The sequence below is a fragment of the Nymphalis io genome, chromosome 7 (genome assembly GCF_905147045.1).
Source record: "Nymphalis io chromosome 7, ilAglIoxx1.1, whole genome shotgun sequence".
NCBI classification, from domain to species: domain Eukaryota; kingdom Metazoa; phylum Arthropoda; class Insecta; order Lepidoptera; family Nymphalidae; genus Nymphalis; species Nymphalis io.
Window position 1 is genome coordinate 14,416,263 of NC_065894.1, and position 141,132 is coordinate 14,557,394.

The 141,132-nt window shown below is 40.3% G+C and overlaps 13 protein-coding genes and 1 long non-coding RNA gene across 30 annotated transcripts in view; 11 read left to right on the forward strand and 3 right to left on the reverse strand.

Moving 5' to 3' along the window:
• The window catches only part of LOC126769792 (uncharacterized), a 1,099-nt gene extending 51 nt beyond the window's left edge, over window positions 1-1,048 (forward strand). The window contains exon 2 of the mRNA XM_050488704.1: window positions 644-1,048. Within this exon, the coding sequence (XP_050344661.1) occupies window positions 644-1,048 (405 nt within the window). The remainder of the gene's footprint in view (window positions 1-643) is intronic.
• Window positions 1,049-9,072: 8,024 nt separating this feature from the next.
• LOC126769566 (uncharacterized) lies at window positions 9,073-10,951 on the forward strand. The gene is made up of 2 exons (XR_007669389.1): window positions 9,073-9,181; window positions 10,424-10,951. It is a non-coding gene; the product is annotated as an uncharacterized LOC126769566 (long non-coding RNA).
• A 3,594-nt stretch (window positions 10,952-14,545) lies between these two features.
• On the forward strand, window positions 14,546-17,496 carry LOC126769793 (cuticle protein 16.5-like). The gene is made up of 2 exons (XM_050488705.1): window positions 14,546-14,581; window positions 16,678-17,496. Exons 1-2 carry the CDS (start codon window positions 14,546-14,548, stop codon window positions 17,494-17,496), a joined length of 855 nt encoding a protein of 284 aa, XP_050344662.1.
• Window positions 17,497-21,117: 3,621 nt separating this feature from the next.
• LOC126769539 (keratin-associated protein 6-2-like) lies at window positions 21,118-21,995 on the forward strand. Its single transcript, XM_050488400.1, has 2 exons — window positions 21,118-21,129; window positions 21,474-21,995. The coding sequence occupies exons 1-2, from the start codon at window positions 21,118-21,120 to the stop codon at window positions 21,993-21,995; spliced, it is 534 nt and encodes a 177-aa protein (XP_050344357.1).
• A 3,825-nt stretch (window positions 21,996-25,820) lies between these two features.
• On the forward strand, window positions 25,821-26,548 carry LOC126769794 (cuticle protein 38-like). Its single transcript, XM_050488706.1, has 2 exons — window positions 25,821-25,832; window positions 25,955-26,548. Exons 1-2 carry the CDS (start codon window positions 25,821-25,823, stop codon window positions 26,546-26,548), a joined length of 606 nt encoding a protein of 201 aa, XP_050344663.1.
• A 3,849-nt stretch (window positions 26,549-30,397) lies between these two features.
• LOC126769796 (uncharacterized) lies at window positions 30,398-44,494 on the forward strand. Its single transcript, XM_050488707.1, has 7 exons — window positions 30,398-30,409; window positions 30,800-30,905; window positions 30,966-31,505; window positions 35,010-35,038; window positions 35,391-35,568; window positions 35,782-35,972; window positions 43,835-44,494. The coding sequence occupies exons 1-7, from the start codon at window positions 30,398-30,400 to the stop codon at window positions 44,492-44,494; spliced, it is 1,716 nt and encodes a 571-aa protein (XP_050344664.1).
• A 2,130-nt stretch (window positions 44,495-46,624) lies between these two features.
• On the forward strand, window positions 46,625-47,365 carry LOC126769536 (keratin-associated protein 6-2-like). Its single transcript, XM_050488396.1, has 2 exons — window positions 46,625-46,652; window positions 46,818-47,365. The coding sequence occupies exons 1-2, from the start codon at window positions 46,641-46,643 to the stop codon at window positions 47,328-47,330; spliced, it is 525 nt and encodes a 174-aa protein (XP_050344353.1). The 5' UTR covers window positions 46,625-46,640; the 3' UTR covers window positions 47,331-47,365.
• Window positions 47,366-64,526: 17,161 nt separating this feature from the next.
• On the forward strand, window positions 64,527-68,487 carry LOC126769459 (DNA repair protein XRCC1). The gene is made up of 11 exons (XM_050488270.1): window positions 64,527-64,751; window positions 65,030-65,140; window positions 65,414-65,500; window positions 65,631-65,795; window positions 65,878-66,013; window positions 66,152-66,601; window positions 66,674-66,827; window positions 66,913-67,115; window positions 67,229-67,500; window positions 67,578-67,694; window positions 67,761-68,487. The coding sequence occupies exons 1-11, from the start codon at window positions 64,701-64,703 to the stop codon at window positions 68,010-68,012; spliced, it is 1,998 nt and encodes a 665-aa protein (XP_050344227.1). The 5' UTR covers window positions 64,527-64,700; the 3' UTR covers window positions 68,013-68,487.
• LOC126769506 (eukaryotic translation initiation factor 3 subunit F) lies at window positions 68,481-71,650 on the reverse strand. The gene is made up of 6 exons (XM_050488364.1): window positions 71,498-71,650; window positions 71,082-71,228; window positions 69,595-69,818; window positions 69,386-69,511; window positions 69,085-69,237; window positions 68,481-68,621 (listed from the first exon to the last, which is right to left on the reverse strand). Exons 1-6 carry the CDS (start codon window positions 71,604-71,606, stop codon window positions 68,547-68,549), a joined length of 834 nt encoding a protein of 277 aa, XP_050344321.1. The 5' UTR covers window positions 71,607-71,650; the 3' UTR covers window positions 68,481-68,546.
• Window positions 71,651-73,756: 2,106 nt separating this feature from the next.
• On the reverse strand, window positions 73,757-74,788 carry LOC126769556 (bolA-like protein 3). The gene is made up of 3 exons (XM_050488427.1): window positions 74,584-74,788; window positions 74,083-74,232; window positions 73,757-73,931 (listed from the first exon to the last, which is right to left on the reverse strand). The coding sequence occupies exons 1-3, from the start codon at window positions 74,629-74,631 to the stop codon at window positions 73,794-73,796; spliced, it is 336 nt and encodes a 111-aa protein (XP_050344384.1). The 5' UTR covers window positions 74,632-74,788; the 3' UTR covers window positions 73,757-73,793.
• Window positions 74,789-75,270: 482 nt separating this feature from the next.
• LOC126769449 (ribosome biogenesis protein BOP1 homolog) lies at window positions 75,271-80,754 on the forward strand. The gene is made up of 16 exons (XM_050488258.1): window positions 75,271-75,449; window positions 75,556-75,672; window positions 76,839-76,916; window positions 77,014-77,380; window positions 77,621-77,783; window positions 77,864-78,005; window positions 78,272-78,454; window positions 78,595-78,741; window positions 78,804-78,971; window positions 79,077-79,251; window positions 79,362-79,580; window positions 79,646-79,749; window positions 79,823-79,996; window positions 80,062-80,207; window positions 80,291-80,440; window positions 80,557-80,754. The coding sequence occupies exons 1-16, from the start codon at window positions 75,375-75,377 to the stop codon at window positions 80,708-80,710; spliced, it is 2,562 nt and encodes an 853-aa protein (XP_050344215.1). The 5' UTR covers window positions 75,271-75,374; the 3' UTR covers window positions 80,711-80,754.
• Window positions 80,755-81,669: 915 nt separating this feature from the next.
• LOC126769446 (SLIT-ROBO Rho GTPase-activating protein 1-like) lies at window positions 81,670-102,293 on the forward strand. 4 transcript variants are annotated; one of them, XM_050488249.1, is made up of 13 exons: window positions 81,670-82,231; window positions 95,424-95,607; window positions 95,699-95,877; window positions 95,951-96,147; window positions 96,228-96,356; window positions 96,618-97,148; window positions 97,236-97,464; window positions 97,538-98,215; window positions 98,308-98,383; window positions 98,611-98,641; window positions 101,178-101,224; window positions 101,322-101,444; window positions 101,519-102,293. In XM_050488249.1, exons 1-13 carry the CDS (start codon window positions 82,108-82,110, stop codon window positions 101,817-101,819), a joined length of 2,829 nt encoding a protein of 942 aa, XP_050344206.1. In that variant the 5' UTR covers window positions 81,670-82,107; the 3' UTR covers window positions 101,820-102,293. The 4 variants fall into 4 exon arrangements, with proteins under 4 accessions (XP_050344206.1, XP_050344207.1, XP_050344210.1 ...); XM_050488250.1 differs by having other exon boundaries at window positions 101,181-101,224; XM_050488252.1 differs by lacking the exon at window positions 81,670-82,231 and adding an exon at window positions 92,225-92,358.
• Window positions 102,294-105,423: 3,130 nt separating this feature from the next.
• On the reverse strand, window positions 105,424-115,412 carry LOC126769462 (protein charlatan). 11 transcript variants are annotated; one of them, XM_050488278.1, is made up of 7 exons: window positions 115,159-115,412; window positions 108,428-108,912; window positions 107,600-107,890; window positions 107,062-107,427; window positions 106,380-106,928; window positions 105,979-106,220; window positions 105,424-105,901 (listed from the first exon to the last, which is right to left on the reverse strand). In XM_050488278.1, the coding sequence occupies exons 3-7, from the start codon at window positions 107,864-107,866 to the stop codon at window positions 105,472-105,474; spliced, it is 1,854 nt and encodes a 617-aa protein (XP_050344235.1). In that variant the 5' UTR covers window positions 107,867-107,890; window positions 108,428-108,912; window positions 115,159-115,412; the 3' UTR covers window positions 105,424-105,471. The 11 variants fall into 11 exon arrangements, with proteins under 11 accessions (XP_050344235.1, XP_050344241.1, XP_050344240.1 ...); XM_050488284.1 differs by having other exon boundaries at window positions 115,233-115,406; XM_050488283.1 differs by having other exon boundaries at window positions 108,689-108,912; window positions 115,159-115,406.
• Window positions 115,413-115,552: 140 nt separating this feature from the next.
• Window positions 115,553-120,765, forward strand: LOC126769515 (regulator of G-protein signaling 17). Of its 4 annotated transcripts, XM_050488375.1 has the most exons (8): window positions 115,553-115,705; window positions 116,785-117,018; window positions 117,607-117,695; window positions 118,651-118,764; window positions 118,904-118,965; window positions 119,076-119,242; window positions 120,153-120,391; window positions 120,475-120,765. In XM_050488375.1, exons 3-7 carry the CDS (start codon window positions 117,607-117,609, stop codon window positions 120,369-120,371), a joined length of 651 nt encoding a protein of 216 aa, XP_050344332.1. In that variant the 5' UTR covers window positions 115,553-115,705; window positions 116,785-117,018; the 3' UTR covers window positions 120,372-120,391; window positions 120,475-120,765. The 4 variants fall into 4 exon arrangements, with proteins under 4 accessions (XP_050344332.1, XP_050344329.1, XP_050344331.1 ...); XM_050488372.1 differs by having other exon boundaries at window positions 120,153-120,765; XM_050488373.1 differs by lacking the exon at window positions 115,553-115,705 and adding an exon at window positions 115,724-116,062 and having other exon boundaries at window positions 120,153-120,765.
• The last annotated feature ends 20,367 nt before the right edge of the window (window positions 120,766-141,132 follow it).

Here is a 141,132-nt window from a genome sequence, read left to right on the forward strand (position 1 = left end):
TAATGTATTTTTTTTTTGTTTACATAACTTTTTTATCTTTTATGGTACAGAAAAATAAGTGTAGTGTATAATAATTATATACAATTATAATGCAAGCCATTGTAGTTTTAAGAATAATAACAATAATTTTAAATAGATTTCCTTCCTTCTAGAGCACAAAATATTATTTTCAATTAAATGATATGTTCTACAGATTATCCTCGCTGTTGCGGCTGCGGTGAGCAGTGGACCGGTAACGCGTGAGAAGCGCAGCTACGGCCACCAATACTCACCGGTGGTGCATACCGCTTTGGAGTCCAAGACCCAGCACTCAGCCTCGTATCAGTCTAACACACTGCAGTCTACCTCCCTGCAGTCCAGATCCGTACAGCCTACTTACCAAGTGACCTACCAGCCCACTGCTGCTGTCGCACAGCCTACATACAATGTCCGCCCTGCCGTAAGTAAAAATTTACAGTATGACTACAATAAAGTTTTAAAGTTCTATATAATTCGTCTAATTATTTTAATTATTCTTTACAAAAAAGGATTTATATATTAAGTTACTTATTAATAACATTCTTAATGTGTTCAATACAAAAGACATCAACGCATTTAATTATTTCTAACGAAAATTACATTAAAATGTTGCAATTATTTTCAGTACTCCTATACACCACAAGTCGAGACCTACAACGTGCAGACACCAGTCACGTACACTTACCCCGTCAGACAACAAGCTGTATACAGAGCTCCGGTCCAGACATACACGCCTGTGCAAAGCTACGCACCGGCTCAGATTTACGAACAGGCTCAGACCTACGCACCAGCTCAGACCTACGCACCAGCTCAGACCTACACACCATCTCAGTCTTACTCATCAGCTCAGACTTACACGCCCATCCAAGCTTACGCACCAGCACAGACCTACACACCAATCCAAACTTACCAAACTTACACACCAGTCCAAACCATCCAGAGTGCGCCAGTCCAGACCTACAACACGGCGCCAGTAACTTGGCAATCGAAGAACGTCGGCAACAACTACAATGCTGACCCGTGGTGCTAAACATCTTTGTTCTGTAATATTTTTTATCAATCCCACCAATTGATTGCATGAAACCTCACATGAGTAACTAATAATATTTAAAAATGGAAGTACAAGATATCAAATAATCTCATGAAGCTTTAAATTTACAAACTTTAGTACAAAAATAAAGAGGTATTCATTAATAAAAGTATATTTATTTAAAACCTTTAGTTCGTTTTTGTGTTCTGTCGTTAGGAGTTGTTTTGAATTTGAGAAATAAAATGATAACACGTTTGCATGAACGGCTCTACGTGATAATCGATATGTAACAACCGGCAGCCGAGCGTTCGTCCGCGGTCCGCGCTTTGATGTGGATTGCCTTCAGTAAACGGCGTTTGTGCGACTAATAATAAGTCGTTTAAAATTACTGCCTAAATTAATTTTATGATGTTCATCGGTCTATATTCGGATATTAAGTCAAGGCTGATTCCGTACGTATCACGGAACAAAAATATCGTTTAATTTTATTTTTATAATCATTTTACGCAAACAAAATCTATGCTTCAAATTTTGTAATTTGGAAGAGCAGAGACAAAAGCCTCAGACAGGCTGACACAACACACAGATCTGTTTTATAATAGTATTTATTTAGTATTATAATGATTTTAATTATTTCAAATTTTTCAAATGTCATTACATATTTACATACATATTTATATTGGCAGGCCGGTTGGTAGATATTTGCCTTCACGCTGAAGGCTGTGGGTTCGATTCCCACCCAGTACAGATATTTTTGTCTGTTTGCATAAACATGTTTGTTTGTCCTGAATCTGTGTGTCTATATAAGCATTTATTTACAAAAGAAAAGTAATATATGTAGTATATCAGTTGTCTTATTTCTACTATAGAAGAGCTCTGCTTAGTTTGAGATCAGACGGCCGTATGTGAATAATGTCCCATAATAATAATGATATTATTATTATTATTATTATTATTATTATTATTATTATTATTATTATTATTATTATTATTATTATTATTATTATTATTATTATTATTATTATTATTATATTATTTCCCACTACATTTGTCGAGTGAAACACTTAAAACTTATGTTTAAATGACATCATTAATATAAACATGTCATACAACTCTACTCTCAATATACAAAGATGGTTTAGTATTAATTAATTTTCATACAGTTTCTCGACAGTTCTTGATAGAATTTATATTCCGAAGTATTAGTAACTTTGGTTTATCGTGTAAAATAACAATTTAAAAGTACTTTGAATAGCCTATCTGTTTGAATAAAGTATATTTTTATTAGTGATTTTTAAATCTAATAACGAAGAGAATAATACAAATATGCTGTATAATTTTTCTACATAATTATACATATCATATCCGCTCTTTTTTATATTTTTATTTACGAACTAATAAATATGTTTTATGCATAATACATATTTATGTGCTTATTATTTTAGTTTTGAATGAATTATGAATATATATTACATTATCATATTATAGTAATTAAATTAAATTCAAAATGAACTGAATATTTTAAATTGGTCGTCAACAAGGTTGTTGTCTCAACGACCGTTAATTATTATTAAAGAACACCAATACTCGGTGTATCAAACAATTTTGTTTATATCGAGTTTCAAGTTCCTCTTTTAATTTAGACCGGAAATAAGTCATTCGACTATTTACTTTTATTTTTAATGAATAGGTAGGTAGATAAACATATGGGACACCTGATTGGAAGTGGTCACTAAGGCCCATAAACATTGGCATTGTAAGAAATGTTAATCATCGCTTACATCGCCAATGCGCAACCAACCTTGGGAACTAAGATGTTATGTCCCTTGTGTCTGTAATTTTACTGGCTCAGTCACCTTTCAAACCGTAACACAACAATACCAAATACTGCTGTTTTGCGGTAGAATATCTGATGAGTGGGTGATACCTACCCAGACGATCTTGCGCAAAGCCCTAATACTAGTTAATAATATTTACCTAGAACGTCGTACATTTATAAGTTAATTGGCTTCTAATTATATTCTCCCACGGATTAAATAATTACAGTTTGTTCTAAGCTAAGATTAAATAAAAATACAGCTATGTTTGAACAATAAAATCAAAGTCGAAAATAAATTTGTACAAAATAGAAGTTGAGGTGAACAGGATAATAATTGCGGCCACACCGTTACTTTGTGTGACGGATCAAAGCTTTTTTATTCGAATTGTTAAATAAATAGTCATAAGAACACAAAAGTTATATGAGTCGTAAGTCGTAAGTAAGGTCGTAGAAGATATTATTATTTAAGTTATATTTTATTTCTTCTTTTAATTATTGTAACTTGAAAAGCGTATTTTACTTTAACATTACGTTTGTGCCAGTTACTGAATTCTGATATATCACACAAATGCCATTTTTATTCTACTTGCTTATCCCAACAAGCTATAATGCCCGGTTTACATTATTCCAGTCCAGCGATCTAGTCCAGTACTGGATTGCTTAATGGATCTAAACCGGGCATAAAGTTATTAATATGATACACGGCAGTTTACAGATCGTTGTGAAACAAGAACCTCGCAGATGACACAATCTATTTTTTGACAGCCACAAGTACGTACCACGTGGTGTTTCTTGTGAGATTACTTTTCCAATAATAATAATTTATATATTACACACTCCGTTTCGTCAACTCAATATATCAAATTTTGTTACAATATAGGTAGGCGGCCGGTAGATGAGGTGATAATAAGTGGTTGCCATCGCCCATTGACGCCATAAGAAAACGCCATAAGAAATATTAACCATTATTTTCATGACCAATGCGCCACCAATCTTGGGAACTAAGATGTTATGATCGTAGTGCCTTTAGTTACACTAGCTAACTCTTCCTCTTCCAACCGCAACACAATGATACTACGTATTGCGATTTGGAGGTAGAATATATGCTGAATGAATGGTACCCGTCCTAAATACACCGAGTAAAAAAATTAAACAAAATTATACAAAATATCTTTAAATATAACTAGTGACTGATAGGCCAATTTATATACGAGAATAATAGCCGAGCTCATATAATTTATAATATAACATTAATTTCTTCTTTGAGGCAACAGAAAGGTCCATTCGGTTGGTATTCATTGATTTATAAGCTATGTTATATATTTATATTTTTTACTTAAGAGTTGTCGTCGTATACATCGGTACCTTGGGAAACTGCTGCAGTATCGGTGAATCTGTATTCACTGCTCACATATTCAGCATAACGTTCGAGCTCGAACGCCAGGAGGGATGACGTCTTCTTCCTCATAACGCCTTACTTTTATAATATATAAGCGTATTTTTTGCTTAATATAGCGTTTCACCTACAACCTCCTTATTATACACATTAATTTATCTCATGCTTACAGCAAGAGATGTATGGTCATTACATAAAGCTCCTTTTTGTTATCGTTAAAAAATATATCTATTTGAAGTCCGCAATGCGCGGGTAAGGTCTTCATTAGAATATAGTCAAAAATTTTAAAGAATATATTGAAAATTTTATGGATTTAGAGAATATTACAAAACAGCTAAGTGCTTGGAATATTAATAGTCAATCCGACACGCCCGGTGATCGCTGCATCGATATTATATTATTTTATGAAGGCCATCGTAAACTCGTCAACAAACATTCATATTATTTTATTTAATATAAACTGGTAACGCGGAAGATTTTTATTTATAAAAGAAATATAAAATTAATAAGCATAAATGTGCGTTTGAATTGAAATCAAATTACTTCTACGCGTTTGTTGTGACATAGCAAACAATATGTCGCGGAGAGCAAATGACAATATCTCTAGGTTTTGAAACAACTGACTTCGGAGTAAGCACGTCGATGCATAAAAAAGTAATAAAGGCCTATAAAAGGTTTCACAATACGGCATTCACATTGTACTAAAACCCGTGAACACACATTCGTAACATTTGTAATAATTTGACGTCACACTAATTGTTCAGAATATTTGAAGAGCTGAATTAGGGCTGTAGATGGTAACGGTATAAAATTTTACCTTTTTCAAAACTAAACAACCAAAAACTTATTTAAAAGAATTTCTAAAACAATATCTGCTTAACCTCAAAACTAAATGAAAAAGATTAACCCGGTATTTCTATCTGTGGTATATTAAAAAATATGAAATAATAATATACTCAGTTATTCATAAAACACACAGCGCTACTTCGCCAGCTAATATAATCGTGGTAACAATTTTTCAATTATCCCAAAATAGGCTTGTATTCTTTAAATAATAATTACTACATGTATAAAAATCTTATTATCTTAATCTTATCAAACAATGCTGGAAGCTTAAGTCTTACGTGTCAGGTCACGCATTTGGTACACATGATACACTACCGGCATGCGAATTATATCAAACAAATAACGAGTGTGGTCGCTGCATATTATCTTAATAACTGTTTTGACATTTGCAGATTTTATAACAGGAGATTCAAATTATAATAAATGGTTTTTAAAAGAGGTTAAAATAAAAAAAACCGCGGTCAAACCCGCGCTATAAACTCAAATGGAGCACATGCAAGCTCTTCCGAATATGTACTTAGTGTGTATATATTACGATATATCAATGTACATACACACAAAACTAAAGACACAGTACATTATTATTTGTTTAAGTGGCTCTGAGACGAGTTTTCTTTATGTAATCTTTATATTTGTTTATCGAATAATTCTTTTACATTTTATATTCATCACTAAAATCTTTAAATTCATTGAGTGGTAATAAACAAAATAACTGCGGCTAAAAAGCATCGAATTCTTCGCCCCAGGAAAGGCGTATGCATGCTCTATGCTTCTCGTATTTATACTTTATTAGTTACTGTTTCAATCACAATATCATTCAAAAATCAAAATACTTTATTCAACATTGAAGCATTACACTTGCTTATTGATAGTCTAACTAGAAACTACCATCGATTCGGAAAAGAAACAACCAGCCCTGAGAAGAACCGGTGAAAGAAACTCGGCAAATATTACACTAAAAATTCTCAATATATTGTAATGCGGCTTAAAGTATTTTGAATTTACAAGTATATTTTGTACGCCAATATTAGCAGAACAGACTGTAGCTATTATTTTTACATCAACTTGTAATCACCAAGCGAATAAATTATATTCATTCATTGATTGATTGATTGCTGGCGTTGTTTAAATAATGTTATAAAAATAAAGGAGATTTGTATACAAGACGATCATCAAGACCATTAATACAATAACACATGTCACGACCATAATTTAAAAAAAAATTACAAAATAATGTCTTGCATAATTCAGATAGAAAATGTTACGGAAACAAAAACACATTCTGGATAAGGTTTTCTGTAACTCGAACCACTTCGGTATTAACTCTCGGTTTCAATGTTTACATTTTAGTCAAAGAGTTCAATTTATCGTCGTCATACTGATTGTCCTGGCGCTCTTTAGACAAATAAGCAAACGTTTATTATTTCACAAACAGTATAAGATATTATCGGTAATTTAATGCAAATATTTTAATGATCGTATCGAGTTTTAATCATAATATACATATATTACAAGTAAATCAAATCTTCCGCCGCAATTTAATGTAATAATGTAATTTATTTCAAGACGCTTTAACATATTGTAGACAATTAGTTGTAATTGCATACACTGTAACCTGATTAATGTCGCGAGCGCGACTCGGGGGCTTTGTGTCGATCAATCAATTAGAGCTGGTGATTAAAATAATATTATACTATTATTTTAATTGTCGCCTTCAACAAGCCATTAAAAAAAACGTAGCTTATTACTGTTTATCAGAGGTTTAATGTATAAATAAATAAAAGAGAAATTAAGACTCCTGAGCAAATTAAAATATTTATAAAAGTTAAAAAGGAAAATATTTAAATATGGTATTAAAATTTTTGATGCCAGTAACCTTGATGATTTATCTATACAAATAATAAAATTGTAACATGTCTGTATATTAAAGATATTGGAAAAAAAATAAGTCTTTATTAAAGCAATAGAAGTCAGCAAGCATTAAAACAACAGTTTTTAGAATTTTTGTTTGTCTGTTTGTATGTTTGTACTAGCATCACGCAGAAACTACTGCGTGTAATTAAATGCGGTTTTCACCGATGTATAAAACAGTTTTAACTTAAAATATAGGCTACATTTTACCGCAGGTAAATATCTTATTTCGATTGTTTCTAACTTTATAATACCCGAAGCTCACTTAAAAAAAATTAGAAATCCCTACGAAAATTGGAATTCATTATTTGGTGAGAACTGCGAAAACTTATAATGCCTAAAATAATGTATTGAATGTCTGTAGTAGTCATTTTTACTTAGAAAAAAGTCCGCGAGGCTATACAACTAACTATTATAGTTAAGTCACAATAACTGTTTTTTTGTTCAAATAAGTCAATAAAAGCACGGATATAATCGAAAGATGATGACATTCATGTCATGAAATTAAATAAAGGTTAATTATTCTCTTTAAATTATTCGAATCGGACCTTTCGTTTAGAATTTAGAACTGGTATAATAACGCAAAAATTAAGAAAAATGCCGCGGTGTGAGTGCATGTGTGATAACGGGAGCGAACAGTACTAAGCTTAGACTATTATTTACTCACGCCTTTTATTATTTGTAAACTACAAATAGTTGAATAGTAGGTTTTTAACTTTAATACTTTTTTATTATTAAAACTATAACAGTATATAAAAGTTGATCGGACGCGATGTCCTATCGAACTTTGAAAATTAAACTATACGCTTAGCTTAAATTAATAACTTAGGATTTACGGCAACAATAAAATTCACGCGCAACATCAAACATGATGATGGTGGCCAACGGTGCGGCGGCGAAGTAGCCGGCGCAAAGATTTCGTCTGATCCATTTGTATGTACCGCGTTCATCACATATTCAACCGCCAAAAAGCAATATTTAGCATTGTTGTGTTCCAGTTTAAAGGGCGAATGAGAAAGTATAACTACAGGCACAAGGGACGTAACAATTTATTTACCAAGGTTGGTGGCGCATTGGCGATGGAAGGGATGGTTAATGTTTTTTAGTGCCAATGTCTATGAGTGGTAAGTGAACTATTTTAATAAAAAATTAAATAACGGGCCACACACACAGTCTCTTAGTACTTTATTGTATGGGCGAATAGATCGATTGGCGAATGCTTATACCTTACCTTAGGCTTAAAATCTTTTCATTAAAAACTGTAATACATAAAAATATTAAACTCAATTGACATAACCGCTCAGAAATACTTTTTAGCACGAAAAACCGTACCTACCCATTGATATGAGTCGGTCTCTGATAGACAGGAAAGCAATACAGACGCATGAAAGCCCCCCCCCCCCTTTCATGTGTCAATGGTGGAGTAACGGAAGTGTAATATAAATTGAAACAATTGCTCGGTTGCCTGAAATTATATTTATAGTTTGCAATATATGCTACTACTACTACTACTACTAATATACACCTATTACACATCAAGAGTAAACGGTTCTACTCAAAGTTAGAATGAGTGATATGCATTTAAACCCCGGAGTGCAACTAATATTATATTATATCCCATAGTGAAAATCCAGCTTTATTCCTTAGCATTCATCAAAGAATTTTTGATTTGAGTAATTCGATAACCCAACCCATGTGACTCTTCGTTTATGAAGGAACAGCGTAGTATTTTGACCTTATGAAGATTCAGCCGATACGACTGCATTCCGCAAACCCACGCCATCGCTTTGATTCGAAGCGCTTGCTCCTTTTCGGAAACGCATTTAGAGTGTCTCGTTTCGTTGTGTGTGTAGTGATTGAGTTGTATTGTTAACATCATTTTATAAATTACTGTCGGCTCAATATTTATAAGAATAATTTATGTCAATGGTGAATTTGGTTGCTAATTATACGTTAAAATTCGTAGGAGAAGCCGTCCTCGACGTCGCACGTAAAGTCCAAATGGAATCATGAATTTTTATGCAATTAACTTGCGCTTAGCCGTGTGCAGGTCGTTACTGGGTGCGGATCTCGGGCCGTATATAAGGATGAAGATGCACTTCAATCGCATATTAAGTCGTCTCTACTGGAACCGACCACTCGAACAACAATGAAACTCCTTGTAAGTTTCTTTGACAGTTTTATTTCGTTTAAAAATTATTATTTATCATTATATCTCTGTAACACCTACAGCTCAAATATTGTAAGAGACGACAGAAATTGTGGTGGAATTTGAAAAAAAAAACATTTTCTATTTAACATTCGCTAAGCGAGATTCTAGAACGACCCTCGTCAGTCATCAGTCATTTGACAGTGAAATAGTACTTGAAAAGAGTGATATCCGGAAGATTAACTGAAATCGATTCTCATTCAATGACCTGATATCAATTACTACATATCTCCGGCTCACTTCTGGTATATACGCTATTTTAACGTGGTAAATATTTTAAAGATAAACCCGTACTATTGCCTTCACTAGTAACAGAAAGACTGATTACTTTAATACCGTCCATTTTTAAAAATGATATATATTTTCTTATTTAAATAATTACAAATGGTTTTGTGTTAGATATTATAAAAAAATAATTAAAAAATAATTTAATTTGACATTTGTTATTTCTGTCAAAGGCAAATTAAAGTGTTCGTTTTGGAAGCGCCGAATCTGAACGTTCGACCAACCGCATACAAGTGACGATTAAACAATAAACCAAGATGGTATGATCAAAACAACAACTATCCACGCGACCTTTAAGTTGAGAAATAACAATATGCAATGAGAAGCACGTATAATCTAAGTGTAAAACAAAATTAATCATTAATTTGGGGGACTGTTTAGTGTGTTTTGAAATACTACAAGAAAGAAAAAAACAGATTATTACAGCCGCCCGAGTGCAAGTTGACCATACGCAGTTGACTTTTGTTGATAGTTTGATTTACCACCAAACGAAAGGCTGAAACTGATCATTGTATTCAAAGTCAGATTTTATGTGTGGATCAGATCAGGCGGGCGTCTCCCGAGCGTTAAGATAGAGCGGCTATATTGTAGGCTACACAAAAATAATTTTGTTATCATATCTATAATAACAAGCGTTAGTGCACACTGCTAGTTGCAATAAATTGTTTGGCTCGGAGTATAAATCAAAATCATCGGAGTATATGTATTTATCTGATCATTCTAATCACGATATGTTTTATAACAAGTATCAATTAAAGTAAAACAAATGCATTACATAAAATCAATATAAAAGTACGTTTAATGTGAAAAATACAATATCTGTTTATTATCATTATTCCTTGATAAAAATTATGTTATCCTAGAAATACTGATGAACTGTATTGTATGTATTATCTGTGACGCAATTAGACGTGCCTGATGCTGGTGGCTGTGGCGCTGGGCGCGGCATCTGCGGGTTACATCCGCAGTGGTTGGTACCCCAGCTACAGCTCGCCTCTCGTGTACTCCCGGTCCTACGCCTACCCGTCTTACTACAGCGGTTGGTCAGGCAACAACGGCTGGAACAACGGCGGATGGAACCGTGGTGGGTGGAAGAGCGGTTGGAACAGTGGCTGGTGGTAAATACTACGGATCCGTGACCAACATTTACCTTTTTTTTTAATTGCAAGAAAGTACGGTCAATAAAGTTTCTTGAAAATTAGTTGCTTAACAAAAAGTCACCTACTTGTACCTTGTTCTCTCAAATTGTTGTAAGTTTCTCTCAAATTATGATTCTTTATTGTATTATTGTATGTAATATTGTTCGAAATTCTAAATATAATATTTCAAGTAACAGGAACGTGTATCTGCGATAATGTGATCGCCGCTTCAAAACAAGTTGTGATGTAACACGTACCTGTATATTGTAATGAATATAATTATTATTTTATGACCGAATATACCTTTTTATTTGTCAACAAGTCATTTTATTACATTTCATAAAATCGTTATAGTTATCATACATACATCTATAAATAATCATATTTTTGTTTATTTTGTTATTGTTTATTATTGTATTTTTTTTTTTAAATCCGGTGACATTGTAAAGGTCCGTCTCGGTGTACACCACCCACTTATCAATTTTTGTGTTGCTATAATTCAATTTGAAGAATGAATGAGCTTGTATAATTACAGGCACGAGAGGCATAAAACGTATTTAACAGTTAACAGGGTATTGACGGTAAAATAAAGTTCTTCTTCTTCGTCGTGACACTCTTGTCAGAGCGGTCGTGATCGCCATGAAGTTTTATGAATTATTCGGCGTAGATGTTATTCGCCTCACGAAAATAAAGTAAGAGCCTGTAAAAATCCCACAGCTGGGGTAAGACCTCCTCTCCTATCAAGAAGAACGTTTGAAGCCTATTCCGCCAAGCTGCTTTAACGCTGGTTGGTCGATACATAATATGTAGCAGATTCAAATCCGATACATGCAAATTTTCTCACCATAGTTGCCTTCACTGCTGATAACGAGAATTAATTTGAACTATATACATAAATTAAGCACGTGAAAAGTAGGGCCCGATTTAAAACTGTTATGTTCCAGTTTGGGAGTAAATCTTTGGAATTACAGGCGTAGACAAGGGACAAATATCTTAGGTGATACGGCCGGCAGTGTAAATAAGAAATAGTTTATATCTCTCATAGTTCTAATCACTTTGCGCGGAGACCACTTACCGCAAGGCGATACAAGTGACTCTCTGCTATCCTTCTTTATAAATAATTTTATCATACATATTTTAAATCTAATTAAAAAAAATGCACCTAACTGAAATTGTTATTCGTTTTCCACAAAACGTTTTAAAATGACAGACAAAGAAAGCGAAATGTATTAAGATGATAGAGATTGCTTACTTCCAAACATACAGCCTTGATAAATCTCGCCCGGTTTTGGTTATACCCGCTCAAACCGAGCTATCATTTACACAACGTTAAATATCAGCAGAAGGTTCGTTGCAAAACGCTATTTAGCTCAATGAGCGCTCCACCTGGCTGTGACTCAGGCGTCATGTTGAGCGCCTCGCCTTAAAGTCACCTGAGACAGTTAATAAATAATAGTTTTGGGGCAGTTCAAACGGTAAACAAGTAGTAGTGTCCATCGAGGTTAATAGCCTTTTAAATATATAATGGAATTTAGATATTTCTTATAAATAGTCATAATATGCTTTGATAAGTAAAAGACAATTAATGCAAAAATGAATGACAATTAATGTCATGCATTTGCAAAGTGTAATGAATGCATCAAAAATAGGTTATAATTTTATTGCACGTTACTAGTTGTTGCATTAATAAAGATTCATAGATAATTGAACACATTTATGTAAATCATCTGGTGTTATTCAAGATTCGCCAGTGTAGACTTAGTTTGTATGCAAATTTTAAGTTTTTAAAAACAACTGGTCAAAATCAAGATGAAAATCAAATAACGAACAAAAAAGTAAAGACCTTTCGATTTTCTATTGTTTTTTAAATTAAAACAACGAATACTGTTGAACATTGATAAGTTTAAGAAATAAGATCCTCTTAATTAGTTGTTGCTCTCTCTGAACATGAATAAGTGACATCAATAGCAATGCACTGCAATTATATCAGAGCCGCAAGGCGCGCAGGTCGTGCATCCCAACGACAGTACCTTCAGTTCAGACTACCAGCGTTATTTGTACACAAAGTCAGCAAGAAAGATTATTATTTTACTTATTAGTGGAATCAACATCGAGCAATGCAAACTCACAATCAAAATAAACAATTAATAAGAGAAAAGATGACTCATATATCAAGACGTACAGTATCAATAGAAAGCGTAATACGCTCCTGCTTTATGTTAATTTCAGATTACTAAAACCAAATTAAATAAAACATTCAGAGCGAAACGAAATCCTTCTCCAAGGTCCTGTAAGTGAGCAATTACATTTAACAAATATAACAATAGTTTTTTTAATATGATTCATATGAAATATTACAAATACAAATTTAATTTAATAAAAGCACTCAACTCGTTAGGGTAGTAGTGATAGTGACAGCGAGTACCCTACTGCTTGGCCTCCTCCCCCTTTAAGGAGCATTGGAGCGTTACCATCACACAGCTATACAGATAACTTCTCTAGTGTGTCAGTATTTATTGCGGTATACTTGAAACTAACTGACAACTGTTGATTCGAATCGTATTACAAATAGAGAAACCACATTGACACTTGTCTGTATTAATTTATAGCTTGTTGCAAAAATTAAATTTATTGATTTTTTGAATTTATGAAACTAAAACAGCCTTCTGATTTTAAATATATACTGAGTCACGACCACAGAACAAAGATGAAACTAAAAGAGTCGCGTCACGCGTATAGGAGGAGTCCGCTGCCACTTTTTATTTATTTATTGAAAAGTACACCAACGACCAATTCATAATAATAATTGTTTTTTTTAAATGTATAGGCCAGCCATTGACTGATATAACACCTGATTGAAAGTGAATATACAGTCTAAGGTGGAGCGCGCTTGCCTAGAAGATGCCTATTCACTCTTGACTTGAAGGTATATTGTATATTGTAGGTGGTGGGAAAAACGGAGGTCAGGAGGGTATTCCAGACCTTAGCGGTGCGTATCAGAAACGAGGAAGCAAATCATTTCGTACGTGTCTTAAATACGTAGATTGTATAAACCATATTTTCATTCAATAATAGATTGTACAAAGTAACTACTTCACGATACTAATTTTAGACTTAGGTAAAAATATATTTTATTTTCATAACTGATTGAAGGTACTTAAAGTTACGCATCGTCGAGGCACATAAATGTAATAATATAAATACTATAATGATAATCTAAAATAATATATTAGTTAATAATACACGTAACGATTATCTGAACTATAAGCACCAAGTGCTTACCAAGTAAGTGTACTATTGGATCAATAGTGGGCGTCACTACTTACACGAATGCCTTTCACTCACTTCGTCGAAAAAGTAAAAGTGGGAAGATGTTCGGTGCCATTTCTTCGCTTCTTCCTCTCACTCTAAAGACGCGACGTTGACAGACCACTGCGCGTCGCGGCGTTCACAGTGTTGACCCACAAATTAATGCTCGCCTCAAACCAGTTTTGTACGAGTTATAACGAACTTTGAATATGCCTCATATTACAAAAGACACACTTAACAGGTCGCGTTTTATGTAATTACTCATTTAAAATGAATCAAATAAAATGAGTTATTTTATTTCAATAAACTGCTATTTTATTGTATGAATTAAAATATTTTGAAACTCACTTATATAGAGAGACAGAGAATAAACTACAACTGATTCGAGAAATACAAAACCCAAACCTGAAGAGTACGAAGGAAAGGAACTTAGTAGGTTTTTTTTGTCCAATTTTATAAATTTGTAGAATTTTCAATATTAGAGGAGCAGAAGGATGCGATGCGTGGGGGCCCCAGAGACATTCCCTTGCAGCGATAGTTGGCAAGAACTGCTAGATGGAGATGGTCTTATTCTGCGAGTATCATGTCGCAGAAGGAGGCCGCGGAGCGGGAGCGTGGAGTACCTTCGCTGACCCGCACCGCCGAAGAAAACCAGGGAAGTAGGAGCCGATGCTATGCGCAACTTCTCCCCCGCCTTAAGCGTCACTGGTGCAAGGAGGGTAAACGGGAACAGGCCCGCTAAGGTGGGCTAACCGTCGAGGCGTAATGGTAGGATGCGCAAGCGATCTTGTGACGCCCCCACAAAGATGGAATGGGTACTGCTGGTTTTTAGTGAGTATTCCGACGCTTTTAGCGCAGGCGAGTCCCACATATATGAGGGAAACGCTAGAATGCGTTATTCCAGCGATATTTTAAAAAAACGCTCAGGTAGCGATCGCTTCGTACCCCAGGTAAGCTCATACCATTAACACAAAATAATATAATTTGAAATATTTAAAAGAATATTTCTACATAAGAATTAAATAAAATCATTTAACATAAAAGCAAAAACGTAACGCTGGGGACAATTTCAAAATACCCAAGAATGACGTCAAAAAGTTTTTTCGCTTTTTTGCAATATTAATGAGAAGTTTTTTCATACATTATTACACAATTCCTATGTACATCGAAAGTCGCGATTCGGATTATCGAAAGTTTGTTGAGCATGTTGAGGTAAACCACTTAAATTCAGAGCAAAAATTATATTTTAAGCAGTTACTCAATTGTGACATAAATATTTATCAATTTATTTATTCTTTATCTACTAAAAATGAAAATTTAAAATACATGATATTTATTTACTTAACACTTAATTTTAAGTTGTGTTAATTAAATAATTGTTGTAATAGTTAACGTGCTATTCTATTTGACAAATGTTTTAGAGGACTCTTTGAAATAAGCGGACGGAAGACTTAATGAATACATATATTTTAAAACTTTTTTTTTCTCATTTCAAAATTTCATTACGTTTATAAGTTATTTATTTAACCAAATAAACGTCATCTCGCCGGGAAAAATATATTTGTAAGACTGAGACCTGCAACGATTCAAGCGTCTCCTTCAGTCATAAGGCCGAGACTGCTCCAACACAATAAGGGATCATAACACCAAAAGAACAAATATATCGTGGTTTCCAAGAAGTTGACTAGAACCGAGGATTCCGTTACTTAATTTAATGATACTACGCGGTATAGTTGTCAATGCAAATGCGCCAAAAATATATAATAGTTGTAATTTTTACTACTTAAAATAATAATATTATACGTAATAGTTTTTCTGCAACCTAATTACAATAATACTTCAATTTCGAATTATTCAAGTTTAAAGTTCACACGCCTTTGTGCACAATTCAGCAAACTTATATTCAGCTACAACAGTGCAGCTTTGTTGTTGTTGTGCATTTATTTATAAAATAATAATAAATTTAATTATAAGTTTTGAATAATTTAAACACTTTGGTATAAACACTCGATGTAATTTTCAGTTTAAAGGTGTTAATGAATAATTTTAAATGATATGAATTAAAAAAAAATCTTTTCTTTCTAAATTCATCAATGTTTTCCGAATTCTTAAGACTATAATTTTTGAATTCAATAGAATAATTTAAATCATTTCAAAATCAGACAAAGTATAATTCATTCTCTCATACTTTATATCATAATCACACACTCACATTTAAAATGCTAATTTAAATTCGATTTTGAGGTCTCGTATAAGAAAATTATGAAAAATCATAAATTAATGAACACAAGTAGAGGAAGGTTGATGAGACGAGGACAGACTTGCGACATTGTTAACTATGAATAGATATATATATGGCTGTCAGGGTTCTATGGGACATCACTAACTAGCGAGCTGTCAATAAGTTATTATAGAAAATCACCATGAAGACATTTGTAAGTAAAAGCTTACTTAGCTAAATATACTTAAACAATTAGTACAAAGTGTATAATGGAACAATGTGTGAAACACGGTCGTTCTGTCATCGAGACGCACGGTCATAAATGCCTTACAATTTCATCCGTGTGCTTAACGAGAAAAGTAACATCGTTAAGGTTCTTGCTTATCATAGAAATATGAGCAGCCAATACATTATTTTTTGTTATTAATTCGAATAGTTTTTCATAAATATAAACACTTATATGCCGAGTTTAAATTCCTGGTATTTTATTTCAGATAGTGGTTTGTGTATTTGTGGCATGCGCTGCGGCTGACAACGTTCGCCAGAAGCGCGGTTACCTTAGCGGCCTTCACTCCTCTAACGGATTATCTAATGGTGGTTCAAATGGGTACAGCTACTCTGCACCCGCATCGAGCTACTCCGCACCCGCTGACAGCTACTCTGTACCTGCAATTAGTTACTCCGCGCCTGCAATAAGTTACTCCGCACCTTCTGTCAGTTACTCCGTCCCCGCAGCAAGTCACTCCGCACCTGCAATTAGTTATTCCGCACCCGCAGTCAGCTACTCAGCCCCTGCTGTGAGCTACTCTGCACCCACTACCTCCTACGCGCCCTCAGCGTCAATTGGATACTCAGCACACGCCCCGTCTATTAGTTACTCAGCACCAGCATCTGCTATAAGTTATTCAGCACCCGCAGTCCGCTACGCTGCCTCCGCACCCGCCCTCGGCTATTCGTCAGCCCCGGCATTAAGTTACTCGGCTCCTAGTATTGGCTACTCCGCACCAGCGGCTGGCCTCAGCTATTCAGCTAACCCCGCATCAAGCTACTCCGCTCCAGCCATCAGATATGCAGCCCCTGCTGTATCATACTCGGCACCAGCAGACCGTGTCGTTACTGTTAAAAAAATTGTAAACGTTAAGAAAGTCATCAACGTTCCCCGAATTATAAATGTACAGAAAGTGGTCACCGTTCCCCAAGTGATCACGGTAAAGAAATTAGTACCAGCTGGTGGCTACTCCTCCGGCGTCTCCAACGGGCTTGGCGCTCGCTACGCCAGTGGGTATGGCTCGGGCCACGGCAGCGGCTGGTAAACTATATTTTTGAAATCTAGTCAAATGTTACTTTACGTAGGTTGATATTATTTTAATTAAATAACATTTTATAAAATTGTATGCGTATAATTTAATTCCGAATTCCCAAATGGCTAACTAATCCATTGGTTTGATGTTTTACCAAAGTGATACCCTAGAATTTCCAACTTGCCATGAGCCTTATGTGCACGATGCGCCAATTTTGTGTGTCAGACGGTAATGATTCTGTTGAAATGGAAGAAACGATTAAAAAATAGGAATATTAAGCTTAATTTATTAATAAGATAATTATGACTTAAATATAGTTATAATAATAATAACAATAATAATGTCTGAGAATTTTTCTGACAGAAAAACCCAATAACTTTTTATTGGCCTAACCTGGGAATTGAACCCAGGACCTACAGGTCTGCGGCCTTATATCAAGCCACTAGACCAACGAGGCAGTCAAAATATGGTTATACTTTGCAGTGGACAAAAATATTTATAAATATTCTACAGAAACATCGCCAATTTGTAAGATGGTTGTTTACCCAAAATTGTACTCTATATTTTTGCTTTCCGAGGCACGGGAGTGTACACACTTCCAACTTCCAGACTCCGGGCTGCTACTGAGAATTTTTCTGACAGAAAAACCCAATAACTTTTTATTGGCCCAACCTGGGAATTGAACCCAGGACCTACAGGTCTGCGGCCTTATATCAAGCCACTAGACCAACGAGGCAGTCAAAATATGCTTATACTTTGCAGTGGACAAAAATATTTATAAATATTCTACAGAAACATCGCCAATTTGTAAGATGGTTGTTTACCCAAAATTGTACTCAATATTTTTGTTCGAGATTCGGATGAAACACTGAACGCCATAGATGTAATGATAAAAATACTTATAATATTACTCAATAAGAAAAGAGGATTACTAAGTAGTTAAAAATAAAATGTATGTATTTTACGTAATATTATAAAATTTATCACTCAAATATCGCTTCATTTCAAATTGAAAGATCTCAATATTGGCAGTGAGCACATGATGTTTACGTATTTAATGTTGACCATTCGTCACGGCGGCCTTGAACCGTAATTAGTTTTTAGTTCTTGTAAGACTACTTTAATTCTCACAATGTGTGAATAATTGCTATGTTACGAATAGACATTTTTTGTGGTTATTACTTTATTATAATAAAATATATTATTAATTAATAAATGCGGAAGCGGGATTCTTGGTTTATTCTTCTTTTGCTAGTTTTAACGTAGAAATAGCTTAAGAATTAAAACAATAGTAACTACGAACTAATTTTCAAAAAATTGGCGTCATCGGTATTGGAGATTAGAGATAAAATGATATCTTTGTTGTTATGAATATAAAATTGCCCGGTCTATTTATCCGGTATCGACAACCGGCAACAACGTCACAACCTACATCGAAACGCAGGTGAATAAATTAGTACGACCAAGACGGACAAAGGCTAGACGACTGTGTATACTAAAAAGATCGCAAGGCTGAAGCTAGCTTTTAACAAATAAATAAATCATCATATTTTTTCGTATAGATAAGTTTACCGAAACATTTTAATTATACTCCTTATAATATGCGCCATCATCGGATCATTTGCTCATTTAGGGAAAGAGATAAAGGAAAATGATTGATTAATAAAGTCTTCTGCTTCTTCCATCATTCAATTAAAGTTATTATGTAATCACTTCAATTTTTGTTTTATTTGATTTTTAATTGGCTTTTGATTTTGATTATCTGTACTATCAATAAATTATATTAATATAATATCTTATACTATTTAATATCAAAAAATGGTAGCGTAATGGTCAAACGTTAAGTCCTGAAATTGCTCTATGCTAAGCAGTTCTTAAAATAGTATGTTCCGAAAACCCTAATCAAACAAAAGGGATGTATGTATAATGTAAAATAAAACTATATTATAAATTAAGGTCCACGTTTCTCTATATTTATAATCGACTAAGTTATCATTTTTGATGAGTATCATTTTATGATATTTATTTATTTATTTCAATAATATGTGTATAAATAATGTAAAAAAATCTTTATAAATAGGGGCCACTGCATCAACTTTACTCTACATAGTAAGATGCAACCTTCGCGGCGTTAACTTCATTTATTAATGTCAATATTAATAATGAAGGAGGCTGGATAAAGGTTAATGTACAGTTAAAGGGCAGTCGAGTAAGTTCCATTTGAACTCGGAGCCATCACTAGTATTTTAATAAATATACCGGACTGATTTCAAGTAACTTTTACTTCTTCATTTCCAAACGTCAACCAGAGATGTCAGCCATCGTTACACCCACAATATAATTTATATAATGACTGGTTACTTACCAACGTACGATGGAAACAAGTTCTGCTTTGCTCATAGCAGATATCGTCTAATATTATGCCGCCTTACAAAATTATATAGGAAAACCATTTTAAACATTACTTAATAAACCGATCGATTACATTTTGAAACATATTATAAATTAAGGAAATTTTCAACAATCTATAAGAATAAATCCAATCAAGTTTGTTTGGTGTAGAATATTTTGCTGCTTATTTATAATTAATCTTGATGAATGTTCGTTTTTTATTGTTTAAGGAAAGTAGACTGGTCAATGGGCCAGCAAATTTAATACTTATTGTATAAACACTTAGTATATAGAAAATTTAACTGACACAAACACAAATCAGTAGTGATCAGAAGTATCAAAAATACTTCACCAAATGCCAATCCGCACTAAGTCTGGAGAGTTTATATAAATTAAATGATAACAATAAGACATTTCAATAAATCAAAAACGCACTTTTTTCAAATACGCTTACAAGCACTTCACGTCATTTTAAAAGAAAAAAATACGGGCGGTTAGGAATTTGGATTTAAATAAGAAAGGCGACGAAACTCAGAAGTCATTTTTTTTATAAATTCAAATAATCATATATAATTACAGGCACAAGAGACATAACATCTTAGTTCCCAAGGTTGGTGGCGTATTGGTGAAGTAAGCGATGGTTAACATTTCTTACAAAGCCTTTATCTATGAGCGTTGGTGACCATTAGATGGCCTATATGTTCGTTCTCCTACCTATAATATAAAAATAATAAAAAATAAGCTTATCGAAGCTGAAGAATGTTCAGTAAACTGAAATAAAATATTCGTGATGTAAATCCAATTTAATTTAACTTTACGATATAAATCGTAATATTTGAAGACTTTTTGGTCGTTTTAATAACAGACATTCATTAAAATTTACAGAATCTTAGAAGTATAAATATAAAACAATGTAATATACTTCGTCATTGTTTTCATTTCTAGTACTAATACTGATACTAATTACTGCTCTTAATATTTACGTACATATACTATATTACCTAAAAGCTAAGTTAAGACCATATTATGACGAAAATTTTATCCACAATCGTACCAAATACCCAAAATAAAATAAACAAAAATGGCAATGAATTAGCAAGGATTATAATTTATGATAGGGGCGCGGAAGAACCGAGGACGAGTTGCGTCATGACGGCGCTGCCAAAATCCGCAACACTATATATGCAGCCGGCGCAGCGTCCACGGCACAGAACACTCGAGTCTCCGATCTTACTTACCAATATGAAAGCCTTCGTAAGTACTGTAGCAATTATTACAACATAATATCTATATTATTCGTAATTTGTATTTACTCTATTACATCAAATACTAAAAACTCGAAAATTCTTGAGTCACGTGTATTTCTTAAAAACCTTTGTGCTTTACTTTATGTGTATAAATATTAATACATCGATTTAACAAACACTGCATTACTATTGATTATTTAAATCCACGAATTATAACAATACTTTCTAACAATGCCGCAACTACTAAAAGTATGATGTTAATTGGCTTACAATTAATTCGTAATGACTTACAAACAGTTGATTCCACTGGTTGCGTGGTTTAAAATATTGTTTATTATTATGTTTCGATAGATCGTTGTATGCGCTCTCGTGGCCTGCGTCGCCGCCGGCAGTGAGAAGCGTGAGAAGCGTGGCTTCCTCAGCGGCGTCCACTCGTACAGCGGTGGCATCAGCGGGGGTTATCTCGGAGGATACAGCAGTGGCTACAGTGGTGGCCACGGAGGCTATGGTGGATACAGCGGCTACTCGGGCTACTCTGCACCCGCTATCAGCTACGCCGCACCCGCTGCCAAGGTCGTGACCGTCAACAAAGTAGTCAACACTCAACGCGTCATCGACGTCCCGCAAGTCGTGAACGTGCGCAAAGTGGTGTCTGTGCCTCAAGTAGTATCCGTGAACAAGGTGGTGGCCGCTCCCAGCTACAGCGGTTACAGCAGCGGTCTGTACGGTAACAGCTACGGATCCGGTTACAGTTCGGGATACGGCTATGGCTCCGGCTATAGCTCCGGTTACGGCTCCGGCTCCGGCTATGGCTCCGGCTACGGCTCCGGTTACGGCTCCGGCTACGGCTTGGGCTACTCAAGCGGTTGGTGATGAACAACTAAAAGAATACTAGTCCAATTACTGTGATCTTATGTATAATCATATTTTCTATAATTCTTTAATATTATTTAAAAGGTTTATATGTATATGTATGAATTATATTGCAATAAATTTATATTCTATTTAATTATTTCTTTTATTTTTTGTGCACTTGATTTAATGAAATCGAATCTAAATAGTTTTATTGAAATAGACTTTCCTCGTGATATTTTCCTTCAGCACAGATCAAATTATGAATTATTATAAGTGTCGATTGTCCGGGATTGAATCCACAATCGGTTGTAAGGACTTCCGTGTTTTAACCACTGTGCCATCGTGACTCGGATCGTTAAAATGGTAATATTGTTGAAATAAGCAAGTGTGCGTAGATTTGAATTATAGTAATTATTATTTAGCTGTACATATTTTATGAAGCCTCTTCGCTTACAACCCCATGAATACACTCAGTTCATCTCATTTACCTATTATGAAAAAAACATAGTCAAGATCCCGATATTATATACATAATAATAATAATGTCCTCTAGACTGATTTCGGCCACGGCGGCCAATGTCAAGAGAGATTAGCCAACTGCGCAGGAGATATTATAGTGCACAAGTGTGTGCGCTAACACAGGTGCACTCTCTCTTCCCTCACTCTTGAAATCCGATGGGACGGCAATCCGACACGACCGGAGAGTCCAGGTGCAGGACCAACGGCTTTACGTGCTTTCCGAGACACAGGAGTGTACACACTTCCAACTTCCAGACTCCGCTACTGAGAATTTTCTGACAGTAAAACCCAATAACTTATTATTTGCCCGACCTGGGATTTGAACCCAGGATCTCCGGGTCTGCGGCCTTACATCAAACCACTAGACCAACGAGGCAGTCATATACATTTATGCTGTATGTACATATATCGGAACAAACATGTCACGTTTTGTCTGATAATAAATAAAGTTTTTTATGAATATGTCAATATGCCGACCGAACTGTAGAGCTTTTAACGCTATAACCAAAAGGCTATTTGGTGACTAACTACAGCATTACTATAGACACCATTATGGCAGTACTTCACTTGGCGTAGTGTTCGCTTATTTGCACAGTGTGTACAGAATTTTTTGATTATAAAACAAAATAGAAATATGCTTTACTGCACACCAAAAATTATGTATAAATGTGGTCTAATCGCTAAGAAAGCGACTTCTCTCAAACAAATCATTCTATTGATTAAATGACTTCTTATAATCGCAGCAGTAGTACAAGCAGCTCTCAGTTTCATAATATTTAAATATACATAGTGTTAATGTTTGCCCTATTTCACCAAAAATGCGTGTGTGTTTTATTTATTTATAAAATGTGGGCTAATGTGCCACCAGCAACCTCAGGAACTAAGATGTTATGTCTTGCGTCATGTGCCCGTAGTATCACTAGTATCTTAGCGTGATATGCTTTTCACATTACAGGTTATCATAATATATAAAAAATCTATAAAAGCGTTGAAACAGGCTGTTAGTTTATTTAATATTTATTAATATTTGAATTCAGGTATTATGATCAGCGTAATACTTCCGTCTCACACGTTGAGTACGTACTACTCTACGTCTCTCAATACAATTTTCACAATAATATAAATATTATTTTGATAAATATAGCGACAATCATTATATAAACATGAGGAGCAAAGGTGCTTGCCTAAGGCAAGGTATTCGTTGATATAATAAGATTCCGCAGATATTTTTAAATCGGTCTATTAATATGTTTTAATTTGTCTTAAATAAAACATTAATATATCACTTAATAAACAGTACAAGGATAACTAGAAATAAACGTAGGAAGTCGTATTCATTATTTACCATTGTCTATAAATTTGATTATTTTCAGTTGACTAAAAAAATGCTGGTCTGATAGTAGCATTATATTATATACTGGTATTCAGATAAACACATTTTTATTTTTAAAATTTATATATAAAAACATATGACTAAATATTTACATTATATATGAGTCATACTCAGTGCAGTGTTGTATTAAATTTAGGAACCGATGTATCGTAAGTCCTCAACGATGTGTGCTTTACAAATATTTAATTAACAGGCACCATTAATTTTTATGTACCCACCGATGATAATCATGTTTTTCTTGTAATAATGCTTTAATGTATAAAAATGAATGTTTGATGTTTGTCCTTCAATAAACGTTCTCTGTATACCCTCATCTACCCGCGTGCAGCTGATATGGGTAGCTAGTACACTAATATGATTTTTTATTTTTAAACATAATTATGATTGACTTGAACCAGGTCTAGCGACGTGACGTGACTGTCTGCGCGAGGAACGGTACGCGCACAAAATCGTCGTCGGAGTAATCCTGCCGGCCTTCGAAGCCTGGACGAAAGCGATGATTCATTGTATTCACGACTCATACCTGTAATGACCTGTCATGGTTGTTTTGGAAAATACCTGTGTACGATCGGAAGCAACGACGATGATCCACCACTGTAACTCCGACCGGGACGCCGCTCAGCATACGTTGGAGGCGAAAGGTTGATCCTGGTCTGCGGGACCTCTCCCTGGCGTGGATAACCTTTGCCTCCTCCTGTGATATCATCACGGTCTAGAAGGAGATGGCGAAGCAGGAACGGGCAAGATCTGACCCCGCTCGACGAAGACGACCTCTATGTTTTCTCGGGAGAGAAGTGTGGCACACAAAAAGAGCTCCGCCTCGCAGATATGTTATATAAACAGTACCCATCAGCCTGTCTGATCCGTGGAAAGGATGGCCACCAGCGTAGTTTAAGAGCTTAAGAATCAATGTTAAAGTTTCTCTCTAAAGAAAACTACTAAGTTATGTTAAGGTCAAAACCACAGAGTTGGCCATGAACGACCAAAAACGTAGTTATATGTAGATCAGATCGCGTTAGAAATGAAAGTTTTGATGACGTCACAACTAGTTCGGATTTAGCGCAAGTGTTCGCGACATCCGGCGTTTTCGAGTGTCTACTAACGTTAGGAACCTTTAAGTGTTTAAATATCTTAATGCATAAAATTAATAAGCAAAAAGGCTTGCAGTACTAGCCTAATGTCTATCTGACTTTAGAGAAAAAGGTTTCACTCGGAGCTTATAAGCTCTATTAAGAGTAAAATTATATTTATATAATTTTCCCGATAACCATAGATTCTATTTATCCGACATATACTCGTAACATGATTGGCTAAATATTTTCGATTAATATATATTTATGCGTTGTATGTTTAGTGACATATAACTCGTTATTGACTCATAACGGTAATGTAATGTATACTATACGGATGATGTATACAAAAAAGTGTTAGTAAAACATAATATATTATGAAATAATAATTTATATTAAAAAAACCCTATTTATCAAAACCACAAAACTTAAAATTGTGATCGTAACGGCTGTTATTAGGCATCGAAAAAGGACACTTAAAGAGATTTTAATAGAAAAATTCAAACCGGCTAAATCTGTAAAAAGTATTGACAGTATTTTACAGGAATATCCAAGTATTTATATAAGCACATTTAATTTCTTTATGATATCGTTTTTTTCTCTGAATGTTTAGATCAAGTCGTTATATTTCATAAAACTATTGCCACAGTTCGTTGTTATGTAACTACATAGCATAGCACTAAGGAATATTTTTGAAATCCAATTTACACAAATAATTCGCGAAAGATATCATTAAGAAAAAAAAACTGCGAGGACCAAATTTCGACATTGCACTAGTGTAGCGCGACTATGAGTATAAAGCTTGTGGGGTGCGAACAAGTGTATCATTCACAGCGACACACTCACACAGAAAACTTCAACATGAAAGCTTTCGTGAGTATCAAACTGTTATTAAAATAACTATCTATTGAACGATCGCAAATTATATTTCCTATGTAACAACTTATCATTACTGAATCACCAAAGTATACTTAAATTGAACGTTTTTTTTACAGATCGTTGTCTGCGCTATTGTGGCCTGCGCTTCAGCCGGTAATGAGAAGCGGGAGAAACGAGGTTTCCTCGGCGGTCTTCACTCTATTGACAGTCTTTCCTACGGAGGCTCGTACGGTGGTATTTATGGCAATGACTATGGTTATGGTGGCTACTCGGGTTACTCTGCACCCGCTATAAGCTACGCTGCACCCGCCATCAACTACGCACCTGCGACCAGTTACGCTGCACCTGTGATCAGTCACGCAGCACCTGCAATCGGTTACGCTGCACCTGCGATCAGCTACGCTGCTCCTGCAATTAATTACGCAGCACCTGCAATCAGCTACGCCGCACCTGCTGCCAAAGTTGTGACAGTCAACAAAGTGGTCAACTCGCAGCGTGTCGTTGACGTCCCACAAGTGGTGAAGGTGCGCAAAGTGGTGTCCGAGCCTCAAATAGTGTCCGTCAACAAGGTAGTAGCCGCTCCCTCCCCCCTCAGCTACAACGCCTATAACAGCGGACTCCTTGGATTCGGATACGGATCTAATGACATCGCAGGTTACAGTTACGGTTCCGATTATGGATACGACTCCGGTTTCTCTAGCGGTTGGTGAGCAAAAACAATCCTATTCTTCTAGTCAACATCTCCTGTATAAGTCTTTTTGTTATTTTTATTTAATGATGAAATACAATAATATTTTTACAAGTTCTTGTATCATTTATTACACTTCATACATATTATATATCTTTGAATGTTATACCTAATATTATCAATTTATAAAATAATGTAGAGATTATAATCTCAGATATTATAAAACAGGAAGCTAATGATAAAGTACACTAAGTGAACTAAAATAAACAACAACAACAAAAATAAAAAATAAATCTAAATCCATATTAAAATTAAAGCCTCAGCAAAAGAATAGGTTTTAGCGAGGCTTATTTTTTATATATAATAGACGAATTTAAAATTGTCTTTAAATAACAACAGCTTTTTTTATTGTCATCCGAATAAAATGAAACAAAACCAAAGTTTCAGTATTTTCAGAAATTAAGGTGTACATACATATACATATATTTTGCTTTGTATGTATGTTTATACATACAAAGCAAAAATAAAAATATTTGCAATTTGTGTTCTGTTACTCATCTGCATTTACAGACACATGGTTCCTACTGCTTTACTACATGTGTTTTGGGTGTTTTTTTTTAACATAAGACATAAATTGGCAAAGATAAATATGCTGCGATATTTATTACACACTTAGCTATAAGCAACACAATTGATTGTTTTCATTTCTAAAGATTTTTTTTAATTAACAATTATATGCTTTGATTGTACACATATATCGGAACTGCCTCGTTGGTCAAGTCCATCCCATCGTACTATGAGAGTGAGGGAATAAATAGTGCAACTGTGTTTATGTACACACTTTATAATCCCAATCAGAAATACTCATTCTTTTTGAATAAAAAAATCAAGAAAACTAAAATTTGGTAGAACGCGGTGGTCTTAATCTGTATTATGAATGTAAATATCTGGCGTTCAAGTAAAAAAAAATGTCTGGAAACAATTAGGTATGCCTAACTATCAACTTCCATTTTAACCTCCTAAATGACTGTATGAATATGAATGATACACTTACACACTTTTTATCAATTGAAATACTTTATTTTATGTAAGAAAGCGGCAAACGGGCTGAAGGCTCGCCTGATGGAAGTGACTACCACCATGAACCCATGGATTCCTGCAACACCGTAAAGCTTGCAGGTGCGACGCCGACCCTTAAACTTTTGAATTAATGTCAATAAGGAATGTAATCAAGTCTTCTTTTGTGTGTGTGTTACTCGCTCGATTACAATTTTTGATGTGACACTTAAACGTAAGACTTGACTCGTATACCAATATTAAGATCCTTGTGTAGCAGCCATTCATTCTAGAGAACAACTGAAGAGCTTAGAATTAGCCTCTCCCACTAGCGTAAAAAAAATAATGAATCCATTCTATAACAAATAACACAAATTAAATATATGTGTCATAAGTTTCTTCAAGTCTAATCCAATGCCCGTGTTGCATTTGCAAAGCGTAAGAAACGTGTTATAGGCGTGTTATATTATTATATTCACTTGGTGATAGGGCTTTTGGTAAGCCGTAGGCGCTATCATTGTTCTAACCACAAAGAGCTACAATTTATATAAGATATTGCACAGCTTCAAGCATAAAGTTTAAATTACGCAAATTCTTCTATCCGTGTTTTTAAAATAATCAGTGAATTTATATAAAAATATTTGCAAATAAATACTAATTTTTATGGAAGTCAGTTAAAAATAAACACATATTGAAGTAAAAACTTAATATTGCACACTACTACACACACTATTTTGAAAATATTCGAGCTTAGAAAGAGAGGTGATAAGAATATGATAAAAAATTGTAATTTAAAAGATTATTTTCGGTATTAATCATCTCAGATAGAAATTAAAATTTGAAAATAAATAAATAAAAAAACAAATAAAAAAATACAATAAAACACAAATTTTTGACCGTGACGTCCCAACGGTAGGCGCGCCTCTGCAACCCTCCAAATCCTAGGGGGTTCTCGGGGTACAGAGACCTCCTAGCCCTTTCGATACTTATGGCGGGAGGAGAAGGTATGCATAGCGCCAACGTCTTCTCCCTGTTCTTTTTCGGCGAAGCAAGTCAACGGAAGTATTGTTCTCACGCTCCTTCTCCCGGCCTCCTTCTGCGACATGACGTTTTCGCAGAAAGAGACTATCTCCTTCCAGCACCTCTCGCTACCGACCATGGCGCTTATTACGCTCAGCAGTGTCCAACAACAATGGCCGCCAGGGAATGGCGCTGAGACCCCATTCAGCACACTCAATCAGGGTGTGATGCGCCGTGTCCGAAGGCTCGCTGCACTCATGGCAGGAGGGTGCGACTTCCAACCCCCCTATCCGGTAAATTTTTTTTTTTATTTGCCGGGTAGGCAAATTACTCTACTCCACCTGATGGTAAGTGGTAGTAGAGTCAAAACGTGACGACGGCCAGTACGGACAGGAAGAATGTTCTGCACTAGCCGCCCCCGCCTTGTGGCCCGCAAGATACCTCGTTTGAAAGAAGCCGGATTGTAAGAGGGGTTGACACCCACCCGCATAGGCGTCACGGTAGCATGCGAAAGCGATCCCGTGGCGCTCCTCATTAAGACGGAAAGGGTACCGCTGGTTTTTTAGTGGGTATTCCGATGTTTGGGGCGCTTTTTTTTATAGAACCGGAAGGCGGACGAGCATATGGACCACCTGATGGTAAGTGGTCACCAACGCCCTTAGACATTGGCATTGTAAGAAATGTCAACCATCGCTTACATATCCAATGCGCCACCAACCTTGGGAACTAAGATTTAATGTCCCTTGTGCCTGTAGTTACACTGGCTCACTCACCCTTCAAACCGGAACACAACAATACCAAGTGGGTAGTGCTGTTTTGCGGTAGAATAACTGATAAGTGGGTGGCACGTGACTTACACAATGCCCTACCACTTATATGTAGCGCATATTATACATATGATGTTCTCTTGACCAATTTCGGCCACGGCGGCCAATCTCAAGAGAGATTAGTCAACTGCGCAAGAAATAGTGCACAAGTTTGTGCGCACAGTTGCACTCCCTATCACTCTCATAATCTTATAGGATAGCAAACCGACAAGACTGGAGAGAGTTCGGCGCAGGACCAATGGATTTACGTACTTTCTGAGGCACGGGGGTATACACACTTCTAACTTCCAGACTTTGAGCTGCTACTGAGAATCTTCGACAGAAAAACTCACTAACTTTTCATCGGCCTGACTTCGAGATCAGCGGCCTTATATCCAGCCATCAGACCAACGAGGCAGTTAATTTTTGCCATTATACATGTACGCATCTAATCAATCTAATATGAAATACATTAGGCCGTGTCTTTAATTTTCAATGACAATTAATTCCAATCTGTTCAATACCATAGCAGTGGTTAAGACTTTGAACATTTAATTAAATACACACAATAAATGCTTCAATTTTATAAAATTAGTTTCATTTAAACAACAACATGGCCCACTCATGCTTTACAATGGTGGAGCTATCTATCTCACTCATAATTCAAAAATCTATAACGACACTCAATTACGTGAATCTGTAACCCAAAACCTGTTTGGAACAAACAATAACAATTTAAAAAATATATAGTGATGAAATAATTATGTTTAGTTCTTAAACAGAAAATGCTATTTATATTTTTGCATTTATTTTTAATAACATATATATATATATATACTGATACCGTTTTAATATTCACAAAATATTGGCGAGGACAGACTTGCGCCACCGCACGACCTTAGTACACCTATATAATGCATGGCGTACTGGCTTCGACATCACTCTTCTAGCAAACTTTGTCATCTTACAAGTCCCCTAAACGCGACAGTATGAAAGCTTTTGTAAGTAAATGCAGAAATTTTAAAACAATACTAGTACTTTGAAAACAATCACTACGTCGTGGTGGGAAGGAAAGTGTACCAAGTATTGTAGTAAAATAGCGACACAAGTGCAAAATAAAGTGGAGATTATTGTTTGATTTATTTATATTTTAAGGAAAAGAAAAAAACGATTTTTCTTAGTTGTAAATCTAATAAAAAGTCAATTAAGTTCACGATTTATATTAAAACCAACATATGTAGCTCAATGACATCGGGCGCCCGAGCCGCCGAGCAATGGGATAGTCGCAGTTTCTGTACTATTTATTATTGTGTAACTATTGGTAGCACGCCATATATTAGTAATTATTTTTTATGCTTTTTATAACAATGTTGTTTCTTTTACAATTTCAGATTGTTATCTGCGCTATTATAGCCAGCACTTCAGCCGGTAATGAAAAGCGTGAGAAGCGAAGCTTTCTCGGCGGTCTTCACTCTATTGATAGTCTTTCCTACGGAGGCTCATACGGTGGTATTTATGGCAGCGACTACGGCTATGATGGCTACTCGAGTTACGCAGCACCGGCGATCAGTTACACTGCACCTGTCGTCAGTCATGTAGCACCTGCGATCAGTTACACTGCACCTGTGGTCAGTCATGTAGCACCTGCGATCAGTTATGCTGCACCTGTGGTCAGTCATGTAGCACCTGCGATCAGTTATGCTGCACCTGTGGTCAGTCACGCAGCACCTGCGATAAGTTACACTGCCCCTGTGATCAATCGCGCAGCATCGGCGATCAGTTACGCTGCACCTGCAATCAGCTACGCAGCACCTATAATCAGTTACCCTGGACCTGCAATCAGCTACGCCGCACCTGCTGCCAAAGTTGTATCTGTCAAAACAGTAGTCAAGTCACAGCGAGAGGTCGACGTCAACAAGACAAGTTCGAAGCAAGAGGTGAAGGTGCGCAAAGTGGTGTCCGAGCCTCAAGTAGTGTCCGTCAACAAGGTAGTAGCCGCTCCCTCCCCCCTCAACTTCGACGCCTACAGCAGCGGACTCTCCGGATACGGTTCGGGTTACGAATACGGTTCTGTTTACGGTTCTGATTACTCTAGCGGTTTGTGGTGAACGAAGACAAACCTGTTCTTCTAGTCAATGTGCTATGTATAAGTTTTTATATTTGAGTTTTATTAAATGAATGATGAAATAAATAGTATATATATTTTCATAATCGTTGTTGTCATTTATCAAATTTATACATACATATCATGTACAATTACTTACAACGACAAAATATCCCTCATAACTTATAAGTACTTAAGACTTACTTTTGACCAAAATGATAGCAAAATATTCTTAAGAGGTTCTTATAAAATTAATTTTGCTCAAAAAAAAAAAAACAAAACAAAATTTAAAAAAGCTAAAGTAGTCATAAACATAATATGATATATTAAAACTGAGCCGAGATGGCCTAGTGGTTAGAACGCGTAAATCTTAACCGATGATTGTGGGTTCGAACCCGGGCAAGCACCACTGAATTTTCATGTGCTTAATTTGTGATTATAATTTATCTCGTGCTTGAAGTTCAGTAGTAGTTGGTAAAGGAAAACCTCGTGAAGAAACGTGCATGTGTCTAATTTCATTGAAATTATGTCACTTGTGTATTCTACCAACACGCATTGGAGCAGCGTGGTGGAATAAACTCTAAACCTTCTCCTCAAAAAGGGAGAGGAGGCCTTAGCCCAGCAATGGGACATTTACAGGCTGTCACTCTATATTAAAACTAAACACAGAAATAGCCTACGACTACTTTGCAGATTCAAGTGGGTCCCAGTGGGGATGCCTTTCTATTCTTTGTAAATAACATTTGTCATACAAAACTAACGATACAGGCTTTATGCTGACGATTCCGTAAAATTCAAAACATTCATACGTGGTTTAACTTTAAATATGGATGACATTAAATACAAAAAATTATTATATAATATATACAACAAAACAAACGTCGACAACCTCTTCATACAAGCTGGATGTCTATACACTTCACCAAGTCCTATGCGTGTTATTAGATAGTAAATGAAAGTTCAAAGCACATACTGAAGTCGCTGTTAAAAAAGCTCCCCAGATGTTAGGGTTCCTAAAAATAAATAGTAATGAATTTTATTTTACTTCAAGAACACGTCTGTGAATTTTGTTTTATGAGTGCCGTACGTGACTATTATGAGTTGACAGACGAATGTCATTAACCAATATTATTTACTTAAAAAATGTGTTATATTAGATCCTTAGGACATATGAAATTGGCGTTTTATATGGGAGGAATATAAAGTCAATGTTTATTTAATCGAAGTATGCACCGTTGTTATCTATGCACTTTTGCCATCTCATAGGTAGTTCATTGATCCCTTTACTAAAAAAACCATGGGGGCGAGAATCAATAAACTCTTTGAAGGCGTAACTTAGTGGTTGTTTATTGTGCATTTTGTGTCTTACGTTGTCGTGAAGCAGCAGTGACCTAGAGCGATTGACCAATCTCGGTTATTTAGCAGCTTGTTCTTCATTCATGGTTTGCGGTTGCTGACAACTGATATCTGCCATAATCGTTTGGCCAGATTTTTGAAAACTGTAGTGAACAACACCGGCGCTAGTCCATCAAACTCTCACAAGTAACTTTTTCTGACTCAATTTTCGTTTAGGGCAGGATTTGCTGGGTCTCCAGGGTTCAGCCATTGCGATGAGCTTCCGATTATTGTACAGTATCCACTTTTCATCACAAGTAATGATTCGATTTAAAATCCCTTCATTATTGTATTGGTTGAGCAAAGTAACACAGCAGTCGACGCGTGTTTGCAAGATCGATTCACTCAATTCATGAAGTACCCATCGTTCAAGTTGTTTTACTTTCCCGATTTGCTTCAAGTGGATTAATACAGTTTTATTACTTACCCCGAAGACTGCAGCTATCTCTGAAGTGCTTTGTGATGGATCCGCTTCCACAATATATTTAATTTATTATGCCTTTAATTCTTCATTTCTCACTTTGGTCTCCGGCCGTCCACGGGGTTGGTTATGAAGGTCGAAATTTCCAGAACGAAAATGTTGAAACCAAAAACGTACCATGCTTTCTTTTGCGATACCAGCGCCGTACACATCATTATTCCTTCGAGCTGTTTCTGCAGCACTGGTGCCACAGTAGAACTCGTACTCGTAAATATACGATATTTCATATTTTCCATTGTGCAGTAATAAGCGACACCAAAGAAATAAAATAAATAAAAAAGTATGAGGAAAATACAAATAAATGACTGTTTTCAAAACTCAAATGTACCAGCTATATGAATTTATTGATTTGAATTTGGAATTCTTAACCAAAGAGGAGATATTTCAGATCAAAGTGGTCAGTACGACAAAACACTAATTTCATATGTAATGACCTAATATGTATTGCCGGGTGTGTCTAAATACAAAAAAAATCACTAAATATAACTTGCATAACACATTTAATGGAAATCATCTATCGCTTTACACTATTTTTAGGGTTATTATTTAGTTGTTCACAAATCACCTCGACGCGAATCTATCACAAGGTCAAAGCGATGTCCCATCCTTCATTCATGTTTATTTAAACAGCGCTATGCTAATGCGATATTAGTATTACGATTACGATATCATTTGATTTCAATTCGTTAATATTTATGACTATATCCAAGAATAAGCCAATGATATTGCAATTAAATAAATTTAATAAAATCTAATATTAAGAAAATTTTGAATACTAAAGCATGTATTTACGAAATCTTCTTATCAAAGCAGATACTAGTTATTAAAGGTAAACAATAATTAACAGCGACCAATGAATAACGCGACATACTTTATGAGACTTCATATATTTTTATAGGCAGGCGGGCGAGCAAACGGACACCTGATGGTAAGTGGTCACCAACACCCATTGATATTGGCGATGTAAGAAATAATGCACCAACCTTGGGAACTGAGATGTTGTGTCCCTTGTGCCAGTAGTTATACTGGCTTACTCACCCTTCAAACCGGAACACTAAAATATCTGATGTGTGGGTGGTACCCACCTAGACGAGCCTGCATAAAGCCTTACCACCAGGCAAAAGGGTTAAACAAATGTTACAATTTCGAGTCAAAGTGGTCTTTCGAGCATCTTCTTTGTTATAAAGAAGTAAACTTACTAAGTAAGATCATAAAGCTGAGTACGTAGCAGGTAATCTTCGAACCAACTCATGTGATTTCAAAAATGTTTAACGTATTATACTACATAAGTATAAACCTTCAGAATGAACGCAGGCTGTACATTATTCCAGACAGGCTATACATTTGTAACTTACAAACGCAGCATTAACTGCAAGAGCTAAATGAACGTTTTATACAGAAGAGTTGATAAATGATTGCGTTATTTTATATGTCTTTTATGACAGAAAATTAAATAAATGTAAATAATATTTTCCATTTGAAATGTCTCTGATACAGTTTTAATAATCGCATAATATAGACGAGGACAAACTTGCGCCACCGCACGAGCGTAGTACAACTATATAACGCCCATCACACTGGCTTCGACATCACTCATCCCACTATCTTGTCATCTAACAAGTCTCGAAACACGACAATATGAAAGCCTTCGTAAGTAAACTCAGCTTAAAATTATACTATTTTGTAATCAATTACTACAAAGATAATTTACCAAGTATTGTATTAATAAGGTACAAGTGTAACATTTAGAAGTGAATATTGGTGTTTGTTTTATTTTTATTTTAAGAAAAACATATATTTAACAATAAATATATAGTAAAGATTAAATTAATTCCTCGTTACTTATCAAAGCCTACAAAGCTCAACGCTATGCGAGAATCGGGTGGGAGTTACTGTCATGCCCTTCGTGCTATAGTTGTATATTATTGCATATTATATGTAATTCTGTTTTTCATAAATATTTATAAATATATATTACTAAATTATTTTTTTTCAATTACAGATCGTCGCCTGCGCTATTGTGGCCTGCGCTTCAGCCGGTAATGAGAAGCGGGAGAAGCGAGGCTTTCTCGGCGGTCTTCACTCTATTGACAGTCTTTCCCACGGAGGCTCGTACGGTGGTATTTATGGCAGTGGCTATGGTTATGGTGGCTACTCGGGTTTCTCTGCACCCGCTATAAGCTATGCTGCACCCGCCATCAATTACGCAGCACCTGCGGTCAGTTACGCTGCACCTGTGATCAGTCACGCAGCGCCTGCGATCAGTTACGCTGCACCTGTGATCAGTCACGCAGCACCTGCGATCGGCTATGCTGCACCTGCAATCAGCTATGCTGCACCTGCGATTAACTACGCGGCACCTGCAATCAGCTACGCCGCACCTGCTGCCAAAGTTGTGACAGTCAACAAAGTGGTCAACTCGCAGCGTGTCGTCGACGTTCCACAAGTGGTGAAGGTGCGCAAAGTGGTGTCCGAACCTCAAATAGTGTCCGTCAACAAGGTAGTAGCCGCTCCCTCCCCCCTCAGCTACAACGCCTACAACAACGGACTCTCTGGATTCGGGTCCGGTTACGGATACGGTTCGGTTTACGGCGCTGGCTACTCTAACGGTTGGTGGTGAACGAACGAAAACCTGTCCTTCTAGTCAATGTCTTCTGTATAAGTTTTTTTTGTTTGTACTTTTTTATTTAATCATGAAATACAATCATGCATATTTTCATAAGTTTTGTATTATTTATTGAACTTTATACACCTTATAACATAATTAGTTAAAAGTTCCTTCATTACCGATAATAAGGTACTTTTACATAAAGCAACAGTAACACCAATTGGAATTAACTCGTAATGAATTAATTATTATTACTCGTTTAAAACCAAAAGAGGAAATTTTGTTGTAAATATTATGAAATAATCACGAATATACGATACAATATAAAGGTTAAAATACACTTATATTGTATACACTCTGGTGCTCCACTCTTGTCGTTATAATTTTAAATAATAAAATATAAATAGAGACGAGAATACAATAACCCTCACGTAGTAATGGTAGTCGCCTCGCAAATCGGTGATCGCGAAATCAGCAGTAATATAAAAAAATATGGAGATTATATAAATTTAGAATGTACCGAAATATGACACTATGGCATGTGATCATGAATCGTGTCTGTCTGTATCCCTGAGGAAGTTAACAAATATTTTTATATTAATTTTATATATGAAATATGAACGTGGACGGGCCATCCGATGGTAAATAGTCACCATCGCCCAAGGACATTTACATCGCTTTAAGAAAAATAAGCCATTCCTGCTATCGCCAATGCGCCACATATTTGCTCGACCACTTACCTATTCCATAAAAAAAATGCTGCTTTGTGGCAGAATATATGCTGAGTGAGTGGTACTTACCCAGACGGACTTGTACAAAACCCTACCAAGGTTGGCAAATGTTTACATATCATATTTTAACAAAGCACGAGGATAAATAGATCATTTATCCTTTTTATCCTCGTATGAAGTTAGGATATTTAGCTAATTACTAACAGCTATAAAAAAGACATCACACCCTGGTTATGGCCTCCAGTGGTGACAAGAGGACCAGTTCTTTTTCGCTCACAGATTCTAAATTGCAATTAAACAAAGATATAGTGCAAGTATTCGATCATTTCACGCGGACACGCAGATGAGTAGATATTTACAAAAGAGAGCTGTCCGGTCGATTTAAAATCTTGGAGCTCGAGATTCAGGATATTTTTTTAAATGGTAGGAATATTTACAGTTTTGATACAATCTTGATAAAATCAGTCGAGATCACTGTATAAACACGAGAAGTAAGGATAAACTTATAACGCCAATTTTTCGACTCCACGTAGTTAATAAATCCTTCTCGGGGCAAGGTATTTGCGTCTTTAATTAATTTCCGCAAGTAAATTACCTGTAATAATTAATAAATTAAAATCGTTTTTCAAATATACATTATTATTAATAGGGTATATGGCTCAACACGAGATAATATAGATGACAAAAAAGCGTGGAGTTAGGTTAGGTTACTTGTTGACTTTCAGGCGTCATATAAATTTCATTATTTTTTCCGTGCAGTGACGGAGAAAGAATACATTTCACTGCCCCTCTCTTTCCCATGGGTGTCGTAAGAGGCGACTAAGGGATATCTGAGCGACCATCTGCTCATCTGGTGGTAGGATGCTAACATCCGCCTGGCTTGTTACCACCGTACGCATGGTGAAAAACTCGTGAAGTGGCTTGCAGCCGCGTTTCGAGGTCAGCCAGCGTACAGCCAGAGCCCGAGCGAGTATTGCCGCGATGGGTGTTGGTCCAATTGGAGACGGCTGTTGAACCAATGCCGGGGGAAACTGTATTGACCTGCCGGTCAGGGAGACCCGAAGAAACGGCTGTTCCGCTGGCCGCCCGTGGCATAGTACAGGGGCCCGAGCGTGCCTAACCAGCTCGTGAGGCTGCCCCACCAGGCCACGCATAATCTCGGGGTGGACCGTCGTGCCGGTTGGTGACCGGTAGGTGGGGTCCCGGCGGCCACTTCCGGGGGGGTTCGGGGGCCCTTCCGTCCGGCGGGTCAGTGTATTTTTCCTTTTGGCAACCACTTGGGGAAACACGCCTCCACACTTTGCCCATCCCTATCGTGGCAATACATCGCTCGCTTCACGTCTCTTTTCCACTTCATTTTTCCCAAATGGCGCAACAAAAAAGAAATAACGGTCGTACAGCGGTGCACACCCCCACCATACCCTCGCTGTTTGAGGTCGAGTTCTCTAACATCCGAGGACTCCACACTAACCTCAACGCTGTCCACCACCATCTCGAGACAGCACGGCCAGCAATGTTGTTTCTCACGGAGACACAAATACTCCGTCCTGCCGATACCAGCTACCTTAATTATCCCGGCTACACGCTTGAAGAATCCTTCAAAGCGAAAGCCGGAGTATGCTTGTTCGTCAGGACGGATGTTTGCTGTCACCGACTGCGCTGCTTGGAGGACCCCTCCTTCTCCATGTTGGTGGTACGTGTGGACCTGGTTCGTCAGAGCCGAGTCTACGTGTGCCTCTACAGATCCCACAATGGTGACTTGGAGACAAGCCGATTATTTGACCATCTTAGTCGGGTGGCAGATGCTGCGCAAGAGCAATTTCCTAACGCGGAATTGGTGTTTTTGGGGGATTTTAATGCTCACCACGAATCCTGGTTGAAATCCCTCAAAACTGACCATGCTGGAAGGACTGCTCATGCTTTTGCTCTCACACATGACTTGACCCAACTGGTTGATCAGCCCACCAGGATTCCAGACATTGATGGGCAAGCACCTTCTCTACTGGACCTTCTGCTGACTTCTCACCCGGTGGAATATCAGGTTGTGGTTCAGGCTCCTCTTGGCTCTTCGGATCACAGCCTTATTTCTACCAGAGTGCCACAGGCCAAGCTGCCGCCACTAGCGGTATGCAAACGTCGCGTTTGGCACTATAAGTCGGCGGATTGGGACGGTATGCGCGATTACTATGCGTCGGTCCCTTGGAAGGAACGTTGCTTCTGTGGGAATGACCCGACAGCTAGTGCCGCTGCTGTTGCTGGCGAGATCATGTTGGGAATGGAATACTACATTCCTAGCTCAGATCTCGTCAGTAGGAGTACGCGTAACCGTTGGTTCACTCGTGAATGTGCCGATGCTGTATCATCTAAGCAGGCGGCATATCGCAAGTGGATCAACGGCTGTATTAGCGGGGCATCTAACATTGACTCACTGAAAGCAAACTATAATAAAAATTCCAAGTCCTGTAGAAAGGCATACACGAGAGCGGATGCAGAGCGCATTGTACAGATTGGTCATGACCTTGTTTCGCATCCTAGGGGCTCCCGTAGCTTCTGGCGTCTGACCAAGTCTGTGCAAAACAATTTCTGCCAACCTTCGCTGCCACCGCTCAGAAATCCGGACGGATCGCTAGCTCACAGTCCGCAAGAGCAAGCTGATCTCCTGGCTAAACTCTTTGCCGACAATTCCGTCATCGATGATTGTAGTGCACTGCCACCTACAATACCTGCATGTGGCCATACGATGCCTGACATTAAAATCAGGCAACGTGATGTGCGTGCGGAGCTGCAATCACTTGATGTACGAAAAGCTAGCGGTCCCGATGGAATACCAGCCATAGTGCTGAAGAAGTGCGCAGCGGAGCTGTCTCCTGTGTTAACGCGCCTGTTCCAACTTTCTCTCTCTTCGGGAAGTGTGCCGGAGGCTTGGAGAAGAGCTAATGTGCAAGCGGTTCCCAAAAAAGGGGATCGGTCTGACCCGGCAAATTATCGGCCAATAGCTATCACCTCAGTACTTTGTAAGGTGATGGAACGGATTTTAAACAACCAACTGATCCATTACCTAGAAGATCACTGCCTAATTAATGATCGTCAGTACGGGTTTCGACCAAAACGGTCCACAGGTGATCTTCTAGCGTACGTAACACACCTCTGGGGTGAAGCTATCGACAAGCATGGAGCATCGTTGGCTGTCAGCCTCGATATCTCCAAGGCTTTCGACAGGGTCTGGCACAGAAGTCTTCTCTCCAAGCTACCGGCATATGGTCTGCCTGCTCAGCTATGCACCTGGATTGCCAGCTTCCTACACAAGCGTAGCCTTCGTGTTTTAGTAGATGGTTGCGCTTCACAATTCTATGTAGTGAATGCTGGGGTCCCCCAGGGATCTGTGCTATCTCCCACACTCTTTCTTTTGCATATCAATGATATGCTCTCCCTTGGGAACATACATTGCTATGCAGATGATACAGTACAGTACAGTGCATGGTGGATACCACGGACGCGCAGTGGCTGGGCGGGCGGAAACTGAGGAGAGGCGGGAGAATCTTGTCATTGAACTCGATAGGACGTTAGAGCTCATCGCCAAATGGGGCTCTGATAATCTTGTTGAGTTTAATGCCAAGAAAACACAGGTATGCGCTCTCACGGCGAAAAAGTCAACATTTTCTCCTCTTCCCTCCCTCCGTGGTACTCCGCTGGTGATGCAAAGCAAAATCGCCATGCTGGGGATTGACGTTCGCTGCGACCTTAGTCCAAGGGATTACATCGAGGCTGTTATAAAAACAGCTTCACGGAAACTCGGAGTTCTGAACAAGGTGCGGCGCTTTTTCACGCCTCAACAACTGTGCCTGCTGTACAAAACACAGGTACGGTCTTGCGTGGAATATTGCTCGCACCTTAGGGATGGCTCCGCTAAGTACCTACTTGAGGCCTTGGACCGGTTGCAGCGACGTGCCGTACGCATTATTGGCGACGTAAAGGTCACAAACACCCTTGAACCTTTACAATTGCGTCGTGAGATAGCAGCACTGAGCGCTTTCTATCGACTGTATCACGGCGAGTGCTCTGAGGAATTATTCTCTCTAATCCCTGCTTCCCCCTTCCTTCTTAAGTCCACGCGAGCTGGTTCTCGATGTCACCGCCTAACTGTGACATCAATTCCATCGCGTACAAAGAAATTTGGCAACTCCTTTCTTTGTCGCACTTCCAAAAAATGGAATTCCTTACCAGCTCACGTGTTCCCCTCCTCTTACAACCCGGGTTCCTTCAAACGAGGCGTGAAGAGGCATCTTGCGGGCCGGCAAGGCGAAGGCGGCTAGTGCAGAACGTTTTTCCCGTCTGTACTGGCCGTCGTCGCGTTTGGACTCTACTACCACTTACCATCAGGTGGAGTAGAGTCATTTGCCCTCCCGGCGAATATAAAAAAAAAAAAAAAAAATTTCTTAAATTACATAAATTACATTGTATTTGAAATGTTGGAAAAGAGTAACTACTGAGTTTCTTGCCGGTTCTTCTCGGTAGAATCTACACTCCGAACCGGCGGCAACATTTAATATGGGTGGTAATTTAACACTGGTGGTAGGGCTTTGTGCAAGCTCGTCTGGGTAGTTACCACCCACTCATCAGATATTCTACCGCAAAACAGCAATACTTGATATTGTTGTGTTCCGGTTTGAAGGGTGAGTGAGCCAGTGTAATTACAGGCACAAGGGACATAAAATCTTAGTTCCCAAGGTTGGTGGCGCATTGGATATGTAAGCGATGGTTGACATTTCTTACAATGCCAATGTCTAAGAGCGTTGGTGACCACTTACCATCAGGTGGCCCATATGCTCGTCCGCCTTCCTATTCTATAAAAAAAAAAAAAAAAATATAAATCTCTAACATGACATAACAATCAAAAGTGCTTGTAAAAGTCAACTTAAATAGTCAGTTTTGATTTTTAATTCTAATTTTTTTTATTTACATTAACTTTAAAAAAATGTAAATAATTTTAATACACTATCTTTTTTTAAATATTGTATTTATTTGTATCTATTTTAGGCTTTAATGTTTCAATTAATTTTTAAAAAAGACATGATCACATTGGAAGGATTAATATAGAAAATAGAATTTAAATACATTTATCATGATATAAAACTAGTATAAGCTGCATTCAATAAAATATACGTACTGTATTACAAAGTCAAAATTGTACTTTTTAATAATATTAAAAAAACGACAAAATTTAACATTTTTAATAAATAATTTGCAAATTAAAAAAAAGAGGGGTGATTATTGATTTGCAAATCACCTCGACGCGAAACTATCACAAGGTCAAAGCGACGTCCCATCCTTCATTCATGTTTACTTAAACAGCGTTATGTTAATGCGATATTAGTATTACGATTACGGTATCATTTGATTTCAATTCGTTAATATTTATGACTATATCCAAGAATAAGCTAAATTTATTGCACAACTGAAGACATATTCAGTAAAATCTTTATATATTTTTTAATATTTAAAGCAGATACCGGAAATTAGCAACATTCAATAAATAACAAAATTTACAAAAATAAATTTTCTATTTAATGATTAAATGAATATGCTCCGCATCCGCAACATACTCTTTGTTACCTTAACGCGAATGAGGAGAATTCATCAACTTGCAGTCATCATTTGTCCTGTATGACAAATTAGTTGGGATTTAAAAATAGTATTCAGACGTTTTATCTACGGAATAAATACTTTTGGTCATCAACCTTCAATCAAACAACCTTCACCAACGAGCATAAAAACACAATTGCTAACACAAATTAAGAACATGACAAGACAGAGACACTTGAAAGACAGTAAGAGACACAAAGATTTTGAACACTCTATCATCAAACTCAATCCATGTTTTCTAACGGGCTATTTCCGTCCTTTTATGTCATTACATGTAACAACGGAAATAGCCAAGTATGTTTTCATTACATCATTTCATTTGATTTACGTTTATAATATGTTCTGAATAGTCTGTATATACGTTGTAATATCTTAAATATAACTTTATTTTCTGTTGACCCTCATCACATCCAAATAGATAAATAGATTTAAATAGGTTGAACTAAGGTTTTTAGCATAGATCTCTTGTAAAAGATAGTAAAGTAAAGTAACAGCCTGTTAATGTCCCACTGGGCTAAGGCCTCCTCTCCCTTTTTATGGAGAAGGTTTGAAGCTTATTCCTTTTTCCTATTATTATTTGTAAAAGATAAGTCTGTTATTCTGAGAACACTTTTGTCTCATTGTAAGTTGTGTAATGTCCCCCTAATTAATTTTAAAAACGGCCACCTTACTCAACGGAGGCTCCGTTAACCGCGCTCTTCTTCTAAACTGTGTACGCAAACAGAGATATTTCCTCTCTTTTAAAATTCGATGATTTAGATTCGATAAGTTAGAAGTTGTATGTATTTTATGGTATGTGTATGAATGTAAATATACAATTACAATACTGTAAATTATTAAGGGGAAATGTGTGTGTATAGTGTATGAAAAGACCTCGCTTATCGTCAGAAAAAGCATTGACCTTGTTAAAAATCACTTGTATTTGCAAAAATTGATACAATTCTAATATTCGCATGATATCGGCGAGGACAAACTTGCGCCACCGCGCGAGCGTAGTACAACTATATAACGCGCATCATACCGGCTTCGACGTCACTCATCTCACAAACTTTATCTTAAAAGTTAACCAAACGCAACAATATGAAAGCTTTTGTAAGTTAATGTAGTCATTATAATCAATAAGTAATTATAATATTACTACTATCATAATAACAAGGTTTAGAACTGCGGCCTTTTGTTAGTTTTATTTCTATTTCTGGAGAAAAGATACAATATAAATGTAATGTCCCCCTGATAAAGTATTCAGTGCAGGTCATGTGCTAAACTCTTAACAGCTCACCGGTACACGGACCGCAAGTGATTGGGAAGTTTACAGATTCAATCGACACCTTTTTGTTATCCAATCCTAACACGAGATTTTAATAATTGGATGGTTAATATGCATCGCAGTAACTTTCTAAAAAAAGGTTTTTCTACATTCTTAAATGCATATAAATAAATTAATGATATTTTTATAAATTTCAGATCGTTATTTGCGCTATTGTGGCCTGCGCTTCAGCCGGTAATGAGAAGCGGGAGAAGCGAGGCTTTCTCGGCGGTCTTCACTCTATTGACAGTCTTTCCCACGGAGGCTCGTACGGTGGTATTTATGGCAGTGGCTATGGTTATGGTGGCTACTCGGGTTACTCTGCACCCGCTATAAGCTACGCTGCACCCGCCATCAATTACGCAGCACCTGCGATCAGTTACGCTGCACCTGTGATCAGTCACGCAGCGCCTGCGATCAGTTACGCTGCACCTGTGATCAGTCACGCAGCACCTGCGATCAGCTACGCTGCTCCTGTGATCAGTCACGCAGCACCTGCAATCGGCTACGCTGCACCTACGATCAGCTACACTGCACCTGCAATTAATTATGCAGCACCTGCAATCAGCTACGCCGCACCTGCTGCCAAAGTTGTGACAGTCAACAAAGTGGTCAACTCGCAGCGTATCGTCGACGTCCCACAAGTGGTGAAGGTGCGCAAAGTGGTGTCCGAGCCTCAAGTAGTGTCCGTCAACAAGGTAGTAGCCGCTCCCTCCCCCCTCAACTTCGACGCCTACAGCAGCGGACTCTCCGGATACGGTTCCGGTTACGGATACGGATCTGTTTACGGTTCTGGTTTTACTAACGGCTTGTGGTGAACACAACCGTTTGAGATATTTGAGATTAATTTTATTTATTTTTAAATAAATTTTTATTTTTCATAAGTTTCATATTTTATTCATATCCATCACAAATAAGTATGTACAATACAAAAAATACTATATATTCACTGTACGTATTTTATTTTGCGTCTAAGTGAAAAAGTAATATAAAATACAGTTTAACAAATATAACATAATTATAGAGTATAGCTTTATCCTTTTCTCGTCATTACCTAACCTGCTCGTAACTACGAGTACGATCAATCAACACAATTTCGACGGCGAACTGGGAAGTAATACAATATATCGATGACTAATATTCGATCAATAATTCAATTTATCAATCAATGTTTTGAAGAAAATTGGTATGGGAGCGATTACATTAAATATAATATGATGTGAATTCTGAATTTCAGTCTTCTACAAATAATTATATTGTTATTTCTATAATATATTTAAATAATTTAATAAATACTAACATTACAGATAATTGTATAATATAAATATATAATGAATACTTTTTTAAAGGTATTCGAGATCTAAGTAGTAACAGGTACATCCACAATAATATTTTATTTATAACAAAAATTTTTATGAATTTTATAAAATTAATTTATGTAATAAAAATCACATGTCAAATTTCTTACATTGCCAATGTTTGTTAGTGACCACTTAACATCAGATGACTCATTTGCTCATCCGCCTACTTATACTATTAAATAATGAAGCAGTGTCATTGTTGATTATATCATTCAATAGCTTAACTGTCAAAAGATTCCATTATAACTTTTAATACCTTTTGTAATCGCTGGCTGATAATTCCTCGAGTTTTAAAATTGTTTTAATTAATACTTTCTTGTTGATATAATCCACGTCCCACAGCCATCGACCGAAGAGCTGAATTGAATTGCTTTAATAAAATTGCATTGTGTTTTTTTATATCTTTTTTTATTTATATAATTACGTCACTGCGGAAAAAGTAACTAAAATAAAGAACGGCTAACATTTGAAACTAGTTCAGATTCTAATAGGTTATATTTTCCTCAAGAGCTTTATCGATTCCGAATCGATTTTGATAATTATTTTGTTCAATCCGATATATCTCCAAAGTACGTATTTCAATTAGAAAAAAAACCTGCACACTAAGAGTGAAATAAGGGTAGAAATTTGCTGGATATGTAAATGATTCTGTATATATTATTAATTATGTTGCCTGCTGTTAACCGATTGTAATGATTTTTAGTTTCCGATTTTACGTCGCGCGTTGTCCTAAATAAAATCAAAGAAAAAACTCACTTAAATTGCTAAGTATAAATTGCTATATACTTAATATTAAATAATGTAAAAAATATATATTTCGTTTTTTTATTCGGTGTCAGGCACAGCAAGGCAAATCTAATTAGATATGATCACTGACAACAGTGCTGGCTTCTGTTTGAGTATTTTTCATTAAAATTACTTTTTTTATTTTACATATCTCCATTATATAAATGGATGAGCACATTTTATTACTAAGTGTCATTTATCGTCTATTGTTGCGAGGAACTGAACCAGTTGAATCACTCAAAAATGAATACATTATATTCACGGCAACTTTCAATATTTTGTAATGATAACGAAGTCTGTCCTCATTAGTAAATACATTGTATTATCTATCTCCGTCTAAAAATGAGATAAGATGAGTACATGATTAATATTTACAAAAAAATTATATATTCATAAATAGTATACGTTTGTTTGTTAATTGTTTCGATTGAATAACTTAACATAATATATATAAGCCAAAAGTATTTAATAAAATATGTATCGATAAGATGTGATTTCAAAAAAGAATAAAGTTTTTGCATAATTTAAAACTGTGTAACAAATAAAGACATAGAAGATCTGTCATTTATGAACAAACTATATTATTGATTAAAAGCTCGCAGCCTTAACGCAATAATAAAAATAAAACGTTACATCTAAATAAACAAACATTAGTGGCAATGAACGAAGCAAGGATAGTAACTAATGCTAGGAGCGCGGAAGACCAGCGAGGACGAGCTTGCGCCATCGCATCTGGGGCTTGTATATAATGCGCGGGGTGCAGGCGACCACATCACTCATCTCAGAGCACACCATCTACCGACACACAAACTGCAATATGAAGGCTTTTGTGAGTATCTGTCTGTATAAACAGACTTCATTTTCATATATTTTAAAATTGTAATTGTTGTTTTTTATTCTGTTTTTTAAATACTTTATCATTAAATATTTAGCACTGGATAATTCCTATTTCAAAGTCTATTTATTATATTTAATTAAACTTTTTCCATTACAGATTGTTGTATGCGCCCTTGTGGCCTGCGTCGCCGCCGGCAGTGAGAAGCGCGAGAAGCGTGGCTTCCTCAGCGGCCTCCACTCGTACAACGGCGGCATCAACGGGGGTTACCTCGGAGGCTACAGCAGTGGCTACAGTGGTGGCCACGGAGGCTATGGTGGATACAGCGGCTACTCGGGCTACTCTGCGCCCGCTATCAGCTACGCCGCGCCCGCAACCAAGGTCGTGACCGTCAACAAAGTAGTCAACACTCAACGCGTCATCGACGTCCCGCAAATCGTGAACGTGCGCAAAGTGGTGTCCGTGCCTCAAGTAGTGTCCGTGAACAAGGTGGTGGCCGCTCCCAGCTACAGCGGTTACAGCAGCGGTCTGTCCGGTTACGGATCCGGCTACAGTTCCGGATACGGCTATGGCTCCGGTTACGGCTCCGGCTACAGCTCCGGCTACGGCTCCGGCTACAGTTCCGGACATGGCTCTGGCTTAGGCTCCGGCTACTCAAAAGGATGGTGGTGAATTTTATGATTAATTTAATTCAAAGCGCATTGTGATTTTTTCCTCTCGTAGCTATTTTCTTTTTTCGTCTGTCCTACTCTAAGATTAATTTTGTTTTATATAAATAAAGATTAATGCACTTTATTTTTTAAAAACTATTTTTATTCTTAATCCTCAATCAATTAGCACATTATACACATGTTATTCGTATTTGTTTAATTTATTCACAAGTTATACAAAATGTTAACAGACATACATCAATATAAGGTAAATAAGGTCCTCCAGACCGATTTCGGTAAATGTATGCGCAAACTCAGGTGCACTCTCTATTCTCTAGCTCTCATAATCCGATAGGACGGCAATCCGATACGACCGGAAAGAGTTCAGGTGCAAGACCAACGGCTTTACGTGCTTTCCAAGGCACGGGAGTGTACACAGTTCCAACTTCCAGACCCCGGGCCGGACCGAGAATTTTCAGACAGAAAAACCCTTTTTATTGGCCCGACCTCGGAATTGAACCCAGAACCTCCGGGACAGCGGCTTTATATCTAGCCACTGGACCAATGAGGCATCAATATGATCTGATACGTAAATTACAATTTTATTGTACTGTGACAAACAGAAACGTTTAAGACAAGTAAACAAAACGTTTTTGTTAGAAGGCTCTCACGAGCCTTTTCGCATCAAGTGACGTTAGGTACAAGATTCAATTGTATGAAAAATTATCGTTAGATTCGAGTTTAATTATTGGTAAAGCTAAAATTATTACATTTAAATTTGGATAGTTTTATTAAATAATCGAACACCTTACCTGAAATTGTAAAAAGCTCTAAAAGCTCAGTTTCGTTGAATGAAAACTGTGTCATGATCTACAGCGATACCCCAAAGTATTATTCCATAAGACAACATTTGAAACTTTCTTCCACATTTTCATAGGCTTAATGTGTTTATAACTCATCTCGTGCTCGACAGAGAAGGAAACCTGCATGAGTAAATTAAACTATGCATTAACCCGCATTAAAAGAGAATGCAAAAATAAGCTCCAAGCCTTAGCCCAGCGGTGAGATATTAACAGGCTGTTACTTTACTCTGTACAAAGCTATACTGCGACGACGAACCTTTACATACACCTTTACATATACGTATTGCCTTTATTGATTTTTGAATTAATATGAAAACAGAAACGTGTCTTTACTTTGCACTACGTGCCAACGAACCTTCTTTTCCTTTTGATTTGCATACTGATGATCAGATCGCGTTGATGTCTTTTATAGGACAAGACTACAGCCTAAGATATTTACGTCATAACTTATTTAATACGAGTACCAGTATTGCTTTACTATAAGCATTTTATAACTTCTAACAATATGACGACTCTTAAATTAATATCTATTTGGACCAGATGAATATTAATTAGGTATTATCTATTGATGGCAGTTTTATATGCTGGTATTATAGTTTAAAAAAAATACTTTACCAAAATTTCAAAGTGTAACCTTAAAATCATCGGAATCTATTAAAAGCTGAGTGCTTGGAATTTTTATATTTACAATTTTAAAAATAATCAAAACAATTTCCACAATTATATGTATGTAAGTTTAATTTTAAAAATATATTCTTGCTTTTATTTATTCTATAAAAACACAACTGTAAACAAACATTTGATTTGATATATTTCTATAATATTCAAAAAATACAATATACGACTTTACTGAACAAGGGATTATCTAAATAAATAAATATCTGTATGCCAGACATCAGCATTCAGTATTAATATCAAACCTCTTTGGATTAATTAATTACAATGTCGTCATCAAAGTATACATTATTCTAGTAAGGTCACTTAAATCATCATTTTACACGATTAACTAACGAAATCTAAGCTCCCTGAGAAGGACCGTCCAGAAACTAAATAATTACTAGACCTCATCTCATCATCAGGTGCGTGTAGTTTCTTTGTTATTGTCAAATATATAAACAAAAAAGTAATTGCATATCGTGATTTAATTAAATAGGGACTTTATTATTACTATTTCACATGTTCTCACCCTTCTCCACGTGTTTATAATATGTACTACCCTATTTCTAATAAAAAAATTAACTATTTCATATTCCATTAACTATAAAAACTTATATATATATAATTTCTAATCAATTTAGTTTATTGAAGTTTTAGCTTACAATTAAAACTATGTCATCTTAGTACATCCCGAAATAGTTTTCGCATTTGTCATAGAGCACAATAAACTCTTAACATGAGAGTAGCTACGTCACGGCCCAACTCGTGATTCATGTACCACTACCAGTACCTTAGGATTCAAAGGTGGTAGGGCTTTGTGTAAGCTCGTCTGGGTGGATCCACCCACTCATCGGATATTCTACCGCAAACCAGCAGTACTTGGTATTGTTGTGTTCCGGTTTGTTTGATAAAAAACAAACCGGAACACAAAACAGAAAAAAAGCCGAGATGGCCTAGTGGTTAGAACGCATGAATCTTAATCGATGATCGTGGGTTTGAACCCGGGCAAGCACCACTGAATTTTCATGTGCTTAATTTGTGATTATAATTCATCTCGTGCATGACGGTGAAGGTATAAACATCGTGAGGAAACCTGCATGTGTCTAATTTCATTGAATTTATGTCACATGTGTATTCTACCAACTCGCATTGGAGCAATGTAGTAGAATAAGCTCTAAACCTTCTCCTCAAAAAGGGAGAAGAGGCCTTAGCCCAGCAGTGGGACATTAACAGGCTGATACTGTACTGGTTTGTTTGGTAAGTGAGCCAGTGTAATTACAGGCATAAGGCACATGACATCTTGGTTTCCAGGGTTGATGGGGCATTAGCGATGTAAGCGATGGTTAACATTTCTTACAATGCCAATGTCTATGGGCGTTGGGGACCACTTATCATCAGGTGGCCCATGTGCTCTTCCGCCTTCCTATAATATAAAAAAAAAACATTATTAACCAGCCAACTAGAGCAATGAACCAGTCACAACTATTTGTAGCATAATATTTAATAAGCGATAAGAAAATTATACACTAACACGCAATGGCTTACTACTTACCTACTTAGAATCCAATAATTCTCATATCGTTCGACTTACTTCCGCTGCTATATAGAAAATAAGGTGTAACGTTTATCTTAGTCATAATTATATTTTGTAAAACTTATGTCATGAGATACTAAGGCAATGAGAACCTTACGAGATAATCATTATTTGAATGTTATAACTTTGAATCTAGAGTAGAGTTGTTGGTATATCAATACCGCATATTTACATTTCTAAGAACTATAATTATGATAATTAAGAAACAAATAACGAATTCTATTTACTTTAATATTCTGTTAGTTTACTTTTCTTAGTTTTTTTATTGTTAATAAAAAACAGCTGGGCCGAGTTTGTTAAAAACTTTTTCAGTTTTTAATTATGTAATTACGCGTCGAACGAGCCCAGTCCCATGTCAATATATTTTTTGGTTCACGAGATAATCGAGGTGAAAGATAATTTCGAACGTAAATACATCATATACAGACAGACATCTCTAAAAAAAAAGTCGGATTTAGATTCTGGTGATCGTGAAACATGGAGATATGCAAAAGTTGGGGATTCAGAAAATCTGCTCTATGGCAACAACTTCCTCTGGGAAGTAAAATATGTATACTTTATCCAAGATGATCCTTATAATAACTTTTGAATCGTTTTTATTTTTTAATATTATAATAACATACGTGTATAATATGTTAATAAAATACAATTACATTTATCATTATAATTATATATATATACTGCCTAAAACGAACAAAAACTATTTTATTTTTTTACTTAATGTTCAATTTGTGTATTAAAAAGCATTTCATGTTTAAACAACTTCCCGTTATGTTTTTATTATAAGAATGTGTAAACTAGAAAGGACTTTAAGTATAGGCACTCGTTGTAACCAAACCACAATATAAGGTGATATGTTTTCTATTTTATTCTACATACTTATTCTACCATACCTTTTAAATTTTGACGACATTTCACCATATTGTGACGTCTTATAAACTAGGGGAAGCAAGACAAATACTTTATCTTAGTTTGTTTTGTATGCAAAAGAATTTTAACAAGCGTACGTTTCTAATGCCATAATATAATGGTCGAGATTAAGGACGTTCTGATTGTTATTTCAATCATTTGAAAAACAATGAATAATTTGTATAAACATATGAGTATCACTCATCAAACGGACCGTCGCAGCAAATATTAAGCGCAGCACACGAGAGTCAGCTGCGCGTTTTAGAAATTAAGAGAACTTATTATTTTTCTTTAAGATAATCCCGAAGAGCCCTGTTTATTAGACTGTCATCATTTTATGACTTTGAAGGGTTTGTTGTATTTCTCAATAACTTTTTTATGAGATTTGCGTAAAATTTCGTTTTCTCTATCGAAATCCGTTCAGTGTGCCTAGAATTCTGATTACTGCAACTAGACGGCTATGGTATGAGTCAACAACTCGCACTAGGCACACTGAAGTGGAAACCTTCATAAAGGTAACCGACTCTTTTGAGGTGGAAACCAGGATATGTGGCATTCTTACCCAAGAGAACCACTGCGAGCTGTCCTCGACTCGGATCGAAGAAGCTGCGGGATCTTGTCGATATAACGCATCGGCAGCCACTCCCGTGATATGCTCCGCTTGTGGCTCGGTTAAGCTCTCCTAAGGGTGCGAGATTACCTAGAGAACTCCACCAAAAAAAATTACCGTTAGCACTTTACTATTTGGACAAGTACTTTCGGATATGTTACGCGAAACATAAATAGTACATATAATATTTTAGCTCCGCACCAAATAAAAACTTTTTAGTACTTGATATTAAAAACTTTTAATAAAAAACTCGATTTTTCAGTATTTAGTACATTTTCAATATCAAGTTTGTGTTACGTTTAGAAGTTGCAACATTTTCGATGTATTCGTAATCACGACCTCACTTGAGGCCGATGGCGATATTGAGTTATTAGTTTATTAATAACAAACGTTAAGGATTAAGATTACCTTAATTACTTCTTTTTTTTTTTAAATTAACTCGTTCAGTTCATATCAATAATACAAAAAGATTATTTGTTGACCAGTGTCAAGTATTTTTTGGATTCTTTGAAATCTCATTACGAAATTGATACACAAAATATAATATATTTTATTTCGTGACGGCTGCACAGATTATCATCTGCTTAAGGCGAAGTCCATAATCTTACGGAACGGATCCACTTACATGTTGCGCATTCTTGGTATAAAAATATATTTAAAATGTCTTAATGTTAAGGTTGCAATATGTTTTAAATTAAATATTCGATTTTTATTTTTATTTGCACGTTTGTTTTATTTTCCACGCCACCATGAGGCAAAATTATATATTAATAATAATATATAGTAAGTATAAATACTTATTTCTTAAAAAATTGTATATTCTGAAATAATATTACAGTCTTTTATAATATTATAAGTAAAATTACGTGTACAACACAACATACGCCTCATTCTCCGCTTCACAAACTAAAGTTTTCTTACCGAATGAACTATTTATAGTGCATTCAATTTAAACATTCGTAATGGCGATCCAATTTGAACCTGCTGCATGTTTTGTCGGTACCTGCTTCGCGTACTAACGCTCTCTTTGTAGTTCTCTCCACGTGCTCCGAGGCGGCACTCATTGCATTAGACGTTACGGCAACACGCTATGTCACACGTAAAGTTCCTCATTTACTACTAATATTTAGTAATCTTGACGAGGACGAGTTTATAGAAATTGCCAATGCTTAGAGGTTAGCTTAATTTATAGAAATTGTCAATAACGTATTTATCCTGAAAGTAATTAAAAGTAAAATGTGTCTTCATATGCCGCCGCTGTGTCGCTGCGAACATGACTGGGTCGTGTTACTGATAAAAACTAAACATTACCTTATGAAGGAACAATGTCCCACTGCTGGGCAAAAATTTCAACCGATAATAAGAAGGATTAGAGCTTATTCCACCACTGTGCTCACCACGTTTTTTTTCACATATGTCAATGGTTTAATTTAAGAGTATAGAATAATATATAGAGTTTAGAATAATAAGATTCTATTCAAACATGTTTTTCTATTCCCGTAGTATAGAACCTTACAAAACCTGAACTATTCAAGTTGATAACATTAGGACAATAAAAATATTTTATTGTTATGATTATGACACACATTGTCCGTCTCGGCGCGAGAAATAAGGCTAAGTACATAAAGATCGCATTTCGCAGATTGTGACTGTATTGAGAAATTGCGTCAAAGTAGGGCTATTCCGTAAGATATTAATAGTTTGTCCTCAGTACATACCGTTTGATGCGTTATTATATACTACAAAATATTTATTATTCTAAACCTCTTCATATGATAATCAATAATTGGCAACAATCGACTTTAACAGTGGGCACTCAGTCAGTCCTACTAATATAATAACTCCTTATGTATAATTTGTTTTAACAAACCGTATGTCGTAATTTGTAATTGATAAACCTATTTTGAAAGTGCGTTAACGAATGATATCCGATGTCGTGTTAGCCAACTATAGGCGGCGGCTTCTCTTACATTTCAATAACTGGATCATTAAAACACGGCGTTTATTGACAATTATGATCGCGGTAATTGTAAACCCCATCAAACTACGTCAGTTGCGACACATGGCGTCCGATCGGAACGAGACGCAAATAACATATTAAATTGATGTTGCGTGTGTTATTTTTCTATTTAAAATAAATCAAACTTGATTTTTATTCCAAATTACCCAATAATCGTATAAATATCACGCGTCGACTCGTACATCGTACGAAGCTTCCGCTATTAGAAAATAGATGAAGAAAAATTATACTTAACCTTAGCTTATTGAATGAGCGAGCTAATAACGAAACATTAGCCACATACATTTTATGAACAGTAGGATGCGGTACGAGATAAATAATTAAAAACATTTTGAGAATTTCGACAGATAATTATTGTACTTCTGTGGTAAAGAGCAAGGATGTGAAAAAGACGAGTGAATCTGTGATCGCTTAGTTGATTGAATAAATAACAAAATTAGGGCTATCACTCCGTTTCAGTTATTTCAGCGGTTTTTGTTAAAAACAATTAAAAAGCCCTATAAAGTGAACGGTTACAATTATTCGCATTCCACTTTTACTTACCTAATATAAAATTGCACGAGGTGTGAAACAGAGACACTGATTTAGAACAGCTTCAGACGCTCGGAAGGCTGCAATTATATATATAAAGCATCAAAGATGTTAAATTGATTATAATATTTTAGATGTATGTACAATGTTTGTTAAAAATATTTGTAATGCTTAAGAAAAAAGTAACATTAACAAACGATACGCTTTAAATTATGAAATAGCATTCTAATAAATCATGAGTAAAACCGAAACCGTAATTATTTAAGTTAAGTTTAAAACGAAACATAATGATAGACGATCGCATTGTGCCAATTGAATGTACATAATGCACGCGCTCGTCACACTGACCGCGGCGACGCGTCGCGCGCCGAAAGTGAAAATATAATGTTTACATACGATTTACTTTTTTCAGTCGTTTCGTGCATAACTTATATAAAAATATAAATAAAATTATAATAAAATTTATTACCTGCGACAGCGACTTCAGTTGCGTTGCTTTATTTATAAATTTATGGTTTATCAATTGATAATGACTAATATCTTATCTATTACATATTCTAAGACCTCAACATTCATCATTTTATGTGTATTGATGACTCGGCTCGATTCACAATGACTTGTATTGATTTTATGAATTAGGGGTACAGCAGCGTCTATTATAACACTGCAAAAAAATTGGCAGAATTATAAGGCTGGTAGCTTGCCTGACCACAACCCTCCTTGGGAATACTTTTGTTGGTGGTTAATTTGTGGCCAAGAACGAATTGCTGAGGCGCCAAAACCTTTCGTATTTATGCGCTTAATACCAAAACCACTCGTTGCTGTGATGTGTTGACTCTATTCTACTCTGCCTGAAGTCAGGCGGCGCTTCAGATGTAGTTACTATCGTTACATAAACCCCGTTCGTTAATAGCAAACTTCGAATAAAGCTATTCTTACTATAAACTAATGTCAAAACGGTATTTTATTGAAACTAACCAAAAGCAAATATAACATCTGGCTTTTTGCATTGTATCGTTATTGGAAACCGTGATTCTTAATACTCTTAGACTACGTGAGTACAATCTCAAGAACATGTTTTTTTTTAATCAAAATGTACATCATATTTTATGTTTAACCATCATGTAATATAAAATTGTTTATATCAAAACTTTAACTTTAATTTATTAAAACTCATATATCCACATAGATTGCTATGTTGTAACTATTTCGATTTCGATCTTCATATTTTAATATATGAATGTATTAATAGTATGTAATAATAATTTATGTATTTTTAATAAATACCTCAATAGCCATCGTTGTCGCATCTAGTAAACCCTTGTAATTAATGGTAATAGGAGCAGTTTGCGCAAGCACCCGGCGTCGCTCGACCTCGCTGCCTCCCTCGTGCTCGCCTTATTCTCGTATATATAAACGTTGACACGAGAACCACCACATCAGTCAACTGTTTCCTCTCAAATTCATCACAAACGAATTACTATCACAATGAAAACCTTCGTGAGTATTACAACCCCTTGTAATAATTATCTACTTAAAATGCAACTGTAACTGTCTTCCAAATATCTGAGTTTTTATATAGTTACAAATAATATTTTTATTTAAATAGATCACGTAAATCATGTAGTTTTTTATTGGCTTAACCATTATTAAGTGTCACAATCTTAAATTTTAATATAGTGTATTAAGTACTATTTTTTAATCGTTGACCGGTGTCCTAACTCTAAAGCTAGGGAAAGGTAAAACTATTTTTTTTTAATAAATAATAGCGTCTTTTATTTTTGTTAATTTAAAAATGAAATTAAGTAAAATCAGTTAACTTCAAAATAAATTATGCGAAGAATTTAATAGAGCAAGTAACGGCTTCCTGAACAGTCAAGTAAGATGTAGTTTAGTGGTTACCGTTGTATGTCATTATCCATTTCAATATTAATCAATATTTCAACACATTAGAAGTTACCATAAAAACTAAGCAGATTAAATTCTTATATTTTTATAGATTTATCTAAGTTCAATACAACTTAAATTATCGTCGCCATATTTAGAACACACATGTAACTGATATTCCACAATATTTTCTTATAAATTCAAGGTATATCCGTATTTCAGTGATAATATTAATAAAGTTTTAACACAAAGTTTTTTCGATTAAAATTAATGAGTGTTCTAAGTAATAATATTTTATAATTAGAATTTATGAACTCTAGGCTTGCGTTGTACTCCTCGTGGCTGCAGCTGTTGCCGCGCCCGAAGGCAAACGCGACAAACGCGGTTTCCTGCACGGCGGCTTCGGTGGCGGCTACGAGCTCGGGCACGGCTCGCTCGGCTATGACTCCTTCGGCCACAGCTCGCTGGACCTCGGTCACCACCACGACCATATCGAGACGCTGTACGCCGCGCCCGCCGCCAGGATTGTCTCTGTCAACAAACTTGTCGAAGTTCCCAAGGTAAAAAAATAACACTAAATATTGTTGTATTTAGTGTTGCTGCTATGTTATCCATCAATTTTTTATACCAGTATTTTTTATAGAATAAGTAGGGCGAGCATATGGGCCACCTGATAGTAGGTGGTTACCAACGTCCATAGACATTGCCATTGTAAGGAATGTTAACCATCAGTTACATCGCCAATGCACCACCAACTTTGGGAACTAAGATTATATGTCTCTTGTGCCTTTTTTCATTCATGATACAAATAATTAAAAGTGATAACGATTTTAGTTGTTATAATTACAAAAACTTTCTTCAATATAATAATAATTTGCATACATTTTTATTTTTTATATTTTACAGGTTGTAGAATTTAAAAAGATAGTATCTGTGCCGAAAGTAGTATCGGTACCGCACATCGTGAAAGTTTCCAAAATCGTGGAGGAGCCACACTTCGGGCACGGGATCTCCTCCGGTTGGTGGTGAACAGACCTCAGTATTAAATAGACTAATTCATACGCTCACGTATTCAACAATAATATTCAAAGCCTATGCAATATGCAAAATAAATAGCAAACAGGAACAACACTTACATCGCCGACTCATCGTATCAGCAGCCGGAAAACGTCCACAGCTGGACGTGGACGACAGGACGCCAACACATCAAAACACTAATATTATATATTGAGGCTTTCCACAACCAAAATTAGTTTTAAGAATAAATACTATTTTATTAAGTATATTCTTTTTTTATTTAAATAACTCCCAAAATATTTCAAAGAAAGATCAGAAAGTCCACAATTGGTACTAAAATCTAGTTTTATCCTCAAACGTACTCTAAATTATTTTATAATCTTGTATTCAGTTCAAGCTCCTCACGCAATGTTTTACGATAACGCGTTACGCAAATGTACTGACGTAGACCTTAGTGTCTCCAGCCAAACCGTTCCGTTAATTCAGATAGGTGGTCATTCGCCCATAGACACTGACACTACAAGAAATGTAACTCGCTTACCGCATAATATACTCATATTTTATATAGACAAATCATAACAACCATATCTGTCTCTAATAAAATAGCAATTTAAGTATAACTATGTATGAATGAGTCTAAGTATTTTCAAAATAAATAGCAGTAATTTAATTGTTTTATGCAGATAAAAAATCCCTTTTACATTTTACAATTCGAGAAATTTTAATAATATTATGAGATATTTAACAGAACGAAAGTTAATGAAACAAAAATTAAAAAAACAAGTCAATAAAACCTCTTAATAGTTTATAAGCAAATCTGTAAACTATTCATGGCGACCATTCCAAATAGTTCAAACACCTTTGCTGTAGTTGGTAAGAAGTTTGGTATCAGATGAAGCTATAGCATCAGGTCAGGGTTGCATTGAATTCAAAGAACGCTATATTTTGAATCGATCAGACTAGTAGAAATTGCTCACTTCCTGTCAACAACTAGAAAAGAGCTGATAATCTTCAACAAGCTGAACATATTTTTTTAATCAGAGCTAAGAACGATCTTGATCAAACCACCGTTGAAATAAAAAAAAAACAAAATCAAAATCTGTGTGTGTTTAGGTGCTACGATACCACAGACAGACACAGATATACGCATTAAACTTATAACACCCCTCTTTATCTATCGGGGCTTAAAAAACATATTACAAGATGTTCGGTGTCAGATGAGGTACGACATAGGAGACAAGAGGTACGTAGGGGTGAATAGATCGGTTGCCTAATTTTTATACCCGATAGATTACAAATATCGCGGGATACGAGACAAAAAGATAGTTATTCAACAGGTGGTCGGCATCACGTAAGGTAATTCTCGTTGTCAACAGGCACGTGTACTCGTGTTGTTATATCGCACGCAACGGGAAATAAAATAAAATCTCCGTCATCCGTGACCAACTAATATTCTATCGCTATTGAAAATAATGAATTTCCTAAATTTTCTCTACGTATTTAGTTACGCGTTAGAAGACGAGAAGTCTAGTAGATGGAATATGTAAATCGTAACCGAAGTTCACAAGTTCATATCTGGGTAAAAAGCTCTAACTTTGTCGTTATCTTTGTATATAGTATGTCGGCTTCGTTGGTCTTGTGGCTATAAGGCCGCAGATCCAGAGGTTTTAGGTTCAAATCCCAGGTCAGGCCGATAAAAAGTTTTTGTGTCAAAAGATTCTCAGTAGCAGCCTGGAGTCTGGAAGTTCGGCGTGTGTACACTCCCGTGCCTCGGAAGGACGTAAAGCCGTTGGCCCTGCGCAGTTGACTACTCTCTCGTGAGATTGGCCACCGCGGCCGAAATCGGTCAGGAGGATCATCATCATATAGTATGTCTGTATAATCTATTAACTGCCCCGTTGGCATAGTGACTAGCTTAGTTACATATTATTATTATTTTTATTAAAATGATGATAGGTCCCCAACGCCCAGAGACATTGGCATTAAAAGACATATTACTCTTTTCTATATCGCCAATGCGCCTGCAACCCATGGGAACTAGGATGTTACCTGTAATAACATTGGCTCAATCACCCTTTCGACATGAGCATGAGTGAATAGAGGGTGGTACTTACCATAACACGCACAAAGCCCTACCCTAATCAGATGAGATTCAGTAGTACACACAGACTGCGGCTGATCTCTCAGCAAGTAAGGGAAGAATAAGTCCAAGTTTGGGAACGCACTTTGAAGCAAAATACATTATAGTAGTATACTAACATAAAAAAATTACTTTTTTTTTTAAATATCATTTACTTTAAATTATACGGTAAAATACTTATATACTTTTAAGACAACAACAACACAACTAATCAACGATCCTAAGTATTCTTAGTATTTTCTACCCTGAGCATTAATTGGCGTCAGGAAGGAAACAATAAACTGAATCGGTTCGAATAAATAATTATAAAAAGTAGTTCGCGTGACTGCATCCGTCCCGAAACGCTCGCCACCGTGATATGGGTTAACCACGAGCCCGCAGTTGCTCAGCTGACGACGCGGCAGACGGCGGCGCTGCACACTGACATGGACTGCTTAGTGAGTACTTATTTATTTATTTATTTACAAAACTTTTATTGTTCTAATCGTTTAAGCTCTAAAAAGTAATATAAATAATTATATTTAATAAATTACTTGTAATTATAACAGCTTATTGTTTAAGATGAATCATAAGCATTTAAATTGTCATGTAAATATCATCAGTATCAATTTAAAAATAATGATTGTTTAAAGATTCTGATGATCCTCCTATCACTGTGCGCATGGGCCAGCGCATACGAACCTCTGGCCACCGTCATGCAGCGACGGAGGAACGCGTATCCTATATACGCTAACGAATTTGTGAACGAGTATGAGCCCTACGCGGTAGCTGCCTTCCCGATGCACGCACCCATGTCCATCTTCCAGGTAATTACACCCACAACCTACGCAGGCAAGTTCAAGAAACAAATCAAACATCCTCAGCCCAACAGAGATTTACATGTATATGACTCGTCCAACGTCGAGCAAGTCTACGAGCCGTACGCCTATGAACACGTATACGAAGATTCGGTGTCTCAGCCAAAATACAAGGTCAAAGGAAATCCATACGACGAGGAGGCGTCGTCAGTAGTGTACGCTCGACCGAATAAAAATGGAGGCTATATTTACCGCAAGCCGCATGCGCCGACGCCGGTACAAGTGCAGCACACACAGCGAGAACCAATCATAATAAGAATTCATAAATACAGAGTGATCCATTAATTCATTTAAAGACAGCGCTACAAACAAATGTGATAGTATTTATGTTTTATTTAAGTTTTTAATATCATTGGCGTAGTAAGCTTTATTTGAAAAGGATCATACTATAGGCATGTAAGGCCAATAACTCTGGTTACCTATATATTCACTAAACACTTTTATTTTAATAAAATCAAGAAATAAGTATTAATAAATTAAAATTTTAAATCTAGAGTCTCAAAAGGCATCCTCGCTATAGGTACCTATGCCGTGCGCCAGTAATGTTTAATATGATTGTATTACGTTATTTAATCGAGGGATATCGTACAACGGCATACCATAGACAAAGCTGTCATATATATAAGTATACTTATTTGTTAAATTGAAATCTCTAGATATCTACTGTAGAATTACATCGTTTCCACTCTAATGATGATGAGTGATAATGAACGATTCAAAATTTGAAACCGAATGATCTTATATCATATGTATGTCTCATCTGTTTTATACGTGACATTGGCAAAATGTTTTGCGCTCAAATAGCGTAGATACATGCCAGAAAAGGAAAAAATTCGAAATTTGACACAAACAAACCAACAGGATACTGTTTTTTTATACACACCTTTGTTAGTAAGTGTTGTGTAGTAGTGGTTAGTAAGTAAGTGTAATTTGTAGATATTATATGTATGATGTAGATTTAATATCAGATAAACTTTAGACACAAAGGATATCGCACTCACTCACAAAGGATAATGGCGACAGTATACAATACTTTCATACTCGTCGTTATATTTGTTATTCAAGTTTTAAGGAACTGACTGAGTGTATTGTTATTTTTAATTTATGTGAAATTAAACATTGTGTTAAATAAAAAGTTTGTAAAAAAACATTTTTTTACAAGAACGTATATTGTTATAGCTGTTGAAATAGTTAAGTGTAAAGTATTATATAAATAACAACATATTAATAATATAAGTATATGTTATTAAATAAAAAAAATATAAAAGTATATGGAGTATAATATTGTTATATTTGTATAAAAGTGTGAAACGGTGCCCGCGGTCTGTTTGTTACACACATTACACGTACTTCATGTCATACACATGCTGATTGATCAATTCTCTAAAAGTATATCTTGACTTGATGCCAATCCAGTTACGCTCCTTAAGATTGCAGCATTAGGTTAAATGAGGTTATACCTCATCAAGGCTCACAAACTCTTTAACGGTTAACGCAAAAGACTAGGTGTAAAAAAAGACTATTTTTTTAATCAGATTAGTAAAATATAAAATTCTATGCAAATTTTACCTTCCTTACAATACTAGTTATAAACGCCAATACACATATAATTCATGAAATCGGAAGAAGCAGGCAAGCGTAACGCGAAGTAAACATCAATGAAAAAATTATCAGTGTCATAATATATAACAATAATCGCGTTGACTTGCGTGTAAGCATAGTAACCACTACAATTAATATATTTAAACATTTATGCAGTGTCGGATTTACCAGCAGGCTGAGTAGGCTTCAGCCTAGAGTGGCAGATTTTTGGGGCGGCACATTTGGCGGCTCAAAGAAATAAAAAAAAATCTTCTTGACGGCTTTCTGATGTTTTACAGATAGAAAATTTTCTCGATAACTTGTCATTGTACATTTAACGGTGCAGCATTCTAGAGTAAAACAGCCAGCTCGCCGCCCCCTAACGATGAGTCCCGCATATCCTCATACTCATGTGGGGGAAACGTACAAACGTATATAATTGCCTAGAATACAGAAAACAAAAAAGCTAGTAACAATATCTATTTATTTTAACTAGCGAACCTAAATTGAAGACTGAAATACGTCCCAAATCAGTACGTTATTAGTTCCAGAACAAGTCCGAATAAAAAAAAAAGAGAAAGGATTTATGCAAGCAAATACCCTCTTTCAGCTTCATCCTCGTCGTTTGTACACCTGGACCTCGCCACTACATCCAGCTGATAGCATAGTTCGTAATCAAAAAGATTTTGTATTGGTTAACAAAAGATTTCAAAATTCAATCAAGAACTGTGTTACATATCCGGGAGCAGATATAAAGTCTGATTATAATCCTGTCGTAGCAACACTACACTGTAAATTTAAAAAATTGGCTCGGCAAAAACAAAATTTCGTACAGATTTAAATATTTTGAAAGAACCCATAGTTAAAGCAAGAGTTTCAAATATAAACTATAAACGAATGGGCTAACGAGCACTTGACCTGCCCATCAACATCTTTGACAACGTGGTCAACACTCAAGGATACGGTCAGCAATATTTGTCAGACTTATCAGCAGCCTGACCATCTAGTCAAGAAACAGCAATGGATGACTGAGGACATCCTGAAATTAATGGATGAACGCCGAACATATAAAACCGCAGACCCAAAAAGGTACGACGAATTAGATAAACTCATTGTTAGAAAAATTCGAACTGCTCGGGATAAGTTCTATGAGACCAAAAGCGAACGTATCGAAGGCCTTTTGAAACTACATGACGGGTTTAACCTTCACAAGGAGATCAACACTTGCGGGGCTTAATAGGACTCACAATTTGAATGCACTATGTGATGATCAGGGTACTGTTCTTCATGACTTAGAAAGCAAGAAAAAGGAGTGACTACATAGTCAAAATGTTTGAGGATGCTTCTAGGAGCTCCGCGAATGTTACTGTCACGGATGACTCCGGACCACCATTTAATTAGAAATTTAAATTAGAAACACCATTAAATTAGAAAAATAAATTTAAAGCATCGTACAAGTAATTAACATAATGTAAGTAATATAAGTTTATTTAACACGACCAAATTAAGAATTAATTAATATGTGTAACATTAAAAAAGGTTTACCATAATATGAAACAGTGGTTAAGCTAATTATATCAAATAAAAAAAAGACCAAATAATTATAAACAAATATATATAAAATAATAATAACTGTTAATTTAAAATTAAGACTTCTCATTTATTTGTAAAATCGTATCGAATTATTTTTGTATTTTAGACATAAACGATAAATGAAGGCCTTTTGCACAACACCTAAGAAAGAAGTTTTCTAGGACAACAGAAATCAATGCAACTGAAGAGAAATGGAGAATCTTTCACATTGTAAACTAATTATAGTAATTACAGCAAAAATATCTGATCATCATCATCATCATCGTCACTCCTACGTCACGGCCAAGCCACAAAGTTTGACTAAGGTATAAGGTTTGTAGAGAACATAACGAAATAAAAACGAAAGTCGACTATATTCTTATAGATAAAAATACTAAAACTGACATGTTTGGATAAAAAAAAAATTAATACTCCACTCGTTATATATTCACGTGAAAACCTTAAAATCAATTAATTGAAAAATTATAATAAAATGATAAAAATTTACTAGTTTCTGTAATAATTTATTTATTTCTTTGTATTTACCCAACTACCGATCTGGATTCCAAATTTGAACTTTCTAGGTCATCTGGAACTGAGTTAGAGTTTTGATCTATAGGACAGTCAGTGATAAAAATGACAATTTTTGGATGTTAATATCTAAATAATCGTTTGAGGTGTGCTTATGAAATTTAGAGCACATATGTATCTCAATATGTAAACCAAAATTGACATGTTTATGTGAAATAGTTTTTGAGTTATGAGGGGGTCAAAAGTGGCTCCAAGTGGTTCGTGTAATACTACACACGATACTGCTCGCCAGTTCTGTTAGCTTGAACTTGGCTTGACACGCTGCCGCGTGTCTAGATTCATCATTGAGATTGCTAGCACTGAAAGATTTTCTACTCTAGTGTCAGTCTACTCGCTTTAGAATTGTCGCTGGCCAAGTTCGTCTGTCACTATCAAATAGACACTTGACAGGTTGCTTAATAAATGTCAGAACGCAGAAGTCAAAACACAGGAGTTTTATAAATTCTATAATATCTTAACTTCGGTCTGCGCAGCAAATTTTTAAAAATAACATTGCATGTGTAATTTCTTAAGTGATATATCAAGTAGTTTTATTTTCTTCGAAGTCTAAAACGTAAGAAGTCATGCCTCGTGTTAAAATTGACTATGTGGTCAGTTTTAGTAGTGAAGATCCTGTAAGTTATAATTACGTCTTTTAAAGTACCACTAGCCGAACTTTACTTTTTTTCTAATTGTGACTGTATATTATTGATATTAGATCTCTCTGCATAACTTTCTATAAAATAATTTCTGAAATTGCAGTGAATGTAAACTATGTACAATAGGTGTAATGTAATGTCTACTCAAAAAATTTAAAAAACTATATAGAGTTTACGTTTTTCAACATTTATTTTACCATAACAAATGACATTATTACCAAATTAGTTTTGTAGCCATTATTTTTTAATGTTAGGAAAACCAAGCAAACAATATTACGGAGTGGGAGGTGAGCAAGAAGAAATGGCTCTGTAGTAAGGGAGAGTCTTCATGCTCAATCGTGCTGCAATTGGTCAAAGCTGTTAAGGTGATTATTAATTTATGAAATAAAATAAATACAAAATCTGAATGTAATCAGTGTGACAATTATATTATTTAATTACACATTGTAGATTTAGATTTAGTAGAGTAACTAAAGCTAGTCTACTATTACTTAAATTTACAGTTGTAGTAATAATTGTAATAAACATACTATTGCCTAAGTCTTATTATTGTTTAAAACAAAAATTTCATAAAACAAAAAAAACGTCAGTTAAATGTTTAAGAGATTAAACAATACTATATTTAAATTGATTTTCAGATTGAGTCCATCAGTATTGGAGCTCACCATGCCGCCTCAGTAGAAGTATTAGTTGGATTGTCAGAGAAACCTAATGAGCCCTTTCAGGTAAAAATATATCCCTATTTTTATTTAACCAGCCACTATTAGGGAGGGGGAGGGAGGTAGGTAAGTGCTTATTTTATAAGAACATTTTATGGGTGTCTTTGAATCAGCCGATTTAGACAAATTCAACCAGGTACTGGTCCCGAGCTGCATGTTGTTGTCGCCGGCCGAGTCCCGCCGCGACGCGGGCGTGGAGCGCGTGCGCTCGTTCAGCGGCGCGCAGCTCGCCGGCGCGCGCGGGCGGCGCTGGGACCGCGTGCGCGTCGTGTGCGCGCAGCCCTACAACAAGCACTGCAAGGTCGGGCGGCTGCTGACATGCCATCAGCATGGATTGAGATTGAACTGGCTACTGGGGGACAAATAGCAAAATTAATTTCCAGTATGGCCTGTCATTCGTGCATATCCACGAGCCGGAGAGCACGATGTCGCGGACGTTCGCGTTCGGCGCGCTTGCAGCCGACGACGACGAGTTCCGCCCGGGGGAGCTGTTCGCGAGCACGCGACGCACGACTGCCGGTACGACAGCACTCGTGTGGCTTCACATCATCTCTGTTGGCAGCTGACTGGCAAATTGGCAGTAGCTGGATGAATGTACACATGTGGTATTGATTTATAATCGACTGTTTAAAAGGACGATTGTTTTTTTTGTTTCAGATGCACAAATAAGGCAAGCATCTATGGACGCTATTAAAAACGATTCGGACAAGTACACCAAGCTTATTAAAATTCCTATCGCTAAAACGACCGGTAAGGAATGCCGTGGAGAGGATGACGAACCGTGCTCAAACCGGCGGAAGGAAAACCTTATGTACACAGATGATGATATAAAGCCACACGATAAAATCGACCAGGTGGTCCAAAGACATAAACAACAAAAGGATGAGGAAAATTTATCACAGAATCAAAGAACTAGAGAACATCAAGGCAAAGAAAAGATAAAAATTAATAATATAGACAGAGACAGCAAAAAAAACAAGATACCACAAGACCCACAACAGCAAGTAGGGGCCACAAATTTTTCACCTCAGAGTAAAGTCGTCAGAAAAGATACTCCGAGTACTGCGGATTCATCTCACTCGAAGAAACGGAAACGATCGGTTGAAGGTGAGTTTTTTGATGTTGTTGGTGAGATTTTACCAATGCCCGCCGACCCGTAACGTTTCGACTCGTGCGCAGAGCCGGGCCCGCGCGCGCACGAGGCCGCCGTGCTTGCGGGCGTCGTGTTCACGCTCAGCGGATACGAGAACCCGCTGCGCGCCGAGCTGCGCGACGTCGGCCTGCGTCTCGGCGCGCGCTACCTGCCCGGCTGGCGCGGCTGCACGCACCTCGTGTACGCACCTCGTGTACGCACCTCGTGTACGCACCTCGAGCAGAGTGCCGCGGGGGGGGCCGGTCTGAGCGCGTGTCGTCCGCAGGTGCGCGTTCCCGAACACGCCCAAGGTGCGCGAGGCGCGCGCGGGCGGCGGGCGCGCGGCGGCCGTGGCGGGCGAGTGGCTGCGCGCGTGCGCGGCGCGCCGGCGGCGGCTGCCGTGGCGCTGGTTCGCGGTGCAGCCGAGCGAGCGCGAGGCGCCGCCCGCCGACTGGCAACTCGACCGCCCGGACTTCGGTGGCGATAGCGGTACGATTTCAGCGATTCGGGTGCGAGCGCTTTTATCGACTGTTTTATTTTGTGTTTCAAATTTTTATACGTATTAAAATTACATGTTCGTTTTTGACGCTTTTTGCCATAAGACATGGACACCGATGATGAAATCGAGAAAGTTCTGCAACATCAACGGAAAAAGAACAAAACAAACTCTCCGGTCGCCGACGACACGAGCGCCCCGCCGACGGCGGACGTCGTCGACGACGCGAACGCGTCCCGCGAGTCCGACGTGACGTTCGTGCGGGACGAGCGCGTCCGCGACGATATCACCCTCGACGACTCCGACTCCGACTCCGACTCGGATCTCACGGACCGAGACGACCAACCGGCGCGACTGGAGAAGATCGATACGGAAAAAGTATATTTCGTTGTCATTTCTTTGCATTGTTTGCTCTTAGTATATTGTGATTTCGATAATTTTCATAATTTTATCAGGAATTACCGCACTTCTTCGAAGGCTTGACTTTTACGATCTCGGACGATTTGGACGCCGAGTACGACCGCACACTGCTCGTGCGATACATTCGCGCCTACGGAGGACTCGTGGTCGAGGTGAGACTTGTCCTCACACGTAATAAAGAATGAACATTCGTAGCTAACGTGCGGTCCCGTGCGCAGCCGGCGGCGGCGCTGGGCGGGCGCGCGCAGTACCGCGTGTGCGGCGGCGCGGGCGGCGCGGGCGGCGCGCGCGTGCGGCCCGAGTGGGTGTGGCGCTGCCACCGCGAGCGCTCGCTAGTGGCGGACGGGCGGCGCGCGCGTGCGGCCCGAGTGGGTGTGGCGCTGCCACCGCGAGCGCTCGCTAGTGGCGGACGGGCGGCGCGCGCGTGCGGCCCGAGTGGGTGTGGCGCTGCCACCGCGAGCGCTCGCTAGTGGCGGACGGGCGGCGCGCGCGTGCGGCCCGAGTGGGTGTGGCGCTGCCACCGCGAGCGCTCGCTAGTGGCGGACGGGCGGCGCGCGCGTGCGGCCCGAGTGGGTGTGGCGCTGCCACCGCGAGCGCTCGCTAGTGGCGGACGGGCGGCGCGCGCGTGCGGCCCGAGTGGGTGTGGCGCTGCCACCGCGAGCGCTCGCTAGTGGCGGACGGGCGGCGCGCGCGTGCGGCCCGAGTGGGTGTGGCGCTGCCACCGCGAGCGCTCGCTAGTGGCGACGGGCGAAAGCGTTCGTGTGTACGAGACGTGTAACCGACTGTGATTGGTTCGATTCATTCGAGCCATCAGTTCGATAAGACATCGACGTTTATATTGTTGACTTTTAAAAAATATTTTTTTATTATTCACCATTACGGAACAGAAATAATATACCTTGACTTTGTAAGGTTTCAAATAAAGGAGAATACAGAACTTTTACACATTTTCGCTTTATTGAGTACTTATGACTTTAAATTTTCCCGGCAACGAGAGTAGTGTCTCACTGCGACGTCAGCAGTGTGAGCTTCTCGTTCAGTTGCAGCTGGGTCTTGATGAGTTGTGCGAGAGTGACCACCTGGAAAGGATAAATAGAAATGTTATAATTGTTGCATCACTTGCATTACTGTGGATCAATCTTCATTACTCAGGCATCATAAATTTTCATATATAAAAAAAAAAAAACAATACAGTAGCTGTATGAATAGTCATCAAAACTACACCAAACTTGGTTTCCTTAAATTTAAACTTTTGAATATTATCTTTTTTAATTTACATTCAATATTTCATAATCAATATTGAATCAAACATTCTCGATGAGCTTCACTACATATTAACATGATAAATTCAAAAACTAACAAACGGTGTTTCATACAATTTTCACCAATAGACAGTTGTCTAAAACCGACGTTGGGACGACGTTGGAAGCATTGTGTATTACAATATAAACTTTTAATTTAAACCCTTATTTAACCCATGCGAAGCCGAGACGGTAGCTAGTATATATATATATACATATATATATATTAAAAGAGTGTCACCATGAGCAGGTCCTTGACGCCTCCGGCGAAGGCGTCCGCGAAAGAGGCGGAGGCGAGATCGGGCAGCGCGCTCACCAGCTCCAACAGCTGGCGACCTACCGCATTGTTGGGCGTCGTGCGCTCCGATAGCACCTCCTCCACATACTGCACCACCTGGGACCACACCATGCCACAATTCCACACTCTGTTACACACCCGATTACAATTTGAAATGAAAATATATAAGATAGTTAAAATTAATGTAGATAGTACTTTGTTTTTTGTTAAAAAACAATGCACAATGTGGAGAAAAAATATTGACCTGGTCGAGTAGACCAGAGAGCCTAGAGGCGGCGTCGGCCACCTGCGCGAGGTCCACGGCGGGCTGCACTTGTCGCGAGCGACCACCTGGTCCTATCGTCTTTTGGCACAGCTGCAGACCTACGATCTGAAAAGATTGCCACGGCAATTAATGTTAATCAAACTCTATACAAAGGAGTCTACGTTACAAACTCGGCCACGACGCCATACCTCAGGCTCGTAATATGTAAGGCCAACATCAATGGGAGTGAACATGCAGCCCTGCTTCCCGCGCGGCACGCCGAGCGCCACGCAAACGTACGCGCGCAGTCCCATGCGAGCTCCAGCCAGCGACGTGTCCAGCGTAACGTGCACTGGTTCTCGGCACTCGCGTGAGTAGTACTCGTGGATCACAGATGAGTGGTTGGTCACCTCATTTCCAGTTGCCCACCAACCTGGAAGAAGAAATTGACTATTATACAACAGAAAAACGGTAAATTGCCTTTTTATGATAAATAATTAAATTTTAAGTATAAGTTGTTCGCACACTATGCCCGATTAGTGATCCTGGCTAAAAAAACACATAAATATTTCTCTTTACAGAGGTTGCCTGGAAGAGATCACTGTAAGTGATAAGGCCGCCTTTGCATACTACATGTTCTACTGGCTATTATATGTTACTAAATGTTTGTAAAATGTGTGCAATAAAGAATTAATAAATAATAATAAATAAATAATTCCAAAAAGAACCAACAAGTCTATTCTCGACAAACTGAAGATTACTACCAGACTATCCACTATATGCTACAAATGAGTCTTAAGTTACTTTGGCCATATTGCCCAGAGACAAACCGACAATCTGGATAAACTGGTTGTTGTAGGGAAGGTCGAAGGCAAAAGATCACGCGGTTGATTAGCTACCCGCTGGTTCGACCAGATCCAAAATATAACGGAACTCAATATTCCAACTGCCCTGAGACAAGCAGAGGACAGAGTGGTGTGGAGAAAGCTAGTCGACACATCGGTGAAAGCATTTCAGGACAAGCACAACCTTCAGTAATGAAGCATACGAAGAAGAAAAATAAAATATGGATTTATCTTGAGTACTTGTTTTGATAATAATGGTTTGATTGTTAATTTTCATATCTTTTTTTTTAAGGTGTACAAATTGATACCTTATGTTATCATGTTTTTCATAATATAGTTTGGTCTTTGATAAATCCTATGTAATATGAAATATAACATTATATGGTACTGTAAAAAAAATTAATTAAATTAATATATGTTGTGTATTATTTATATAGTAGTTTAATAAATAACAAGTAGTAATATATTTATAAAAATAAGGCTTTAAAGGAAGTATGACCCTTGAGTAAAAATTTATTTAATAGCTTATAGATAGAAGATTCTTAAAATAATCATCACCCTCTACATTGGTAGATCCTCCTGCCCTCAGAAATTTAGCAGCAAATACCAAACATATCGTACTAATTAAGTTTAATAATGGCACATCTAAAAAATGAACATTAACAGTATTATAACTGCCTATTGATCAACATTTTATGATTGCTTTGATTACTTGTTGGCCCAACCTGACATTTGAACCCAGGACCTCCGGGTCTGCAGCCTTACATGTAGCCACTAGACCAACGAGGTTATCAAACTATTAACATAAAGTAATCATAAAATTTTACTATCTGATATCTTTAGAAACTTACCAACAATGTTTTCTGAAGCATTAACCCTACGGTTGAGTTCGTAAACATCCATGGCATAATTTAATTCTGCCTCCACCTGGTCCGCATGTTCCTTGTGTGGCACACAGAAGCAGTTGGTCACCTCCACCACCCCTTTGTCACAGGTACCTTGATATTAAAATTAAAACAAATAAATTCCTAAAACGTTTAGTTCTACTTAAAGTATCTGTGTATATTATCAGTTTCTAGTGGAATTTATAACAATTATACAAAATACAACAAGGACGTTCGACGCACCCTTCTAGTTGACGACTTAACAACTGTGCATGTATTTATATAAAATATTATAATAACAAATTAAAAAGGTTAACCCTCATGACGTCGGCATAACACATTGAAAGTATTCTGAACACGTACTGAATATAAACAATATTTACCTAACAAAGTTCCGATAACACGATGTGAATCAGCATTTCGACGCTCATATGCATCAACGATTTGAAATAAAACAACAGGATGAACCTTAACAACTAAATTGAGTGCCATGTTGAGTTGTTTGAAACATGAAAGGGGAAAGACTTTATTAAATGACATAGAACGTCATTTAGACAATGATGACAGTGACTTTCATACAGACAAGAAATAAATAAATTACTTTTTTATTTTCTCAACAAACTTAAAGGACTTTCTAATTTATAAAAAGAAATCAAGTTTTTATCAAATTGACATTGTAGATTGTTTAGTAAGCTACATAATAGTAAGTATCTCAGTTTGCATAAAGTTTTTTGGTTATGCCGTTATCACGCATCCGTTTTTGAGAAATTTATTTTGTATTCATTTTGAAATAAATTCAACCGCAGACGTCATGTGGGAATTCTCGGACAAATACCTTTCCATTTTACCTGGAAGCGAGAAAGCATTCTTTAATATTAGGTCACTAGCAACGAAATAATGAGAGCGCAGCAAAAGCTACATTTTTACATTTTACAAGCCTGGTGATTTTTAAATAAAACGACATCCACAGGCTCATGATTACCCGTGCATTTTTTACTACACTTGTATTTGTTTATTTCTTAACTTATTTTTTATTACCTACTATAATAATTATTAAACTATATTCTATAATAACTTTTACGATATTATAATAACAGCAGCAATGCTTTTTCTGTGTCCGACACTGACTGATGAAGTTATACTTATACATATATAATTTCATTTTTTTTTAAATATCGAAAGATTTAGCTGTAATCACGTTTTTTTTTAAATATATGTATTTATACCTACATTCTTATTAAAATATACTGATACTATTAATACATACAACAACTTTTGTCACTAGACACAGGTGTTAAATGTCTCTTGTGATGGCTGCTACCTACAGCGTTAGGAACACTCGTGGATTCCGAGCCTCAAGCGTTTGCTCTGGACGATGATGACCGCGCCGTGTATTATGCATGTGTGATTTATGGAGTCATGACGTGCGTTGTCAAGTGGCATTTTTGCACCATCTAACGATTTTAAGGGAGTGGACGATGGGATTATCGGAGTAAATGGCACGCTGGTGGCGTATGCGACGACGGGGCTCCGGTGCGTCCACGACAACTCACGGGTGATGTGTTATAATTTGGTCGACTGTAACTCATTTCGAACAAATTTTCTCCGTCGACATAAGACAGCCGGTTTATGTCTCCAACGAAGACCACTTCCTTAGCCCCCGACAGCGATGCCGCCATCACTATGGCTCCGAAATGGTCTATGAGAGCTTTTCCGACCATGATATTCTTGGCAGTTCCCAGACACGATAGGTGCGTCGACACCAGGACCTTCTGAGATGGACTTAACATTAGCCATCTCTTGTATCCTGACGTCCAGCGTTATTTTCGTGAGGCCGACAAGCACAGGTGCACTCTCTCTTCCCTAGCTCTCATAATCCGATGGGATGGCTATCTGACATAACCGGAAAGAGTTCAGGCACAGGACCAACGGCTTTGCCTGCTTTCCAAGGAACAGGAGTGTACACACTTCTAACTTTCAGACTCTGGGCTGTTAAAAACCCAATAACTTTTTATTGGCCTGACATGGAAATTGAACGCAGGACCTCCGAGTCTGTGGCCTTATATCAAGAAACTAGACCAAGGAGTCAGTCATATATAACAATATATTCTAATTCTAAACAGAAATACTTAGTATCATCGTTTTCTGGTTTGAAGGGTCAGTAAGCCAGTGAGACTACAAACACAAGGGACATTATATCAGATATTAATAAATTAGAGTTTGAGATCAGTACATACTTTTTTTGGTGAAGTATACTATTAAAAATCTTTAATTTGTTAATTATGCCTTACCTTGAAAATTTAAGAAAATCAAATAAGCTTATGTTTGCAGAAAGAATTAAATAAATAGTCTTTACCAGGCATACATTTATTTTTTCATAATGATTCCTATTATAGCATTAAAATTTAAAAACATAACATTATAACAGGGCAAAAACATTTGTAGACATGCTACACTTATAAAAGTTTCAACTATATACTAAGTATTTAAAGAAAATACAATCAAATAAAGTTGAGGATAGAACAAAGATGCCTAAGGTCTCTTATAACTAAATCACATAATTTACACTTTGCCTCAAAAGAAAAACTTAACAATGACAGAAAATTGAAACATCAGTTTTGTAATGAAATAAAACACAACCACAACTAATAATATTATATTCTAGTGGTATGGTTTGCATCAGTGACCATTAGGTGAAGGTGAGGTATGAATCCTAATGCCATGCATCTCTGCAATTTCACTCTTTAAGGATTCTGTTACCAAGCGATGTTGTTTAACTGTTGACAAACCCTTAAATTCCTTTGCTTCTATACTAACCTGAAAGTCAAATTTGAGGTAATATGCATTATATAAAAAAAATAGCATAACATATAGTCAGAATTATGACAAATAAAAAATCATATTTATTGATCTCAGTGCACTTTTATGTAGATATTTTTGTAAGCTTATATATATTTATATATCTTACTTCAAACATAGCACCACAGCCTCCAGATATATCCTCTACACTAACATATGTGATTCCTGGTAATGACTTCTTTAATGCCTCTGTTAATTTTTGCTCTTTGGAAATACAGTTTTGCTGGAATGCATTACCATTGCCAGCAACGGCCCGACTCTGAAATTAAACACACATAATGTCTTCGGATTTTGTAGTATATATGTTGTAATACATGCATTTTTTAGATTCAAATGCCAATTCTCTCGCAAGAAATATCTATTGATATATTGCTCAAATAATTGAGCAAATATCGCAAAGTCCGACTGAAGAGAATTAGTTAAGGTGCTTTCCGAGACTCGAAAACGTAACACTTAAACACTACTAATTTCCGAACTTCGTGTTTATGTTGAGAATTTATTGACAGAAAACATTACAGGATTATGACCCACTACCATACGAGCTTGAAGCTAGCCACCAGCCCAAGGGGCCGTTAAAATAAAAATGTTAATTACTAGCTATTTTACTTACTAGTTGATTTTTAAAAGGTTCTAAAACTTTAATAAAATGTCGAAACATATTGAAAAGATATTGCTTCGAAAATAGATAAATCCTTTAAAGATATACTTTTAATCATAAAACATTTTAAGGTTTTTTACTTTAATATAATTTTACATAACATAACCCTAATAATAATTTTATACAGTTGACAGATCAGTGATCACTCATCACAGTTGACATAGAGATGTGATCGGTATTCGACTACTTTATGGTATTCGAATACTAGTCAGGTGCGCCAATCGCAATCCTATATCTACAACTCAAAAAGTCTATTGTGAAGTTAGTTACGCACGACAGTAACACGTATAAAAGTATACAAATTGTTTTATTATTTATATCATTCAAAAAGATTAGAGCCGTATTAAGTATTCGAATACTCATATAAGTATTTGCATTTCATTTATATTTTTTAAATGTGTTCTCCTATATACATAGTTGCTATCTGTTCCCGCATTATGAAATATTATAGTCTACCTTTATTTTTGTATAGTAATGTTTTGCTTTAACTGGCTGTAATTATTTATGCGAGCCAAATAAATAAAAAATTATTATAAATACTGACTGGAACACAGTTTATAGTGAATTAAGGTTAATGTCAATTACATTGACGTTGACATTGTTAACAGTGACGTAGTCTCTGATGACTGAAGTCTGTGATAGTGCTTGACAATTCCTTTAATGTTTTGTAAAAACACGTGCTTAGCCATGCAGTGCGATATATGATTATGAATTATATTAAATGTCTTATTATATAATTAAAAATGCCTCCATATAAAGCTGGCTTGAAACGAAAAGTTACATCAGATACAAAAAGTGATAACGTTGTGGAAGATAAAGTATGTAAATTTAAATAAACTGAAGTAAAAGTAGTTCAACAGTCATATAAAACATTAATAATTTCGGTGGAAGCTGTGAGATAAATTTATTTTATTTTTTATGCAGGATTTAAATAGTGATAATGAAGTAGAAGACTTGCTCCAAGGGGATTTGGATAAGGAAAGCGATGCAACTGACTCGGACCATGAAGTAGACGACACCGGCTCAGATGGCGAAAGAGACGTGAGATTCTTATAAACAGATTAATACAGCTGTTGCGATTCCGCTTGTGAGGTCTTTGAACTTTGACGGACAAGTTTGGCTTTTTTTAAATTTTGTATCTGGACAAATATTTACATATCCGGATTTTCTCAGATTTTTTACGCGTTAGTTTAATGAAGTTCCACTCACTTCCTGCAGAGTGATTAATATTATAAAAGCTATATCAAGATTTAATAATATATATCTGAATTTCTTCTTTTTTGTCGTTTCCTCACTAATGAGGACTGTGATCATATACAATTTGTCTCCATTTGTTTCTGTCCTGCACCAGAGTAGTAGATTATTGTAGAGTTTCCCCTGTTGCCTCTACAATGCTTTTACACCATAGTGTTGGAATTCAATCCCTGGGGCTCTTACCCTGTATCTGTCTCAAGATCAACTGCTATTTGAGCTCATGCATATGTGATTGCATTATATGTCCAAAGAAGCTTAGTTGACATTCTCGGTATATAGAGTTAAGTCGTTTTTTGATGTAGAGCTCTTATAAAATCGATTCATTTGTCCTCATGGCTGTTCATAGTATCTTTAACATTCACATGCAGTACCACATCTAAAAAGTGTTTATTTTGCTTTTGTCTCGACTTGAGGTACCAGGATTTAGCTCCGTAGAGAAAAATAGAGAATACTAAAGAATGCACTAGACATATAACCTTGTTCCTCCAGATTTTCTCCAGCCCCAGATTTTTGATGGCCAAGCTCATTAGTACAATCGCCATACTATGTAATGAGGGACCCGGGTAAACAAATTGTTCTACCTTTTCATTATCTGAATTAACAACTATTAAATAGATCTCTATTCTATTCTATTCTATTCTAGTCTTGGAAATAAGGATAATATTTCGCTTCTGTTTTTTAGGGCCTAGCAACCATGGCCAGGTCTTCTCTACACTATTATTTAATATTTCTCACAAGGTCCATGTTACATAACAACACATACTTTGATTGGATTTGAAATGTAACACTAGTGTAGTCAATACCATTTTATGTTTAAAGTTTGTTAAGTTATTTTTAAAATAGTATAATGTTGTGTTAATGATATTTTATAAAAATAAAATTGCATGGCTTGTAATGCTACAGGTCACAATTCAATTTTATGATCAAAGCTTAAAAATAATTTTATTTTGTAGGAGGTATTATTTGATGACAGCGCAGACTCAGTGTTAGAAGAAGATCCTCATTCTGAGGAATCATTAGATGAATCATCAGTAAGTTATTTGTTTTTGGTACATTATCAAGTAATAAATTACATCATAGAGTGCAGGAAACAATTTATTTATTTTTTAATGACTTTTACGCATTTAGGATCTTACAGATTCAGAGGGCACTGGATCAGCAGATAGTGAAAATGATGATGCAGATGATGATGCAGACGATGGCGCAGATGATGATGATGATGATGAAGGGAGTCAACAAGAATCTGAAGACGAACAGAGTGCTGATAGTGGTGCTGAAACGGGAACGGCTCTATCAGCTTCTGGTTCAAGTGATGAATCAAATAAAAAGAATCAGGTTTTAAAAGAAGAAAATAAAAAAACAAGTGTAAAACAGACATCTCCAAAAAATAAACCAAAAAAACAAAAACAGAAGAGGAAAATGCAAAAGAGCATAGATGTGTTAGCTAGTAAAATACAAGAAGCTAGAGTTTCAATTGAACCTGTACAACAAAAAGGTATATATTGAGAGTAAATAAGAAAATTATTGTATTAGAATTCAGTGGCCACAGTCCTCTAGCTCATTTACAAAGAGTATTAGATCTAGATATTGTTAAGTGTGACATCAGAGAAGATGGAGCTTGTACACTGTTGTTTATTGATATGATTTTTCCAAATTTGGTTATCAATAATTTTATACCTAACTTAAAATATTCACTTAAATAAATGTATATTTATAATTGCCCTATTTTTTTTAGATGAGTATGAATCAGGTGACACTTCAGATGAAGAGGATCGTGTTAATACGGCCGGAGAGATTCCCATGTGGTGGTACAATGAGTACCCACATGTGGGGTATGATCTTGACGGCCGTCGCCTCATTAAGCCACCACAACGGGATCACATCGACGAGTTTCTTAAGTAGGTGATATGGCAATTTGATCCAAAACAGAACTCAAAATTAAATATATTTTATTTATTTATACTTTCTTTCCTTGCAGGAAATGTGAGGACCCAGAGTTTTGGCGGACAGTGCGTGACCCCTCTACAGGACAAGACATTGTGCTCTCCAAAGAGGACCTACAAATGTTGGAGCGCTTGCGACAATCACGCATACCGAGTGCCACACATGACGAGTATGAGGTCAATCGCAAAAATTTGGTTTAATAATATCTTTTACCACCAGTGTACTTTTACAACTAACTCATTCTATGTTGATATCATCTTAAATATAGATTAGATTTGATGACACGACTCATCTTAGTAGAACATTTCAGTTTAGGTATAAATGTTGCCATGTCAGTTATTATTGCATACTACACTGATTCTTATAAAGACTCAAATAACGTGGCACTAGTCGTGGTCGTCGTCTGCAGTCCAGTCGCTGACTCAGTGGGACATGTTTGCAGCCGTGGGTGGAGTGGTTCAGTCGTGAGGTGCTGGCGACGCCGCTGCGCGCCTTCCCCGAGCACAAGCGCTCGTTCCTGCCCTCCCGCTCCGAGCAGAAGCAGATCGCGCGCATCGTGCACGCCTTGAAAATGGGGTGGACCAAGACCAGGAAGCAGATAGCCGACGAGCGGAAGAAGAAAAAGGTGCATTCGTATTTCTGCTTCGTTACAATTATTTGGTTGCTTTAAAAGGTGCTCCCTGAATTCGCTACTTTAGACAACACATTGTACAGCTTCATACAGAAGATGTAGTCAGTGTGCCATAAACGTGCGCGTGTCCGCAGGAGCGGCAGTTCTACAACCTGTGGGGCGCGGGGGGCGCGGGGCGCGCGGGGGGCGCGCCGCGCTCGCTGCCCGCGCCGCGCCGCGCGCTGCCCTCGCACGCCGAGAGCTACAACCCGCCGCCCGAGTACCTGCTCGACAAGCGGGAGGTAAGCCGCCGCCCCCCGCCGCGCGGCTCCCGGGGCGCCACTGACCCGTTTCGTACTCGCAGATGAAGGAGTGGGAGAAGCTGAGCGAGACGCCGTGGAAGCGCAAGTACACGTTCCTCCCGACGCGCCACGCCAGCCTGCGCGAGGTGCCCGCCTACCCGCGCTACGTGCGCGAGCGCTTCCTGCGCTGCCTCGACCTCTACCTCGCGCCGAGGGCGATCAAGATGCGCGTGAGTATTCCGCCCGTCGCCGACCTCGTCGAAACGAACGGAGCGATCGTCTCCCCGTCGACTAGATATCGATGGATCCCAGAAATTTAAAGGTTGTTTTTTCAGCTGACCATTAATGCGGAGGACCTAGTGCCGAAGCTGCCCTCGCCGCGTGACTTGCAGCCGTTCCCCACGACCGAGGTTCTGCGCATCACCGGCCATGAGGCGCTCGTGCGCAGCGTGGACTTCGACCCTTCGGGACAGTACATCGTGTCCGGCAGCGACGACGGAACCGTCAAAGGTAATAAAATAATAAGGCAAAGGTCAATACAGACGGGTGGGCATTATTTATAAACACTGACGGAGGTGAAAGTTTTGTAATAAAATCTGAACTGTGTGGGATGTCCCCAGTGTGGGAGACGAGCTCGGGGCGCTGCCTGCGCACGGTGCGGCTGGGCGCGGGCGTGGCGCGCGTGGCGTGGACGCCGGCGCTCGGCCTCAGCCTCGTGGCCGTGGCGCTGGCCCGCCGCCTGCTGCTGCTCAACCCCGGCGCGGACATCGGCGCGCACCGCGTGGCCGCCGACACCGACGCGCTGCTCGCCGAGCCGCCGCCCGCGCACGACGTGCTGAGTGAGTGCTCGCCCCGCCGCCCGCGGCCGGCCCCGCGTCGCCGACTCACCTCCTGACTCTTGCAGTGGACGAGCGCACGTCGTCGTGCGTACAATGGGAGGTCGTGGATGCGGAGCAGTGGGCCCGCGGCGTGCGAGTCGCCGTCGCGCATTTCAAGCCCGTCACACACGTGAGTACAGAGGCCGTCGCGCGACGTCGGTCGCATTGTGGTACCGGTCGATCACCTCGGGCGCTGCTCGCAGGTGGCGTGGCACGCGCGTGGTGACTACGTGGCGGTGACGCTGGCGGACGGCGCGGCGCGGGCGGTGGTCGTCCACCAGCTGTCGCGTCGTCGCAGCCAGCTGCCCTTCCGCCGTGCCAAGGGTCTCGTACAGTGCGCCGTGTTCCACCCGCACCGCCCTCTTATCTTCGTGGCGGTGAGTGTCCCGACGACATGCGTGCTCGCGTGTCGAACACCCGTTGACCCTGTCGTGTCCTACAGACGCAGCGCGTGGTGCGCGTGTACGACTTGGTGAAGCAGGAGCTGGTGCGCAAGCTGCAGACGGGCGCGCAGTGGATCAGCGCTATCGCCGTGCACCCAGCCGGAGACAACCTGCTCGTCGCGTCGTACGACCGCAAGCTCGTCTGGTGCGTCCTCGCGTCCTCTTACCGGGCGAGCGATCGTTCGAGTGTTATTCGTGAGAAATAATGGGTCATAAATAATGCGTCAGGTTCGACCTGGAGCTGTCGGCGCGTCCCTACCAGACGCTGCGCCTGCACGGGGGAGCGGTGCGAGCCCTTGCCTTCCACCGCCGCTACCCGCTGTTCGCGTCGGCCGGCGACGACCGCTACCTCGTCGTGGCCCACGGCATGGTCTACAAGTGAGTCTATGTCGAACGATTATTATTTAGAAGTGTACACTGTGAGATTTGACACTTGGACACTATCGATTCCTCCGATGCTCTTTCTCGTTACTGATTACAAGTTGACGTTGCAGTGATTTGCTTCAAAACCCGCTCCTGGTTCCCCTGAAGCAGCTGCCAGGTCCCGAGCGGTGCGGTGAATTGTGTGTGCTGGACGTCCGCTGGCACCCCTCACAGCCGTGGCTGCTGGCTGCCGCCGCAGACAACACAATGCGACTCTACGCTTAAAATTAGATTTCTAAAAGAAATATATACATTATTATGTAAAAGTATTTTAATTCTCCATTATTCCCTCATTTACTTTTTAACGATTTTATTTTATGATTAATAGTTCAGAAATAGTTTATAATTCACTTTTAACGGTCGGTCGATGCCACTGTATCTATCTATTTATGCACTAGTAATCCAATGGGACGGTAAAATAATAAGCTAAACTACCTGAGTTCGAGAGAGTTTAAAGTCAAGTTAAAGGCTTCCGTGACACGGAACTAAAAACACTGCTGTATTTATTGGCCCTACCCGAGGTTTGAACCTCAAGATCTGCAGCCTTATAAATTAGCCTCTACCAATAAGGTAGTTAGATGTACATTATTGATTTTATGAGTATGGAAACTAAATATAATCTACCTTATTTATTTATTAACATCTGATTACTTTATTCTTATTATGTACTATAGCTGTTGATATTGGTATGTGAAAGATAAGTGAGGTTTTTAGGACGTTTTCTATTATTTTTTTCAAATATTTTTCTCGTTATATATAGATAAAACAGATTGTGAATTCAAGAGTCAATGTCTCAACACAATAAACTCCAGAAAACAAAGTAAAAATCAGTTCAGCCAACATAGTTTGCACTTACGATTTAAACTCAAATATAATTATGTAACTTACAAGTTACAGTAAGGATAAAATACATAACCTTCAAGGTATTAGGTTAGGAGCCAAACTTCAAGATTAATCATAATATTCTTGTTCATACTAGTTGGATAAAATACAGCGCATTCATTAAAACAATTAAATTGATATTGCTTATTTTCGTAAAATAAACAAAGTTATTTTTATTTAGTTTATCTAAACGACCATATGAATATGAACGCAATATTTTACGTGACGTTGATTGGTACGTTTGGTGACATTTCGATTTGTAATGCATTTTTAACTAGCAACATTTTACGGGCAAAGCAAACATGAAATGAAACGACTTTACGTTACGACTACGAGTGGTGCTCTTTGTCAATAGTGGTTTTTCGTGCGACCGTATCGTATCTCGATGTAAATTATCTGCCGGTGTTTGTAGTGCCATAAAACGCGCGCTACTTAACTTTTATAAAACTATTTTGGAACAAAAAAGATTTTATAATTATGTTGTTTCATGTGTACAAGTTTATTTAACATCAATAATTGCTTTTGAAATCAGTCCACATTGATTTATAGTATGATTGGGTCGTTATTTTTGGGCTCACCGGACGTATTTGAACGTTTGGTGCTTCATTTTTTTTTACTCTTGAATTTTGTCGTAAAGTATGATCGTGTGAAAAATATGACCGAGTGATTTAGAACTTGATTATTGGATATCGGTGATGATCAAATAATCATTTCTGGACGGAATAGTGTGGTGATCGAGGATGTCTGTCTCCGGCACCACAACACCGACGGCGGTGGAAGCGCCAGCTCTAGACGACCGCGACATGGAGCCGCGGACTCCTATGAAGCGTCTCGGCTCTACAAGGAAGCTGGCTGCTTTTAATAGTAAGTTCATGTAAAAATATTCATCAACTATATTTATATGCGAAAAACTTATTGTAGCTAAACATTAACTTTATTGATACCTCTTACATATAAATAATAAATATAAACACATGTTTTTTCTATATTTTTCTCTGTTAGTTGATAGGTTATCATATATTTTCAATTTATATTTCTATTTTTTCCATTTGAATTACGAATACAGAAGTTTTTGGAAGTTTATCTGGTAACAATACATTAATCATTATGACAGACAGATAATAGTTGAAAAATGCATCATATTCAGTCATAATAGATGCTGATAACAGGGTCATAGAAATAGAAAAGTTTTAAATATATCCTGGTTCAGTAACCTCTTATGATGCAACGATTTATGTAATGATAAGCTTGTCAGTTTACTCTGATCATCAACTCGTCTAAATATTAATTATTTAAAATTGTATTTATGACATTAGTCATAGTGAATGACAATAATTCTTGGTTGATATTATTAAGGCAGTGTCAACATTGACACCATTTTATGAATGTTATCTTGTTTTACAATATCTTCCTCACCTCGCCTTATTCAAAGTTTTTCCTCAATATAAATAAAATTTTGGATATCTTAAAGGCAGTTGCACAATCCTACTAAATTACTATATAGTAGGATCCTACTGTTAATTATTGTTGTTAATTAAATATTTATTTAATTACCAACAATTATTGTTCTTTTGTACTAAGTAAGCTTGATAAGTCAGAAATAAAGGTCAGTACTGGAATACCCTAAGTTCAATATTATACTTAAATTATTAATTAAAAATTGTTTCTAAATTACTGATGCCGATGCATAATTATATGAGTTCTTAATAAGATTAGGAAAAAAACAAAGTTGTTAGTTATAAATATTAATTTATCTTGTAACAGAAACAATTCCATGGCAGTCACCATATTATTCTTTCAGCCAACTTGTTTGCTATATTTTTTTTATTTATGTTTATTTCATTTATATATTTATCATATTGTGCATAAAACCTATGACCCTTTAAAATTGCTCATTAGTTTTTGCATTGTCCGATATTACAACATCTATTATTCTTTACACAAATGCAATATGAATGTCCCGAGTTGGTAGAGCCGTGGTTCTGGTAAAGTTCTATGTTAAAGCTTTCACCTGCAGCATGTACACTTGACTTAATTACTATTTCTCAATTGTTGTACTTACTATTGTACTAATGATACCGAGCTGTCAATATGTCTTTGTTAAGTTCAAAGACTCAAGTTGTCTTAAGTAAGACACATATTTGTTAGAGTATTCAAAATAATTAAAGACGAAGATTCTGAAATAATTACAATTCAGCACTAACAAGAAGATTAAAATGTTAATATCTTGCTTATATCATTCCGGCTTGGCCCAGGTAACACAAGTAATGCACAATTTTTGTCAGTACTGTTTGGAAGGCAATTCCATTCTATATTCTTTTTACATAACTTTTACGCTAGAAGGTCTCAGGGGGCACAAGTTTGTCGTGCATGACTTGACGTGACTCATAAATATCGTCAAATATTTGTTAATTTGCAAAGTATAATATTCATGTGAATCAATCTATTTGTGAAAAAATAATAAAAATCCCTGCGATTAGCGTGACTCAAACATATAATATGTATAATAAAAGTACTATCCAAGTGTTCCCGATCGTCAGAGGTTGTTTATGCGATCCACTCAGCGGTTATAGGATGTATCGTTAGACTGTGCGTGAATGTGTTGAGAGCGTATAAACAGTGGAAGCGGCAGCTTTACGGGTGTTTGATATTTCGCATCTGGCGGCGCTCGCCCGCGTCCCGCCGCCGCCTCTAGACCGCCGCCTCTTTACCGACAACTACAAAAAACCCACTTCTGTTTCACAGTTCAATTAAATCCACCCAGTCCACCCTACTTCTTCATTAAACTGCTAGCTTTTAATATTTCGACATCTATAAATCTGTAAGGCATTTTACTCCTACGTATTTAATAGGTATATTAAAAGAATGTCAGCGGATGTTTTTATATTAAAACGCTGCTTAAATAACACTGTGATTCGATGTTATTTAAATGATTACGATAATCATTAATTAGTATTCCACTTCAGTGACATTGACACTCTTAGTGACATGAGTACGAAAGCAGATAGCGATGATTATCACATGTAATGAACGTCGAGATCGCGATCGCGATCATGATCATGAAGCGGCTCGCGAAATATTCCGTTAGTTTATTAGCTGTCGAATGTTCGGAACCAGAGCGCGTTCTAATTACATACACGACGTTTGGGCCCGGCGGTGGACGGTGGACGCCGCACTCCGCTCAGTAAACAAAACAGTAAACAAAATAATAGCTCCATTCACGATTAGCTTTAATAGTCAACGTTATTAAATGAGTATGTAATTCATTGATTTCTCACTTAATACAGCGTATAAATGACACGACTGTACCATTGTGTTTAGTCGCAATGGTAATTTAATATTTCCGTCGTGGAGAGCATTTCCTTCGTATGCGGTAATGAATAAATGATGTAATGTAACCGTGCGGAGTCACGCGAGCGAGTGGGCAGCGCGGCCGGCGAGCTGGCGGGGACGGTTTCCTCTCGCCGGCCGCCTTGCTCCCGTCGTTACAACTAGTTGCACCTGTACACCCCGTCTGTAGTCCGGAGCCAATGTCAAATAAAACTGCATCACGATCTAATAGTTACGAGTGTTTCTAAATCAAAGAAATATGACATAACAAACTTACAAAGATAGCTCTAAAGCGTAATTAAAAATTTACATTAACGAATAGACGAAAATAATCCCCGAATGCCAGTCACGTGACTGATATTTTGTGCTCGCTATGCCGATACAAGCTGTCGTTCGACAAACTAAATCAGCTAACGATCGATTTTAGGTTATTCTAACGATAAGATAGACATCTAATTACTATTGGCTACTCCAGGCCCGTCCAGACTCCGTATTTATAAAATGAAGACTAGTCTCTACTAGACTGGTTCTCAGATATTTTGTAAAATACTATGTTTTTATAAATATTTACATTACGTCTACTAGTACTAAATAAGTCATGATCAAGATTGGCATTTCATGAATGAGACGATGTAAGGGTAAACAAATATACATAAATCAATCGACTTGATTGCTGTTAATGCGTCTCACCGCACTGTACGCGGTACTGGTAACTCGTGTTCTTTCAATCATCTTAATGTCCCAAAAGTACTTGTCCTCCTGGTTACATCAATATTGTTACCAATTATATTTTTGCCTGTTATTGGACGTGCAAGTCGTTTTCATTATATGTATATAACTAATTGTGTCGACAAAGAAGTTCAGCAAAACGAGCTGTTTAACTCTCACTTCCTAATGACAAAGACAACTGAGTTTAATGGAAGCTAAATTTAAACTAAATTTTTATTTTATTTTCAAAATTTCATACAGTAGGTACATCGAGTGCTAAAAGTTTACCAAACATACAAATAATATAACTTAATTTTATTGTTATTAACTTAATCATTTATAAACAAAATGTTCCGGGGAACAATATAAACGAAATTGTATTTTATTAATAGTAAACGTATATAAAGCTGAAATGTTAACTAACTAACTCGTTACAGAACGTGAGTATTGGGCCTATCCGGCAGACTTTAAAAGTTCACCGATGGACACAGACCTCCTCTTATTGGTTCCAGTCCATGTAGCGAGTGTCTAATGCATGGGAAAAGTTACTAATTAACCCAATGGTTTTTATTTAGTAAAAATTAGCTTTGGTAATACGCGATTTGTTTTTTATTTATTTATTTGATCCATTACATATAACAGATACCCCTATAAAATATTACCGCTTAAAGTATAATTAAAAAAAATTACGAATTAAAATAAAACTTTGCGATTTTCTCGAATCTCGTTCATAATATGAGTGGTTAGTTTTCCTACCTTCCTTACCCCAAAGATAATCGATAAAATAATAGATCTGAACTAAATGATAAGTTTTTGAAAATTGAACAAACAAAATCATTTTTTTTAACATGAGTGTATAATAATATATAATAATAATGTCCTTTCGGGCCGTCTTCGGTGGTTTACTTAGAAATGGCTGTTAAAATTGTTTGAAATTTGCTTGTAAAAATATCAGTGATTAGGAGTAGTATTATTTATTACACAAATCACATTCATTACAGATGAATAAAAAGACATCCCATGTGGCGCCCACATGTGTTTGAATGTCACTAAAGCTATTCAGTGCTGCTTTTTGTCTACTGTAATGTAACTGAAATACGTTGACAGAGTACGTCGTTTAGTTACAATAGCAATAAAATACCTCAACAAGGATAAAAGTATATTTGCATAATTCTCGTATCATGAAGTCTGTCGTTGAAAAGAAGTCCGTGAATTTGATAAGTATTATTCCGGAATATATTTAAACTAATTACGTGCGATTATTTTCAATGTTATTTACTCAAAAGATAACTGGTGTACGAGCCAAATGAATATTCAACAGTTGCGTTGTTCGTGCGCTCGCGCTCTCGGCTCGTGGCCAGTTTAAAAGATTTAATACTAGTTGTTACACTTATTAGACCACTTCATTGTGCTCGACTCATTATTGTGTCCTTTCGCGCTAATGCCGCAAGCTCGCGATACTTCCGCAATCTCGCTCGGTAGTCATATTGAAATCACGCCGATTAGCTATAGTCGGTATATTAAATCATTACCAGCGTCATTATGTTTAATAAAATTGAGTCTGTATCATATTTTGTGAAGATTATTATTGTCGTGAGCCGCAAATTGTTTTGTTAATTTTTAAAAATCCGTAAAATATCAAGGGATCGTGTATGTTTATAACACAGTCGATATTATCTCGCTAAGAACGGCGGCCTGTCGAGTGTCGTTTAGCCGGCTTGTGCGGAGTTCGCGTGAATCAGTGGCGGCGCGCAGCGGTCGCGACGGCAGCGTTCGCTATATATAGCGCGTCTCGCCCGCCTCAATGGAGCCGACCACCGGCGCACCGCCCGCGCCCGCGCCCGCCCGCTCGAGCACTTGCTCTTTGGACGTTGCGTCGCTCCACATTGCACTCTATTATTTTTAAATTCGTTCAATCATAAAAACTTAGCCCTTTTCTATTTTATTAATGAAAATTCTGCTTACAAATAAAAGGTTGATGTAATTCTTGGAACAATGTCAACATTACAAATATTTTTTTTAATGAATAGTATTTTGATTGATTATTATTATATTATAGTATAAACAAAAGTTTCAAACATAAAATATTAATAACATATTGTAACGAACATTGTTGTTGAGTTAAATAGTACGTAAAATTATATATAAAACAGTTTAAATAAGGTTCGTGCAAAATTAATTCCGATGACAGGACAGGAATAAGTAATGCCAATAGGAGTGGCAACAATGAATACGTGATTGCGATGTAGACTTAATTGTGTTGTATTGAATGAATCACCCACACCGGCGACACCGGCGCGGCGAGAGGGAGAGCGAGACACCGGGCAGCAGCGCCGCGGCCGCGCCCTCCGGCTCAGATACCTCCCTCGAATAGCCAAATAGTGACAGGGCCAACCTTATAATCAACAATACTAAGGTCATGCACAATGGCGCAATTCAGCGTCACTGTTGTAAAATCACTTTATAAGTAATTAATACGATACGATATGAGATGCTTTACTACTCCATTTAAAGCCATTGTACTTGAATGGTTGCTATAACGGTATCAGACCTTATCTCCAAAATATAAATTTCGATGTCTGGAGTTGTAAAGGCGTAGAAATTTCGGACAAACACGCCGAATGTCACGCAGCCACGGCTCGGTTGCATCGTAAAATTGAAGATCTAGAATAAAGCTGACACAAGAAAGAATTGACAATCCTAGATTAACTAAAACTTATGTGTATAGTATATATAAGTTTTATATTTGTAATTGATACACAAAAAAAATTAAAATAAAAAGAAGTCATCACTCGTTTGTCAAGGGTAGGTCCGGGCGCAGTGTAAGTTGTCCTCTCGCTTCGTATTGACGTGACTCAACTGTTTTCTGCGCATTTATTGAGGTCAGGTAATGTTCTAGTTTAAAATAGAAGAAGTAGCAGTGGGTATTGGTTTTGTGTTTTGAATATCATATTTCTTGAATGATAATATGCTGATCTACGTATGTTAACGCACTTATGTTAAACGTAAAAGCCCACCAATTGGTGTATTACAAATGTTTGTAGTCAATATCGATCTTAAATGGTATGGATTAAATAATAGATGTTGACTAAAGGTAGGGATGTAGCATCTTGTAAGCTAAAGGTGTTTGATGAGCGTGGTCGACGAGACGCGACGTATCCGGCGCGCGCCGTCTCCTGCAAATTTAATGAGCGCAGAATTGACGCTGTCGACTGTTTGCTTATTTCAACATACAAACCGTAAAAGTGAAAATATTCGCATTACAAACCGACACATAACCTTGCGCAACAAGCTATAGCTACTTGTAAAATTAACATTTCTGATGTAAAGTACTTGTTTAATTTTATTCCTTGAAAGGGCGATATATTTTTGCGTTGTTCTGTGAGGGCGTAATGTTGCACTTCGTATTGAGGCAATGAGATAAAAAATAATTTATTTATTCATATTATTTTAAATAATAAAATATTTTTATTCAGTCTGTGCGTTTACTTTTTTTTTTACTATTAATAGGCCAGCGTTTGACCGTTGACTTGCCTGATGTTAAGCATCGACACGGTCTAAGATGTAGTACGCTTGCCTATAAGAAACCTGTTTACTCTGGATTTGAAGACACCAACATTGTACCTATCGGGAAATACGGACTCAGGCAAAGCATTCCAAAGTTTCGCAGTGCGAATGATGAATGTAGACTCAAAGCGCTTCGTACGTAGGCGGGGAATTTTCACTGTGTACCTATGGCGCGTTTGCCTGGCCGTTCGATAATAAAAAAGGGGCTGGAGTAATCAGTTCATGTAATTCCTGAGCACATTCTCCGAAATGTATCCGATAGAAGACTGAGAGTGATACAACCACACGTCGATGTTCCAGACTTTGGAGCTTAGACTCGACCAATGCGTATTTGTGGAATTGCGCAGTACTATATTTTTCCTGTATATCCGTTTTGGCGAGGAATGCTCTACGCCTGTCGTTTTACTTTTTTCAACGAAGTCGTCGTGTCACATTGTACTATATTTGAACGAGGAAGCAAATTATCGACATTGTACTTGCTCCTCATTATCGTATACGAAAGGAAACTGAACCTACTCTCGATGTTTAAACTTTATATAAAATTAGCCAACTACTTTAAGGAAAATGAAGCATTTGTGATTCATGCAGCTGTGTTATCAAAAGGGGTTTGAGGGATCAATGATGTGGCCTGCTTGTTTTTTTACGGTCGTGAGTTTTCTGTATACGTAAGACGAGCTGCAACGATACATGTATCATTTGATAAAAGCCATAATAATATTATGATCGTTTAAACGCTCGATTTTGTTATATGGTCAATACAATCCCAAAGTTTACGATGTACCCGGGATCAATCGCGTCAGTTATTTAGGTCTACATCGCAGCTGTATTATCGATGAGCTGGAATGTTTATTGAATCATATCACAGATTGCTTTGTGGAATTGCGCAGTACTATATTTTTCCTGTATATCCGTTTTGGCGAGGAATGCTCTACGCCTGTCGTTTTACTTTTTCAACGAAGTCGTCGTGTCACATTGTACTATATTTGAACGAGGAAGCAAATTATCGACATTGTTAATGTGAGGTGTTTTAATAAGGTGAATTGTAATTTTTGTCTCCATATTGAAACGTTGACGGTGCGCGCTGTCGATGTGTAGTGGCGTAGGTAAAACACGCGTTGCGTGCGCGACCGGTTCCGCCGCGCTGCCGCCGTCCTGCTGCAGCTGTCGAATACAATGTTACCGATCTCACAATCTATAGCTAACCGAAGTTATGCTTGTGCTGAGTATATGGTTACCATCAACTTGTAGGTAACTCTGTTTCATCTTGTGTACTTTTATCTTACGATTTTTCACTTCCTATCTACTGTTCGCCGTTCGATGAAGGAGTAGGAAGTTTTATCGATTGTTTTTTTTCGAAGTCACAAAAATACTCATCGGAAAAAACTTTCATATAGCGGTTAATGATTTCTAAATGAACGTTACCATGATGGTTAAACCACTCCTTTACATCGCTTATGCGCCAACCATGTCTTCGAAGAGGATCCTTGTGGTTATAAATACACTGACTCACACACCCTTTTCATGAAAACGCAGCAATATGTTTAATTGTAGAATGAATTATGAATAGTTGGTACCAACTCCGATGATCCTGCACGAAGCTCTACTATTCTACTAGTAAACGACGAGTCGCGGCTCGATTGCGGGCTCCACGTGTACGACTGTGTATGCAGTTCGTGCCGAGTACTGCCACTTGCGCACTACATGATTACTGATCGTTATTTTTCTTTTCTGTTTTTATATTATTACTTAGTGTCTCACTCGGTTGGATGTAATATGGATAGTGAATTTGTGAATGTGTTGATGAAATATTCTTAATACATATTTTTAGGTAATGGTAAACACTCAATCTGTTTAAAGGTTATTAAAAAGTTTTTATTGAAATATTTTTATACTTACTTAAATGAAATCATAGTATTATTTTGAAGACTAAATTTGTTTATTCTGAATTTTTGAGTTGACTCATTTTTTTAGTAGGAGACGTGGAAATTTATGAACTATAAAATTGTTTTCTGTTGATTTGACATACTATACTATAAATATATGTACTACAATATATTTGTACAAGGTAAGTATGATGAGTGAACACTCCATCGCATGTCGCATGTCCCCGAGGGAGCGAGAGCGTGCGTGGGCTCACCAGTGCCGGCGCGCCACTTCCCAGCAGGCGGGGTGCGCCGTAACTTGGCTCATAACAAATAATTGACCATGTACCTTATACTGATGCCATTTTACTAGACAATTTTACTTGCAGTCATCTTGATATGCGCACAAAACCGTACCTGTATTAGTTTCTCTATGTAACATTTTAAGTTATCTGAAAGTAAGAGTCCGAAAGCTCAATACAGTACTCGACAGCTGCTTGTGACCCACATGTAAAGTCGATGGTCTGGTAATCTCAGCTCATAATACTTATTAAAACATAATATATATCATTAATCGGAATATACTTTATTCAAATAAAATTTACGAGTACCTTCACTTTATTTAACAACATCATTATATTAATTGATAAACACGTTATCTCTCGTCCGAATAATACTTCAGTTCCACTTCACGACCTTGCTTCTCCAGATTAATCATAATTTATTATAATGAGACCAATATCTCCCTTAAGCAGCGAATAGGTTCCGTTGCAGCCAGCCGAGTCGCCCCCGACCCTCCGCCGCAGATCTCGAGTGCATCACCTCCGCACCCCCCGCCGCGCCGCCCCGCCCGCGCCTTTACGCCGGCGCCTCGTGCATCTGCTTCCATCTCGACCAATACTGTTGGGCCTTTTGTGCACCGACTGCCTTTATTTATATCATTTTACTTTAACGCAAAGCTGCACGATAGACTATTGTTTTAATGCTGGTCTTGTTACTGAATGTTTATACAATCGACAAATAATGAAATTCATCATGAATATATTATATCTAAGAAATAATTTTGAATGGCCATGTTTGTCTTAGTTAGTATGTAAGTAGCAGAATTCGTTCACGTTGATATGCGTCTGGTACGTAGATTGCTTTTTTCTACAAAGTTCTAATCAATAATGACTCGTGTTAACATTTCTCGTGCGACGTCCAGATATTATTTACATTTTCCGCGATTGTTGCCAAAATGTATAAATGTAGGAGTATTTTAAAAGTGTAAATGGAACGCTGCAAGCGCTAGTGCGGGTTTTTAGCTATCATAGTAATTAGTGATAATATTCGTCGCTCGTAATAGGCAGAGGCGGAGGCGGAGGGTTGTGAGGGTGAGAGTGCGGGAGGGCGGGAGATCGCGGCGTCGAACGCGGAGGCTGCGCGGCGCCCGCAGTCGTTCGCCGACCGCGTTCCCCATGTTCCACTGCATCGTGCAGCCGCGCCACGACTGGGGACCACCCGACCTCGCAAATGCATTCCCCGGTACGCGCCATCGGACTTAGCAGCCCCACACACGGACCCGACATCGCCCCCGACGCCCGGCCGTGGCTTAAGCTAATATTTACTTTCGATTGACGTGTTAATTCTCCGATAAAAACTCCGTCGATGTTAATGCTGCCTCTCAATGTAACTGTAACTTTTCGAAGAATGTGTGGCGACTCGTCCGTGTACCTTATAATAATATGAAATGTTTTTGTCGAAATGACCTCGCTAAGAGATCGCTGTCACGCGCTCCAGTATTTGTATTTTATGCAGTACGGTAATATGAATATGGTGTTAGGTGCTAAATCGATGCAGCGGGACCGCAGTGCTTTTTATTACTCACATGGATCGTGAGGCCCAGGTAGCCGTGCACGAGCAGGTAGTCAGTTATTGTATGTAGAGCCGTACGATAACCCGCACGGTTTATTGCACCGGGCAAATTTTTCGCGCGCTCTATTCATATACGTGTGAAATAAATCTTCGAAGGTCGCTTCCCGCATGTTGGACCGTTATACTATTCATTATCCAACGTGGCCGTTGACTTGTATCAGCTGTTATATTACGTGTTAAAACAAAACATAAATTTATATGTACATATACTACACCACAAATCTGATCGTTTTGTCTGTGTCAGTACCAATTGTATTAAAGTAGTAGGTATAAAATAAAAATAATAGTGGGCCGGGATACCAGCGCGGCGGGGGTGGCGGCCGCTCCCCCTCGCTTTCAATCCCCTTCGACATGTGACCCTGTTCCTCAATGTCGCACAATTTATTACTCATGATGTTTCCGGTTCACTTGTTTGTTTCGTGTTTACTGCAGGATCGTCTCGGATTTAATACGAAACGATAAGTTCACCGCAAACGGCTTAGATATGTACGGCTACGCTAAATGACACGATTGATGTTTATGGAGTTGTATTTAAATGATTGCTTACCTCAATATGTGGGAAATAATCCCGGCCGGGAGTGTCGGGGCGGGACGATTGGTGGGAACTATTGCTCGATAGTCCGTTGAACTTCCGCTATTAGCACCGAACATAATTATTTCATTACTCCACTTTTACAAATTCGTATATTCAACGCAGCACATGCAAAATAAACTAGACACAACACGACTGCGGAGATGTGTATGTTGTTTGATATCAGTTATCATCTGTTCGGAAGAACCGAAGCCGAACATCATTTAAGATTCGCTATTTTCTCTCGTTGCTTGAGTTTATATGTTAGGTACATTATGTACATAACATTACTTTAGTTTGTACATAATAGTAATAAAATAGGTATTTTATAATATAACTAAATTTTTTGTTGCCATTACGGGTAGGTACCTATTGCTATATGCACAGACATTATACTAAATAATTAGAAATATAAAGATTATTTTAGTCAGTTTAGTGTACTACTATAAAGCTTCGTAATTAGGTTTAGAATCTCAAAACTTATTTTCAATGTTGGTAGATGAGTTATCGTTATAGTTATTAAAACAATAATAAATGCTAATAAGATTTAAATAATGAAATCAATAAGGAGTACAAACAATATGCGGGCGGATTGGTAGGTAACAAGCGTGCCTATAGCTATTTATAAATGGAAGATGTCTCTTGTGTGCAATGCGCGATCTGTAATGATACTTACTATTTCATTATGTTCACAGATAGGTACCACAGCCTCACTCCATATATGTGCAATAATGTACCTTAATATAAATAAGTATCGAGTTCCTTACAAAACACATCACGAGTTTTACGTGCATATCCTACAAAATCTCAGACATTTGTATATCTAGATGTGTAATCTCTAGAACTTTGATCTTTAACATTTCTATACATGCGTTACATTCGTTTCTGTGTATGCGTCGTTGTTTGTGTGTGCCTTCTCAGAATCCTATTTTAAAACGATTTCTACAAAATCTGCGATAGGTATTTAATTTTATTAGTTTATGTTAATGTAATGTAATTTAATGTAATGTAATTCTCTCAATAACAACACGTTATGAAACTCTTGGTATTTAGATTCTTTTAGGTATGTTATATAACCGTTGTTCCTCGAACGCACTGATCGATATTTTTTATAAAATACATATTTACTACAAGTAAGACACTCCAGTTCATTTGCGTTTGCAATAAAATACAATACAATTATATAAGATAAGATCCACACAATCGCGCTGGGTTCGCACAGGTTACAATTGTATCTGGATTTAATTAAAGATTTTTTGACGTGTCTTTTGAGGTTCATGTTCTGTTTCTCGTATAAATAAATAAATCATATTCTTCGGTTGATATTTTAACTTACGTTAAGTTAAATTTATTCATTAAAATGATTCTTTTTTGTAAGTTACTTATTATTAACAATGTTCGTATATTTTGTCCAAAGTTCGCAGTCACCTTGGTCTCGCCGTAGCAGGCAATAAATGTGTATACTATTTGCTGCGTTTAGAGTAACTTCATGTTGTACCAACGCTCAGCTGCCTCAAGCTTGTAAAGCCCGTTTCGTAATTTCTACAATACACGCGTAACGGTGCTATTTTTTTATATTTATGTCTTTGCGTTATTCCACAGAATGGGATGGAAGCGGTAGGCCTGCACCTACTAAAACTTACTTGGTACTATAATTATTGATTACTCATCAATATATCATATCATGTTTTTTAATCTGTAACGTAATTCATTTACGAATAAAAAATCAAGTCAATCTAAAAATAAACAGCATTAATAGATAAGTCGAAAGTTCTAGACATAACATAGGAACTCCAGTCAAATCATAACGAATGCGGTGGAAGCTCAATAAAAATAACTTCCCTGATAAAATAAAGAGTTACAAGTGGAACAGTCGGTTTAAAAATGGTCGGTTATCGATTAAAGACGACCGGTAGAACGGTCGGAATACTAGTATTAGCAGATGGCAGACGGAACAACTACACAAGGAACAACTATCTGCTTTAGTTGTAGTATCAGATTTTACCATTACAAGGATTCTGCGTAATAATTTCGTATGACTGGTGTGCGCTGGTGGTATTGTTATTATAGTTGTCGCGCATAACAAAATGACTTTTTTTTTCAGACATCCGCGTGCAGCTCTCTGAGCAGACGCGCGTGTTGGAGGCGCGCGCGGAGGCGGCAGCGGGCGTGGCTGGTGAGCTGCACGACTACTGCCGTCGCCGAGCCGACCTCGAGCACGAGTACTCGCGCGCGCTTGACAAACTGGCGCGCGCAGCGGCGCAACGGCACAAGGACCAGAAGCACAAGTACGTCAACCTATATATAGGAGAGCTTAAAATTTTTCACTCGCCTCTCTGCCGAGAACGCGCAAGTGATGTTATCTGCGTGTCGTTTCAGACGAGAGCAGTGGCCTTTAACAGGAGCCTATGCCTGCTGGCAAGCGGCGCTCGATAACACTCGGGCGCTGTCTCGCGATCACGCCGCGCTCGCCGACCTCTACGGGGGCCCGCTCGCCGCGCGTCTGCAGCGCGCCGCCGATGACGTGCTACGATTGCATAGAAAATGTCGAGATATCGGTAAGAAGGATATTCAGTCTCAGACACGGTACTGCGATTTGTACCTCGATGGCTCATCTCGATGCGCGTTCAGTGGCGGAGCGGCACGAGGAGGTGGGCGTGGCGCTGGCGGAGGCGGCGGCGGGCGGCAAGGCGCACGCGGCCGCCGCGGCCGAGTGGCGCGCCGCCGCGCTCAAGCTGCGCCACGCGCACCACGCGCGCCAGGCGCTGCTGGCCGCCGACCCGCCGCGCCAGAAGAAGGTCAAGGCGCTCGACAAGGAGCTCGAGAAGGTAAGGCGGCGACGTTGTCGCGAATATCAGATGTTATCATGGAAAACGACTCCCCTGACATTCGCTTTTGACGTTTTCAGCGTCGGACGCGACACAGTGAGGCCCGCTCTAAGGCGTTGCGGGCTCGGGCAGACTACGTGCTCAGTTTAGAGGCGGCCAACGCCACCCTCCAGAGATACTACCTCGACGACATCGCAGATATAATGCTGGTCAGTGAACATTTTTAATAGTAATAGCCCTTAAAAGTCACCCTGCTAGGTAAAGGCCTCCTCCCTTAAGGAAAGGGCTCTAGAGTTCACTTCACCGCGCACGCATGCACCCCGCTTCAGTAGAATGGAACTCGACAAAGTTATCACAACTCGACAATATATTTCTAATATGTATCAACTGGATCATCTCATCGCAAGATATCGTTGCGCACATACGCAGCGACCACCTGCGAGAACTGAGCAGCCGTGTCCGCGTTTCAGTGCACGGAGGTCGGCTTCGAGGCGGTGGTGGGGCGCGCCGTGCGCTCGGCCAGCGCGGCGGAGAGCGCGCGCGCGCAGGCCGCGAGCGCCGCCGCCGGCGCGCTGCTCGCCGCCGCCGACGCGCTCGACGCGCTCGCCGACCGCCAGCGCTTCGTGGCCGCGCACCCCGCCGCCTTCGCCCTGCCGCGCCCGCTGCCCTACCTCGGCGACGCGCCGCCGGCGCAGGACAAGGAGATGCGCGAGCTGCTGGAGGGCGCGGCCGACGAGCGCGACGAGGCGGCGGACGCGGCGGCGCGGGACCTCTCTCAGCGCCTCGTGCAGCTGGAGGCCAGCGCGCGCACTCTTCGCGCCGAATGCCGCGAGGCCGCCAAGACGCTCGATGCGGCCGAGGCGGAGCTCGTGCGCCAGATGGAGGGCCCCGACGCCACCTGGGAGGTGGATACGCTCTTCGGCGCCTCGGCCGTGCCACCCGCGCCACCTCCCGTCGAGGACGATGCGCCGCGAAGAGATCAAGAGGACTACTATCTCGCGGTGAGCGCAAAGACGCTTTCGACTCTCTCGTCGGCGCGTCGTCGGCGCGTCGTCGGCAGGACTACTAATTCGATCGTTTGTTTTCAGAAGTTCAGATCGTACGTATCGTGTGCGGGCCGCCTGGCGCGGCTGGAGAGCAAGGCGGTGGCGGTGCGCGAGCGCCTGCTGGGCGCCGGCGCGGGCGCCGCCACCCCCCGCTCGCCGCCCTCCCCCCCGCGCCGCGCCGCCGCGCGCCGCCGCGGACACTTCGCCGCGCCGCTCGACGATCGCCTGCCCGCTGTGCTCACGTCGTGCGTGCGCGTCATCGCCACCTACGGTACGCGCAGGGGTCGGTCCGCTCGGGGCGGTCGAGGCGGGGATCGTTATATGATCATAATAATCCGTTGCAGGTCTGAATCACCAGGGAGTGTTTCGCGTGTCCGGGTCGCAGGTGGAGATGCAGGCTTTACGCGCGGCATTCGAGCGCGGCGAGGACCCTCTGGCGGACGTGCGCGACGCGTCCGATATCAATTCCGTTTGTGGACTACTGAAGCTGTACTTGCGCGAACTGCGACCGCCCCTGCTGCCGCCGCAACTGCAGGAGCGGCTTCTGCGCGTGGCTGCGTTGCCGGACGACGCGTCGTTCGTGCGGCGCCTGCGCGACACGCTGGCCGCACTGCCGCTGCCGTCGCTGCTCGTGCTCCGCTACCTGTTCGCGTTCCTGGCGCACCTGACGGAGCACGCGGACCGTAACATGATGGACGCGTGGAACCTCGCCATCTGCCTCGGGCCCACGCTGCTGGCGGCGTGGGGCGAGGGCGGCGCGCAGGTGGCGGCGCAGAACCTCGTCAACGAGCTGGTGAAGCGCGCCATCCTGCACCACGCAGACGTGTTCCCGCAGGACGTGGCGCCGCACGCGCTGTACCGGCGCGCCGAGCCGGCGTCCGGACCGGACGCGCCCGGGGCGGACGCGACCGACGCGCCGAACGCCGACCGCACGCACGCCGCCCACGACCACGTCGACGACGACGACGCGCAGCGCGACCTCTCGCTGTACGATGACGACGACGACGACGACGACGACGACGGTACGAACCGGTTTCGAATACGAGAGATTGGGGAATACCGTCACAGAACCATTTAACTGTGTAGTAATACGTTTGCGGCGCTCGTGTTGCAGAGGGCGCCGTCAGCGACCTGGACGCGGACGCGGACGCGGATGCGGATGCGGACTGGCGCCGGCCCGCCCCGCGCCGGTGCGTTTGTTACTTTTAACCCTTACATTATGTTGTACATGTAGTACTGTGTGAGCGATTGCCACTTTGTAGTGCGTTGCTCACATGTCTACACTCATTACCACTATGCTGTCGCGTCAGTAAAATGGCCGCGCATTATGACACTGTTCATTAACGAGTTGCTGTTGTTTTACGTGTCAGCTGACACGGCGCCACGCCGTCCCTACGCTAACCCGTCGCTCCCGCAGGTCGCCGAGCGGCGAGCGGCGCGCCCCGCAGGTACCGGCCGAGCCGCGCCCGCGCCCCGCGCCCCGCCCCGCGCCCCGCCCCGCGCCCCGCCCCGCCCGGGCGTCTCCTAGTCTACTCGCTCGATAGTTCAATTTATTAATGCTCGGGTTATGAATCCAGCGTTTCCGAAGTTAGTGATAAAATAAGTGATCGGTAAAGTCGTTTCGCTTCGTCTTCCGTTTCGATATTGCCGCTGCTAGAGATTTTTTGTCTCCGATCAAATGTAATCGGTAGTGTCGCGTCGCGAGGCCGAGTCGTCTCTAAACTTTCTACTCGTTTTACAATTTTAAACACTTTAATATAACTTATTTGATCACTACGGAATACTTTATCATTAGTTCACACCTAAGTAATGCATGTTTTTATATCTTCTTCGATTGTCCGGTACATATTTTTTGCTATTTTTATGGTTTCGATTGCCGTACGAGAGTGGGACGGAGTTATTTTGTTCTGATTGTGATTATTGTTTAATTGAATAAATCGATAGTTGTGAACGAATGTGATCGTGTCGGCGGACACTTGTAACGTCTCAAAGGTGCTTCTTATTTAAGCGCAACAGTATTATATGAAATATAAATAAATATATAAGCAACGCTGTTTTGGTTTGATTTAACGCTCGCATGCCGCTTGTATTAGAAACGGTCTCGATGGCGCGGAGGTAAGGTGGGTATTCGCTGACTTGGTTCATTTCTGTGCTTTTTATGCCTGTAGTGGTTGCGGTGCCTTACTGCATGATCCGGACTCGGCCGGTAATGGTAGTGGACCGGAACGGTGGTCGGCCGGTCGGTGAGCTTGTGGCTATCTACTATTTGAAAATTAATAACAAATATAATTATTCGTTAATATTTTTTTTTAATCTACGGCATTGTATATAAAAATAAAAACGTCAGTCGGATTGATAATTCTTTCCTATAGGTGACGTGTAGTATAATCACGTCTTTACTCAATTGTCGTTTATTCTAAAATGCGAATAGTTGATATATCTTTGCGTCCGAATCAGGACGCTTTAGCCGCCAGCTCCCTGACTGCGCACTCACGCCTATAACGTCGCCTGTGTGTCGTGGGCGACTCGCTTTAAGTGTCCGTAGACTTACGTGTTACAAGAAGAAAATCGTTCGATTAAAATAGTAGAACTGTCTACGAGGCGTTAAGCTGCCATTTATTTGTTCCACATTCCACTTACTGCCACTTCTCCGCCTGCAAGGTAAACGTGTGAAGATAACAGATACTAGTGTTTCAATAAAAATTGTAAACGTCAGATAGACATTCTACTATCCGTAAGCAAAACGAATAGTTTGTTGAATAGAGCAACCGGGCTTTTGTAGTAGCTTTTAAGTTACCGAGTCGAATTGGTGATTCAAGATGGCGTCCAGATATACGGGCGGTTTCGTTCGGTGGTCGGTGTTCATATAATTTTCTTTTTATCGAGTTTAAAACAGTCGATTGATATAATTGGTATCGTTTGTAAGCCGTCGCGCCGGGTCGTTCTGTCAATCTGTGGTTCTAACTTTTTAAAATAAACAAAGATTATTCAACATCAAAATATATCTGCAAAGAATTAAGCCTAAAATGATTTTGAAGTACACGTTGGTCAGCCCTGATAGACTTGGCGGTACTGTGCACTGTGCAAACGAAACGTCAAACGTGTACAGTCATCATAATACGAATATACAAATCCGTTATATATAGTAGAGCATGGCGGGTAAGTATATACTGTCAAGTAATTAGTTAATTGTAAAGTTAATATTAAATCCTAGCCGCTTAGCGATGTGACAGTCGCACGTTCGACCATGACTCCTTTTGCTATTGTTGTACGGGGGGGGGGGGGGGGGGGCTTTATACTGGGCTTAGCGGTATACGCTTTACTTGAAGCGAACTTTATTAAAATAAGAGAAATAATCAACTAATAGCAGTGTGTTGGAGTTAAAGAAAAATAATCATACTTTAGGTTTGAGAGTAAATAAATTCAATTACTTTGTTTTTAGTCAAACTAATAAAAATGATATGAAATGTGTATTTAGGGAATTGTTTTTTATGTGCATGTGTTGTGTGCATATTGCACAAACATCAGCTCAGTGGGGCGAGGGTTGGTCTCAATTGTTTGATATATCTCATTGCAAATATTAAATGCGCGCCGCGACAGCGCCCGTTGTAACGGACTACTTTTATTAAGTATTCGTATATTTTGATTTTATTTGAAACATTAGTAAATGTAACGATTGTGGGAAAAGCATTAGTCGCGAATGTCAATTTGCTATTTGTATGAATGAAGAAAATAGAAACGGGGCGGACAACCTCTGAGGAGATCGCGAAAAAAGCCCAAGGAAGAAGTACACGAATAGTGTAAAAAGCTTAATGTACATTATTATTATTTGTGTTCTATCGATCGAAATTAATTTAAAACAAAACATTTATTAATACATTATTATAGTTTCGATACGAAAATAACAAACCAAACCGAGGGATTCACTGAGTTTTATTTATTATATAAATTAAGAATTATGCTATGAGAATGTTTTTGTGCCAGCAGGCTGGCAGCGACCCGCCGGCGACGACCGCGCACGACACCTGCAGGTACGTCGGAGCGCGACGGCCGTATTATGTGATTTCAATCTGAAGTAATTAAGTTTCGAAGGTGATGTTTCGGTAAAACAACGTTCCATAACCGCAGCCGGCTGGCGGAGAGCACGCCCGACCTCGTGCTCGACCTGCCGGCGCGCGCCGCCGACGCCGCCGACACGTTCGCGCACAACCGAGACACGCTCAAGAAGCGGCCCGCGCACCCCGCGCACAGGTCTGACTCTCGCCGCGCCGCCACTGTCTAACGTTGCGGGCGCCTCTCTAATGACGCTCGCTCGCGCCCCGCAGACAGACGTGCTCCGAGGGCGGCGGAGAGGCGCGCGCGGGGGACGGCGAGGCGAGCGGCGGCAGTCCCGTGCCTGCGCGCAACACCATGCGTGTGGCCGCCAAGTTCGCGGAGCTGACGCTGACGGGCGGCTCGCTGAAGCCCGCGCTGGCCGCCAAGCCGGCGCTGCTGCGCCGCCCCACCCCGCACCCCGCGCACGCGCCCCGCGTGCCCGCGCCGCCCGTCGTGCCGCCGGGGCCGGCCGGCGCCGCGCAGTCGCCCGCCGCGCCGGCGCCGGACGACGCCGCGCCATGCGGGAAATGATCTTCGGCGAACGAGTAGGGCGACCGTTCCGAATCGGGTGCTACAGTGACCGGATCGAGCCTCCTCGTGCTCGTGAGACGCGACTCGACGGGCCGTCGAGAGACTGACTCCGATTCCGACTGACAGAGAGCGCTCCGCGCCGTATTGTTTAGGTTTAAGTGTATGTATCCACGACGACTCGATACAGATGATTCTCTCTCTATCTCTTTCTCTCAATTTTAATGTTAAAGTAAGCATTATTTTAATCATGATGTAGAAAAGCCGTCGACTATTTGTATTGCGCAGAGAGTGAATCATATGGAATATTGGGGAGCAATTTTTATACGATAATGTAATAATGACGAGTACTTTATTAACAAGTATTCATATATAATAAGTATATTATTTTTGTAAGCGACGCACTGACGGGCTGCGGGCCGCTTGTAGTGGAGCCTGCTGTCCCGCTCTACGCCTACAATAAACAGTATTATCTGATTTGGTCTTTCAATCCTCTTATATAATATTGTTGCTAACGTCACCACACATGTGTAGATACATCCATATTCACTAATATTTTATGAACATCCTTCTCGTCCACTGATTACTCGTGGTGGGTGTATGATTGTTTGACTATAGTTTAAGCCGACCTTACCTTCCAGGTAGGTGTAATATAACACTAAAATATCCAAGGTGAGGCAGCGTATAGTAATTTTTGTTTTTTTTTTTTACCATTACGCTTTTAAAATAGATTTTTATGTTTACTAAAACACATATTTACCTATCTTGATATTTTTAATTTTATCACGTTATTAAGGCTCAATAGTGAGTTAGATTGTCTTCCGTATTACTATAGTAACACATGCCAAATTTTCCCTCATACTTGTTGATGACCATAAATGAATGCAAGCGTTAAGCGCCCTCTAGTAAACGCGCAATCAAAATGGAATAGGTACAAATGTTAACATGTTCACTATTGTAAACAGTTTGATAAACACCTTATATTTATAATAGTGAACGGCAAGGGCGTACACAGAATAAAATGGTAAACAATAAAATACTGTACATAATAAAATTGTAAACGGTTTGGGCTATTTGTACGGGAGACGTCACGCTGATTTTTTTTCCAAATTTCAAACCAAATAAGAGAGCAGATGAATTTAAACGGCTTAATTTTTGTCAGTAATGAATTTGTCATATTTCGTGACTCTGCATCTTTGCTCGTGTCGGAATATATGGTATACAAGGCATCATACACTTTCCCCAGATTAAAACGTAGAGCTTTTACCGCTTCAAATCTGCTCTCCCAACAAGTGAGTGGTTTTAGATCGCAGAAAAAAAAACAAATTTCTTGCACAATTGAAAATAAATTTTTAGATAGACGATTATTCTTTTAATAATCATCAGTGAACTCTCTGTGAATCCCTGTAGTTTCACTTAATATATTTCAAGATTTAATGGCTTGAAGAAAAAATATTTTATACAGATCTCCCGATCTACGATATGATATGATTATGTTGCTTAAACACCCCGGCATCTATTCACGCCGTTGGATATAGTTAATATTGTAAATGAGCCAGCGTACCAATATATATTTTTTATTCTATCAGACTCAAGTTAAACAAAACTATTCAAGTCATTGGAAACTCTATTTATAATTAACATTCGCAGCACATCTTTGTAAACGGTGGTAGGGCTGTGTGCAAGCCCGTCATTCAGCAAACAGCAATATTTTTTCGTTCCGGTTTGAAGGATGAGTAAGCCAGTGTAACTACAAGCACAAAGGACATAACATCTTCGTTCTCAAGATTGGTGGCGCATTAGCGATGTAAGGAATGGTTAATATTTCTTACATCGCCAATGTCTAAGGACGGTGGTGATCACTTAACATCAGGTGATGTTCAGTAATCACCACATAAAAAAAGTATTACTTGCACCTCCCTATGAGATATTAATATTAAGACATTGTGTATTATTCATTTCGTTATTTGCACCCAGAAGTATGTAAATAAAGTTTTTTTAGCGAATATGTACACAAAATTTGCCACCCGTTTGGGTGGAATTTCTGAAAACTTTGAAATACATGTATGTATATTAATTCAATCATCATAAAAAATTAAGGCAAACTATTAAATACTGCAACAAACCTAACTAAACAGAAATTAAAAGTAATAATAATGTATTATCTATTAAATTAAAATTATATATTAACATTTAACATTAAACTACTAATAGAAAAGATTTACATGTATTATTTTTTTATTCAAATTCAAAAATTGACGTTTTTATCACACTGCCATCTATGGGCTAACGGCCACAACATTTATACCTATACTAATATTATAAAGCGGTAAGATAATGGATTAAATCAAAAACTACTAACTTAATACTAATACAAAAAAACGAGTAAATAATTGCAACCTAAAGTCTTAAGCCACTATGCGCTTAATTTAGTAGATTACTTTGTTTAATTAATAAAAAACTCAAAACAATCAGATGAATCGATAATGCGATTTTGAATATAACGCTAAATCTATTAAAAGGTATGCTAGAAGGTCACTCAATTCCGAAACATCTGGACAGCGCGTTTCAAAAATTGACGTTTTGAGCACACCGCCGTCTATGGGCTAACGGCCGCGACATATGTTATAACGACAAAAAACGTACGTTTTTATAACTTTTGAAAGACTCAACTGATTTTGATGAAACAAAGACTAAACAGAATCTCGAAATACTTCGTATAATGATTAAGTTATTTCAATTTGTAATTTTAGCCGTTTCTAAGATTAGCCTGGAGCCAAAGAGGCATACAGACAGACAAAATATATTTTTTTATTTTGAAATCATAGACAGACACTTCAATTTTATTTATATGTATGTATAGATAAAGATGGGAATTATAGATAATGTTGCCACATACATACAGCATTGTAAATTAATAAATATAAAATAACTTAAATCAATAAATACAGCAAATGTGAAAGTATTTCAAAAACAACTTAACATTAAAGGAACTAATGACAGGGTATTTGATATCATATATTACATCGCTCCATGTATACAAAGCTATTATTTTGATAGAATATCATTTAAAAACCAATCGCCAATAAATTAAATTAGTAAATAAATACTAAACTCTGCTGTTGACCATGTCCTAAGACGATTAAGCTTAAGCTACATAGGAGACTTAAGGATGGATGGATCAATCGGAGGCCGAGATCGCTCGCTATTTACTAACGCGAAGTCTAGTACCCACTTGCTTAGACTCGGTGATCCAGTAGAGGCAACTGCAATTACAGAATCTGAAATAAGCCTTCTACTCCACAACATCGGTACTACCTAAAGCTAAGGCACGTCAGTTCTACTGCTTGTTGTGTAGAACAGGCAAGGTTGTCACGAATCGGTTGTACTTACCTACCTGTCTTCATGCGAGTATTCTAAAATAAAAATGATGATATTCTCCAGAAATATTACGGCCACGCCAGTAGCCAGTAACTTTAGGAGTGGATATAAATTGATAATATAATAACCTATACGATTAGGTGTCCTAAAATTATTTACACGACTACTTGTTTCATTACAAGTTCCCAGATTACAATAATTGCGTTCTATAAATGAAACTGCATCATAATATGGTACAGAACGTTTATTGTTGTCGGCGGAGAAGGTAGCGTGACTAATAGCGGAGGCAGTGGTCGTGATGCAGAGCGTGGTGCAGCGGCGGAGGCGCGGCGTTTTCTTTGTCACGCGCGTAGTGCGGTGTCGCGCCGAACTCGGCGGGCAGCGGCGGCGGCTCGTATTCATCACCCGACCCGTCCGAAGCCTCCAGATAACCGAAAAGTCGCGCTGCACCCGCCGCCCTGCTCTCGCGCCGCCGCACACCGCCAGCTGCCGCGCCCGCCCCACCAACCGCGCCGCCCGCGCCTGGCACCGCACCCGCCCCGCCAGCGCCGCTCACGGTCGCAGCGCTCACCGCCTGCGCGCCAGACCCCTGCACTGAGCCAGTCGCTCCTACAGCGCCTCCCGGTGTCGCTTGCGGCGCCCCACTTGCGAACCCACCGCGGTTCACTCCGGATGGTACTTTTAAGTTGCGACTCTCGATGTGGCTGTGGAATATAATAATTACCCTTGTAGTTAGCGCGTTTCTTGGAATATCCTCGAGGATTTAAGAATTTCCGCTTACTGGGCATCGCGCAAATGAAGCGCCAGTTGTTGTTGATCGTCCGCCAGGAAGGGACACTTGGCGCAGGCCTTCTTGTTGTGCACTTTGTGCACGTGCGTGGCGAGCCGTTCGGCGCGCGCCGCTTTGTACTCGCACAGAGCGCACGCGAACGGTTTCAAGTGAGTGTTGAGATGCCGCTTCAGACACCAGTTGTCTACACCGGACCATGCGCAGTAACAGCAAGCGTAGCGCCTTTCCCCCTGCTTAATTATGAAAATAACCAAAGTTCAAATTTAACACTAAATGCTCGATGTACCTAATCTAATTTTACTAACGATAAGTCTTCGTGTATTTATAAATACAAATACCTAGTGTTGTATGTCATTTTTCATGTTGTCAGTTCGTGAGTAAAATAATCCTACCTTGCGTCGTACTGGACTCGAAGCACTAGGCTTGTGAGTCGCGGCGGCTGCCGTGTCGGTTTTGACAAGGGGCACGCGCTCCAGCTTGACGGGCGCGGCGCGACACTCGGCAGGAGGGGCCGGCGGAAGGGTGGGCAGCGCCGTGTCCGTGGCCTTGGTCGCAGTCGCCACGGCGCCGCCACCACTCTGTGTGCCACAGTACAGCGTCGCTCCTGCTCCGCTTGTAGCGGTCTTCACACTGGTGCGCCGAATGCGATTCAAGTCGTAGGGCTGGTCTCGGTGCATGCGCAGGAAGTGCTTTTTGACGTGATCTGCCCTATTGAATTGTTTCTGGCACAGGTAGCAGTGAAAGGGTTTCTCGTCCCGGTGAATATTTTCATGGCGCGTGAATAAGTCACGGCGGTCGGTGGCGTACGGACAGGCGGCGCACGCATAACGCTTCCCGCCCTCGCCGCCACTCTCGGACTGCGGCGCGCTCGTCTCCCCTACGACGGCACTCGTGACTGCGGTGCTGGCGCTAGTTCGCCTGTCGGTGCGTGCGGTCTCGACCTGTATAATTATAAATTAACCAATACCTTAATTCTTCTTTACAATATATATTTTTTAGTATCAGATTTATGATCGATGATTTAACAATAATGCTAAATTAAGTGTCTACTTGTAACTAAAGATCTCAAATCACCTTAGTTTTAAGGCGCTGGAGGTAACGTGTGAGGTCGTCGAGGGCTGGGTTGTCGCGCAGGAGGTGGTCAGCGGCGGCGGGGTCAGAGTGGTGGTCGCGGGCGAGGTGCTGTCGCACGGCGCGCGCCCACCCGCTCGCAAACCCGCACCCGGCCAGTGGACACTGGAAGGCGCGGGCCTGCGAATGCGTGCCGAGCCAGTGTTCCGCCACGCGGGCGAGGAACCCGACGCACTCGCAGTCCGCGCACTTGAACAGGCGCTGCGCGGGGTTGTAGGCGGCGACACGCGAATGCGCCCACGCCAGCGGCTCCTCCGCCGCCGTCCACCGGTCCTCGGCAGTCGGGTCCGTGCGGGGCGTGAAGTTAGCCTGACGTCGACAAATAAGCCATTCGTAAAAATTGTTGCAATGGTGTAATATTTATCTTAAGCCCTGGCTAATTGAAAGATAAAATTGAAAACTTTTAAAGCTGATGCTTCAACTTTTATTATGTTATTATAAAAAAAAAATTGTTTTTTTTTGTCTGTCACGTCTCGGAAACCTGTAAAATTCCCGGCGGAGGAAACCCATTTTGCATGAGCGCAGCGAGACCCCACGCAGTGATGTGCTCCTCAGGGCGCAACTCGTCATCCTGTAGATCTCGCTCCGCAGCAGGGAATTCCACGCCCACTACGCCACCCACGCCCACTCCCACTCCCACACCGACGGTTGCCTCCTCGCCGTATAATTTTTTTGTTATCTCTTTGAACATATCCTCGCAGTCCATCGTTAGGGAAGTTACGCTGCCCACACCCGCGCCTCCCTCCATTGTCGGCGTTTACCGACTGGAGCTCTGCAAATTTGTACAATTTAATAATATAATTAAGATTGCAGATTGATAACGAGTTTAAAGATACTTTAAATGTGCGCTGTGATGTGAAAATAACGCGGTGATATTTATGCCTCTTGGAATCTAACCTATAGGTAATTAAGTAGATGGGTATTTTTAAGTACCTATTTAATACATAAAATCGTATTGTTCCTCAATCGTTTGTTCGGTAGTAAAAATTATATTTTAACGTTAAAACGCTATGCAATGAATCATTACTTTTTTTTAATTCTTAGAATGTATATTAAGAGCAGTGAACCGCTTAATTTTTTTGTTCATGTTTACGTGAAACATTCATTCGAAAGCAATAATAAAGGGAATATTATAGTGGTTTTCGAGTGAGATGTGATCGCTAGTGGGTATAGACGAGATCGGTCTCCCCCACCCCCCCGCGGGTGCACCACCTCGTGCGATCGCGCCCTGCAGGCGGCGTGCGACGCGCGGCAGCGTTTGCAGCTGCACGAGCCGGGAGGTGCAGCCGCGGGGGCGGGCGCGGCGTACCTTCGGCTCGCGGCTTGAGGCAGGGGCTGCGGCTGCGGGCCCGTGGCGCTGCCGGCCGTGTCGCGGGTGCGCGCCTACTAGCGCCCGCCGCCACCGCGCGGGGCGGCGATCGATGTGGGGAGTCGCCCCCGCGCTGCGCCGCCCGCCTCGCCTGCCGCCCGCCCGAGCCGCGATCGATACGCACGCGCTCACCGCGGCCAACGCGCTGAACTCTGCGCTCAGCGGCGGCCGGCCCGGTGGCGGCTCGAACTGAGCACTCACCGATGTATCGATCTTCGTCACGCGCCACCGGCCAGTGTGCACTTCCAGCCTTGGATGTGCTGGCGGTCAGGCTTTCGCTACGGAGTGGCGGAGCGAACTAAGCGCCCGATATCGGTCCGGCGGAGTCGTAATGACGTTCACTACGGTAATGTTCCAACTGTTCACTTCTACCCTCTAAACCGGACCAGAGGTACTTTATGTAGTACGTAATTTTGTCTGGAACTCTTATAACAAATTCGTTTATAATTACTTTTCTTAATTTTAAATATGTAAGCAGACTGGCAAATGGGCCTACCTATGATAAGCATGATAAGATGGGCAACCTATGATAATGCCATTATAAGAAATATTAAGTAAGGGATAGCCTTACATCGTCAGTACGCCACCAACCTCGAGAATTTAAGTGCTGTGTCTAATTATAACACAACAACACTAAGGAGGTTTTGCTCTTTAGCGGTAAAATCTGTAACAATTGCGCGTTTTTTATATATTCGCATAAAACCCGACCACCAAGTAAACACACAAATATGAGTCGTCTCCGCCCATATTGTTATTAAAAATATATATATATATAATGTACTTTTTTTAATATCCTATGATATCGTTTATGCCAAGTTGGACAAATGACGTCCCGACAAATCTATTTTAAATAGAGTTAGAAAATTTTTGTTTGACCTCCCATATCGTTTTTACCTTGACTTCGAGTTATGTGTATACGTATAGATATACGTAAGACAGTGTAGTGAGTAGAAAAAACATACTACATACACAATATAATATTGCAGTATATATATATATATATATATATATATATATATATATATATATATATATATATATATATATATATATCAATCCAAGTAGTAGGTTTCAACAGTAGGTATGTCTGACTACTTGTCAAAGTAATCAATTATAATAGAGTATTTAGTAAATTATATTATACTACACATATTTATTTATGATCGATTTAATTATTTTTTGGCACGTCGTGATTGGTACTCACACGAACGGAAGCTTTTTGCGCCCTGTCGCAGACACCAAGCCAGATCAGGCCAGATACATACATATATATACGTTTGTAATATTTTACTGAATAGGATATATTTGGTACGATCCAAATTAAAGAAATCATTCTTAAAGTTAAGAAAACAGAAAAACGCGTAACTCTGTACTGGGTAATCCAATTTAGATGTTTCTTGGTTTATTAAATAAAGTAGCTACAGGTACTCCGAAGGCGGTGTTGTTTCAGTAGAACTACTAGAATATAGTAATCTCTAGAGAGAAGAGAAGAGAAGAGAAATTATTGTCTTTTTGCCTGAGAGGTTGTAAACCGAACCGTTCTGTTAAAGTAACGATAAGTTCACGTGAGCCGCGATGAGAACCTTACACAAACATTACGGGTTCGGACCCGGGCAAGTATCACTACTTTTTCAAATTATTTCTTTTGCTTGTGGTGAAGAAAAATGTTGTGAGAAACCTGCATGTGAGAGGAGGCGTAGCCCAGCTTTGGGCCATTTAAGGGAAGATACCCAAAGCAGGTATGTTAACGTTGTGGTATAATAAAAATAACTATCCACCACATACACATATTTAGTTTGTATGTACCTATGTAGGGTCTTCCTTATTTTTCGAACACAAATGAAAATTAACGCATACCCTCTAATTATGTTCATTATGACATATTATGAACTCAAAAATTTTTAGCACATTCTGTAAACGGGAACCCGTGCCGACTTGCACCTAAACGGGTTCATACTAGTGGTGCAGGACTCGAAACGCATGTCTACTTAATTAGCCTTTATATTGTCAATTTCTGCATTATACAAACATATAATTCTTCTTTCAAATGACCTCAGTCCAACAACAAAGACGTAGCAGACGAAAACCATCAGATAATGGACGCCAAATTGCCTTCAAATCGTCAAGTTTTATTTTTCGGGAAGTTTAATTAATTGTATGTGACTGACAACTTTTTAATTCGTGTATGTACTATTCTGGAAAAAGGTAAGAATATCAAAAAGATTATTCACTCACCACATTCTGTTAAAAAAACTTAGGGACCTGGCGTAATCTGCAAAAAATTGTAAGAAACTCAAAATATTTACAAGTGCCGAGATGAGACAATTGAAACGAAAAATAAGAAAAGAAGAAGAAAACTGAAAAATAAGAGTAATATCAAATATTTTAATAACGACTGGAGAATCAGAGCGTCTAGGCTGCCTCGCCTGGGAAGATAGAAAATAGATAAAAACGGAATAACTGAGTCGAAAAAACAAAAGATACACATGTCTTCTTTAACTGAATCGCCTTTATGACAATTTATTTTATCATAATATGCTCAAGACTCATGTGGTCTTTATTCTAGTAGTTTTACTGAAGTTACGAGGCAAAGAAAGAAACGAATTTTTGTCGGATGAACCTGCGAAAACAATGTCTCGCACTTCTTTGAAAAAAGGTAGAAAATATATCGTCGAAGTTAGTTACAAATTTAGATATATGCCAGTTTAACATAAGAGATTCTGTTTACATTCTTGAGACTGCTATATACTGCAGTGGGTCTCAGTAATGGTGAATTTGCAAGAACAAGTTGCCAGTAGAGCGAGATTTAAGGCCTATTTTCATAATATTACATAAATAGTCCCGAAATTGTGACAGTCGATTCTGGTGGCCAGTTAACACCTGATTTGGACTTCAGGGGTTAAAAGTAAAAACGACGGCTGATTGTTATTATTTATGACGACAAATAATACTTTCTCGCTGTTTATTTGTTTGCTAGACAGTTTATCAGGAACAGATCACGCTTTAGTTGTTTCAAACGTACTTCGAAATTGGAATATTAGTGACAAGATACAAATAATAAAGAATATATGAGGCGTTCTCTTGTTTTTGTATGGAAATACTTTGTATCAAAAAACAAAATGTATGACAGTTTCTTGTAGGAAAACGTTTCTTTGTGGAATCAAAATACTGCCAGAAAATATTGCTTTCAACACTCAACCGACAAAAGTGTCATCATTTAAAAAAAACATCAATAGAGCAGTTAAGCTGATACAAGATTTTTACAGATTAATCATCGCTGAGGAAAGGACACCCTAACCTATGTATATGTATTCAACAAGTATCAGAGACTATAAATTTACAAACAATCTTTAAGCCTTAACAAAATTTGAAAATTACAAATTTATTGAAAAATAAGAAAAACCTAATAATTACTTTTGACTCGCTTTGCCCCGAGAGGGTTCCTAAAGCGGGTCGGCTCTTTGGGTAAAGTGGGTATATAAAGATCAATCACTATTACACTAATAAACTTTTTGTTACATATAAATTATCGTTTTATAATATTCAATAACTGAACCAAGTCCGCCTACTATAAAATAATTAGTCTCTTATTTCAAATACTTCTTTTCTTCTGTATATTTACTTGACTTTATATTCGGTCAATTTTCTTTATGCAACAATTGTTTTTTTAGCATTTCTCTTAAATTCGTTTGCTTTTTATTCTTTTTTAATGGGGATGTTGGTTAGTACAACCTACAACAATTTTTAGCATCAACGTCTGAAAAGTCTTTTCCCTATCTCCCTACATTCGGAATCCGGAATAGCCGGAAATAGTTTTATGCCTAGTTGGTTCATAATAATTTCGTGCAGAATTTTAGGTGAGACTGTCCGATCGCAATTAATCAAATCACGGGTGCTTACAGCGGGCTCTCTTGCGATGAGACCATCGGAGATGGTCTCGGATATATCATTAGACACTGGCTGTCTGACTTCAGCAACAATGTCGCCATTTGGTCATTCTAGTCTATACGTTAAAGTTGACGGGATGAAATAGGAATCGTCGAAAAAGTTTCTATTTATGGGCCAAATTCCTAAGGAAGAAGAGCCCTTCACGGCGATATGTGAACAAGATGTTTTTAAATAGGCATTTGTTCAATCGCGAGTTTCTTAAAATTATGCGACAACCTATAACTCAAAACTATGAACAACTATTTTCGAAGAAAAGTATAATCTTACAATAATCACATACTTCTAACATGCGCAGTTTTCGACTATTCACTTCTTAAAATACTAATATTTAAGTGAAAATGAAATTAAAAAGTTTTTACTTTTACTTACTTTCCCTTTTTCAATCAATCAATCAACTGCCAATCGTTGTCCACTGCTGAACATAGGCCTCTTCCCTTTTTGCGTCGGTTGAATTTTTGTGCAATAGTTTATATTCGCATTGTTAAATATAGTAACTTGTAAAAAGTCAAGATTTTTGAGCCTAACATAACATCGACATAAGTCGATAAGGCTCTTTATATAATTTTTTTTTAAATCTTATTACCATATTTTAGGTTATGGATTACGAATACTTAAACTGTAGCCTTAATATGATTGTCTTAATATAAACCGGTAAATATTTTTTGGAAGGCACGTCGGAAGATGAAGATTGAAGGCGAAGATGTCAGGTGTTGGAAACACGTCAAGTTAAAACATAATAATTTTCCACTGCTATTTGTGGGTTGTTAGTAGTTTTTTCCTCAAATTTAATAAATAATATGAGACTATATTCGAGGTTTATTATCAAAATCGATTACAATCGGCCAACGTGCTAAACTAAATAAATCCTAGTTGATAACATCGCGTTCTATTTAAAAGTCGGCTTAAAAGACTCCTTAATTCTAGTCTACTCTTGTAAGTTTCAATTCCATCCACTGACAACACGCGTAAATTATTTATCCAAGAGTTCTGGTTTAAATCTGAGCGAGCACCACCAAGTTTGAGATTGTGCGATATACGTGTACATATAACTTATATTACGATGAACAGTGAAGGAAAACATCTCGTGGAAATATTGGAGAAAATACGTCACGTGTACGCGTAGAGCGGCTTGATGGGCCACGAAACCATCACGTACGGGACGTTAGATACATCCTTTGGTATTTTCTTATACTATATACTTATGGATAATATTTATATATATTGTGGCTTAAGTTACACAAAATATTTTACCAATAATATTTAAAAAAAACTATTACGGTAATTTTACTTAATATAAGGTAGGTACGTATACGAACTTCGAGTTTGTACGTACGTAGCAGAATGTGACTCAAGCTCGCCACACGCAGCCGGCCCCCGGCGGTGCTACGAGTATCTACGCTGTGGCGTTGCGAAGACAAAATGAAAACAAAGAATGACAAGCTGTATCTCCATTCGCTGGCTGTAACGTGCTCGCCCGCCACCGGGTGAAGACCAGTTATTTTACTGCCAAACATTAGTATACAATACTGTACATATAGTATACAGCAATACAGGGATATTGCTCCAGTATAGTGTGCCAGTTTAATTACAGGGTCTAGGAATATAATATATTTGTTTCAATATCAATGATTATTATTAGATCATTAATCTGTGTAAGAAATAATAAAACATAACCTTTTACAATAAAGTAGCTAAGAATGATTCGTTATCTATATCCAAAAGAAATCCGTAAGCCGATTGACATTGAATCTTGCTCATTATGATAGCATATAATTTGAAGACGAATATGCCAGTAGGCTCATGTCAACGTGGTCAAACACATCGTCAGTTGCGGTGTTTTTTTGACGGACTCTATTTGTACGGTACAAGAATTTAATGAAAAAGTTACAAATAAAAACAAGATAGAAAGAGAAAATAGAACGTTATATTGCATAGTTGCTTAACATTTAAATCTAATCTACAATAGACGTCCATTTACTACAGAAATACTTTTAAGCTCATTTTATTTGATGTATGTTCTCAACATTGGATATCTGGCGAAAAAGGTTTTATTAGCTAGTTATTAGTAACGATCGCGGGGTGGCATGTTATAGGTGAAGCCTTTAATTAGCCTGCAATCGTCAACGTGTACTCGCCTTTAGATTATGATAGAGTTCTTTGCGCGGACAATTGAGCAACCACAATATCTTACTTTTTCATACTTACATACATGATATATACATCTTGGCATGAACTGGCATCTGGTATTAGATTAATTGCAGTTAGTATCTTATTTTGAAGAAGTGAAATGTAAATGAATATTCCTAATATTAACTTAGGTACGTTTTTTATATTTCTTACGATATGTTATAAATATAAAAAAGCAATTTTACAACAAGTTTGTTACGCGATCAATAACGCAAGTGCCATAAATCTCTTCTGTCATTCATGGTCAATTAGTCTTAAACTCAATTTAGACTTTGACTGGAAGAAACAAATTAGTACATATTAATCCTTTAATTAGTTTATACAAATATCTATTAATAGATTAATTAATACTTAAGTATCGAGTAAAGAATACACCCAAGTCGTACAAACTGGTGTGCTTAAATATGTTACCAGTAAAGGCCAGTAAGGGAACAAAAAACTATATTTCAGAAACTTGTATGCAACAACGATCCCTACGTATGCAGTAAAACATTTTAATCGTCATCACAAATAAATCAATCCAATATAATACCTACGTTAGTGTAAACCATACCAACACGCTAATAAGCACGCGTTTCTTGGATATGAATGAAAATGGACGATGACGCACCAGTTCAAAAATCAATATGTATGAAGTAGATAGCGATAGGCGGTTAGGTCGGGTACCGAGGACCGACAGCGTAACGGTTCATCGACCGAGGCGCTACGCACACGGAACGCGAGACCTCCGCGCTCGGGACTCCTCCGGCGCGAGTCGGTCGCCTCCGGGCGCGCTATCTGGGTCGGCGACGCGCCCGCACTAGGTCAGGCGCGGAGCGACGCGCGCAAGGCGTCCCGACGCGCGTGCGCGGCGCTCGACAGCGGGCGGCGGGGAGGCGACGCCGCGGCGCGGTCGATCTCTCAGTCGCGCCCCGGCCGCGGCCTGTCCCCGTGCAGCCCTCGCCGCCTCGCCCACCGCCGGCCGCGCGCCCGCCCCATGCCGCGCCCGCGCCGCCGCTAGCGCCGGCATGGCCGGCGAGCCGCCCGCCGCCGCTTCGCGCGCTCCGGCCGCCCCGGCCGCACCGGCCACCTAGCCGCGGGCAGGTGAGCGCCGCCGACGACAATCGTCCCGATGCGACTTCACCTGGATTGTGCGATCTAGTGAAACTAGACCGTTGTCATTTTTGGCATACGCTAACGAGTGCAGTTTTTGAGCTGTGCAGTGGTTTCTATATGACGATGACATTCCAAACGACGATTGGCTGTCAGTTGGAGTCGAAAGTATTCCCACCCTTCGCTTCGTCTGGAACGACGGCTACCGACTTCGAATCAGATCTCATCAGACTCGACCTGTATCGATATCAATACGGCCATTGAGTGATGCGAGCGTGATATTCCATCGCTCCCGGTGCTCCGCGGTGTCCCTGCGACGCCGAGAGCCGCGCCCGTATCGACCGTCCAGTGAGTCGGCTCAGTGGCGCCCGCCGCGTCGTCGCCTCGTCGGCTCGTAGTCCATCACTAGCGACTTGATCGCGCATCGACGCAATAGTCATGTGTCCTTCTCACTACGCAGCGGCCTTGAACGGCCGATGCTCCGGGTGGAGCGCGTAGAGCCGCGCGGCGTGCTTGTTCACGTGATAGCCGTACCGATATATGGAGTACAGTAAATAGCGCGCGCGCGGTGAGCGCCTCAATGAGCGTGCTATTAATACACGGCTGCGACCCTCACCCACTACCCTCCAAACTCTGTTTATTTTTGCGTCCGTCGCCAAGCATTGCGTCTCCCTACGGGCGTGTTCCGACTTCCCGAGACGTCTCCTCCTACATTAAAACAGTACAAGCCTTGACGGCTTTACTTTTATATTTGTTATTTAAGTACATATTCTAAAATGGTAATATTAATAGTTTGAGCAATACAATTAAAAAAATACGACATTACACATTTAAAATATTAAATGGATAATCGTATCAATTGTATTGGTATCAGTATGTCCGTGTCCGGGTCAGAAATACGACGGATATGCGTCTACGTATACGCATTCGTATGTGAACGTGCGATACGAACATCTGGAACACCTGCTAGTGCGAGCGCCACGTGGAGGCGTCGACGGCGTCCCAATACGAGTCGTGTAATGTTGTTTTTCCTTGTCATTCCCTTAGTTTGTTTATTTCTGATTATTCAGGTGCATCCGACGAGATAAATCCATAGTTTTGTGTGACTGGAAGTGATAAGCGCTGAAAAGAAATCATAATAATATAACAAAGGATTTTAATAATATTAAAAATTCACGCACATCGTATTAGTTGTAACACAGTGTATAATAATAGTAGTGCAGTTCGCGAGTGATGAGTGTGGTGAGATGAAGTCCTTGGAGCTGGTTTAGAGGAGCGGGTGCCTTTGTGTTGCGCAGCTGTAGGTAGGTGTCGCACTGCCTGCTGACTTCAGCGCGTGCTCACTCCTGAGCCGCCACGGGTGACTCACCCACGCTGCTTAATGCTCGGACAAAGAAGTTCCCAAGCGAGTAAACAATGCATCGCGTAATATAATATATTGTAACACTTACTTAGAGCACGCATTTGAAACAAAAATATTTTTGTGTTTTTAGGTTTTCTTTGTTACGGCAAAAATTGTTGTAACTTATTAACATTAGAACGCCATCAATAATTTATATTCCTGTTGTCTGTGATAGAAATCTGAAATGGTCCAAATGGTCGTGGATAGAACACGACGTTTAATCAATAATCGCGGTTTCAAATCCTTGCAAGTACCATGGGCTTGAGAGTCTTGAGAGATAGTTTATAATACAACTTGTGTTCGGCGGCGAACGAAAATATCGTGAGGATACCTTCACATGTCAATCGAAAGTCAATCACCACCGAATCCACCAACCCGCACCCGCACTGGAACAGCGGCGTGAAATAAGTTAGCAGTGAGGGGTTCAAATATTATATGAGATTGACAATTACCATAGTTTGTTTTATAATTTAACACTACGAATCGCCAGATGTGCAGCCTGGCAGCGCTGGCGCGCGGCTGCCGGCCCGCTGCCAAGCCGTGCTGCCTCTGCTGGTGCTGCTGCTGCTCCTGCTCCTGGTCAGTCAGTCAACTCATTGTCATTCTAAACAATAATTCCGTTCTATAAATACATAGAAATAATCTCGAGAAACGCAGAATAAAAATAAATCCATTAAAGTAGGTAAAAGTGAATAGTTATGTGTTCATAAGTAACATTATGAATTCAATTTTTGCAGGGCCAAGTGGTAAGTCAAGAGAAGTAAAGCAGAGCTGTTAGAACGCAGCAGAGCGGGAATACTCAACGACAGCTGGAATTTCGTACAAGATCGTATAAAAACTCCGATTAAAAGCGAACAATCTAATTAGTTTGCGTTCTTGTCAAAATTAATATAACAACGCTTTTGCCGGAGTCAAGCCCCTTTGAGAAATATTTGTTATTGAGTAACCTCTATAAAATAACTAATAGACCTGTCCAAAACACAGCTAAAGATCAATTCAAACATTGTGTTAAATATAAAACACACTTACCGATTTCTTATTATGGATTGACATAATTCTACAGATATTGTAATACAATCAGTGACAGTACCGCGTTAAGCAAACCGTCAACTGTACGTAGTCAGCCTGGTCCTATATCATAAACATCTTCTGCCGCACGACCGACGACGCACCGACGTGGGTATTGAGTTGTCACACCACATACAACATAGAATCCACAATTTGTTATAGAAATAGGTGATTTAAAGATTACCAAAATGTCAATGGAAAATATGTATGTATGTAGTCGTATGTATGAACTATTGAAGGACAAAATATTAATATTTGTAACGTAACGTATATAAATATGTTTTAGTGCAGTACATGCAAATAGATTCAATTAGTAATTCTGATATTTATCCTTAATTACAAACAATCGGATTTGTTTATACCATACTGCTTTATGGCAAAGCTAAAAGTATAATAGATATATAGTAATTACACAAGAATGTCTGTATGTGTATGTATACGACTTGAGTTCACGAGACGATTGAAGCGTTGTAAGTGTGTGCGCGCGCAGGTTGGCGGCGCGTAGTTCCGAGAGCGGGCCCGGGAAGAAGCCGCGCGACGCCGGGCCGCACGAGCCACTGCTGCTCGACGGAGATGCGCCGTGAGTGGAATTGTTTAATATAAAATAACTATAAATACGTATGATATAGCGACTGAAACACGGTCTGCTCGGTGCTCAGCGTTTCTGGCCGGTGTGGCGAGGGTTTAGCTTAATAATTACACGATGACTTCCCTTTCAGACCCACACTAGAAGAGATACAGAGCTGGGGTCAATCTTTCGATCGCCTCATGCGTAGCGCAGGTACATACCTTAGTTCGATCGATAACTTGCAAATGAACAGTTGTAATATTTGATCACATCCACTTTTGCGGGTTGATGCAACTTTATTTAACCGGAAGCTCTGTACACAGCGGGCCGCAAAGTGTTCCGCGACTTCCTGCGCGGCGAGTACTCGGAGGAGAACATCATGTTCTGGCTCGCGTGTGAGGAACTCAAGCGCGAGGCCGACTCGAAAACCGTTGAAGATAAGGCGCGCTTAATCTACGAGGTTTACATTTCTATACTCTCACCAAAGGAGGTACTTATTTGTAATATTTTAGTTGATGTCAATAATCTAAATACAAGCTGCCTGCCTTGATTTAGAGAGAAGGTAGTGAGCGACGCACAGTAACAGTAAACAGTAACAGCCTGTAAATGTCCCACTGCTGGGCTAAGGCCTCCTCTCCCTTTTTTGAGGAGAAGGTTTGGAGCTTATTCCACCACGCTGCTCCAGTGCGGGTTGGTAGAATACACATGTGGCAGAATTTCGATGAAATTAGACACATGCAGGTTTCCTCACGATGTTTTCCTTCACCGAAAAGCACGAGATGAATTATAAACAGAAATTAAGCACATGTAAATTCAGAGGTGCTTGCCCGGGTTTGAACCCACGTTCATCGGTTAAGATTCACGCGTTCTTACCACTGGGCCATCTCGACTTTTTTCGCACGACTCGATTTAATTAAAATAAAAGATAAACGTAGCGCGGTAGCGGTAGGTGGATAAGAATTATATATTTACTGTATTCGGTACACAAAACAGTTACAGACGTTGGAGACAAATATTGAGTCGATTGTTGTATTCGATATGAGCCTGGTCGTGTACCGAAACAATTGAAACCCGAGTTTGCGATCTCATAGTAACTTAATAATGGGACGTGACATAGTTGGTTAAACTTTGTATCGTCCTAGGTATCTGGATAAAAGGAGTATCCATACACCTGGGACGGTGGAAGTTACTCTTTGTACGTAACTTGATATTGCTGACGCGTTGCCTTCCATAGCTCTGCAGACAATATTTTCCTCGATTCTATATTTAAAACTGAGATTATCCGGTTAATTAATTGAATTGGTAATTCGTAAAAAAAAGTAGCATGTGGACTTGAATGTTATTTAAAAATGATTAGATCATAGACATAAAATAGTTACGTTACCCATGTTAACTTGTAGGTATCACTCGACTCACGCGTACGCGAAATCGTCAACCGCAACATGGCGGAGCCGACGCCGCACACGTTCGACGAGGCGCAGCTGCAGATCTACACGCTAATGCACCGCGACTCGTACCCGCGCTTCGTCAACTCGCCGTTGTACAGAACGCTGGCGCGCATGTCGGTCGGCTCGCCCGGCGCTACGTCACCCGCGCCCGCGCCGCCCGTCGACAAGTGACGGCGGCGCCGCCTCGTGCGGTAGAGACACCGCGTGTCTTTTATTATGTAAATAGTCTCGATATATAATAATATAATTAAACGGGTACTAATTTTGTACATAGGTAGGTTAAGCGTAAGAGTAGGTGAGGCGCGCGCGGCCACCGCCGCGGCAACTTCGCTGGTCCACCGCCGCCTGCGCCCCGCTCTCCGACCCGTCGTACCCCTCCCATCCACTCCTCTCCCATCCTACACGCCCCTCCTCGTCCTTGCCTCTTGCCCGTCGCCCTTGGTCGTCGTACCCTCTTCCCGTTCCCATAACTGCACGGCGCAAAGAAGCGTCTTTTAGTTAGAAGCAATAAAGGTGGACCAATTAAGTTTGCCAGAGAGTCAACGAATAAATCTGTTCATGTAAATTGTGTTTTATTTGTAAACGATAACAATACTAGTTTATATTGTAACGATATATTCCCACGCAAATAAAGTAAGAGTATTTGTAAATAGGATACCTTTGTATTTTTTACTATGTGATATAATAATCTGATGCTGTTCAGCACTTCAAGTGTTTTCATCGACTAGGTAAAGTTTATTCTTTCTGAAAGTGTATTTGCGTTTTAATTATTCCCTGCAACGACCTTCCATTGTTTTATTATTTATCATGCATTATCTTTTTTATTGATAAATTCCACAAATGGGCCATTAGATATATACTAATAAATTGCATTTTACGTAAATACTGAAGTTATTATAAGTAACTAAGATCAATCGACTTAGCTGGTTTGTTCTTGCTGGAGCACAGGCCACTCATAAGTATCATTCTCAAGTTCTGATAGAATAGAGTAAAACTACGTTTAGTCCCATGTACATTTTTTAATTTAATTAAAAAGAAGTTGTATTTTCGCGTCCTTCAATGTTTGGAATTTGATTTATATAAATTGACTTTATTTTTACCAACATTTTTACAAGTTTCCTTTAACTCTACTTTACTTCTGGATCTGTACTAAGAGTTGATGTTCCACAAGAATAACTATTAGGTCCCTTTTTTATTTCGAATATCTTAGTTATACATTCCTATAGTATATTTTAGTTATTTTCCGAGTATTTTATCTTACGACATACTATTTTTGAGGTGATGCTACTGACGTTGAAAATGTTATCATTCTGCACATAAAACCCAAAACTTGATATCCTATTGATGTTTCATATTAGGAATACTTGCAGTTACGTAACAATATATTTACATCGATGCTATTTATATTCAAAATAATATGATTATTTTGTGATAGTCACCAGAAGTAAAGATAAGCCTACACTATACTTCTAACTCCGAATAAATCCATCCTGTGACATACTGTGGTAAGTACTCTTGTCTATGATGCAATTCCACATATATTTTAAGGTTGACCATATATATATATTGGTGGTCTACCACCAATATATATAATTCTCTAGCATTGTACAAGCTCGTCTAGGTAGGTACCACCCACTCATCAGATATTCTACTTCTTCCATATGTTAGCGATGATTAACATTTCTTACAATGCCAATGTCTATGGGCGTTGGTGACCACTTAACATCAGGTGGCCCATATGCTCGTCCGCCTTCCTATTAAATATAAAAAATATATTTAATAAGTCATTAAATATTAGAAAAAAATAAGCCTAATTCATGCAAAATAATAATGTATTCAAATGAGAAAAGAACAAGGTGTTGGTATTATTTGATTTGTATGCAGAGTACTAGGCATGCCTTTTAAGTTCTGTCGTTTCTATATTTCCCGGCAATTTTGAATTTGGAACTGTTCTATATTCGAATGTGTTTAAATTTTGAATCTCAAAACAGTTGAAAGTATTAGGATTAATGATATTGTTTAGTCACACCGTTGATTGGAATCTGTCAGGTTACGTACGAAAATGAATCTTTCTAAGGAAAATGTTCGTGCCATAATTTTCTACAACTTTAGAAGAGGTCTGACACGGCTTCACTGTTTTGAAGAGCTAATATCTGTGTTCAGTGATGAAGCCCCATGTCTGTGGACGCTGGTATTTAGAACTCTAGCGTGGACATACTAGTGTTAGTGACAAATCTCGCGATGGACGCCCAAAATCCGCCTTCACTAAAGATAACATCATTGCTGTGAGACAACTAATTCTCGAAGATCGTCATGTGACGTATCGAGAGATAGAGGCTCTATTAGGCATCTCAGGGACAACCATTCAGAAGATCTTGCATGAAGCGCTTGGTGTGAAAAAGCTAGTTTGCCGTTGGATACCGCATCTGCTTTCCGACGATCACAAGGCGGCCCGTGACAGATGGTGTAAGAAAACTCTGCAAAGGTTTAACCGAGGAGAGTCAAATCAAGTCTATGACATAATCAGTTGTGATGAATCTTGGATCTATGCCTACGATCCTGATTCTAAAACAACAATCTACAATCTGGGCCTTTCAAGGCGAGCCAAAGCCGACTAAAGTTGTTCGTTCTCGAAGCACTTCATAGAAGATGGTGGCCACGTTCATTGGAAAAACCGGCCATATTGCGACTATTGCGCTTGAAGATCGTAGAACGGTTAACGAAAAGTTGTATACCACAGTTTGTTTACCACAAATCATCGCCGAACTTCAAAAATGTAACTCAAAGCGACGCATCATCCTGCACCACGAAAACGCAAGCTCACACAGCGCTCGTCAAACGATTGAGTATTTGAAGCAGGAAAAAGTAGAAATTCTTGACCATCCTCCGTGCAGTCCTGACCTAAGCTCTAAGGATTTCCTTACATTTTTTAAAATTAAGAAAAGTCTTCGTGGTCAAAGGTTCTAGTCCGGTGAAGGTGCAGTCGACGCTTTCAAGTCAGCCATTTTGAACACCCCCACTTTAGAGTGCAATATATGTTATAATAACTGGTTTGAGCGAATGGAAAAGTTTATTAAGCTACGTGGTGAATACTTTGAAAAACAATAAACAGTGCTATAAGTTTCTAGTTGTGTTTTTTTCTTCAAACGACAAAACTTAAAAGGCATGCCTCGTATATGTATTTTAATTTAATATAATTGTATTTAATTTACAATCTACGTAATATAATTAGTGAAAAGAAGTAACTACTGTCTGTCCTTGCGGTTTTCTAAAACAGTTTTAAGCTTGACAGAGAGTCAGATCAGAACTATGCCATTGTAAGCAGTGATCTGCTGCATGCTATAGGTTGGTTTGAGATAAATCCAGACCTAAGCGCTTTAAAAAAAGACGAAATGTATGTTAGTTCGGCAACCAAATTTTAATTTTTTAGGTACTAGTATTATATATTACTTGTATTAGTCTTGAGTCAAACCTTCAGCGTGGTGTTTATATGTCTGCCCTGACATTTGCTTTAAACATAATATACATGTTTAGTCACTATATTTATGACATGCAAATAAATTATATTAAATTATAAATTAATATTATTTTAACTTAATTACAAGGCATTACGTTACAGTATATTTCAATTCATTTCATTATAAGGGCACAAGCCACAATATACACTTTGCCATTAAATTTTAATTCAAGACATAGTTGTAACTTCATTTAAATAATACTTATAAAATTTATAAATAAATGTCAAATATTTATTGCAGGAATTCTTTTACAGCGTAAAAACATTTGTCAATCAACCAGTCATGTATTTTTTCTTAAATCTTAAATAAGGCAGATCCTTAATGTCGAAGGCAACTTATTATAAATTTTCACTATCATACGGTCAGAACTCTTCGAGCAGAGAGCTGTTTGTATATCGCGTATTAAGTGATACATTATTCTGACTAGTCTCAAAGTAATTGTTTTTGAATTTCTTTACGAAACGCGCTGCTTCGTGGTTTACATGATTGTATTGGTTCTTTGTTACATATTGCACGAATACTTTTTTTTAATCTCTATACTAATATTTTAAAAATATAAAATTTGGCTTTCTGATTGCTTTCTAAATTCTTTAACTTGCAGCGACTATAGCTTCAGCGAGTAATATAGGCTATATTTTGTTTTCAAATAATTAGAGATCTCTACGAAAATTGCAATAATGTAACTTAAGTTATAAATTTTTTCCATATGAAAGTTGTTATTTACCATACGCTGTGAAAACAATTGAAGTTACCTAAAAAAATGTATTACATATATGTCGACGTAAAATCATAAAACTCTTTCTTAAATCTTAATTATGTTGATTATTACTAAATTAATTTAAAAGTTTATTTTACTAAGTAATATTATGATTAAAATGTATGATTTGACTAGGTAATATTAAAAAGAAGATGTAATGGTTGAGTACTCTTTTAAGAGACGAACAATTACTCCTTATTTGTTAAAAAGTTAATCATTAAATAAAAAATTCAATTGTAAAACTATTATCTGGACTTATAAAAATCAACACATCATTGTTTAGTTAAATTGATTACATTTAAGTAAATAAGGTGCATTATGTAAGATATCATAAAACGGCAAGTTCCGTTAACAGCGTTAGTTGTTTTTAAAGATGATTTTGCTTATTAATTTTACGTTCTAAATTAACAAAATGATTGCTAAAATTAAACTTACAATTTATAAGTAACAATGGTTATTTTAGTTAATGAATTTCTGTAACATAAAAAAGTAATAGTTTTCAATTTTATTCTCAGCCGGCAAACTTTGTTTGCCGTTTTAAAATGTTTTTATTATTAGTTTTATATTTTAAAATTCTAAGCAGTGTTTAAATAATTCTTACAAATTATTTCATAATTTAAATTGAAAAAATTGGGTTGTAATAACATTTTTAACTTTAATTTCATTATTATAAAAGTGAGTGTATTAACTGAGTGATGGCCATCTTGAGAGGATAGCCGTCGCCGAGCGCCGCAGGCGATGGTTGCTAGAGGGGTCAACGGGTATTCGAGGACTTTACTTTCTGGGCAACCATCGTCGTTGAGTGGTGTGGATTCACTGTGTGAGTACAACTCAGATTTTATTTATTTATTATTTATTTGGGAAACATACAGCATAATATGACACATAAACATTTGATAACAAAATAAGTTTCACATAAGCCGACAAAGTTTCCACTTTAACATTGAAACATGGAGTGAACCTAACCAGAACAAGTTATTTAGCAAGTATAAAAGTATATAAAATAAAGTATTAACAAGTAATTTAAAAAGTAGAACATAAAAAAATACGATAAGAATATTCATGACAAATACAGTTTTTTAAGGCTTCTAAGAACTTAAATAAATTTACGTTAAAGATATCTAGGATAAGATATCAGTGTAACGTTTATTATAATTGTCAGTTGCTCTTACCAAAAAGCGATTTTTAGCATAGTTGGATCTACACATAGGAACATAAAAGGTATGTTTTTAACGGGCAATGGAATGTGGACACTTGATATTAATATTGTTGACTACATTGAATCGACAAAATTATTTACAATTTTGTAAAGAAAAACCTGATCTTTGCATTCCCTACGTTTCTCAAGCGACAAAATATTAAGCCTTTTAATAGAATTAGACCCAAACTTACGCGGTAATCTTCTAATAAATTTATTCTGTACGTTTTCGATAGCCATAATATACTTTGAGTATTGTGGATTCCAAACCGTTAAAGCGAATGCCAAATTAGATCTTTACGTTATATAGGACATTATATGTATTAATATTTTTGAAGTGTCTTCCCTGGCGAAATATGAAACCCAACATACTGTAAGCTTTTACGATAATGTTATTCACATGCCTGTCAAATATTAAATTAGAATCCAGGAGCACTCCCTATCCTCCCTAACCTCGGTTACCCTCTTAATTAAATGATTGGAAATTGTGTAATCAAATAAAATTGTTTTTTTTTCTAGAAAATGTTATAATATAGCACTTATCAAAATTAAGATGTAGTCCGTTAGATGAACAATATTCCACTAAAATATCTAAATCATTTTACAACTTTGAGCAGTCATCACTTTTTTTTATGATTTTAAATTGTTTAGTATCATCAGCATATAGAAGTATATTAGGATTTTGAAATTTTTTCAGTATACCATTACTGAATGAATAAGGAAAGTGTTTTGTAAATTAAAAATTGTTATGTATTGTTCGTGGTTTTCATTAATTATTTAATAAATTCAAATTTTATTAAATTCTCATTTTCATAAATTCACATTTTATTAAATTTATTGTGGATAAAGAGAGTGAGGTTACTTATGCTGACAACACCGTGTCTTAAGATTCGGTTGGAGATCCTAATCCCTTATATATATAGTACCACCTATCATTACCTACAAACAAGTCCGTGAGGCTAAACATATACGTAACTATTGTAGTTAAGTCCCAATAATTGTTTTATGCTCAAATTAGTCAATAAAAACACGGGTACATATTTATTTTTATTTATTTCTATTGTAAATACTACAAAATAGTTTCATCTGATATTATGTATATGTGTTATATATATAACATATATATATTTCTAATTTAAAATATATATGTATATATATATATATATATTCCGGGTCAGCTAGTATATATATATATACTATTATGATATTCTGATATTCTGCCATATAAATTATATCTACTGAATATTTTCGATTTAAAAAAAAAATAACGAATTTATTGTAAGTTTGTGCGGATGGGATCTATGACAGAAAAAGGAAAGAAGCGCTGTAGACGATAATAGTCGATAAAAACAAAAAAAACACCAACCATTCATTCATTTTCTCAATTCAATGTATATTATTAATGTAATGGACATATTCATTGTTTGATAAAAATTAAATGTAAAGTGAAAAAAGTAATATATTTTTATTCTAAGGCAGCTAATTAATTTAATTTAATTAATTAATTTCAAAGAGCAATTGAGTGTACGATATTTTTTGTCAGTCCGTCTTTAGCCAACACAAATAAGCTCGATGATTTGCCCACCCGAGAACATGCCACGTATACTTGTCCGTGTTTACATGGCGTGCCCAAATCTAAGCCACAAACGGACATCGTTTGGCTTTCCGACTTATTGATAATCATTATACACATAATGACAATCAATAAGTCGAAAGCACCACCCGACGATTTTTTTGTTTTCTTAGGTTATGTCTACGGATTTTGTGTGTGAGTGGTGGCTCATCGTACATTCGTCCCACATTATAAGACAGAACTTTTGAAAAAGTTCTCACAACCCACACAAACTATATAAACAAACATAGTCTGTTCAAAGATGGCGCTGCTAACAGAATTCAAATGGAATTAAGTTATTCTTATTATGATATTATTAATAATGATATTATTTCTAAAGGATTTTATTTTAAATATTGTCAAAGTAATTAACCCTTTAACAATAAATTAAACATCAAAAATGTCTTTAAAAGTTTCAAACAATCAAAACAGAGTCTACTATAAATTAAATATTGTTGTAATTGGTTGATAAATCATTGATTTTGTTTTTTTTTTTCTTTCGATAGTTTTTTTGACGCATGGCTTATGATTCTACTATAATTTCTCTGATTGTATTGTCAATAGTATACGCTCGAATCATGTGTATATTGAATGTATGTAATGTATGTATACTTGAATTAATTTACATGATTTAGTAACTTATTTTTCAAGATTGCATTATTTACACTTACTACCATTTCGACGACCCAAATGGGCCCTTTTGCCTTTTGCTGGCATTTTTCACTGTAACACACACACACACAAATAGACCAAATTGTTGTATTTACTGATAAAAACGGTATACCGATAATATATTTGATCTTTTAGTGTTATACACGTTTACATTTCTTTTTTTTCTCCCTTTTCTGGCGTGTATTTTATATTTCTTATCCTTTAAAAAAATCATTAAATATTTCGCAATTTTTAAATGTCAAAATGAAGCTACGCTTCTCGTGAATGACGTGGACGAAAGTTCGATGAGGTTAATTATTTTGATATTGTTCATACAAAAATACTAAAATCGTGGTTACAAAATGGAATTATGAGTTAGGAGCGTGAAAATTTGGGGTTATATGTATTTTTTGAGGCAAAATCTAAATAAAATACAAAATTAAAAAATGTCAAAAAATTAGAAAAATAAATTCTGGATAGACCCTTAACACCTAGCGGTATGAAATAAATTTTACGACCGATTCTCATACCTTCCAAATATACATAACAAATTTCATACACATCGGTCGAGCCGTTTTGGAGGAGTTCGACCACAAACACCGTGACACGAGATTTTTATGTATTAGATATACACACTCATATACAAACATACATTTCAGATGTCTATCTAGATATAGACCAAGATACTTTTCAGAAGAAACTTGGGTTAGGGATTCGTTATTTATGTATAAGTTTGAGTGACTTTCAATTTTTTTGTTTTTAGCACTAAAAATTATATAATTAGTTTTCGAGGTATTTACAGTTAGCAGGTTATCTTGGAACCAATAAGATAGTGTCTAAGTCTTGTTGTGCTTTTCTAATGATAGAATACGTTAGTGTTATCAGCATAGGATGTTATATCACCTATCAGGCTTAAGTTGGGTACATTGTTGACGTATATTATCAATAACAGGGGCCAAGGATTGATCCTTGCGGTACGCCGTAGGTTAAAATTTCATAAGTACTTTGCACATCTCCAATCCGAACAATTTGTTGTCTATTAGAGAGATAAGACCTGAACGTGTCGTGGACAGTACCCCTGACGCCGATTTTATATACTTTTTGAAAAAGGAAGCTATGGCTAATTCTATCAAATGCCTTTTTCAACTCAATAAATATTCGGAGAGGTATGCACTTTTAATCGATATTATTTTTCAGATTTGTCACAGGTCAATTGTTGCGGTTAGAGTATTAGATTTTGCACAAAAGCCATATTGATTTTTACAGAAAAAGTTATTGGTTATGCGGTAATCGTACAGCCACTTATATAGAATTTTCTTGAATATTTTAGACATTGTCGCAGGACAGAGATAGGGTGTTAATTACTAGAGTTGGTCTTTTTAGCTGATTTGAAGATTGTACTCACTTTTGCTACTTTCAGAGAATCCGGGAAGAATCCGTTTCGCAAACAGTGATAAATGCTCGTTATGAGTTTAGGTTGTATTAGATTTTTTTTTTTTTTTTTTTTTTTTTTTTTTTTTTTTTTTTTTTTTTTTTTTTAATACTTTTTATTGCCTTGCAACTAATTGCATCTGAACCCGTGCTGGTGAGGATTATCTATAATTTTGCTAACTTCTTATTGAGTAGTTGGGGTTAGGACTAGGAGATTCATTTATTTTCGTTACCAATTGAGTTTGTGTATCTATCCTATATAAATATAAAATATTATTTGCTAAGATTGACCCTATGGTGGTAAAAAAGGTATTAAAGTAATTAAATATGTATATATTTACATATTTATATATATATATATATATTTTTTTTTTTTTTTTTTTTTTTTTATGTATACATACAGGCCAGCACAAAGACCTATCATCGATAAGATATAAAATGGAGTTCATATTATTTTATGTATTATTCATAATATGAAAAAAGAGTGGAAATGGCCCAGTGGTTAAAAACCCGAGCACACAAACAGACTATTTGATTTTCATATGTTTAATTTGTATTAATTTCAATTGTGCTCGACGGTGAAGTAAAATTATAAAAAAAAGAAGCTTTAGCTCCTACTACTTACAGCCCATATCAAAGGATAAAAGTTTTAAAGAGTTCTAACAACGGCATCACCGTGTCGAAAGTGTATACAAACGAAAAAGCGAGCAGAGGGGCCGAGTACACGAATACAGATAGCAGAAATAAAAAGGTTCCGAGGATGTGTTAAGTACGAACGCAATGAACGCACACAAAAGATACACAGGCGAAGGAGCTCGAATAATATTTTATCTTATGCAAAGGCTGACCTACTTCTTCTTTAAAATATTAAATATTATTTAACAATATATTATAATAGAAATGAAATAGACACAAAAAATGTAAAAAGACCACCATAAGATTTTTCTTCTGGCACATCAGGTAATCCGATGTTTTCTCGGAGTGCCTGTCGACCGCGGCTGAGACTGACGCGACGGTAATGCCACGGGCCGTTCCTGGTACTTTTCTGTTCAGCAGACTGGACTGTGCGAGCGGCTTTGTGGCAAATTGAAGGTGGAAGGAAGAAGCTCTCTGCTTTCTTTCTTTGTTTTGTTTTGTTCTTCTTCCGTTTTGTTTCGTTTCGTTTTCTTTTCTTCTGTCTCATTTTTATAAATTTTGTTTTGTTTTATTTTCTTGTTTTATTTACTTTACTTCTTTCATTTATTTATTTATTGGAGGTTACTCCCAATGGTGGAGTCAGTCGAGTTAGAGTTGGTCTCCGGGGTCTTTTTGGGCTGCCGGAGAAAGGAGGTGGGAGAGGCGGGTTCGCCCAGTGTCGGTATCGATGCTGGGTGGACAGACTAAAAGGTCACCGCCTCTCAAACTCGTTTCCCCATCCGGGTGTTGTGGACATGTCTCGCAGCCCGTGGTAGGACCGAGGGCCTTGCCTTAACCGGCTGGGCCAAGAGGAGACAACCTCAATAAAAAACATTAGTTTGTAGATCCCGTGATACCACCCGACCTCACGGTGTATATAGGGTTACCAAGGTACAGGGGGCTCTGCCTTGGTGGACTTTTTATTTCCCCCATACTCGTGGGATTATACATGGATAAACAAAACAAAACATTTAAAAACAACGGACTCGGCGATCATATGGACAAAGATAACATGGCGGTGGAGGCGGGCGCCCCAATAGCGCGCGCCGAAACCAAAGACACTCTCGTGTCCAAAAAATTGGTGGTCCGACTGGAACGACTCTCAGAGTCCGACTCGTCGGCCACCAGCATGGTGATGGTCTCTTCGAGAGACCCCGCCTGTCGTCGGCGGAAGGGCGAGAAGCGGCCCCGTCCTGGGCCGGAGAGCTACTCCGGCTCCGAGAGCGACGCGGGTATGAGCGAAGGCGGCTTCTCGGGGTCAGGCATCAGCAAATGGCTGAAGCCCTCCCCCAAAAGGGGGCGTGGTCGACCGCCCACGACGGGCGAATACGTCGGCCTCGGGCGCTCCCGCGAGGAGCTAAAAGCCGCTAAGGCAAAGGAGCGGCGGTACGAGGCGGAGGACGCACTGGCCGCGTACAGTGCGGCGGCCAAGGTGGCCACTGAAGAAAGGGCGGCCCGAGCAGAGAAACGCCAACCCGGCGCGACCGTGGACGTGCCGCAGACGTCTGCCGCGCTGGACGCGGCGGTGAAGGAGGCGCTCGACGTCGTTCTGCAGGTTGCCGACAGGTCGGGCAACCTGAAGGGTACGTTCGGTCGGGCCCTGAAGTCCGCCGCCGTCACCATTAAAGGTGCGGTGGCGGATCTAAGGGCCCTCACTGTGACGGAGGAGGTGGCGCGGCTGGAGGCGGCTAACACGCGACTCTCCGGCCAACTGGCTGAGCTGCGCCGGGAAGTCGCCGAAATGCGCCAGCGGCCGGTGGCGGCGACGGAGGCGAACCTCCAAAACGTCATGGAGGAGGCGCTGCGCGCGAACCGCGAGCAGTTCAGCACGATGCTGAACGCTCGCCTCGAGGGCCTCGAGGGCCGCCTCCTTCCGGAGCCTCGGCTGCGGCCTCCACTCGCCGCTGACCGCCGTAGGGTAGCGCAGGCAGCGGCCGTAGCCGCGGCGGGAAAGGAGGCTCCAGCCGCCTCCCACGCAACTGAGGGCGTCGAGGCCAGCGCCGCCAAGCCTGCTGCTGTCAGGCCGAAGCGGCCTAAGAGAAGTATGGCTGCCCAAGAGGCGGCAGCCAGGAGGGTGGCTCCTCAGTCGTCAGCGGAGCCGGCCGCCACTCCGGCCACGTGGAGCGCCGTGGTCGCCAGGAACAGGCCAAAGAAGGCAGAGAAGACGGGCGCCAAGCCAGCGGCGGCGAAGCCGACTTCTTCCGGGGCCACCAAGAAGGTCCCGGTTAGGAGGAAACTCCGCCCCCCTCGCACCGCAGCGATAACGCTGACGCTGAAGCCCGGTGCTGAGGAAAAGGGGTGGAGCTACGAGAAGGCTCTGGCCCTGGCCAAAAGCCGGATCAGCCTCCGGGAGGTCGGCTTGACGGCGGTACGGTTCCGGACCGCGGCGACGGGAGCGCGGATGCTCGAGGTGCCGCCGGGCACCAACGAGGCCGAGAAGGCGGCGGATGCCCTGGCGGAAAAGCTCCGCGAGGCCCTCAGCCCGGAGATCGTCCAGATCCATCGACCCACAAAGTGTGTCGAACTAAGGGTACTAGACCTGGACGACTCCGTGACGGTGGCGGAAGCCGTGGCGGCGGTCGCTGAACAAGGCGGCTGCCCTACCGGGGCCATTAAAGCGGGCATCATCGCTCGCTGCTCGAGCGGCTCGGGCTCTCTGTGGCTGAGCTGCCCCGTTTCGGCCGCGAAGAAGGTCGTGGAGGTAGGTCGCATAAGGGTCGGGTGGGTGTCGGCGCGAGTCATGCTGCTCGACCCCAGACCGCTGCACTGTTTCCGGTGCCTCGAGCGGGGGCACATGGGGGCAAAGTGTGACCGGGACGTCGACCGAAGCCGTCTGTGCTTCCGCTGCGGTCAGCCCGGTCACAAGGCTCGGGAGTGCTCCGCCGCCGTAGCCAGCTGCGTGGTCTGCACTGCGGCCGGTAAGCCAGCTGCCCATGCCGCCTGCAGCAAGTCGTGCCAGGGCGGAAAGGGCGCCGCGCAGAGGGAAAAGACAAGGAAGGTGGCGACGAAAGGCCCGGTAGCCGCGTCTCCACGCACAGAGGCGGAGCCGATGGAGACCACGCAGTGATGGCCCTGCGCTGCCTCCAGGCCAATATCAACCACTCTGCCAGGGCTCAGGACCTCCTAGTCCAAAGCATGGCAGAGTGGCAGATCAACGTGGCGGTGGTATCGGAGCCCTATTTCGTTCCCTCGCGGGACGACTGGGTCTCCGACCACGAACGAGTCGTGGCCATCGTCGCCCCTGCGGTCGCTGGCGCTCCGGCCATCGAGGGTGTGGCCAGGGGCAGGGGGTGCGTGCTGGCCGTCGTCGGCGGTGTGACGGTCGTCGCCGTCTACGCCTCGCCCAGTCGGAGTCTCGCCGAGTTTGAGCAGATGCTGGCAGAGGTCGGGACTCTGATCGGGCAAGCGGCGCCCGCACCGGTGTTGGTCGCGGGGGACTTCAACGCCAAATCAACGGCTTGGGGTTCTCCTGTGGCCGATGCCCGGGGCGAGGTGCTCGAGGAGTGGGCGGTCTCGCTGGGGCTGGCGGTCCTCAACAGTGGGTCGGAGAGCACGTGCGTGCGGCGGCAGGGCGAATCGATCGTGGACATTACGTTCGCGTCCAACGCCCTGGCCCGCCGTGCTCAAAACTGGAGGGTCGAGACTGGCGTGGAGACACTGTCAGATCACCGATATATTCGGTTCGATGTCTCTGCGTCGGCTCGTTGGGATGTTCGGCCCACTGTTGACGGAAGAACGGAAAGTCGTCCGCGTTGGTGCCTGGGTCGCCTCGACGGACAGTTGGCGAAGGAGGCGGCCATCGTCGAAGCTTGGGGGGCCGGTTCCGACCCGGTCCTCCGGATCGACCAGGAGGCCGACCGGATCGACGGCGCCCTGTCCCGGGTGTGCGACGCGGCGATGCCGAGGGCTAAGCCGCACCCGCAACGTCGGCGGGTGTACTGGTGGCGTCCGGAGCTCCGTCGGCTGCGCGAGGCGTGCGTGGCGGCACGGCGCCGTTACGTTCGGTGTAGGAGACGAAGGGTTCGTGATGACGACGCGGAGGGGGTCTTCTACACCGGATATAGGACTGCCTGCCAGGCCCTACAGAAGGCCATAGCACAGGCCAAAGAGGCGGCGTGGGAGGAATGGCTGGAGACGCTCAACGGCGATCCGTGGGGGCGTCCGTATCGGGTCGTGAGACAAAAGCTCCGACCCTGGGTTCCTCCGCTGACCAGCAGTCTCCAGCCGCAGCTCTTGGCGAGGGTTATGGACACGCTCTTCCCCGAGCGGGGAGAGTTCGTGTCACCGGCCATGGTGCCGCCCGCGAGCAGGCCCCAAGAGGAGGACGACGGGTCACCGGTGACTCCGATCACCGAGGCGGAACTGCAGGCGGCTGTCATCAGACTAGCGTCGAAAAAGACAGCCCCAGGGCCCGACGGAATCCCCGGTCGAGCCCTGAAGATCGCGTCGGAGGAACTCGGCGAGAGCATGCGGCGCCTCTTCACCGCATGCCTGTCTCAGGGTAGGTTCCCGCGACGGTGGAAAACGGGCACGCTCGTTCTGATCCGCAAGGACGGGCGTCCGTCCGATCAGCCGTCAGCCTACCGCCCGATCGTGTTGCTCGACGAGGTGAGCAAGCTCTTCGAGCGGGTGCTCGCTGCCCGTCTCGTCGGCAGTATGGAGCCGGGACTCGACGAGCGGCAATACGGGTTCCGTCCCGGCCGCTCGACGCTCGACGCGATCGCCAGGGTGAGGGGCCTGGCCGAGGGGGAGGTGTCTCGGGGCGGGGTGGTGTTGGCAGTGTCGCTGGATATTTCCAATGCCTTCAACACCCTGCCCTGGGAAACGGTGATGGAGGCCCTACGGTTCTACGATGTGCCGGGCTACCTGCGACGTACCGTGGCCGATTACTTCTCGGGCAGGGCGGTGGCCTTCCCGACTGCGGACGGATGGGCCGTCAGGTCGTTGTCGTGCGGTGTTCCGCAGGGGTCGGTACTAGGACCGCTCCTGTGGTGCATCGGCTACGACTGGGTGCTGCGCGGGGCCACGTTGCGGGGGGTCAGCGTCACGTGCTACGCTGACGACACCCTCGTGTCGGCCCGCGGCAGTTCATATGGGAAGGCGGCCTATCGCGCCACGGCTGGGGTGGCGCACGTGGTCCACCGAATCCGCGCGCTGGGCCTCGAGGTGGCCCTACACAAATCCGAGGCCCTCGTCTTTCACGGGCCTCGGAACGCGCCACCTCCGGGGGCGGCGATAACGGTGGGCGGAACTTCCATCGTCGTCGGGTCGACGATGAAGTACCTGGGACTCGTGCTCGACGGCAGGTGGAAGTTCGAAGAGCACTTCCGGCGCTTGGCCCCAAAGTTGGTGGCTGCAGCCGGGGCGCTAGGGAGGATCCTCCCGAACGTGGGTGGGCCAGGAGGTGCCTGCAGGCGCTTGTACACCGGCGTCGTGCGCTCGATGGCGCTCTACGGGGCGCCGATATGGGCGGACGCTCTGAGCGCCCGTAACGTCGCCTCGCTGCGACGTCCGCAGCGAGCGATGGCGCTCAGAGCGGCTCGGGCGTACCGCACGGTGTCATACACCGCGGCGTGCCTGCTCGCCGGAAGCCCGCCATGGGACCTCGAGGCCGAGGCTAACTCGAGGGTCTATTGGCGGATCAAGGCGGCAGTGAGAGCGGAGGGGGAGAACCGGCCCCACCCACGTGAGGTTCAGATGTGGCGGGAGGAGGCCCGCGAGAGGCTATTCGCCGAGTGGTCGGAGAGACTGGGTGTCCCGGGTGCTAGCCGGGACCTCGTGGCGGCCATTCGGCCGGTGCTCAGGAAGTGGGTCGAGCGCAAGCATGGCCCACCCACGTATCACCTCACACAGCTTTTGACCGGCCACGGTTGTTTCGGCCGGTACCTGTGTGAGGTGGTCGGTAGGGAGCCGACGGTGGAGTGCCACCATTGTGGCGGAGGAGCCGTGGATACGGCGGAACACACGCGCGTAGAGTGCCCGGCTTGGGCGGAGCCTCGCGCGGTCCTATCCACGGCTGTAGGTGGGGACCTGTCGCTTCCGGCCGTCGTTGAGAAGATGGCCGGAAGCGAAGAGATCTGGGCGGCAGTGTCCCGGTTCAGCGGATGCGTCTTGTCGCAAAAGGAGGAAGCAGAGCGGGAGCGGGAGGACGACGTGGACTCGTTCCCGCAACGAAGAAGGAGACCTCTTCGACGGCGACGTGCCTTCGCAGGCCGGACGCTGCCGCAGAGTTAACGTGTGGTTGGCGGCGGAGCCAGTCTCTTGATCCGCCGCGGGGCTTCAAGCCCTGACGCCCAGCCTCCAGTGGTGGACTCGGGGGAGTCCGTCACGTAACAGGACGGAGGCACAGAGAGGAGGGAGGCGCGCCCCAACATCCTGGCGCGCTCTCGAGATGGGTCGCCTTATGGCGACGACCGCTGGCGGGGTTGCGGTTGTAAGTCACAACGTTCCCGTGACCCCGCCGCCTTGCGGAGAGGCGGAAATCCGGAGAGGTTTTAGTGGGTAGGACGGTGGCCCTCTGCCCCGTGAGTCCCACATACCCGTCCCGGTCCCCCCGGACCGGGCGGCAGGCGTAAATGCCTTTCCTCCTCGAAAAAAAAAAAAAAAAAAAAAATGTTAGGTTAGGTTAGGTTGGGGTGCATGTCAGTCACTTCCACGTGGTGCACCCTGGGCAACGGGGTCGACCAGCAATCCGATGTTTTTCCGGAATGCTTGTCGATCGCGGCTGAGACTGACGCGGCGGAAGTGTCGCGGGCCGCTCCTGGGACTTCTCTGTTGCGCAGAGTGGACCAGCGAGCGGCTCCGTGGCAAATAGGAGGACTCCGGGGTCCTTTTGGGCCGCCGGAGAGAGAGAGAGGAGGAGTTGGTCTCCGGAGTCCTTTCGGGCTGCCGGAGACAGGAGTAGAGGAGTAGAGGAGGAGGGAGAGGCGGGTTCGTCCAGTTTCGGTGTCGATGCTGGGCGGACAGACTTCGGTCACCGCCTTCTCGAACTCGTTTCCCCATCCAGGCGCCAGCCTGTGGTGGGACCGAGGGCCTCGCCTTCACCGGCCGGGTCGAGAGGAGAAAACCTCAATAAAAAACAACAGGTGGGTCGCTCACCCAAAGCGACGGCCGCAGGTGGGGTCGCGGTGGTGTGCTAACGCGTTCCCGTAACCCCGCCACCATGCGGTGAGAAGGAAACGAGGAGGTTTTAGTGGGTAGGACGATGGCCTTCTGCCCCGTGAGTCCCACATACCCGTCCCGGTCGTGTCCGGGCGGCAGGCGTAAATGCCTTTCCTCCTCGAAAAAAAAAAAAAAAAAAAAAAAGGTTAGGTTAGGTTAGGTTAGGTTGGGGTGCATGTCAGTCACCTCCACGTGGTGCACCCTGGGCAACGGGGTCGACAAGTAATCCGATGTTTTCTCGGAGTGCCTGTCGACCGCGGCTGAGACTGACGCGACGGTAATGCCACGGGCCGTTCCTGGTACTTTTCTGTTCAGCAGACTGGACTGTGCGAGCGGCTTTGTGGCAAATTGAAGGTGGAAGGAAGAAGCTCTCTGCTTTCTTTCTTTGTTTTGTTTTGTTCTTCTTCCGTTTTGTTTCGTTTCGTTTTCTTTTCTTTTCTTCTGTCTCATTTTTATTAATTTTGTTTGTTTTATTTTCTTGTTTTATTTACTTTACTTCTTTCATTTATTTATTTATTGGAGGTTACTCCCAATGGTGGAGTCAGTCGAGTTAGAGTTGGTCTCCGGGGTCTTTTTGGGCTGCCGGAGAAAGGAGGTGGGAGAGGCGGGTTTGCCCAGTGTCGGTATCGATGCTGGGTGGACAGACTAAAAGGTCACCGCCTCTCAAACTCGTTTCCCCGTCCGGGTGTTGTGGACATGTCTCGCAGCCCGTGGTGGGACCGAGGGCCTTGCCTTAACCGGCTGGGCCAAGAGGAGACAACCTCAATAAAAAACATTAGTTTGTAGATCCCGTGATACCACCCGACCTCACGGTGTATATAGGGTTACCAAGGTACAGGGGGCTCTGCCTTGGTGGACTTTTTATTTCCCCCATACTCGTGGGATTAAGTATGGAATTTATAAAGAATACAAAAAACAACAACGGACTCGGCGATCATACGGACAAAGATAACATGGTGGTGGAGGCGGGCGCCCCAATAGCGCGCGCCGAAACCAAAGACACTCTCGTGTCCAAAAAACTGGTGGTCCGACTGGAACGACTCTCAGAGTCCGACTCGTCGGCCACCAGCATGGTGATGGTCTCTTCGAGAGACCCCGCCTGTCGTCGGCGGAAGGGCGAGAAGCGGCCCCGTCCTGGGCCGGAGAGCTACTCCGGCTCCGAGAGCGACGCGGGTATGAGCGAAGGCGGCTTCTCGGGGTCAGGCATCAGCAAATGGCTGAAGCCCTCCCCCAAAAGGGGGCGTGGTCGACCGCCCACGACGGGCGAATACGTCGGCCTCGGGCGCTCCCGCGAGGAGCTAAAAGCCGCTAAGGCAAAGGAGCGGCGGTACGAGGCGGAGGACGCACTGGCCGCGTACAGTGCGGCGGCCAAGGTGGCCACTGAAGAAAGGGCGGCCCGAGCAGAGAAACGCCAACCCGGCGCGACCGTGGACGTGCCGCAGACGTCTGCCGCGCTGGACGCGGCGGTGAAGGAGGTGCTCGACGTCGTTCTGCAGGTTGCCGACAGGTCGGGCAACCTGAAGGGCACGTTCGTTCGGGCCCTGAAGTCCGCCGCCGTCACCATTAAAGGTGCGGTGGCGGATCTAAGGGCCCTCACTGTGACGGAGGAGGTGGCGCGGCTGGAGGCGGCTAACACGCGACTCTTCGGCCAACTGGCTGAGCTGCGCCGGGAAGTCGCCGAAATGCGCCAGCGGCCGGTGGCGGCGACGGAGGCGAACCTCCAAAACGTCATGGAGGAGGCGCTGCGCGCGAACCGCGAGCAGTTCAGCACGATGCTGAACGCTCGCCTCGAGGGCCTCGAGGGCCGCCTCCTTCCGGAGCCTCGGCTGCGGCCTCCACTCGCCGCTGACCGCCGTAGGGTAGCGCAGGCAGCGGCCATAGCCGCGGCGGGAAAGGAGGCTCCAGCCGCCTCCCACGCAACTGAGGGCGTCGAGGCCAGCGCCGCCAAGCCTGCTGCTGTCAGGCCGAAGCGGCCTAAGAGAAGTATGGCTGCCCAAGAGGCGGCAGCCAGGAGGGTGGCTCCTCAGTCGTCAGCGGAGCCGGCCGCCACTCCGGCCACGTGGAGCGCCGTGGTCGCTAGGAACAGGCCAAAGAAGGCAGAGAAGACGGGCGCCAAGCCAGCGGCGGCGAAGCCGACTTCTTCCGGGGCCACCAAGAAGGTCCCGGTTAGGAGGAAACTCCGCCCCCCTCGCACCGCAGCGATAACGCTGACGCTGAAGCCCGGTGCTGAGGAAAAGGGGTGGAGCTACGAGAAGGCTCTGGCCCTGGCCAAAAGCCGGATCAGCCTCCGGGAGGTCGGCTTGACGGCGGTACGGTTCCGGACCGCGGCGACGGGAGCGCGGATGCTCGAGGTGCCGCCGGGCACCAACGAGGCCGAGAAGGCGGCGGATGCCCTGGCGGAAAAGCTCCGCGAGGCCCTCAGCCCGGAGATCGTCCAGATCCATCGACCCACAAAGTGTGTCGAACTAAGGGTACTAGACCTGGACGACTCCGTGACGGTGGCGGAAGCCGTGGCGGCGGTCGCTGAACAAGGCGGCTGCCCTACCGGGGCCATTAAAGCGGGCATCATCGCTCGCTGCTCGAGCGGCTCGGGCTCTCTGTGGCTGAGCTGCCCCGTTTCGGCCGCGAAGAAGGTCGTGGAGGTAGGTCGCATAAGGGTCGGGTGGGTGTCGGCGCGAGTCATGCTGCTCGACCCCAGACCGCTGCACTGTTTCCGGTGCCTCGAGCGGGGGCACATGGGGGCAAAGTGTGACCGGGACGTCGACCGAAGCCGTCTGTGCTTCCGCTGCGGTCAGCCCGGTCACAAGGCTCGGGAGTGCTCCGCCGCCGTAGCCAGCTGCGTGGTCTGCACTGCGGCCGGTAAGCCAGCTGCCCATGCCGCCTGCAGCAAGTCGTGCCAGGGCGGAAAGGGCGCCGCGCAGAAGGAAAAGACAAGGAAGGTGGCGACGAAAGGCCCGGTAGCCACGTCTCCACGCACAGAGGCGGAGCCGATGGAGACCACGCAGTGATGGCCCTGCGCTGCCTCCAGGCCAATATCAACCACTCTGCCAGGGCTCAGGACCTCCTAGTCCAAAGCATGGCAGAGTGGCATACTTAGTACTAGGACCGCTCCTGTGGTGCATCGGCTACGACTGGGTGCTGCGCGGGGCCACGTTGCGGGGGGTCAGCGTCACGTGCTACGCTGACGACACCCTCGTGTCGGCCCGCGGCAGTTCATACCGGGAGGCGGCCTATCGCGCCACGGCTGGGGTGGCGCACGTGGTCCACCGAATCCGCGCGTTGGGCCTCGAGGTGGCCCTACACAAATCCGAGGCCCTCGTCTTTCACGGGCCTCGGAACGCGCCACCTCCGGGGGCGGCGATAACGGTGGGCGGAACTTCCATCGCCGTCGGGTCGACGATGAAGTACCTGGGACTCGTGCTCGACGGCAGGTGGAAGTTCGAAGAGCACTTCCGGCGCTTGGCCCCAAAGTTGGTGGCTGCAGCCGGGGCGCTAGGGAGGATCCTCCCGAACGTGGGTGGGCCAGGAGGTGCCTGCAGGCGCTTGTACACCGGCGTCGTGCGCTCGATGGCGCTCTACGGGGCGCCGATATGGGCGGACGCTCTGAGCGCCCGTAACGTCGCCTCGCTGCGACGTCCGCAGCGAGCGATGGCGCTCAGAGCGGCTCGGGCGTACCGCACGGTGTCGTACACCGCGGCGTGCCTGCTCGCCGGAAGCCCGCCATGGGACCTCGAGGCCGAGGCTAACTCGAGGGTCTATTGGCGGATCAAGGCGGCAGTGAGAGCGGAGGAGAACCGGCCCCACCCACGTGAGGTTCGGACGTGGCGAGAGGAGGCCCGCGAGAGGGTATTCGCCGAGTGGTCGGAGAGACTGGGTGTCCCGGGTGCTAGCCGGGACCTCGTTGCGGCCATTCGGCCGGTGCTGAGGAA

Coding starts and splice junctions, on each gene's coding strand:
- LOC126769449 (XM_050488258.1), top strand. CDS start 75,375: ATGCCTCCATATAAAGCTGGCTTGAAACGAAAAGTTACATCAGATACA. Junction 76,917..77,013: donor AATCATTAGATGAATCATCA/GTAAGTTATTTG, acceptor TTACGCATTTAG/GATCTTACAGATTCAGAGGG. Junction 79,750..79,822: donor ATTTCAAGCCCGTCACACAC/GTGAGTACAGAG, acceptor CGCTGCTCGCAG/GTGGCGTGGCACGCGCGTGG.
- LOC126769459 (XM_050488270.1), top strand. CDS start 64,701: ATGCCTCGTGTTAAAATTGACTATGTGGTCAGTTTTAGTAGTGAAGAT. Junction 65,796..65,877: donor CCTACAACAAGCACTGCAAG/GTCGGGCGGCTG, acceptor ATTAATTTCCAG/TATGGCCTGTCATTCGTGCA. Junction 66,014..66,151: donor CACGCGACGCACGACTGCCG/GTACGACAGCAC, acceptor TTTTTGTTTCAG/ATGCACAAATAAGGCAAGCA.
- LOC126769462 (XM_050488282.1), bottom strand. CDS start 107,866: ATGGAGGGAGGCGCGGGTGTGGGCAGCGTAACTTCCCTAACGATGGAC. Junction 106,929..107,061: donor TCCAGCGCCTTAAAACTAAG/GTGATTTGAGAT, acceptor ATAATTATACAG/GTCGAGACCGCACGCACCGA. Junction 105,902..105,978: donor CTTCATTTGCGCGATGCCCA/GTAAGCGGAAAT, acceptor TATATTCCACAG/CCACATCGAGAGTCGCAACT.
- LOC126769793 (XM_050488705.1), top strand. CDS start 14,546: ATGTCGCAGAAGGAGGCCGCGGAGCGGGAGCGTGGA. Junction 14,582..16,677: donor CCGCGGAGCGGGAGCGTGGA/GTACCTTCGCTG, acceptor ATTTTATTTCAG/ATAGTGGTTTGTGTATTTGT.
- LOC126769446 (XM_050488249.1), top strand. CDS start 82,108: ATGTCTGTCTCCGGCACCACAACACCGACGGCGGTGGAAGCGCCAGCT. Junction 97,149..97,235: donor AAGAGGACTACTATCTCGCG/GTGAGCGCAAAG, acceptor GTTTGTTTTCAG/AAGTTCAGATCGTACGTATC. Junction 101,445..101,518: donor CCCGCGCACCCCGCGCACAG/GTCTGACTCTCG, acceptor CGCGCCCCGCAG/ACAGACGTGCTCCGAGGGCG.
- LOC126769796 (XM_050488707.1), top strand. Junction 30,906..30,965: donor TGATAGTCTTTCCTACGGAG/GCTCATACGGTG, acceptor CGAGTTACGCAG/CACCGGCGATCAGTTACACT. Junction 35,973..43,834: donor CCGGTTACGGATACGGTTCG/GTTTACGGCGCT, acceptor TATAAATTTCAG/ATCGTTATTTGCGCTATTGT.
- LOC126769556 (XM_050488427.1), bottom strand. CDS start 74,631: ATGTTTCGACATTTTATTAAAGTTTTAGAACCTTTTAAAAATCAACTA. Junction 74,233..74,583: donor AACCTTTTAAAAATCAACTA/GTAAGTAAAATA, acceptor GTTTAATTTCAG/AGTCGGGCCGTTGCTGGCAA. Junction 73,932..74,082: donor GCTGTGGTGCTATGTTTGAA/GTAAGATATATA, acceptor TTTGACTTTCAG/GTTAGTATAGAAGCAAAGGA.
- LOC126769515 (XM_050488372.1), top strand. CDS start 117,607: ATGTGCAGCCTGGCAGCGCTGGCGCGCGGCTGCCGGCCCGCTGCCAAG. Junction 118,765..118,903: donor CTGCTCGACGGAGATGCGCC/GTGAGTGGAATT, acceptor CTTCCCTTTCAG/ACCCACACTAGAAGAGATAC. Junction 119,243..120,152: donor CTATACTCTCACCAAAGGAG/GTACTTATTTGT, acceptor GTTAACTTGTAG/GTATCACTCGACTCACGCGT.
- LOC126769506 (XM_050488364.1), bottom strand. CDS start 71,606: ATGGCACTCAATTTAGTTGTTAAGGTTCATCCTGTTGTTTTATTTCAA. Junction 69,238..69,385: donor TCTCTGGTCTACTCGACCAG/GTCAATATTTTT, acceptor GTGTGGTCCCAG/GTGGTGCAGTATGTGGAGGA. Junction 68,622..69,084: donor GCGTCAAGGACCTGCTCATG/GTGACACTCTTT, acceptor TATCCTTTCCAG/GTGGTCACTCTCGCACAACT.